General features: G+C 40.2%; 6 protein-coding genes across 7 annotated transcripts; 3 read left to right on the top strand and 3 right to left on the bottom strand.

Moving 5' to 3' along the window:
- Window positions 1–6,352: 6,352 nt before the first annotated feature.
- Window positions 6,353–8,730, bottom strand: lratd2b (LRAT domain containing 2b). Its single transcript, XM_018684760.2, has 2 exons — window positions 8,525–8,730; window positions 6,353–8,198 (listed from the first exon to the last, which is right to left on the bottom strand). The coding sequence occupies exon 2, from the start codon at window positions 8,011–8,013 to the stop codon at window positions 7,189–7,191; it is 825 nt and encodes a 274-aa protein (XP_018540276.1). The 5' UTR covers window positions 8,014–8,198; window positions 8,525–8,730; the 3' UTR covers window positions 6,353–7,188.
- Window positions 8,731–11,472: 2,742 nt separating this feature from the next.
- nsmce2 (NSE2 (MMS21) homolog, SMC5-SMC6 complex SUMO ligase) lies at window positions 11,473–15,339 on the bottom strand. Its single transcript, XM_018684775.2, has 6 exons — window positions 14,942–15,339; window positions 14,489–14,601; window positions 14,083–14,236; window positions 12,877–12,968; window positions 12,523–12,629; window positions 11,473–11,877 (listed from the first exon to the last, which is right to left on the bottom strand). Exons 1-6 carry the CDS (start codon window positions 15,054–15,056, stop codon window positions 11,766–11,768), a joined length of 693 nt encoding a protein of 230 aa, XP_018540291.1. The 5' UTR covers window positions 15,057–15,339; the 3' UTR covers window positions 11,473–11,765.
- An 82-nt stretch (window positions 15,340–15,421) lies between these two features.
- On the bottom strand, window positions 15,422–27,388 carry washc5 (WASH complex subunit 5). 2 transcript variants are annotated; one of them, XM_051076035.1, is made up of 29 exons: window positions 27,306–27,388; window positions 26,353–26,617; window positions 25,728–25,873; window positions 25,484–25,568; window positions 25,152–25,252; window positions 24,377–24,569; window positions 24,101–24,253; window positions 23,812–23,925; window positions 23,328–23,499; window positions 22,953–23,080; window positions 22,606–22,735; window positions 22,133–22,245; window positions 21,425–21,591; window positions 20,984–21,059; window positions 20,753–20,863; window positions 20,221–20,361; window positions 19,622–19,702; window positions 19,336–19,437; window positions 18,813–18,992; window positions 18,520–18,644; window positions 18,188–18,350; window positions 17,964–18,066; window positions 17,802–17,881; window positions 17,546–17,649; window positions 17,041–17,170; window positions 16,743–16,839; window positions 16,424–16,577; window positions 16,144–16,231; window positions 15,422–15,925 (listed from the first exon to the last, which is right to left on the bottom strand). In XM_051076035.1, exons 2-29 carry the CDS (start codon window positions 26,536–26,538, stop codon window positions 15,869–15,871), a joined length of 3,480 nt encoding a protein of 1,159 aa, XP_050931992.1. In that variant the 5' UTR covers window positions 26,539–26,617; window positions 27,306–27,388; the 3' UTR covers window positions 15,422–15,868. The 2 variants fall into 2 exon arrangements, with proteins under 2 accessions (XP_050931992.1, XP_018540257.1); XM_018684741.1 differs by having other exon boundaries at window positions 27,234–27,306.
- Window positions 27,389–34,865: 7,477 nt separating this feature from the next.
- Window positions 34,866–71,193, top strand: LOC108888686 (exostosin-1a). The gene is made up of 11 exons (XM_018684788.2): window positions 34,866–36,824; window positions 58,394–58,487; window positions 61,066–61,173; window positions 61,689–61,808; window positions 63,511–63,643; window positions 64,264–64,382; window positions 65,255–65,350; window positions 66,549–66,638; window positions 66,812–66,972; window positions 67,097–67,268; window positions 67,919–71,193. Exons 1-11 carry the CDS (start codon window positions 35,872–35,874, stop codon window positions 68,102–68,104), a joined length of 2,232 nt encoding a protein of 743 aa, XP_018540304.1. The 5' UTR covers window positions 34,866–35,871; the 3' UTR covers window positions 68,105–71,193.
- Window positions 71,194–74,193: 3,000 nt separating this feature from the next.
- LOC108888694 (double-strand-break repair protein rad21 homolog A) lies at window positions 74,194–81,682 on the top strand. The gene is made up of 14 exons (XM_018684799.2): window positions 74,194–74,360; window positions 75,744–75,934; window positions 76,347–76,476; window positions 76,633–76,732; window positions 76,906–77,012; window positions 77,170–77,367; window positions 77,493–77,618; window positions 77,822–77,947; window positions 78,447–78,670; window positions 79,160–79,307; window positions 79,481–79,626; window positions 80,049–80,231; window positions 80,491–80,574; window positions 80,710–81,682. The coding sequence occupies exons 2-14, from the start codon at window positions 75,791–75,793 to the stop codon at window positions 80,899–80,901; spliced, it is 1,908 nt and encodes a 635-aa protein (XP_018540315.1). The 5' UTR covers window positions 74,194–74,360; window positions 75,744–75,790; the 3' UTR covers window positions 80,902–81,682.
- Window positions 81,683–81,994: 312 nt separating this feature from the next.
- On the top strand, window positions 81,995–132,784 carry LOC108888703 (eukaryotic translation initiation factor 3 subunit H). Its single transcript, XM_018684812.2, has 8 exons — window positions 81,995–82,161; window positions 89,654–89,810; window positions 111,528–111,695; window positions 116,064–116,163; window positions 118,971–119,120; window positions 126,786–126,906; window positions 131,847–131,979; window positions 132,464–132,784. Exons 1-8 carry the CDS (start codon window positions 82,060–82,062, stop codon window positions 132,556–132,558), a joined length of 1,026 nt encoding a protein of 341 aa, XP_018540328.1. The 5' UTR covers window positions 81,995–82,059; the 3' UTR covers window positions 132,559–132,784.
- Window positions 132,785–140,193: the final 7,409 nt, after the last annotated feature.

Genomic DNA, 140,193 nt, shown 5'->3' with positions numbered 1-140,193 from the left:
ACACATATGCTCAGCACATATATGTGTGCACTGAGCAAGGGTTAAGTTTGCTTAAATTACACGTACACGCACTCACACACACAGCTACACACAGACATGTTGCTTGGAGTATAACCTTTTCTAAACAACGTGCAGACCTTTCTTCCATTCAGCATCAGTGGTCACAGGCTGAACATAGATGTCATGCTGGCAAGTCATACCCCTGCAAAATATTAGGTCAATGATACATGCCCAAATCTATGTGTTATATTTTTTGTTTAGTATTTTAAAAGCAAAAGAGATGATAGAGAAATGTACAAATAATGGGTAAGCACTGGTTAGGATGATATTTATAGGTCATTTGGATTCCCAGACACAATGTCATGGGCATGTTATGTTTCATTTTATGTTTAAGAGGGGAGACACTGTTGGGGAGACACTGATGACTCTTTTTTTCCTCTACAAGAAATCTTTCTCTCATAAAACCATCACCAGTGAATACTGAATACTGAAAAGAGTTTTGTTAAAGTTAGACAGTTTGTGAAGTAAGCCTCTTCGTTTTCTTGCCCAGAGTTAGATGAGGAGACTGACACCACTTTCAAATCAGTCCGTTAGTATATGAAGCTAGTGCCAGCAGCTGGTTAGCTTAGCTGAGCATAAAGACTGGAAAAAGAAGGGAGCAGTCAGTCTGGCTTTGTCCAAAGATAATAAAGTCAGTCTGCCCGCTCCTCTAAAGCTCACTGATTAACAAGTTATATCTCATTTGTTTTACCCATAGAAAAACAGTTCCCTCCTGCTTTAATTTTCTTATGCCATGCTACGCTAATCGCCTGCTGGCTCTGCTCTAGCTTCACATTTAGTGTACACACATGGGAGTGGTTGTATTGTCACTGTGAGGTTGTTAGACAACCTGCGGACATTCAAAGACAACACCGCTCTAGTATGGCAAGTAGTATGGCATGTGACCCCCTCTAAAACCACAAATTGTTTTTTGTTTTTTTACACTGTTTTTCAAAAACGAATAAGATAGAGCTTGTTAATTAGTTACCTTTCCAAAATGCTGGTAGGCAGATTTTGTTAGCCTGGGACAGAACCAGGCTAGCTGTTTCCCCCAGTTTCCAGTAGTTATACGCTAAGCTAACCAGCTGCTGGCTATGACTTCATATTTAATGCACAGACATGACAGTGGTATTGATCTCTTTATCTTACTCTTGGCAAGTATTTTTCAAAATGTCAACTATTTCTTTGGTAGAACTAGGAAGTAAGTGCAAGGACCTGCTTGTGGACTCCGCTAGATAATGATCATGACTCCAGTCAGTCAAGTGTTAGCACCTGTATTTACAATACTGCTTCTTTTCTGTGTGGTGTGCAGTAGGAAAAACACTTCTGTAAACCACCTCCAGTCATCTCAAATCTGCAATTCATAAGGTCCAATAAGGTATAATTAGCACAAAAAGCAGATGTGAAAAAGTGTGACTCACGGACATCATCATGTGTCAAATGAAACAACTCAAAATAAGACTAGCAGAAGATAAGCAAGGAGGAAGCAAACAATGAAGGAAGTAGGCTAGGACAAAAGGATGTAAAGCACAGTACAATGGGATACCTGTTTTTTTTTTTTGTTTGTTTTTTTTTTTTTTTGGTGAAGGGCATAAGGAAACACAGCGGACAATTACACTGACAGAGCACAGGAGCAGCAACATGGAATTAAAATTAAAGAAGAGCAAGAATGTTGATAAGTGCTAATTTGATTCCCTGGGATCTGGGAGGAAGACAGCCGCGAGGGTAGGCTCTATTAATTGCCAAAAAAGAGACTCTCAGGGGATTATGACTCTTGCTGCCAGGTGAAGTGCACTCAACACACAAAAACTGACATTTTTCCAACACTGTGTTGCTCCATGCTACCAGATTTTTTATTTAGCAATTAAATCTTTTAAGGCACAAGTTAAGGTATATAAAGGGCTTTCATTTAACCTGTAGATATTATGGCGTAAAAGGAGCTCAATTCTGTGTAAAGTAGTCTGATATTGGGAAGAAGAACAAGAAAACTGGAGAAAGAACAAAACTGAGTGAGAAAAAGAGAAATAAAGAGAAATATCTCTGCTTATGTAACACCTTCCAGAGAAAAAGGCCTACAGCTGTACAATTAGAATAATTGCACTTAAATCGTAATTTTGCCGTTTTTAATCTCTGGTAACCAGCACAATGTTAAAGCTGGAGAGCCAGGGTAGGGAATCTTGTGATTACTCAGGACAAGATGAATGTTGATAGCTACTGAATCAGCCTGCCATAAAAAATTGAAGTGACAAACAGGTCAGAGCACTTAAAGACAACAATTCTCAGTCACATCTCAGTTGAAGTATGTGGGTTTAATAACTACTCTGATTTCTGTTCCCCCTCTCTCTCTGGTCATAACTCATGCCTCCTATCCCTGTCTTTCTTCCTTTCTTTTATTCATTCATTCATCCATCACCATCCTAAGAAACAGGGTCAGTTTATTGAAGGCTTCCTCAGGCCCTTTCCTGTTGTCTGGCTCTGCTTATGTAAACCAGACAGCCCCGGCTGACTGGACACAGCAGCTTAAACTAGAGTAGGGCCTGATTCCATTCTGAAAAGCTCCTCATCAGCTCCTGTCATCTAAGAATTTGTGCTCCTCTTCTAAACGCAACGATCAAATCAAAGATATTCTTGTATCGTCTTACAAAGCTATCCTTACACATGCTGTCTTGTATCTTCTCCCAGCCTGACTTGTTACATTAGTATTCTTGTTTCCTTGTTATTTCCTTTGAACCATCATGATTTCTTTGAACTGATCATTTCTGAGCACAGCAACTCCCCTGCTCCAGCTTTTAACAGCGGCTTTACCTTCACAGCCTACTGCTCAGTCCTATGAAACCACATTTGCCAAGGAATGTGCTAGAAAACCACAAAGGAAGGAAGGGAACATTGGTTGGCTGCCTGTATGTGCAGTAGCATACAAACTAAATTCAATTTTTGTAGTTGAAAAGTAGCAGGCAAAGCATAAACAGTGTAAAACTTGGCTATGTGAATGTTGCTTTGAAAAAGGAAAGCAACCTTAGAAGTCCATGTTATTGGGAGGGAATGGACTTTGCCATTGTGCTGCTGTAAAAACAAACGGTCATCCCATGTCGGGACGAGAAAGAATCACAGTGCAGCGCCAGTCTGAAATGAACAGTAAACACAGTCTAGTCCAAGTCAAACTGGTGGGAGCCCCATAGAAATTATTAACCCGATACCAATGAGTGGGTACTAGAAGAAATAAAGTTTACAGTAAATTGTGGGGAAGAAAAAGTTGTGCGAGTTGCAGCACTGTGGGATCAATGATTGGTAATGAATGCAGTGTAGTTAATTTTAGAGTTACAAGGGCTTTTGGAGTTTCATTATACTCTCTCTAATTCACGGGAAATGGAGCTGTCTCTCCAAACACAAGCATAAACGCATAAACATGATTCAGGTGAGTGGGCAGTGAAAATGGCCTGACAAACAAAACCCCACAGCACTCTGTCCCTGTCTGTAGCAAATGAGTTTATAGGTGAGGAAACAAATTCATATTTTTACAGCTAACTCATAACATGGCTGGAAAGCAGCCTGGTTTTAAGAGTATCTGACTCCACTGTTCACATTAGTGTTGGCAAATTGTGGATTCAGAAAACATTCAACATGGCACTGCTAATCAAAGGCTGGCGTGTTCTTGGTAATCAGTTTCACTATCTTATCTTACAAGCACACTCTCTTTCCCAACAGCCATTCATAAATCCAATTCTTTAATGGTTAAAGAGGAATCCCATCTGTTGGCAAAACCCTTAGCAGCTCAGAGATGCTGTCTGAGCAGCAAAAGATCAAGTGGCAGAAAACTGGCAAGCTAATAAAACCCCTGAGGTGAGATTCAAATTCTAAATAGTCAAGCACATAACCTGGAATTGTCAAATGTCCTCAAAATATCCATCTTCAAGCTACACAGTGCTTGTCTCACGAGGATAACAATCTTGCAGTGGCTAGAGGCCATGTCTAAAATACACTCCCACTTCCTCCAGGCCTGTCAGATACAATCTCCTCATGAGTAAACTCCTCTTAAGTTCAGACATGTGTGTGTGGGAAGAAGTTTTTGTAGATAATGACATTTTGTAAACAAAAGGTGGGTCTGATTTGAGCTCTGGCTTGTCCCCAACTTCTGTAATGTTGCCAGTTGTTTTGCCTTAAGGGTGTGGGCTTTCCTCCAGTCCTCCAAAGACAACAAGACAGACTGACTGGCCAAAAGGCTGACGTCAATCAGCCAACATGTCAAACCAAAAGCTTCCTTCTGGTTTCACACTTTTTGTGTCATGGTAATATGGGGGCTTTGACACACATCACTCTCTCTAGTCACGTGTAATTTTGTTTAGTTACAGATGTCATTGGTGGCCTTTTTCTGCAGTAGTTTTTGCTCAGTTAGTGGCTTTGTTTTCACAAGATACTGGACTTGGTGCAAAACGGATTTAAATTCTGGGGAGACATGCTAAATTAAAGGCATGCTGTGGAGTTTTTGACCACTGGGAGTGCTATGTGGCAACGTTTTTATTGTGTTGTGTTGTATTGCCTTGTTTGCATCATGCACACAGCCAGTTTTGCACTATTCTGCTCATTAACAGTTGGAGGCAGTAATGTGCAGTGTAGCAATACATCAAAAAAGGCAGTTAAGAAGACTTCAAGCTGGTAAACGTAGATGTAAAAAAAAAATGCTGGATTTAAAGTATTTTAGAAATCTGCTGGGCAAATGTTTTCTGAGGAAGAAAAAACTTTTGTTTGTTTACAGAAAAACTCCTCAGGGCAACTTTAAAATTTCACTAACTTACGAGTTGGACTACAACACAGTACTCAAATTTATATTAATTTAGCTGACAGCTGGATGGCTTTCTCTTGACTAAGTGTTTTATATGATGTTATCAGTTTTTTTATAGCACACAGTATAGGTTACCACAGAAACCTCCACGTTTAAGGGGAGAAAATCTAGTTGAATGTAACGGCTTATATAATGTAAGTATAATTCCATTTCAGTTTTGTCACACATGATGAAAAATTTTAATATTCACAGTTACACAACTCTACTGGCAGCTGCTTTAATATTGTGTGCTTCACCCAGTGCTTCTTGGATTCTGTTGGTGCTAAAGAAATGTGACTGATTATCATAAATATGCATCCAATACACACACAGAGACACAATTCATATTTCATCACTGTGGTAGACCACAGAGGATTGAAGAAATGCTAATGTGTCCAGCAGCTTTCCTATTTGGTACCAGTGCTGATGATGATCCTACTTTGGGTCCAGTGGGACCTTACCTGCAGCAAAATGACTACAGCATTATCTCCATGCAAATATAGCTAGAGGAAGACAAACAAAGCAACTCATCTACTGACTGGCTATGAAAGAGTCATCAGCTTCCTCTGAAACAGAGAGAGGAAAAAAACAAGACATTTAGCAGTTCAAAACAACCACAGAGCCTGTTGTAATTTCCGTTGCAGCCTCTGTATGTGAACATACTGTAAAATGGTTTGCAGGCATCTATCATTTGATATTACTTAGACATTTAAAATATCATTAGTATCTAAATTTTTCCTGTTGTAATATTCTATCTCATTAAATTTAACAGCATCTCAATTAGGATCTTATCAAAATCTATCACAAATGTATCTACATATTCCTTTCTTCTACTATATTTTTACAGAAAATGAATGGCAATGTGTCTGAGAAACAAACTGAGCCTATTTGTGGTTGAACACAAAAAACTGCCCCTTTGCCCAAAATGTAATGAATGCTGTAATTCAAGAGGAAGGAAGGAAAGCCAAATATGGGTGAAGAACATTTTTAGCCTGGAGCTAAACTTTCAAAAATGACTTATCTTCTTTCGGCAGAGGTGTAAACAAAGCGAAATGTCCAGCATGGTTGGAACACAACTTGACACAAGCTAACAAAGCTGATGTTAAAGTAGTTTCAGGGAGCTGCCACTCTGAGGCAAATATTTAGATCAAAACTGGCAGCATTAGCAGCTTTAACTGTAGGGTAGCCAGCACTCTTCACCACACCACAACAAACAAAAAGCAGGAATCTGACTCGTTGAACAGGTACAGCCGTGGCCCCTCCAGGGTATGAACTGGGATTGTGATGGTAGGGGTGTAGCTGCTTTCAAGTCATGTGCACAGTGCAAAACAGTGCCAGCGATTAGGATGCAGGCTTTGGATAGAATATAGAGTAACCTCAACTACTTTTCCTGTGATTCATGGTTTGAAATTATTGATCGGCATTGTACAAACATTCCTATTAAACATTTAAAGGTCAGTCACAAACCTTCACTAAAAAGAAAAAAAAAAAACCTTTACTCTTCAAATATAGATTTATTACCATATTCTTTCATACAAACATCTTTTTTCCAAAAAATAAACTGTTGAAAGGAATGAATCAATAAAAGTGCACAGTAATAGCTATGAACCGTGTTCCACAAAAGAGTGAAAGAGTGGGTAAAGCTGTGTCATGATCAGATATAAAGCAAAGACGGAAACCTTCAAGCTTAACACACAATAACAAAAGCTGTAGTTGTGTCTCTTCCACTCTGTATTGGTCTCCAACACCTGAGTTGTACAGGAGCGAGCGCTTTCAGCACTCTCATCAGGTAGAAGTACATTGGAGAGATTTTGCTCCTCTGTGCAAAGACTCATTGGATTAGAAAGATAATTATGGGCAATTTAATTCCGACTTCATCCCCCAAATGATTAGACTGCAGGTGCAGCTCTGATGCAAATGTATCCATCCTTACAAGTCACTTAATCTTGGATTGAGTGTGTAAAAATTTCATTTTTTCTCAGAAAGAGAAGAGAAATCTGCTAAAGGGGCAAGTTTATTTTCACTTGTTTTCAATGCAAATCGACTTGTGGAAAATTTGTTTTGGCCCTTGTGATATGCTTCGCTAATGCACTTGAGAATGGATCAAGTGTCATCCCAGAACTTAGCCTCCCCATTTGGAGAAAAATGTGATATTTACGATGAAGTTTAAATCCCTCTGAAGATGGGCACTTGTTTGCACAATGGCACACAGGCTCATGGGCAAAGCTCTTAGTTGGCTAATCGGAGGCATGAGTGTTCCGTCACCAACATACATGCCCTGTTTGTGAGCACGAAGCTGTGGATTTTCGAGTGAAACTAAAATTCCAGTATCAGTTGACAAAATGCTCCTCTTTGATTTCATGTGTTGCGTTCAGGTGGTTGGCCAGCTCTTGCATCACAGCATCCTTGCCTATCTGATCGTTCCTTCTCTTTTCCATGATCACGTCCTCCAGACTCTGAAACTCCAGGACGTGATTCTTCTTCTCTGAAAAGAGTAATTTTAACCTGTATGGCTGCTTTCCAATCCTTATCTCCCCTCCGATTTTGAACTCTCTTTTGCCAAAGCGGCACCAGGCGGCAAAACACTCCGAGTTTCTCCAGTGCAGCTCTTGGTCTCTCGACCCCACACGGTCCAGAGCGTTGCGCACAATCACCTCCGGCGGCAGTGCACGGTACCTGTAGAGGCCGTTCACTATCCTTCCTTTTTTGCCCTGGCTCACATCGGTGAGAAAGCTGTTCTTTATCTCAGCCCGGTGTAAATGAACCACCTGGAAGTCGCCGACATACACAGCCCAGTGTGGATACTGTCCAGTGGCTACAAACTCCAGCAGGTCTCCCGGTCTGCACTTGTTCAGGAGACTTTCCGCAGAGTGTGTCTCGGCTCTGGTGTCTCTCTCATACACACACTCCTCTCGGTAGTAAATCGCGCACTCCAGCTCGTCCTGCGGGTCGAATGGCTTTTCATGGTTTACAGTGCGGCTGCCAGGTGAAAAGTGGTCCAAATTATCGTCCTGGTCGTCGTCGTCGTCGTCGTTAGAGAAAATGTAAGAGACCCCGATCCGCGGTCCGTCGTCGTCCGGGTCGAACCCATTTGGGTCCGACGTTGGCACTTCTGCGTAATTCAAATGCGTAAGTTTCTCCACCTGGTTCCCCATAAAGGTGACAGGTGGATAAAGGGGGATAAAGCTGAACACAGAAACAGGATCCACCTGCTCTTGGCTTGGTTCTCACGGAAGGAGGCGCAGGGCTGTGCTGTGTCTTAACTAAATCCAAAGCGGTGAAGACGGGCACCAATAATCCATGTCCAGCTGTATATGTTCCAGATGAACACCAACTGCGCCTACATGCACAAAAACAAGCAAGACAGTAGCTTAAACAGGGACTTCAGAACACGACTGAAGCCTTGCGGCGACTCAAAGTATTATGCCTAGTTTACATTCCCAACAGGTGTGACCTGACACACCTGTTGGCTCACACTTCGCCCAAAAACTGTGAGCCATCATAACTACTGCTATTTACTTTTTATACACCCTAAGTAATGCACGATATCATCCACTCTTCTCCTGTCACGTCAGTCTATCTCCAGTGTACACTATATTTATTCCGGTTCATTTTCAGTAGGTTAATCCTCAGTAAACTCAGCGGACAGCAGCAGGAGACACTCACCTGCAGTTCAGCTCTTCACAGCAGCTTTTCACTCTCCTGTGCTCACATCGGTAAAAAAAAAAATAAAATAAATAAATCAACAGGATTTTAGACTGTGCTGGCAGCTGCACTCCTTCCTGTGTGGTGGGCTGCTATGTGATTTGCCCCGCTGTTGCTACAGACTGTCTGTCTGTAGTATGAACCACAGTGTTTGTTGCAACGAAACTCGTCCAGGATCTAGTGACTGCTGGGAGGTGTTGCCATTTAAAGTGACAGTGCGCCTTTCTGCCTCATTTACATATTTACTCACCAATTTTGTTTAACAAGCAGAGAGAGAATCCACCGATAGGGTGAGATGTGTCTGTTGCAGTTCCCCCCCCCACAGTCAGTATCATTTAATACACTTTACACGTTCACAATACTATGGGCTTATAAAATAAATATATATTAAGCATTTCTTTCCATTGTAGCCTATAATACCAAGATGTGTAATGTTATAGGAGTACATTATTTAATTTTAAAGGAAATAAAACTTTGATTTAACATACATACACTCTTAAGTCAATTTGTGAGCAATACAGTGATTTTTCAAAGGGAGAGAAGAATCCCAAAGTCAAAAATAATTCAAACATACTGTACACCTTGATTATATATACGTATATTTTCATTAACAAAAGCAGTTTTAATGCAATTCTATAAAAGATGTGAGAGCCCATAAAAAAGTTGATAAGGAAATAATGAAAACATAAACATTTTCATGAACAGAGAACAGTGGACACATCTTGCATAAAGGTTTTAAAGTGAAATCGGATTAATTAAAGTGAAATCTCTTCAGTTTACATTGTTGTTTAACAGCAACTCACAGCATTATGTAATTTAAGGATTAGAATCATAAAGACGCACAAATATGCAAATCCTGTCAACTATGGTTGACATTCCATAATATATTTGAAAATTGAAGGCATACATTTTTTTCAGAAGTCCTCAATTTGAGATTGTAAATAATAAGACAGAACTTTATACACCCCAATACAAACTGATTTTTCAGAATTACTGTGTTTTCCCATTGAGAAAAATATCAACTTTGCTCTGGATTTTGACATTTTTACTCTAGGCCACTTTGGCTATAGAGATGTCAGTAATGTCAGCTGGGATATCAAAACAGTGATAGTATTTCCGAAATGCACTCCAGCTAAATGAAACTTTTAGTAGACCTTTTTCACAGCAAACATCTTCAGTCGTCATAGTAGGAAAAGCACAGGAGTAAGTAATAACAGGGATAAGTGTTAGCCAGCCAGGACAGTGTGACAGTGAGCAAGCATGTACAACATCAGGGTCCTGGAACTGAAGCAGCTACGTGGAACTCAGTCATCACTCAGTTTAGTATTTACACCTGTACTTTTCCTACTGTGACAAGTCAAAATGTCTCCTGTGAAAAAGGCTTAATCCTTAATTCTCAGTATGAGAACAGAATCCCAAATCAGGATGATTGCACAGGTGGATGTACAGAACATAGATGGTGAGAAGTTGGCCTCTATTCACAGTACTTTCCTCCTTAAAGGAAATGGTTATATTCGCATCAGAGGGGAACGTGATGTTGGCAACCACAGAGAAAACATAGTTTCCTTGACAACTCTGTAGAAGTGTGTCAACTTCAGAGGCAGTGCAAGGGGGCTAGACTCCTTTTTTGACGGGAGTGTCAAACTGTTTGGTTTGGGTTTAGCCACAAAAAGCAGTGAGGAAAAAGCATTACACCTGGATCTCCTTCCTCTCCATCCAGCTCTGGCACTGCCCTGGCCAGGACTCCAGTGCCAGAGAGTGAGACTATGTTCACTTCCAGCAAGAGCTGAAATCCTCCTTGGACAAGCCAGATATGGAGGCTTACAGTGTCTCAGGCAGCCATTACACCTACTTCTTGGAGCTTTTGAACAGATGAATGTGAATTCCAGATCAAACAAAACCAGAAGACAGAAAACTATGGGGAATTGATTGGCTCTCAGCATTGCATGGTCCATGCGATACTGTGATTGAATTTCTAAGGATATTTACAGCTCTGCATCCGTCCAAAGAAACAGCTTAATGGCTTTGCCTGTGATATGGTGAATGAAATGCTGATGATTGTTTGTGTGCACTTTCCACAAATTGAACTGTTGTTGTAAAAATTACCTGTGACTTCACGTGTGGTAAACAAGATTAGAATCACAGAATGGTAATTCAAAATGAGGCAGAGTGGAGAAATGAATGAATCAACATTAGCTCGATCGTTTGTTGCCAGCTACTATCGTCATTGGTGAAATGCTCTTAGTGCTGCGTGACGCATTCTTTGGAGGGAAAGAGCAATTAGAGGTTTTTTAAAATGCCTGATGCAAGGTTATTAAAAGATTAGCTTCACCTAGTTTCATCTAAACACAGCCTTTGTTTGTTTCTCTTTGGAACAAAGACCCTTCACAGGGAGTGAGAGCAGGCAAGAATGAATGTTAAAAAATGTTAAAGAATGGTTTGTTTATGGCTAATTCACAAACCTACATTTTTGAGGAACCAGTTATTATCACCTGAATCCTACTTCAGTTATCTGCCATTAGAAGAAACAGTCTTGTAAAGGTTATAAAGACTGAAACATTTCAAATATTCCCTTATCTTGGTTCATGGATTGCATGCTTACTGTATATACATATATGCTTACTAAACGGAAGACTAAAATGAGCACATCCTGGATTTCTAATTACCAGTGGTGGTCATAACCCTTGTAATAATCCTCTAGCATACCTGGAGATGAGAATTTATAATCCAGAGATGAAAAGTTCATTCCCTCTGCTCTGGCTCTGCTGACTTTATTAATCCTGTGTCCTTGTGCAGAGACTGCTCTCTTGTGGTTCTGTCAAATTACTGCATCGAGAGTAGTCACAGAGAATATCTCAAATGTTATCATTACCTCATCTGAAATTACAGGCTCAAGTATTAATATAAGCAAAGTTTGAAGCTTTTATTTACATTCAAGACTGGAATACAAAATGCTCCAGCTAAAATACAAAAGTCATCCCCCCCTAACATTTACATTTTATTGAATAGCTGGATATGGTATTCCTGAGGACAAAAATTAGACAAAATACCATGGCTGGTATTTTTCACAAATACCAGCCATGGTATTTTGTCCAGCCAACATAGGCAAAAGAATCACTTATAAACTCTTTTTTTAATATACAAATAATTAGCACGGGATGGGTTTTATGGTAAAAGATCCTACCAATAAAAATGTACAGCACTACGTTCGGTTGCTGTTTCTCTTTTGGCTCTGGATCTTTCTCCTCAGCATCTGGTCAGGAACAAGGTCTGACTCTTTCACATCAATGTTCCCACAGCCCACCACAGGACAGCTAGAAGACAGAGAAAGACAGGTGTAACACTCACATAAGAAGCTTTATATATTAACATTGTATTAGCTTTTGTTGCATTAGTATTTATTGTTGCACAATACATATTTGTGTGGTCAAATGCCTGGTTACCTTTGCCTTATTAGTTCTTATACTGACACTTAGGTTTCTTTTTTTCTGTGTCCTTATTCTAATATGTGAATAACATATTGTAGAAACCTCTTCAAACAATACTTTGACGAGAGCTGTATGATACCCATGACAACCTGAATGATGATGGGAACGTCAGGGCTGCTACAATATGGAGACGACTGATGAAATGCTGCTGTACCTGCCGTCAACACTTTATCAAGAAAAGCCCTCCTGGGTGTTGCTGTTATAATTTTGCATGTAAAGTATGCACAGTGACCACAGTCAGGACTCAAGACAATAGGCAGGTTTCGTTGACAACAGCATAGACCAGCACTGGGATTTCATCAGCATTCCTCTAGGACTAGCCACATTTAATTTGACTCCAACATCAAAGCAGTATAATAAAGAAAACGTGAATTAAGGCAGGCTGCTGGTCCTGCACCAGCCTGCCGAGTTGTTTACTGCTGCAAAAACTGACTCAACTTTCTAACAGTCCTCCGAGGGAGAGTGTCTTACCGGCATTTCTTTTTCTGGCTGTGTCTTGTTTTGATCAGGCCCAGTATGGCTGCTTCATCATAGTAGTGGTTACATTTCTTATTCTTCACTGGGTTCACCATTTCCACCTTGAATACAGATACATACAGAGTTGCACTGTATTATGAAACAAAGATCAAAAAACACAAACTGAGATGGTTCTCTATATTTTCTCTTTTTGTCCATATATCAGATGGACAAAAGTGACTAGGTACAGATATAATGTAAGAAAAGTGTTATAAAAGAAGAAAAGGGTTAAACAGGAATCAGTGAGAGTGTGAATTTGGGAGAGAAAAAAAAAGTTAAATAACATATCAGCAGGCTGGAGTAGCGTACCTGTGTGAGTGGGCAGGTGAAGTTGACTTGGCTCTGTGTGACAGCGATGTCCTCATCGAGCTCCTCCATGTTCTCTGCTGTCTCTTGGTTGGCTGAAAACACGACATACATGCAATTTGTTTCCATTTGCACAATCTGAGTCATAAATGATGACCTGGATCTTTGACAAGATGGCAGGAGAAAATCCAGCAGGCAAGGACGTGAGCATGGATGAAAATGTTTCTATGTAATACACCAGCATCTGCCACTTAGGTAGTAACAGATTCAGAGTTATTCCTGGATACCACCATTCAAAAACTCTTAAATAATAAGACACACAGTCACATGAATTCATAGCAGCACACATAGCCTTAAGTCATTACACCAACAGATGCAGTTACCTGCATATACACACAAAAATCTCACCCACTCACAGACGCACATCTATCACATCCACCCCAACATAAAGCAATCTCCCCTTTTTTAAGCACATTTATAAAGTTCAGAAGATCTACTGTTGTTGTCCCAGTGCAGCTACACCTAACAAATAACTCAAAGGTCATCCTGGGCCCAGGATATTAAAGAAAACTCCACATGCAGCCTCCTGAAATTCATCCAGGCCACAATGCAATGACACAGCCACAACTAGGCTTTTCAGATTTTGATTTAAGCCTTTCAGAGCAATCTCTCAATCTCAATAAGAATGACATTCATTAAGTGTACAACACTGATCTGTAAAGTTAATCCTTCTCAGAATATATTCACTGAGCGTGAAATGATCTCACCGCCCAAGTTCTCTAAGTTCGCACCTTAAACTACATTTTCTCACATTTTCCACTGGGTGAATGAGTCAGTCTGGGAAAATTAGATGGGCAAAGCAGCAATTTCATTTAAAGTGTCTGCAGAGAACCTAAAAAGCATGGTACTGTTTGTGTGAGGCCACCTTTTTAATAAGGGGTGTAATGAGGACAACAGTTAAAAAGCAGAAAATAACAGCTACAGGGTGACAGGCAAACATAATTATTCAACAGTAAACAAAGGGAGTTGTGTGTTTAAAATTAAGCTAATTATCCTGGAAAAGGGACATATCCCAAGATTCCTTTCTATCCTTGGCTGAGTTCTCTTGCAAGCACAGCTATTATCAAAGTCTATTATAAATCCCCCAACCACAGTCTAGCAGTGCAAAATTTAGAGTATTTTTTCTATTCTTCTCTCTTCAGGCCTCACCTTGGTTGAGAGAGTTCTTGATGCTGTCCTTGAAGGCCACAACTTTCTGGTGATGGTGAAGATCGGCATCAGAGAGTCCGGCTATTCTCTCTGTGAACTGTTCCTTCACTTTGGCAGACAGGCTGAACATTGCCTCTGGCTGCTGTGTAGCAACCTACAGAAATTGGAGTATGTGATGCTGTTTCTGTGACCGTCAACTTCAGTGTTTTCCCTGGTCTTTAAAACATACACTTTGACACTGAGACTTGCAGAGTGCTAAATGACCAAAGAATCAATCATTTTAATGTACTTTTCATTAATGTAAGTCCTTCTCCCTATAATGCATCTTTGGCCTGAGCTGTTCATTTAGTATAGAGGTAAACATGATTTCCATTTATGTGATTAGACTATGCCAGATTGCTCTCACCTCAGCTGTGACTTGTTGCACAACATCAACAAAGTAGTTAATCTCCCTGTCCAGCTGAGCACACTCCAAAATCATGGCCTCCATCTCTTTGATGCCAGGGTTGACCTCTCCGTCTGTAACATAAGAGCGCACACAGGGTTTAGATTCATTACCCAAGTAATGATACAAATATCACACTGTAAAACCGTAAAAGTCTTGTATTCAAACTCTGTATAGAGTACAAGTAGAGACGTATTAGTAACAGGTGTGGTTGATGTAACAAAGGTACAAATACATATTATGCAGAATGACCCCTTAAAATTTTATGTCATTAAATTATTGGATCATTAATTTGTTACATTCTACCAACTGTAATACACTTATGAAATCAATAGTACCCTCGTTAACATTTAATTATGGAGATACAGAGACGCATGAGAGAGAAACAGACTGTGAAACTCAAAGTTTAGTTACCATGAGCTTCCGCCAGATCCATAGCCACATCAGTCACTATGTCCATTCCTGTCCCGATGTCTGTCTGACATGACTTCAGGCTTGACAGTGTTCCGTGAACGGCACTTAGAGACATTTCGATGACTAGCTTTAATCCTTCGAGACCACAGACACTACAAATATCACCTAAAGTTAAGCTAACGTTAAGTTAGCCTTGCATGCTAATATCACCGGCTTCTGCTCTGGTTAGCTCAAAAAGCAAACAGACAAGTTGCTGTATTAATGTCAAGTAGCAGTGTCTTAACCTGTGTCGATGTGTTTTAGTATTGCTGTTAGGAAGATAACAGGATAAAGGTACAATTCGTGAAGGAAAACACGCAAATCACCCGCGAAAAGGCTACTACAAAACAGTTGCTAATTTCTGACTTCCGGGTTGGTTTTTTCAAAGTAAATGCCTTGACCAAAAGATTCAATTATCAGCGGGAAAGAATGATAACGAACTATTTTGAACAATCGTATTTATTAATGAATTTCATTAGGAAATGGCACAAAGTGATAATACACAAAGTTGGCAAGTTAGTTTATAGGCAATTTTAATTTTCTATCTATATACAGTCTCTAATTAGTGCATTATAACATTTATGGTCTAAACAATGAAATGTAAGTAAACTATTCAATAGGCTTTTTTCCACAGAAGACACTTTGGCATGTTGCATGTATAAATAAAAACATGTAAAATGGCTGACTTTGATGTAGCTGCTCCAGTTTCACCATCCTGGAACTGTGTATGCTGGCTCACTGTCACACTATTGTGGCTCACTGGAACAAAGCCATTGTTCATGTCATTAGTAACACTGGTGCTTACCCTACTATAACAAGTCAAAATGTCTGATGTGAAACAAGCCTATGGCAGCATAATTTTATTCATGAGGTGCTTCATCCAGATCTTCACAGTACTGTTCTGAACTCATCAAAAATGAAACTGGGCACATGGGCTTCAGCCACCTAGGAACACAGAGAAAATAAAGTGAAATACATGTTACTATCCCTCAGTTCATAAAGTAAAAAAATAAATAAATAAAGATAAAACGTATTTCACCCAATACAGTTGTTAAACATATTAAGAAGGAATCATTATAAATCAAAGCTCAGGCTAACATTAACATTAATAAAACATATTTACAGCTTTACTAGCAGCATTACTAAGGTGAAAGTTGCCTTACCTTGCGTGACAGTTTTGTGTACTTCACGTAGTCTTCCAGAAACATCAGAGCTCCCACCACATCAGAGGGCATGTCAGGTATCTTCTGACTATAATAGAGTAAAATGGAAACTCAAATGTGAGTTCATAAAACTATGATGGGATAAAATTCATTATAGTATTCAGATCAAGCAAGGAATTACAAAAATTAACCTGTATTTTTACTTAACAATACAAAAGAGGAAGCGTTTAAATTTGTAATTTTAGCAATTATTCTAAAGTGATCAGGTCCATTTTGTTACCTTGTGCACTGCTCCATGATTGAGCGGATGAACTGACCAATGAGAGCCAAGAACTGTTGTGTGTATCTGGAGTGGAACTGCTTGAGGAGAGTGAGCAGACCGAGTACTAGGGGAGGCCAGTCGATTGGGTCTGCGGCTTTCCTGCAGGTCATTCCTGGGAAGACACAAGACATCAGTCATGTAGTAATGTACATGTGGATGCTGTCTTATACATACCTGTTATTCTTGCATATCGATGGAATAAAATCTACCACAGAGCATATTGCTATTATATTAACAATCTAGTGCACATGCAGTTATAGTCATAGTTAAAACTTACCTTGGTTTTTGCTGTACTGAAGTTTGGGCAGCTGGGCAATAATAAATAGGAAGTTGATGATAGGAAAGTAAGGTAGGCGCTTGGTGGTGATGTAGATCTGTGAGAGAAATAAACAGAAAAAATGGTTAGCACATCCTTTAAAGTAACCAAACAGAAAACAGACTGAGAGAATGCAGATGATAAACACAAGTAAAATGGTTACAGTTTGCAGTGTTTTCCTGAAGATTAAAATGAAAAAGACATTTAGAATTAGTCACTTATCACATTGTGTGGGAAACAACAGCCATAACCTGCACACCTTGTTGAGTGGGTTGTGAATGCCAGCAGCCTCCAGATAGGCAGTGATCTCATACAGAAGAGTGTTGTCCTCTTTAGGGTAGGGCAAGGATGGATCCTGGTAGTGCGCTTCAATGTCTGCCAGCAGAGATCTGGCATGGTCACAATCACAGTTGGCATTCAGCAGAGGTACAAAAAAAGAAATAGAGCAATAATCATTTATCAACTACCACTTGTGCACAAATTCTAATTAGGTAGTCACATATTTTCTTCTCACAGCAAACAGCAGGGGCATTAACATAAAGTCATTAATGAAGCACTAGAAGGAAACAGTAATTATTTAAACATTTATATACTGTTGAGTGAGTTTAAAGGTTAAAAAACATAACCAGCACTTTAGCGCACTTTTGAGTAGCTTTCCATGATACTGAAACAAGGCAACACTTTTCTCTCAACACTGAAAACAATAATTATATTGTAACACAGCTACAGAGATATTATTAAAGTGATAGCGAGACTAGACTGACTTGTTGAGGTTTTCCAGGGCAGCAGCCAGGTGTTTGGAGTCAAACTTGCAGGAGTAGTTCAGCTCATTAGCAATCTGCTGTCTGAGAATCTGCATCTGACCAACCTAAAAAAAACAAAAAAAACACCAACATTTAACATTATATTTATGGCAGCTTGTCCTTATTGAAAAAATGGAAACAATGACGAGTGTCACTAGAACTGTTATTTATAATTATTTTCTGCTCACTAACATGAGAGATTAACATGGACTGGTACCTTCATGATTGCCTCCAAGTATCCGCCCCAGATCTTCTGTGTTTTGGTCACTGCACTGGCGTACACTTTGCTGGCATTAGCTATTGCAGAAAAAAACAAGTCAGATTTCCTAATGAAGTAAAAGGATAGTCAGGCTGTAGGATTTCCTAACTGAATACCTACCCACAATTCCCTGAATTGGGTTGACAGCACCCAGCATTGCTTTAAAGACATCCACCACTGCCTTGTCCTTTAAGATGGTCTTCTGAAGCATTGTCAGGAAGTTCTAATGGGAGAAACAGGTTGCTACTGCAAATATTCCAGCAGACATGAGCCACAAAGATACAATACAGGCCCTAATACACTGAGTAACAGCAATTTGTTCATTCTTTTTGTGGGCTGATTACCTGCAACTCCTTGACAATCATGAAGCAGAGCAGACGGTCCAGTCCATTGAGGCCAAATGTACCCAGAGTGTTCTGGATTTCAGAGAATAGCCTGTTGTTGGTCACTTCCTGGTGGCTCTTCAGGTCGTACCAGGTGTTCAACTGGTCTATGTAACACGTTGTCCTGTAAAAAGGACCAATGTTTGTCTGTGTGTTTGTCAGCTTATAAATACAGCAAAACTCGACAGATATGTCCACAGCTTCATCAAATCTCCATCATCAAATTAAAGCTAGATGTTTCTGAGAGGAAAAACTGTATCAACAATTTCACAGTTATATTTGAGGGGACATACTTTGGATCAGTGATTCGGAGGATCTCTCTGCAGAGACGACCAATGAAAGTGGCAGACTCATCCACAGAGGGAAACTTGGGGATAGGGATGTGGGTGGACTGGTACACACTCTGCCAGTCCTGGATCTGATTGGAGCAAGGAAAGGACCAATCAATCAATTAACCAATCCCTATTTCTGAGTAAAAGATAAACAGCCACAGCAGTTACTTTAAAGAGAAATTAAGTGATGTCAGATCACTATTCAGGGATATGATCATAAACTCTAACAGCATGCTAATGTTTTAATGCCTGACCTTGGTCCTAAGGAAGCTGTTGCATTCCTGTTCCACATTGTAGTTGATTATGCGTGACACTTCCTCCTGCCAGATTTTAAGGCCATAAATGCTGACGTAGTCTTGGATGTACTCAAACGACCTGTAGAAACCATCCATGGTGGCCGCCATGTCCTTCAACTTTGGCATCAGCTCACTGGGCTGAGAGAGGGGAATATTGTATTTTTGTTTAGTTTTGTCCTTTAATCTTTCATTGTTGTTATCCTTGATCCTCACAGGGCAAAAGGACATGCACATCAGTTCATAACTTTTTAAATACATTATAATGAGCCAGGAAAAAGATGTTGCAAGTTTGCAATTCTGAGCAAAAAGTCTAACAGTAAATTGTTAATTGTTTTTGTTTTTGACCTACAGAGATGTCTCCAGTTCTATTAAGAATTAAGTGATTTGATTTCACACCTACCAAATATTTCACAAACTTGCACTCAAGATTGATAATGGACTGTAAAATATAAACATGTACGCAGTGGATCTGATGTCTGACCTTAGACTTGGGGTTGAAGATCAAACCTTTGTGCAAGGCATAAGCCACCCTCTTCACCAGCTCCTTCCTGATGCCATCCTCCAGGAGCTGCTTAGGATCCACCTAAAGCATCACAGTGTTAGTAAAGTAAAATTCACTACAGTAACTTATTTTTTAACTGCACTGTGGCTGATGTCAGCATCAGTGCCTGCCTGAATGTTGGAACAAAGGCAACTGTGTATCAATATTCTATCATCGTGCTGAGGGTAAAGGTAGAAAACTTGCAAACAAGTGCAAACTCGTCTACCTTAATGATCCCAACTAGAGTTGTCTTCATCATCAGGATGCCCTCAGTGAAAATAGAGATGTCATGAGTGAGTTTAGCCACCTGTAATCACATGAAGCAGAAGAAAGTTTCAGCACACAGATGACTGAACCTGCAAACCTTAAATTAAATCAGTCCAGTGTCAAAGTATTAGGATAAGCTGAGGAGAGAATATCTTCATCATCATCACGTCATTCTGTTTTGTTTTTCTGTTTAAATTTTAAATTTTGGATAAAAGTGAAACTACAGTGTAAGAATCACATTCAATTTCAAAGCATTTGACTCCATTTCAAAATATGCCTTTTCAATATCAGCCTGACAAATTCTAATTAATGCAATTCAAGTAGGTCTCTGCTGCTGTATCAGTCTTTCTTTTCTAATTTGTATTTCACATCAAAAGCTGTGTGTGGGATTGAAAAACGTTCAGAAATGCCAGCCAGCATGATTTCCTCAGAATCACATAAAGCAGATGAGTTGACATCAAAACAGAGAAACTGCAGGCCTCTAATCTAATCATTTTGGCATTTATTTTTCATCACTTCAGTGACACTCACAGAGTAGCGTGACTATTTCAAATTTACCTCATAGCGAGCTCCGAGCTGGGAGTAGTCCTTTAGCTTGTCCTTATCCAGCCGTGTGGGCACTTCCATGATGTCATGGATCTGAAGCTTGATGATCTTGGCCAGAGAGGTGAACATGCTCTCTGGAATGATCTGAAGCACCTGGAAACCAGATGAAAAATACTCCAGTGTGAATTTATGTCAAAATAGCATTCAAAAGCATCTGCAAATGCAGAACGCATCAACTAGGAGAAAGTAACTTAGCATGTGGTGAATGATACCAGAGGGTAATGGCATCTTAAAGTACACATTCATTAAGTAACTCTTTTTGGGTACATTTTCCAAGCAGATGGAAAATATTAATCATGACTGCAGTTGTTACTGCACAGTTACTGAGCAATAATTTGCAGAATTCAGAGGTCATTTTTTAAAGTTATGAAACTATGTTCATCTGTGAGTACCACAGAAAACATCCATGTTCCTCTCTGCTAAAAAACCCTTTAGAAACATGCTACTTTTTCTCAGGTGCAAACATGGCGTTAATATGATGTACCTTTCTGACATAAGCCACCAATTCCCCAGAGTAGAACTGTGAAACGCTCAGCAGGTCAGCACTGTTGGCCTGGTTGATGCGGAGCAATGGAAGATCCAGTGCAGATGCCAACTGGTCACATACACACACACACAAATAATTATTTTTGCATTACAGATAACAAGGCTGTTACAAGTTATGGGGAAAACATATTAACTATGTCTGTATCTGTTGGGCACAAACAGTCCTGACCTTCAGAAATGTAGCTCTCAGTTTTGTGACCATGGATGGATTGACTCTGATGCTCTCCTGCATAATGGATGTGAAGCTGCAGAATAAAACATAAACCAGAAAAAAACTGGTGAGGTCAACCACACAGACAAAACAAAAGCACAACAAAGTTAAAAGCCAAAGCAGCTACAGCACTGTGGTCTTCTTGATGGATTAGATGAAAGCTTAGCTTAGCAGACTGTCTCACTGTCTTTGGCTGACCATGTGAAAGACACATCTGCTATTGTCTACATGCTGATGAGGAGATATGGAGACAAAATATGCCAGAAAATCAGTTATCAATATGACTGGCCTATGTAGCAACTGTGTACCCAAAGATTCAGATTTGGGTTATTCATGGTTGCTTTAATCATTTTTACCAGTATATTTGCATTGCTTTAATATTTATCAACAATTAAGCACCTGTCAATTATCTGCCATGCGTAGGACAAGTCACCAACTATCTGCATGGTAATGAGGACTTCTTCTTTGATATTAATGGTGCGGATCATTTGGTGCAAGAACTTCCTGGTGTCAGCCAAGAACTGACAAACCTGCAGGTTAGACTCCAACTGGTGGAACTCCTGGACCTGAAGACACAAAGAAAAACATTTTGTAGTCCCTCATAACTGCATAGAAATAAACAACAAATACTTGGGTGCTTTCTTAGCAGTGTTGTATTCTTGATGTTAAAAAGAAGGGGGAAAAAAATCCTCTTTCAGTCTGTGGCTGATGAGGATAACCTGGCATTTGCCCAGGAGTCTGTTGCTATGGACAGGATGAAACAAACTCAGTGTCAGGTTTTATGAACATTATATTTCTTCTGTTTCTAATTTTACAGTACACTGTGGCAGGATAGACAGGAGAAAATGAGGACATTGCAATCCACTAAGCCAACAAGACATTTCTATTATGTATTCTGACATGCCTCTATTTATATGCATTTCAAAGCATATAATTTTGTCTCTTTGTTTTGCTACAGTTTGCATACACTGTATTTGGATTTACTTATTAGCTATGTGCTTAAAGTAACTCAAAACTAAAATATAAAATGACTCAAATAATGTTGTTAAAATGTTATCTAATTAAAAAAAGACCTTTAAATCTGTTAACTATCATTATCTTGCTCACCTCAACAAGAGCCTGTATGAGCTGAACTGTCTTCCTCCCAGCAGCTGTAGAGTCCTCATAGTTCAAAGACTCGATCTGCTTTGAGATTTCTCTGAACCAGGCTTGTAAGTTCTCTGTGAGGAGTATTATAGGTGTGTAGTACAAGCAGAGAAAGAATGTTATCAATGTGTTTCACAAGTGGTGGTTAAGAAAAATGGGGCTCTCTACTGAAGCTAGAGTCACAATGACAGAAGTAAGTATGACTGATGTAAATTTAATCCGCCTCTCCCTGCATGTGTTTCTTGCATGCAGTTGTTTCCCTGCCTCAACATTTTCCTCTGAAGAGCTTCAAGCTTAAACTCATTCAAGTATTTGTGTCCCAACACTGAAATAATCCATGACATCAAAGCGTGAAACGCTGCGTGATGGAGGCTCCTTTGTTCTATACCATTTTTTGCTGTGTGTGTCATCAGTCACCTTATCTATCGTCTCACCATTTTTCTCCACCCTGGTAAGCGGTTTGACGCCAGAGAAGACTTCAGCCAGCTCAGTCATTCTCTCTGATCCCTCCTTCTTGTAGCTCTCCCATTTGATCTGCTTCTCTGACAGCATCTGCTTGAACATCTGGAAGAGGGACAGCACAGATGCGGAGTCGATGAGGAAGGATTAGTCGGAAGAGACGTGTAATGAGAACATTAAATTTGTGTCCTCTCCTAATGATAGGCTGGCGAGCCATATGCTGTCTCACTGAATTCTAATAGACCACACAGTGGACACACTTAACAGGAAACAGAGTTGGCTGGATAACTAAGGAATCACTCTGACATTAACATGATCTCACCTCTTTGAGTGTGAACTCAAACTGAGCTGTGTCTAGCAGAAGCTGGAACAGGATCTTCGGGTTGTACTTGGAGTCATTGAGCACTTGGTCTTTGATCTGACGCAGTCGCTTGTTGTTTGGGTCATAGGCTATGGGACAGATAATTAAACTGTAAATCAACTATTTTCATTAATATCATCTTTCCAAAGGTAAAGTCATACATCTTAAACCTTAACTCTGAGGCAATGTACTGTGTGAACTTTTAATTCTGGCTCCTCAGAGAAAATAAAACATTCATTTCTTACTACTCCTTGACATTGCAACAGTGATATTACTTATTCTCAAATGAGCTACGTTGTGGTCTTACAGGAAAGAAAATAGCCCCAATATTCTCACCCGACTCTGCAGAGTGCAGCATCAGCCAGCGGATAGCAACGTTACAGTCCCTCAGACAGTTGAGCAGTTTAGGAATGTTGTCCAGGATGATCTCCTCCCTCAGGAAACCTTCCTTAAGCAGCTGCTGCACCTGAGGCCTCAGGCTCTCCATGCTAGTTGCATATCTAGTAGCCTAAACACACAGTGATGATGGTGGTGTTATTTGGGAGATATGGTGAATTAAGTCCCCGGACATTTTTTTTAACTAACTACCTATTCAAGAAAAGTATTTAAGAAATGTCTTTCTAAAGTTGCTGATTTGTTTAATATCCTTGAGTTTCAATTTAGATTCTGAACAGCCACACTGGACGACTTCCTAATCCTGCAGACACAGCTAAAGGTGCTTGCACACAACAGTGTGTGTGCAGGCAAATACACTCAAGGACTGTAAACTGAGAGAGCTGGAGACTGTGTGCCACTAAAGCTGTTACATTCGTTTTAGTACCTGTTCCTTGATGTTAGCAGAGTCCAGGGTGTAGTTGAGAGCAGTCTTGGCAGCTTTGTATGGTTCCCAGGCCTCCACCAGGTTCACTGTGATCCCCATGTAGATACTGATAACCTGCAGACAAGCAACACACTCAGTTCAGTTCAGTGTAACAGTTCAAAGCAAAAACTGAGAATACCACAGTGAATATCATATTATTTCATAAGTTGTTTATATTTTTTTCTAATCTACTGGCACGACCTATCAGTGCAGATTAAGCACGCTGACTGTTGTATAACAAATGTCTTACCCAGTTGTCAGGGAAGTACTTGTCCACTATCTCTCTCATCTTGGCCTGCTGGGTGTGCAGTATGGAAGGGCTGAAGTAAAGGCAGACATACAACATGGCTGCCTGGTTAGCCAGTGCCGTGCTACGATGCTCTGGTAGAGGGTACGCAGACACCTGATGGACAGGAGGAAAAATTGGACTTTTAGGTGCAGCCCAAGACATTTGATACAATCCATAATCTGTCTGAAATCTGTCATTTCAGTTTATTAACATGATGTTTGCCCAAATGTCTCTCACTTGGTTGTAGATGTCATCAGAGCGCAGCCTCCCAATGACCATGCTAATAAAAGTGGAACTAATGGGAACCCTGTGGAAGTAGCTCTCTGGGTAGTTTGCTGGTCGTTTGGCTCCAGGCTGGCTGGAGTAACCGGTGCTGCGGAGGAGCTTGCAGATGTCATCAAGGTTGGAGTCAGCTGATGAACGGGCGGCACTAAAGAAAGTGTGAAACAATATATTGTTTTGTTTCGTTTTTTTTAAAGGCACGCATTTTGGATGTAAATCAAATCAAAAAGTGATAATATGACACAAAATTATGGAAAATAACTGAATCAAGTGGTGGTGAATAATTTGTAAAATAAAAAAATAAAGATTATTGTCAGTGCCTCTGGTGTTCCTCTGTGTGCAGCAGATGTTGTGAATGTTAGTGTTTTTTAAATCTATAAATAAACGAATGTTTTGACGTAAACTAAAGACATTTCAAACACTTATATTAAATCACATTACTATGATATATATATATATACTGTATATATATTTATACTATAAAGATAGTACTGAAATGGATAAAGATAGCAGTAGAAAGTAAAAGATTAATAAGACATCTGGTAAACCAAGTATAATGTCACTCTGTCTAATGTTTTAAACAAATGTATATATGAGTCATGTAAAGTGACTCAACCTTGCTGTGAGCGAGCTCATTGGCTAACAAGAGAATTGAGCACATCGAGCTTGTGAGTCACCAAGAGGATGTCATACATTTGTGTGTGTGTGGGTGTGTGAGTCAGAGGTGCACCTGTATCTATAGTAGGAAACAAGCATCCTCTCTCTGACCTCCCCTTCAATTTTTTGGTCAATAACCAGCAACATGACTCCGTAAAGATAGAGAGCCTCGCACTGGGTGGAAAGACAAAAAATACAATGAACTTTAAAGCTTTGGAGTCTTTCTTCAGTTAGTGAGTTAATTTTAATGTGTAATTTTAAGGCCTAGGAATAGAAATCAGTCTGTAAATAAGAGAACTAGCTCATCAATTCTGATATTTACTCTTCAGAAACATATATATATATATATGGCTTATTCCTTTAATGTTAAAAAAATTAAAACTGATTTGCATCTGTGTTACTCACTAGAAGTTGTTTTCCATCCTCATTTAGAAGCACAGTCTCCAGAGTCTGCTGAATATAAACACCCTCATGTAGGTCATCTAAATATCTGGAGAGAAGAGGCAGATAATATCATATCATCTTGTAACATAGAGACTTTATCGTGTTTTATGATTTAAAAAGCAGGATGAAGTGTGCATCAAATACAGTTTTGATTGAACTGAAAGTGAACTGAACCAAACGCCTGAATAACCCAGTTCTGCCTTACCTGTTAAGATCCACTATATATTTGTGGACACTCTCAAAAGCCAGATAGAACCTTGATAGAATCTCAATGTTGTTCTCTCTAAACTCTTCATCCAGGTCTTGAAGCTCAGGTTTGGCTTCCAACTTCCCCTCATAATACTCTGGGCCCTGGAGAGGGAGCAATAATATGAAAGAATGCAGAAGAATACATACAGAAGAATGAAAGAATACAAGCACAGACAATACTCATGTCCTTATGACAATATGCACCAAGCTACCCATAATGGGAACATTATTGTAATATATCATACAAAGAACTATATATTTTTGCCATACTTTGCAATCTGGGAAAACCTAACGCAGCCCATTAAAGCCTTCTCTTTCCTCCAAAATATGCACTTACTTCAAATGAGATGAAATTACCTGAGCCTCCTACTGCCATCAATTAAATATATGTTGTCACATTGCCTAACTCAAAAAATAAGCATGCATCATGTGCCTAGTTTCCTCAAATCTAAAAATGAAACACAATTATTTTTTATTTTTTATTTTTTTGGTCCACTCAATCTACAGTAAGCTTTAGAGCGCAGTTAATGCCTTGCCTAACTGTTCCAAGCAACAAAAAAAAAGTTTAATTTAACTTATACCTTGAAGTAGCTGAAGTCACAGATAATGTCTCCATATTTCTGCTGGTCACTTTTGTCTTTGAGCCTGAAAACTGCAGGGATGAATTCAGAGAGACGCAGGAGCTCAGCGATGATGGCATTTCCTCTGGAAACTATCCTGAGGATGGCCTGGCCGCACAAGTTGTTCTCCGCCAGAAAGTCCACCATAGCGGCCGGAAGAAGATGAGGAGGAGGATGCTCCAAATAGCCACACCTTGACAGTGTGATTTTCCAGCAGATACTGCAGCTGACAAAAAGAAAAGCAGGATATTTGAATATAACAGGTGGTTTAATCCAGTACTTCTCGATGCTGTTTTTATTTTTATTTTCTTCCTCAGACAGTCTAGCTTCATCTGCGCTGCTGAAGAGTCTCTGAATAAGAAACTGAATGACTCCCTGAACCCTGGCTGTTCCTGAGTTCGGACTCTGAGAGAAGCAGAAGGAGAACTTTCTCATGGGGTTCAGGTGCTAGATTATTACAACACAATTACATTTACTACTTTACTTTTAGCAAATGTATTGTCTCGTCAGGGAGTGAATGTCTTCTCGCCGTTATTTCGATTATTTGAACGGTAATGCCTAATATTACTTTAGTTACGTTACGTTAGTTCTAACATTCTGTATCTTTTTTGTAACATTTAGCACCCCTTTCATAACATCCAGGTTTCCTGATTACACATCAAAACACACTCAATACATTCGTCAAGCTTTTCATAAAGTTATTATTTGAGTGTAGTTATGGTCATGCAGTAACTGTTAGCTCGTCCTATTACCACCAAGCTAACGTTAGCATACAGCCTGCTAGCTACTTTCATTAGTCTTGATGCAAATAAAGAGATGCAAACATAACGTGATAAACTAACATTTCTACGTTTTTATGTTTGGATATAAATAGTTGGAAATGGAAAAGTTGAAGACAGTAGAAAACGGCTTGCCTCCGGTGGAGCTCTCTTCTTCCCTGTTTACTTCCTCATGACCAAACACATGACTCTGCCGCTGGGTGTGTTTGATTCCATTCATACAACGCACCGGAGACAAGCGGGAACAACTTTGCCCAACGCTTTGACTTCCACTAAAAATATAATAATATAATAAAATGTTATATTTATGGTTTATTACATTGATTTCCCACAAAAGATGATATCATAAACTAACCGATTTGAAATTACACAATGAGGAAATCAATCATGAGCATTTATATAGGTCTTATCAGTCTAAAGACAATGAACAGTGAATTTAAGCATCTCCGACCAGGATAATCAGTTCCATGGACACATATCTCTAGATGGCGATAGAGATCCACTTCACCCTGAGTTTATCTATCTCACTGCCGTTCCACCATACTGAGATTCTGTGAGTGTGACTGCGGATTTCTGGCTCCACGGGGATGCTGTGATTTGCAGGGATCGAGTAGTGAGAAGAAGCCTGAACTGAAATTAAACCAGCCTACTGTGGAAAACCTCAGCGATAAATCCACAGGGAGGAAATGTAACAACTTCTGGCCTTCTGCTGATAAATATCCTCCAAAAATATCTCTTTTTGAAGGCCTCTGAGGGGACTTTCCTGTCATTTTAACAGCAAACCACAAATCAGCATCATCATCTATACAAAAATAATCAATTTGGCTGCAGAAATAATGAACTCATCTTGTAAATACTGGAGTCTAGTCCAGTCGCTGTGTCTTAAGATGGCTGAAAAAACTCAACAGCCCGCATGACCAACATGTGGTCAACATGGGTGAGTAAGCATAAGACCCCATGTTTCCTTCAAATTCTGATTGAATTGGACTTTTATTGCCAATAAGTCTAACGTGCTGGCAGGCACTTCATTTAAGCAGTGTGTGCCAGAGGTTAATAACAGTCATATGGAGAGCTGTTTGTTTGACCTGTCACCTCACTGCGTAGCAGAGCAAGCTTTCATCTCAGTCCTTTACTAGTTGATGTGTCTGTGTGACATAGAAGACTGTCTGTCCTCATCATTCAATATTCATGTAGTAAAACTGTAGTCAAACTATTGATACAACACTGCTGCATCATTTTAATTGCATTTTATCCTTGATATGCAAAGGAGTCTCTGCCTCAGGGTATTTTTCAGATTATCTTCATAACGCTTTTACTTGACTCATTAGTGCAGAGTGGTGCTTGACAGGTAAATGTGAGACAGAGGATGTGACATATGGAAGGATGAGCTGCATTTAACGTCCTGAACAACGTGCTTCTTATCTCTCTGAACCACTGGAGCAACATTATTTCAATGCATTTTATAGTGGGACGAAGGAGAAAGACAGACAGGTGCAATTTAGATTCATAGCTTGCCTCCTCGTTGACATGGCTGTCCGCAAACTACACACTCTGTCCCTGCGGCCGCTGGATTTATTACCCATTTACCATCACACCAAGGTCACATTCTCAGCAGCACCTGGGTCAGCTGTATGGGCTTCCTGGGAAGCATCATCAAAGGTTTTCACTAATGAGGGCTCTTACTACACACCTTCTTTATTAACCCTCTGGTGCCTTAAGGGTTTTCTCTTCTTGTTATGATTGGTCTTTGTAGAATGTCATCTGCGAATTGCTGTTATTGTAAACTTGTAACTAGATTGTTTGTGATAAATTAAATGCATGTAAAGGACACTGTATATACATAGCAACAGTGCAATCCTAATATTCCAAATACATGTCATATATTCACTGAGTCATCGACTGAAGAGTGACCAAATGACCCCCACATCTCTGCCCATTGAGAGTATTGACGGATTTCAGCTCTCATTCCCTCAGTGGCCTGGTGGCCATTACCGGCTGGGTCAGGTAATTAACATTTGTAAGCGAAACCCTTCAATTGGCTGACAAATGATGATTCCCTCTTACCTGTGAGCTGCTTTATGTGATAACAAACTCATCTAAGGACTTTGAATAACATTTTCAAGAAAGAGTGATGCAGAGATTTATAATCTGGATGTTGTTGTCAGTACTTAGCAGCTGTAAGTGGATAATTTTAAAGTCCCAAGTGTGCATGTATGCAAAGAATATACACATGCATGTGTGTGTGCCTGGGTGCATTAGCAAATGCACATGTGTGCATGAGTCCCCTAAGGCCCTGTGTGTCCTTTATTAGTAGCAAGTTGACTCTATTCAGCTTGGCTAGTGATTAAACCCTTTCGTGGCAGGAACTTTCACACCGCTGTGAACTGTGTGAGGTGATTAAAGGCTGCTCAATTTGTAGTCCAGTCCCTCTGCTATTCTTCCTCATTGATCTTTTTCAGGCCCTTGAAGTGAGAGCTGCACCCAGTAGGCTTCTCTCATTGGAATAAGACAGGATACATAATCTGCCCTGCACTTTTTGTCTCGCTGCTCTCAAGTCAGCAAATATTTTACAGACATGTATCAAATCTAATTACAGCTAAAATTAGCTGCCATGTATGGTTGGTATTTAATTATGTTTATGTGATTAGCTTTGTTGTGTAGCCTTTGATATCATTGTATGAATTTAATTAGGATCTTTTATGTTTAACAGTATGCATGAATACACATCAAATAAAATACTATCAATAACATGTACAGAGAAAGCTGATTTTCATATATGACATATTTAAGGGGAACAAATGTTAGAACCATAGACGATTTTTGGACCATGAAATCTTTAAAAAAGTTGATTAATTGTCTATCGGCTACTAAATGTGTTCAGCATAAGAAAAATTTGTAGGTTTTATTTGCCTTTTGTATTAAAAAGACTAAGCATCTACAGCCATGCTCGCAGCCCTAACTGTGGTTAGCCACAGCAGTCCTTTGAACTAAATGCTAATGTGTGCATGATAACACACGTTCACTGACAATGCTAAGATGTTTAGCAGGTAAAGTAAGTTTAGTGCGTTAGCTGGGATGGGAAAAGGTGTGTGTGGTAGGTATGAAGATTTTTTCGAGGGACTTTTGTGTTTTTGGTTCATATAGTTAGGACTGACTTGACTTGACTCCATAGAAAAATGTGTCTACCTTCAATTTCCCCAAGAGGACCCAGCTAAAACACAAACACAACACTATTACTCACTGCAGGGAGACAAGAAAACAGCCAGGAGAAAGGTTATTACATCACCAATACTAGATGCCAAAACACTTCCCACAAGGAGCTTTGAGGCTAACAAGTGGTTTCAGGACAAATAGCAAAGGCTGATTGTGGTAATGCTCTAATATCAGATTTGATCAAGCAGCAGATGTCCTTTTATTGCAAGTCATTACTGCTGTCATACTTATTAGCATATAAATGGTTTCTAGGCCTACTGAGACCCTAAAAGTTATTGCATGTGTAATTGAACCTGATCTCTGCTCTGTGATTGAGATGTTGCAACACACACTCATTGCTGTGCACACAAGGTTTTGAGCTCACACACAAATTCACCTACACACACAACTGCACAACTGGTTTTTCTCTGTTCCTCTCATTTGGTAACAATCTTTTCTGTCTGAGAGTTAAACACAAAAAGATGAGGATAAAGAAGAGGAAGAAAAACAAGGAATGTAATGATAATCTTAACATCTGTGATTATGACGATCATGATCATGTTAATGCCTTCACAATAATATAACTTTTTGTACCTTATTCTTCTTATTGCAGATGAAAATTTAACAGCTTTACTGATAGGTTGACATCACTTGATCTACTCAAATCCACTATTACACAGATTGAACAGGAGAAATGCAAATGGATAACAATTTAACTAAACTACTGGGTGCAAATGCAAAATATATGTCACTTTCTGCCAAAGGATATCTGCATTTCATTGCCAGGAACAGAATATTACTCTTTGATAGGGCATGGTAACACAAGGAATTTAAGCCTGGTCACAACAGGGTGAAAGGTTTTTGTGTCTGCCATTCAATTTATGTGACAGGTTCTTATGCCTGAAACATATCACAGATATTGTGCCCTAATCATTACTGGCATTTTTGCCTATACTGAACAACATGGTGGCAATCACTGTGAGACTTAAAATGATCTGTGGAGGGACAAGATGATTCCTGACATCTTTTTGTAGCTTTAAAGCGTACTGAATATTAAGCAAGTAAATTGAAGATTTCAACCATGGATTTTTGATAATTTGTAAAAATCTATGATCTCAGTGACAGTCTACTAAATATCTTGCAAGGTGTGACCTTTACATTTGGTATACATTCATTTGGAGCCATCCTGCACTGACCTCAGAGTCTCATCTAAATTTCTACATTCTACTGTGAGAACTTTCTGCATCAATTAGAATTCTAATCAACAGAGATTTCACCATATAGTATGAGAATGTATTAACAGAGACGTCAATGCAACAATCAGCTCCTACTCTCTCTTGGATTCTCCTTAAGCACTAAACTAGTACAAGACATATTTTAAAGGAATACAGTAACTTCACATTTTACATAATGCTTGCTTTCCTGCTGTGTGCTAGGTGAGAATATTGATACCAGTCTCATATATGTCCTTTAAACATGAAGCTACAGCCAGGAGCTGGTTAGCTTAACTTAGCACAATAGCTGTCAAAGGGGGAAACAGCTGGTTTGGCAATGTCAAAATCTGCTTACCCACATCTCTAAAGCTCACACAGTTTATCTGGGTTGAAACAGCAAGTTGTTATTTCACACTGTGTGTGAGATTACTTTTTGGTTTCTTTTATTTATGCTAAGCTAACCTAACTGGCACTAAACTGCTAGGCAGATTGTGTTACCTTTGGATAGGGGTAACTCAGGCTACCCAGGTTTCCTCTTGTTTACAGTCTTATGCTTTATGCTTTATGCCTGTGGCTCATTATCTAACACGCAGTCTTCAGAGTGGCATCAATCTTCCCATGTAATTCTAGCAAGATAAAAAATTACAGGAGTGTGGTTTTAGAAAATATCTACATGGCTTGTTTCCACTGGAGGAAAGGTGTCAAATGTACAGTATATCAAGTAGCATCAGGTTAAATCCTTGAAGGTGATCCTAGTGGCCCTTTCTGCATTGGGGACACTGACACCTCCATTTGTCACATGAACCCTTCATTTCACTGTTCTTCTTGATACACTCAGATGTGATTTGTGCATTTCAGCATCAACACAGATGGATGAGGCTCCTCACCAAGGCTGTCATTCTCAGTCAAGAGGGGGATCTTAAATTATCACATTCAAGGCTGAGCTCTACATGAAAGAGATGCACACACACACACACACACACACACACACACACACACACACACACACACACACACATATCTAGCATGCATACATCCACAAATGCCTGTGTGCCTGCACATGTATTGTCATACATGTGTCTGCATGGCTCTTGCATATACCTCACATTCATGTTTCTCATGTGAATTTACGAGTGGAATCTTTCATAACAAATCTGCATTGCATTACCATTATTAACAAACACCAAATTAGTGACCTCAAAATGTACTCAGAAGGAAATAATAAATCTCCATTTGGCTGTTTAGTTGCTTGGCTGGCTGACTTGCTGGCTGGCTGGGGAAACTATGCTGACCTGGGTGCATCCAAATTAGATACTGGCATGGTTGCGTGTATTACACAGTGGGAGTGCTGCTCTGGCTCAGTCACCCTGCTGCTCTAAATCTGGCCAGTGCACAGCTCAGCAAACACAATGCAACAGCAGGGAGACAGCATCTCCACATTCTCATTAAGCTGCAGATAATAACTAGACAAAAACAGAGCTCCACAGATGTTTTTTGTATAGTTTTTCCCTGGAATCCAATTGTCTGCATTTTTTGTTGATTTGTCCTCACTCTGTCATCATGTTGGTTGTGAAGTGAGGCATTCAAATAAGCCTACTAGAAGTGCAAAAATAAATTTCAAAGCGAGGGACTGTCACAATTCCACATGGATAGACCACTTTAAAGAGCTTGAATTAAAATTCAGTGACATATAAACAAAGCACATGTGATCAGTGTAGTGGCAAAAGCTGAGGAGCATCCATCTATCCACATCAGTCACCAGCGGCACCGCCCTCGTAAGTCAGTTAAAGGGATGAAAGAAAGAAGAGATGGAAAGAATGCCAGAGAGCAGTGGTGGATGATGGAGAGAGTAAGAGAGGGAAAAGGCAGGAGTGGAGTGAGACAGAAAGAGGGGAGACAAAGAGAAAGGGAGGAGGTAGAGAATGAGGAGGTGGCCGTCATATCCCTCCCTGTCTTTGATCAGTGGTCCATGGGGAACTGAGGCAGTGCAGATAACTGGTCCACAGCTCCTGAGGAACGCAGCTTCACATTCCTCCTTGCTCTTTCCCCGCTTCTGCAAAATCACTTCTAGTCTTTCAGACCAGAGCAGCTGTGAAAACACATCATGGCTTACTACATGCCAGAAAAGACCTGGCTAATACACTGCAGTGCCATTGTCCTGCTGGTCCACATTCACTGGTGCGGTTCCTCTGAGGGCAAGCTCCTTTCTATTCTTACCTAATGTTTTCTATTATATTCTATTTCTATTCAGACTGAAAATTATGACTTTCTCTCCCAAAGGAGAGGTCAGAGGTCATGCTTGACAACAGGGATCCAGTGCTTTGCTTGAAGCCACTTCAGCAGGACAAATGTATGCAGAATGAAGAACCATGACTGTTCAGTAGAAAGCATCAGAAAGTCTTGGAATCCAGCATCCAAATCTTGCAGACGTCTGTCTTTGAATCTAAACAAACAAAACAACAAAGAGCAGAATATAGACTGATGAGCTTAACACATCCAGAATCATTGTGCACACCACTTTTGTCAGCCTAACTCCAATGAAGTACAATTTGATAAGGCTATATTAATTTATTAATGTGTCAGTGGGGAATTTCCTTTACTTATTACTTACTTACCTTTACTTTTATTTTAACCTGAGTAACAGCATCAAAATAATGCGTATAACCGCACATAAGGGATTTTTTTTTTTACACTGAAATGATCTTGCATGACATATATATTATTCATTTCAGATTTCAGAGTTGTCCCTGACTAATATTGTTACATAGTTCAGAGTTCATTCTTGACCTTGGATATACCCATTAAAGTCAACCCTCAAGCCAACATACAAAATAAGTCCTTAAAGTGTTCATAAAACAAACAAAGAAACAATAGTAATTTGACAGCTACAGTTTATTTAATAACTGGGAAAACTCTATCTGCTAATGAAGATCATGTAATACGATCAAAAGCTCCGGAGCAAGTTGTTAGGCTAAATGTATCCTTGGGGTGACATTATATTGTGTTTTACTAGACGGTTGTTTTATAAGCTGCTTTTGATGTTTCCCCACTTAACTACCATGGACTGGCAAAGACATTTGCATCGGGGATAACTTCTCAACATCTCCCGTGGTCTGATATGGTTCAACAGGCAAACCACAAATCTCAGCACACAGTCCTCTGTGGTATAATCAGCGCACAAACTTCGTTCTGCCCCTGCTCAGTTCTCCCCGCTAGATGTGAATGGGTGCGCTAGAAGCCCCGCCCGCCTCGGATGTAATGGGAGCCAATGATAACGCACCGTGCGCCGTGGAGGAACGTCACATCATCATCAGCAGTCGTCCTGGTGGGACTGCTGTGCCGCTCTGCTTTGCTTGCAGTCTTCTATAGCACCTCTTGTTTTCGTGTGTGAGCGTGTGAGAGAGAGAACCACCGCTTGAACACTTTACACGACTGGAGAAATTCACGGAGAAATTGGCCTGTGGGTTTCGTGGGGACAGCGACAGATAAGTTGTGGACGAATGAATAGACATGATTGTGGGCGGAGAGGAGAGGCTGCCCGGCTGTCTTTACTTCCAACCAGCGTTAAAGCTACTTTGATGCAACCGCTTAGCTAACAAGCTAACTGGGAATGTTTTCAGAAACTAGCCAGGTGGTTAGCTTGCTAGCTAGCTAAGTCGGCTGTAGAAATTCGCTGTATACATTTAGCAAACAGTCATAATGTTACTTTTATTTCTCTATGCCTTTAATGAGAGAATTGCGACAGCGTTAAGGACTGTATGTTGAATGTTTAGGGCTCTAGTGCCCACTTGGTAGCTAATTTAAAGCAGGGACAATAGTTCACTGTCCAGGCAACAAGTCTGGTACAGACAGCTGCTAAACAGCGTCAAGTTATACTTATTTTATGCAGTGTTGTTATTAGTTACTGGTTACCTAGAGAGTAATACTCTTTGTTAAAATGAACGATTAGGGCAAAGTAAATGTAGCTTTATACAAAGGAAAGTCGGGTGCTTCTTTAGATGCCCAGATTGTCCAGTGGATCGGGTCACTCTGTTGTATAGGAGAACCTGTTGTCAGTTAATCGATACAACTATTGACGAGGAGACGAGGTGGATGAACATTAAAAATCGCCCACATGCGTTGGATCAGTTCCCGGACTTGTGAAAGGCATCTGAAGCAGAAGGTGGGAGACGTGAGCGCACAACCCTTGCAGCCCGGGGGAAGATGGCGGAGCGTTCCCGCAGGAGGTGGTGAAACCAAAACTTGGGGACTTCTTGGATTTATCGCCCGACATCTTATCTCAGATCGCAGGACACATGCAGGCCAAAAAACGGTACTTAATTCTGTTCTCCGCCGGTGCGTGTTTCATCTTGCTGTTTTGTTTTGGGGGTATACAAGTCCCGCTATCCAGACGGGGACCCAGCCGGCGTGATGACCGCAGCCTCAACGGATATCACCCCGCGGCTCGGTGGCGTCGCTTCCCGGGGTACCTGCAGCCTTTCAGCTCCTGGGAGAAAGACCGGAGCGATGATCACAATGAACACATATCTCCTAGACAGAAGAGGGACGCTAACTCGGGCGTTTACATTGGAAAACGCTGCAGAATGGAGTCCTGTTTTGATTTCTCCTTGTGTGAGAAAAATGGATTTAAAGTTTATGTCTACCCCCAACAGAAAGGGGAAAAGATGTCAGAGAGTTATCAGAACATCTTGTCCTCTATTGAGGGGTCCAGGTTCTATACACCTGACCCAGGACAGGCATGCCTGTTCGTCCTGAGTCTGGACACACTGGACCGGGACCAGCTTTCACCCCAGTATGTGCACAACCTGAAAACAAAAATCCAGAGCCTTCCTCTGTGGAATGGGGGCAAAAACCACATCATCTTCAACTTATACTCCGGTACCTGGCCAGACTACACAGAAGACCTCGGCTTTGACATTGGCCTTGCCATGTTGGCTAAAGCCAGCATCAGCACCGAGAACTTTCGGCCTAACTTTGACGTCTCCATTCCTCTTTTCTCTAAAGATCATCCAAGGACAGGAGGGGAAAGAGGCTACCTGAAACATAACACCATTCCCCCTTATAGGAAGTACATGCTTGTTTTTAAGGGGAAGAGGTACCTAACTGGAATAGGTTCAGACACTAGGAATGCTTTATATCATGTTCATAACGCAGAAGATGTGGTTCTCCTCACCACTTGTAAGCATGGGAAGGACTGGCAAAAGCACAAGGATGCACGCTGTGATAAAGACAATGCAGAATATGACAAGTGAGTACTTCCTATCTATTCAGTGATTAACAAATATGCAGACCCTTATTATTAATACCATACAGTAGCTGTATGGGTTATAGGTTTATTACTGTCTATGTAGGCAATGCACTCTGTGTTGTCTTTTTTTCTTGTCCTTATATTTGCCAGCAAAATCCACTCCTGTCCAACTCTACAGTGACAAAGTAGGTTTGAAGTGTCAAAGGTTTTGGCAGGTCACCTGTTTCATCGTACCTTAGATTTTCAGGTTTGTCCCTGTAACAGTGGACCATTATGATAAACTCATTTACTAGTATATTAAATTGGCAGGGGTCTGAATGTGTTCATGACTTAACAACACACATATTTCACAATTAATATTTTCCAGTTCCCTCAGATCATAGCTTTTATCAGTATAGTTCCCCATGGTGTGTTTTTTTTCTTGTGTTTTTTTTAGGGTTGTATAAATCAAAGCATCTTCAATTCTGGGATCTAGAGCCTTAAGTCTGGCATGTCATGTACATAATGTGTCATTATACTCTCCAGATATGAGGAAGTGTGATGTGATTATTTCTAAGCACAACATGGCCTCAGGGCTGTCAAGATCCCATTTTCCTCCAGATTTGATTCCATTTCAGTTTGCACTACTGTTTTACCCAACAGCAAAAGGAAATACTTATATGAACATCAGTGATTCATTACTTTGAAATAGTCCTCATATCATATGACTTTATTTACCAAGTTAAACATCACGAGGCACAGATAAGTAGATTTGCCTTAATGGCTTCCACAAGAGCTACTGTATCAATGTAATTAAATTGATATGCCCATCTGTCCATAAAGCCTACTATTCAGTTGTGAATAAGCATGCTTCTCTTGCTCCCGACATCTCCACCTTTCTGCCTGTCAGTGCATTATGAGTTCTGATGCTCTCTGGCAGAAATTGTCAGGGTCTCTCAATGTAAAAATGCACACACTTGCTACCAGTTTATCAAGGTGCACATGATGATCAAATAGACAAATGTGTTTGAGTCCTATCCAGCCAAAAAGTAAAATAACGCCTCCTAATGCTGTCTCTGTAACCTATCCCCATGCCCACTGAAGGCAATACTGCACAGCCCCATTGCATCAGAAAGTTGCTCTGTGATCATCACCCAGTCCTACAGTTAAGCCATACTGTTTTCTGTGCCCAAATCTGATGAGCAAACTGGCGTCTGTCTCCCTGCTTTGGCCAGTGGGATTCATTTCATGTCCCCCCAGACTGTGCAGTGTTGTTACTGGTGACTGTATGGCGCTGGGTGTTTGACTGTGGCTCTTTGGAGTGGATTAGCGGGGACAAAGCGCTGGTGCCAGTAAGGGGAAGCCACTCTGGCCCCTGTTTGCTCAGTCATTTCCCAGACAAACCCAACTGCATCAGCCAGGAATGCCCTGGCCCCAACCCGTGTCCTGCGTGACCCCTCTGTTGTTTGGGGGCCTGCAGTGGTTGACCCTCATGCCAACGCTTTACCATGATGTTGTCAGTTGGTCAGTTTGGGTGACAGACCATTTCATAGTATGTGAAGGGGTCAGTTGTGACACCTGGCTGCAACATGTATTACGGTGAGAATGAGTGAAAGTTGTTTACCTCCGTTCTTTGAACTGTCTTCTGTCTTTAAACCATGACACCATATCACAATGTCTAATGTGTTTGCTTAGCATCGATCCTTTCATATTTGTATGTGTCTGTGCAGGTAAGTATCAGCTTACGAGGTTCATTCGTTGGCTCAGCAGAATAACATTCTCTACGTCGCTCTTAAGACACCAGCTATCTGCTCTCCTTCTGCCAGCTGACTCCTCGCTGCCAAGTGCTGCCAGGGAGTGATTTCATACAGTTAGATGGGTGGCATCAGAGCCATAACCCAAAGGAAAAATTAATCCTCCTGTCATTAAGTAGCATTGGTAGAGAAACAGGCTGTGGGTATCTCACTAGCCCTCGCCAGCTTAGTGTCATTGCATGGCTACAGAATGTTCAGTGGTTCAGTCAGTACATCCTCAGTAAGCCACACCACTATCAGTCAACAGGATTTGGCTTGATCCTCAGGCCACTGCAGAATTCCTGTTAAATTGTATAAAATATATTTACTCATCTCAGCCTTACCTCGTCCTTGTGCTGGTAGAGCCCCAACATTCGATACAGTCTCTGTGCCAGTAAAACTAATGTGGTTACAAAATGTCCTTGCATTAAAGTAGTGAGGAGCTTATCTAAGCCCATCTGTGACTTTTATCTTGCTTGAATGTATAAACTTGCAGGTCTTACTCACATTATGACCTGGTTTGCCAGAACACATACTGAGGTAGTTTAGTTCTCAGAGTTTCCCATGGTTTTTGGATGTAGAGGGAAAAAGTGAAAAGTGCATTTCTCAGCCAGATATTATACATTTTTCATAAGATGTTTGTTTGGAACGGATATGGTAAAAATATCTTAAAGTGCACAGCAATTTTCCAGAGCACAGTTTTAGGCTGTTTGGACTCTTCTTTTGCAGTTCACTACCTTTTTACTTTCAGTGGACTTTGTTTTCATACATTTTCTGTTTAAAGGCTGTGACCAGAGTGAAATTAATGCTGTCTATCAAACATGATCATATGCATTGAATTCAGTATTTTCACAGCTTACCTGGTGTGAATTTGTGTGTGCAGTGTTGACACGGGTTGATAACCATATTTTATCCCTTCACATTGTTTTATCTGTTGTGTGGATCATTTAAAGATGCTCTGGGTGGGTTTTTGGTGTCACAAAATATCAAGTGTAATCACTCTGAACGATCCTCCACTGAGGTGTAGGTGCATGCAGCCTCAATCTTACATTAAGCTTTTTATTGAGTCTATTTGGAGTGCAAGTTGGGTGGAGGTTTGTCTGTTTGGGGGGGAAATCCAAATCGTTAACATTAATTCTGACTAAACTGATTCAGTAGTCTCCAAAAGCTGAATTATTTTCAGCTGGTAATCATACCCAGACCTGCTCTTATATCCCTGGCCTGGCACCCAGCCGTGCATGGCTTTCCAAGGGAGTGAGACATGGAGGGGCCAAAGATGTGGGTGGGACAGTAGTCAAGGAAAGCAGTTGCCAAGGAGATCAATATTTGTTTTTGGGTCATGATCCAACTTTCCAAATGAAAAGTGTCTCTGACTTGTACTGCGCTGTAAACAACACACTAGCTGAAGTAAGCTGCTTGAAGCATGTTGCAAATTGGGAAAATATTAACTGAGCTGAGCTCTTAAAAATATATCATAGATTAGGCAGCTGTTTGTCTGACAGACAGATTTAGACTTGGGTCAAGGCATTGGCCAATTTGTAAATGTGTCATATTTTAACAGCTGTAGATGAGATGTTTGATTGTGACTGAGTTGTACTGTCCTGTTACACAGTCCTATGGGTCAGACAGTGCAGTCTGTGGTCTAACTGGGTGGAAGTAATAGTTTCTGTGCCTGGCTGTGGCCCTTTGTGCAACAAATCCCTCTTATCCTCTCCCACTGACAACAAGGAAGTTGTGATAGACTGAATGCAGCCTCTCACTATAATTACCATGTAATGGACATGTCATTTTTCTGTAAAAATTGAGACTCGATGATCCAGATGTTGGCCTGGTATGTGTATGGGGATTTTGATATATTGTGTATGGACACGTGTTGCCTGTTTGGAGGGGAAATTGCATTACATCTGGATAAAGCATTGCATTGTCTGACTGAATTGTGTTTTTGTGTATTATTTTTTGTCAATTTTTGGGATCCTGTTGTTGTTTACTAACTAACTCTAACAGCTTAGACAGTGTCTTGAAACTTAAGTAAACAAAAATAATCTACCTTTAACTAGCCCAAGTCTGTCATTACTCATATCACAATGTGGCTCATTTGATTTCTGGTAATAGTGATAGGAAGTTCAGTCAGGTAGCTAAGAGCTCTCTAGCAAAAGAAGTGTTTTTTGAGTGGGGAGTGGGTTCTTGAACTCCTGCTCTGATTAATATTGTTTGGACTGCACTCTTGATGAGACTGGCTTGCACATCAACACTACATGACAATCTTGGCAGTGCTTGCAATAAATGGAGAAGATTTTGTTAGGAGAGATGTTGCATGGTTTGCATTGTAAAAAGATCTGGCACTCGATAAAGGAATGTGTAAGGCATAAGGTGTGATTAATCAGTCTCTCCTGGCTACCTGATTATGCATAGTTTATTTGAGCAGGGTTTGTTGGTCAAGCGCTGAAAAGTGCCAAATTATATGTTTTGCATTTGGCTTGTTTACCTGTCATGTCCCTGCTGTTTCCAGCCAGTTGGAAGAGTCAACTTTCTGCTTCCCCCTTCACCACACTCTGTCCTTCATACATCTGCTCTCAGTCTCTGTGTACAAGCCTGAAATACAGCCAAAGGAGAGAAGAAAAGATACAGCAGGAGGCAGGTCAGATGCAATTTTAACCTCAAACTGAAAGCCTTCTCACAGCTTGTTTCCAATTAAGAGGCCCTGCCAAGCGAGAGAGTATGAGAGGGACAGAGTGAGAGACACAGAGGAGTGGGAGACAAACTCAGAGAGGGAGTTGGAGGGAAAAACAGGAACACAAAGAGAGAGAGAGAGAGCAGTGCAAGTTTGAGAAACTGAAAGACAGTGGGAGAAAGTAAAAGCAAGTGAGAAGCAGAAAAGAGAAAAAAACACATGCCAGCCATCCAGCAGTGAGAGGTGAGTGCAATAGCTGGCAGCGTACTGACGTTGGTCTGCTAGGTGTATTTATAGACTTGCAGGGTTTTAATCCTCAGTATTGGCCAAAGCCCCTGGCAGAGGGCTGCTAGCCAACTTGATGCAGGCTTTGCAGAGCTTGGGGAAAATGATAATCGTTGGGGGAGGATGGTCGATCTCAGAGTTCCTGCACATTAACTATAAATTCCTTTTTTCAAAGTCTTGTCTACAATTTCAATACAGTGGCTCAGTGGTTAGGTTTTCCCTTTAGAGAGGCTCTTAGTATACTTGTTCAGAGCCTAATGTATTTCTTTGGAATAACTGAATATTCCTTACTTAACCATTCTTTTTTTTGTTCAGAGTGCCTCTAGCCAAGTATATCCTTAAGCAATGATGTACAATAAAGATTTGTTTTTTGTTTTTTTTTATTTGTAGATTTGTTGTATTGTAAAAGAGCCTCTTCTGCTTCTTGCTTCAGACTCCAATTATAGCTATCTCAGCACCAGAAACGCATTTCTCAGTAATCACAAATGTGGTATCTCATAGTCCTCAAAGCCCTGATGAGTAGGTAGATACATACTGAAGGAAGTAAACATCAGCTCCAGTGGTACCTCAGACACGACCACAGACCGAAGCATGTAAGTCTCCACAACACCGTAACACACAAACATGAATCACTCTTTGGACCCCGACTCTAACCTGACCTTGAAGGTCTATTGTTGTCAAAGGTGATCTGATCAAACACTGTATCATCTCATATCTTCTATTACGAGATGCACTTGAACACATCGTTTGTACTGTTTGGATTACTCTGCATCAGTAATGATTTCCATCCAGTATACATATAAACAGGCTAGTAGATCACTGACTGAGGAGATACTGTATTGATAGATGATTGTGTGTGTGCTCTGGATGGAGGTTGCTCTTTCATTTGGAGAAACTGGTAAGTCATTAGTCTAATGATGTTGCTGTTTGTGTTGTAAGATGATCGCATTTTTTCTGTTATTCTGTGGTTTTGGCAGACTTTATTACAAAGATGCTATGCAGTATTTAGTGCTGTGACCTCAGTATATTAAAAGATCACTTTCTCTGGAAGGCTCCTTTAGTTGCCATCCTTCATAACTCAGCTCTGCCAGTAAACTACTACAGTTGTCCTTGCCGGAAAGAGCTAAATGATACAGCAGGCAATGGAGGAGGCTGGTAAACCACAAAACCACTCCACACGGATTATATGTTTGCTCTTCATTGACACAGGCCTAGAAATGACACTTACGTGACCACACGATAGTTTTGGAATGGTCAGTATTTTCAAACACAGTTTCTGATGTATTGTGCTAGGCCAGCTTCTCCATAACACACTAATACAGGTCGTGGAGCAAATGAGAGGCATTCGGATATGGAGACAGTGAAGGTGTACAAAGGCTCTTCAGTAGGTGTTTTTCTCCATTCCCTGAAGTTGCATTAGTTTCTCAACTTGGTCTGTCTACTGGTGCTTACTGTCATTCAGTTCTGCTTACAACTTGTTATTTTTAAGTTCTGTTCTCGTCTATTGCTGATGAGCTGTTTTTTAAAGAGTATTGTGTATTGTAGCCCATCACACCAAAAATACTGAAGTGGCTGTTGGACTATGTTTTGCAATATTTTTGTATCTTTGATACATTGTGTTGTCAGTTTAACTTATGTTGCTAATTTCACACCTGAATGCAGAATGAATTCAGCATGATCTGACATTTTTTCCCGCTGGCTGTTCGGTTTCCTGCATCTTGTCTCTGAGGCTGAAAAAAAGGTTCAATCCCACAGAGGAAAATGCCTGCACAATCAGCCACTGGCAACAATGAGTGGGGATGAGCTCTTCTGAATGCTGTGATTGGGAACAAGTTTCTTATCTGTGTCTGCTGATGTTGATCTTTCATAAAGATGATAGACAATAGAAGAAGAAATGTATGTCGGTATGATGCACTGAGTTTTCCACGCATTTCCAGTCTATTTTTATCTTTACCTCTGCAACTCTTCTACCACATTTTATATTCCTGTTTGGTGAATAGCTTGTTGGCATGTGAATTTTAAATAGTTTTATGACTGGTTTGAAAGATTGTTTTTATTATAGCAAGAAAAAGGCTTTTTTAATGAATAGTATATGAATTATGTCAACCATGTGCATTGTGTATCTTCTGGATTATTACTGCTGTGTGAAGGGGGGGATTTATTTAGATTGTAGGCCCTAATAGCCCATGGTCTAGGGTAAAGGGGTGGAAAGCTCAGCTAGAAAGATGATGCTCAGTTCCCTGTATAGCCTGGGGATTACAAACTGCTCATATTTAAAAATCCCCTGGAAAGTGATAGCTAAAGAAACAAATGCAGGAATGTAGATAACTGAACAGCCAGGCTTTCACATGGTGGAAATGACTAAAGTAACTGACTTACCAGTACATTCAGAGGTACATGGGGCTGATCTATCAAGTTAAAGTTCACCATGTTTACTCACAACATCATGAGTTTGTGTCAAACTGATGGCCTGTGCAGAATGTCCTTCTATATTGTCACTTTCCTTTACTAAAAAGCCATACTAAAAATAGATTATGGATATTTGCCATATAAAGTAAACTGTGTGTGTTCATGTGTTGTGCATGAATGTATGTCTGCATGCACACTTCTGCTTTATCCTTTAAACTGCAGAAAGTGAGTTGTTTCCCTGAAGGGTTCAGTCTACTCACCTCTCAATTGATTGCCATCTCATTTTTCACTGCCAGGATTTATAGAGAGGCAGGTCGAGGGTGACCGGAGGCTATTGCCATCAACGTTCATGTCTCATCACTCATTAATTGCTACCAGTGTACCAGTGCCTGTGAATAAGTTAGCTCTACTTCGCCTTGACTTCAGCTCTTGGCCAGTGTCTTGGTGTGACGCTGTGCAGCCAAATAGTCAAAAATCGGGCTGCTCGAGTCATCAGTGGTCATCTTAGTATTGTGTACTGTGCTTGAATGGTTGCAGTTGTTTTCAGCTCCCTCTCTCTTTCACACTCCCTCTCTGATTCAAATTCAAATATGCTTTATTTGCTTGAATGGGTTTTAGCCACACTCCCACTCTCATTGGAGGCTGGTTGGTCAGGACAGAGGGCAGTGCCATTTGTTTGCCGTGCTCCTGTGCTATCTCGGCTGTTGTCCTGACAGGATGATGTATGTCTCGTCCTTGGCAGCCATGTGCAGGTGATGTATTCCACTTGGAATGCTGGGAGAGAGGAATAAGGAACGGGATGTCCGCGTGCCAGGCACAGAGTGTGGTCCATTCCAGGAAGGGCTCATCTCTCATCATGTGGAGGCACACATCACCATTTCCTTGATGCTTGACAGATGTGATAAAGTTTGGCTGGGTGAAACAGTAAGGCAGAAAGTAGGTGGGTGCTTGGATCAGAGGGGATTAGGGTGTGGAAACCATGAAACAGATAGTAATGAAATACAAGCAGCACTTTATGGTGATTGAGATGAACAGGGTGACCTTTGCAAAGAATTGATCCATAATCAATTTTTATGGTGTTTTGACATTTTGGCCTGATTGGAGAGGGTTTTCCAGATCTCCGGCAGCTTTTTAGGTACACTTGTTAAAACATCAAAGCTGCTCTTGTACTACAGTGTGCAAAAATTCCCTTTGTTCCACCTTAAACCATTGATCTGTGGTCTGTTCTCTGTGAGTTCTGGTGCTGTTCACTATTAGGAATAATGTGACTGTTTGATTGTATCAGTGCAAAGTAGATTTGATATCAATATTTGATAGGTTTCTCTAGTAAAGTCATCTCACATGCCACTGGTGAATCATCTAGGGACAAAGATGTGACTTTGTGGAACTGACTCATCATTCAGCAAGCTAGTGTTTTTGCGTGACCCATGAGGCACGTTTACCGTCCTTTCAGACACTCAGATAAGTTGCTTGCTTGGCATGACAGCGGCTTTCTCAGTTATCCCCCATGTACAATGAAATATGTTGTGAGAGCTACATGCAGAATTAAGCAGCACTCTAAAACCAAGGCCAGCCAAATCCTATGGGTTTTTAATCCTTCAGTTAGTGTGGAGTGTAGACCTGCCAAGCCTTTTTCAACATCTATGACTCTTGACTCTGTGCCACAAAATATTTTTTAATATTTAATGTATTATTCTAGGAATGGAGAATGGACATTTTAAATAGTTTTAAAGTCTATTTCTGTTTTTGAGATCTGTAGAGAGGAACTGACTGACATATCCTAAAGAATTGGGACACATGAGTATAATTGTCCTTGAATTTTCTGAAAGGTACTTTAGCAATGTATCATCAGTGCCATGTGGGACCATGTTGTGCTGTCTTAATGTAACTGCACTTGGCAGAATTGAAAAATTTCAAGCCATCATGTTGCAGGGCTTGGGTAGTGACTTGGATCATCAGATAAAACTGGCACACACACACACACAGAGAGAGAGAGAGAGAGATATGCTATCTCTTGCTGTCCTCTTTGGACTCCACTTTGCCAGATAAAGGTTTCACTCGGCTCTGTGAGAGGAAGGGAAGCTCCAGCACACACCATGATAACCCTGAGTATGTGATAGCCTTAACTCTTCCGTGAAATGATGGTCTTACTCTGCCTGTTCTTTGTCCTAGTCCTTAACAGATCAAGTTAGACTCACAATAATGTTAAAGTCACCAAATTATGTCAAGAAGAAAAGCAACAGCACAGTCGACTGAGAAAAGATATGGAATTGATGGCAAACAAGTAAACATTGACAAAGACTCTAAGCGACTGTTTTGTTTATAAACAGCTTTCTGTTTTACCGAACGGGTAAGTTACTGAGATTCAAACTAAAACAACTTTTCTCTGGCACTGTGATTTTGTGGCTGTTGGCTAAGCTTCATAGAGTTTCTTTCCTTCTCTCACCCGGTGAAATCTGTGACTTCCTCTTGTGAGGTTACAACCAGAGGGCAAGACAGGAAGTGTTGTCTTTGATCTTTCCCGCTGTTCAAACTAATTACCTGCCCGCAGCAGCAAGCACTTCTGGCCGTGGAATTCATTAACAGATGATGAAGCTTTGTTCTGGGCCAGTGTGTCTGTGAGGATACAGAGGAATTCAGCTCCCTCAGAGGGTACTGTTGTGCGGTCTGCATTCCACTCTGAGATCAGGTTAACGTGTCCTTGTGTGAAACGCTGAGACACCAGTGATGATGTGCAAAGGAGTTTAGTATTTGGTGGGCTACCCAACCTAAAATAAGCAATTGTATTGGCCAGAATGGAAGTTTTTGGTATCTGATTGAAAGAATTGAAATAATGGAAAACATTAGGTTTAGAAGCAGCCTGGGTAGATTTTTTTTTTTTGATATAGGAAGAGGATGCATTTGTTGTTGTAAACATAGTAGGAGCTTCAGCCTTAAGGCCAATTCAGAGTTTCTGCTTGCCCTTGGGCAGCGCATCTATTCTTTCTACAACTGGAGGTATGTGTGTGCAGTTACATTCCACACATTCACACTAGAAATCATGATGGCAACCAGATTTTTGGGTTGCACACTGACTCCAGCAGATGATGAAATTCATCTCATACAGATCCTTGCAAACACCCGAAACGCGTGAATTGACCTTTATATAGTATAGAGTCTGATCAGCTGACTAGATTTTCATCTCGTTGCATTGACCTCATACCCACAGGTATTCACACAGCTCTACGTAACATTGTACAGTCACCTTGAAATCTACAAATCAGGCTGTTAATACAAGTCATGGAGAAGAGATGTAGATGAAGAGTAGAAAATAAATAATTAAAGCAGTAGACTGTGACAGATGTTTACAGACTTTCAACAGCTGAAACATGACTGTACAAAAGCAGTTGGACGCAGTTTGTATGGGGCCAATATGTTAGATGTGGTGTGCATGTCCTGCTTAATGAAAGGTGAAGATGGTGACAGGGCATGACAATGTTTTAAGTCACTCACAGTAATTACAACCCTCATCAGCTCATCTAGTCCTCCCTCTACCCTTCTGACCTCAAATGTTTTTTTAAGGCCGACAGCGTCACCCATTTTACATCCTGTGCCATGCAGCAGTTTCATTATATTATTATTATTCATTATATTCTTCTTTTAGCTGGATTGTATAATCACCACATTTCATTTTTGGATATTTTGTGATTATCTGTAAAATAATTGGTCTGCAAAACTCTGCATAGTGTAATTTGTTAATAGCTTTGCAGTATCCCCTTACTTTTGTACTGTATATTTTACCTCTCTGTAATCAGTGCAATAATATGAAAAGATTTGAAGACTTATAGCATCATTGATAGCAAATACATGTCGAGGTGTGTGTGTGTGCTGTATCATGGTATCAGTGTAGGATTAGGTTTCCTTCCCCCATGGTCATCACATTAGTGAGTGAGGATTTATTAGATGGCTTGAAATTAGAGGGGTGGTAGGTAGTGGTGTAATGCAAAGCCAGCCTTCCTTTCAGTTTAAGCCATTGTGAGAATGACCAAGGTACAGAGATGTCAGTGTACGTCATAAATATCTCGTTGCACACATTTAGTATAAGTCAAAAGTGTTTGTATTTAGTCAGTTATATCAGTTATAATGTTTTTTTTATGATAATTTGACAGGACTAGTATTATCTCCTGTCTGTAAAAAGTTGACGCATGTTTCTGACATTAACTGGTCTCTGTGCAAAATGGTGCTGCTCTACTGCAATGGGAACCTGTTGAATGCCTCTGTGGAAGCTGATGTCTCTATGCTCTGAGAGATGGTGATTATTTAACTCAGCAGCAGACGTGCAACAAGTAAAGCGTTCCCTCTTCATCTTTCATTTTGAAGAGCATTGCCAATGTGTTAGCCAAGTGCCACAAATTTCTGTTAGTTGCTGCAATTTTGTGTATCCGCTGGGATAAACGGCAGTATTTTTGCTTTTCCCCATCATCATTAGTACAGCCGCCACCCTGTAATCTCTCTTTCTGTCACTGAGGCAATGGGGCTTCTCTCTCTCCTCTGTGGTCTCGTAATTGTGAGGTAATCATCTTTTCCCTCTTGAGAGCTAAAAGACTGTGTTTACACTTCGTTTTTTGGCGGCTCGACTTGGCGAGACACTAATTTACTCTCTCAGCAGCAGAATGAAGCTGCTCCTCTCATTACTTCACACTGGCTTTGCACTCATAGCCCTTCTTTTCCTAGTGCATTTGAGGCTGGTTGTCATCTGCAGGTTGCATAAACTCAATTTTCTCTCTTTTTCACGGAATGCTTTTTTGAATTGGTGGAGTTGGTAAACCCAAGTGACAAAATAAAATATTTTCTCATTTAACTGTAGCTAAGTTTTCAGATATTTGCCCCTAATATAATGAAGATAGATGTTTAGTTTAGAAAAAAATTTATGCCTTGTGTGTTTATTTTGATTATCTTCTATTGAAAGCTTCTCACTGGGACTGCTTACACTTTCTTAAGAAATTGTTTCTGTGAAAACTATTGAAAGTATGCTGTATGGTTTTTTTTTTTTTGTTTTGGTTTTTTTTGTTTTGGTTTTTTTTTTCCTCAATCCTGTAAGCACCTGAAATGACATTCCATGAAGGCAGAAACCCCTATTGGAAGATATTTTGAAAAAGGCAACTCAGAAAATATCCCTTTTATCAACATCGGTCTTGCTTACTTTGTTTGCCAAGGCTGCCCATTTAGTGCTCTTTAAAATTGCTTCAGTGAGGTGTCAAGGTCAGCGACTCTCCTTTTCAAAATCTTGAAACTTAACTTTGGAAGAAAAATTGCATTTTGACTTGTTGCTCCGGGGCTGTGTGACATTTTGTGGAGACAGTTAAAATAATCCATGCTGGCTTTGCAGTGGTATCACCTCTGCTGCACTGTACAAACCCCCTCAGCCTGACCTCAGCTCAGCCCCCATGGATATTCGGCTTTTTCAGTATCCCTCATGGTGTCTAGCTGTCACACGGACTCACACTTGTGGTCGCAGTCACACCTACTGTCCAAAAGTGCAAAGGTCCATAAAGATGTAACTGTCTAACACAAGTATTACATATCATAATACATAAACTTTCTTGCACTTGCATAAACACTTGCATAAGGCCATCCCCTTGTATGTCTTAAAAAACACTCATGCCCATACACATTCACACATGTGCATACTCATGTACATGACCTTGCAGTTTGGCTATTGCATTACCCCTCAGATATTGTCCTAAATCACACCGGCACACAAGCAAACACAGAATGCTTCAAAACAGACTTTTCAGTCAGCAGATACTATCCTCAGCACTCAAGCTTTACCCAAATCCCTCTCTCTGGGTATTGGATCATATCAGACACAGCCCACAGGTCCATTTGATGGTGCATTGATAGAAAACTCAGTTGATAACAAACCACATTTTGAACCACATTTTGAACCACCAAGAAAGACAAAGTCCCCTTCTCCTTAATCTGTCCTATGTTTGCATATTTTTTTTGCCTCTGTTATTCTCTTGTTTCCTTACATGTCCATCCCACCCTTCACCACCCTCTTCCTCTGCTTCCTTCCCTCCCTGCCCCTCTTCAATTCTCATCCATTCATCGCGCTTTCCTGTCTCCCTCTGCCTCACCCTCTATCTCTGTGTCATTTAATCCCTTTCTTCTCCCTATCACTACTTCCCTTGTTGCATCCCTCTATCTCTTCCTCCGTTCGTCCTTGCTTGGCCCAGGCACAGAGGCATTCCTGACCGGGACTTATCTCTCTTCCAAAGCAGCCACAGCAGCACCAGCTTGGCTCTGTCTCCAGCAGAAGTCAGTTACTGGCTGTTTGACAGCATTCCTTCAAGCTCCGGGACCTCTCAGATTAATCTGCTCAACTTCCACCTTTTGTTCCGGGCCATTGTGTAATGTGTACATTCATTCATGCATTCATACATTCAGTTAGTCATAAACCAGAACTGTGTTGTTGGTCGATAGCTTGACCAAGAGATCTTATAGTCTGTCAGCCTAAGGCCCAAAAACTTAGAGACCTACTTGTAATTAAATTAAATAAATTGAAGGATTAGGCTGATAATGTTCAGGCCATGTCATATTAAGAAATGTATAAGTACATTTATATTCCTCGAAATTGCAGTGGAAGTCTCTCCATGGTCAATCCAGTCAAAAAATTTGACCCACACTGTCTGTTCTGAGATCTTTATGTTGCCCGACTTTACAAGTCAGGCCTGATATTCCAGTGATAATGTCTTTTCCATTAACAACAGTCATTTCATTATCTCCAAGACTCCCTTGTTCTGGTTTATGGTACCCGGAGAGCACTTCAAAGCAACCTCCTCATCAGCCTCATCAAGCTGATGGATGGCTGATTAGAGAAGTGGGCAAAGCTTCCTCCAAACTCCTAAGAGAGTCAGTGAAAATCAGCAGCTCTTTTATGACACAAACATTTTTGGAATGAATGTTGATAAGTCTGTGTGTTTTGGTCAGTGTGTGTTGGGCTCACTGGAACTAACTCTGAGGCGTGTATGACTCCATTTTGAGGAGGGATTTTTGTAGAGATGAAAGGTTTTTGCTTTTTGATTCTCCTGTTGAGAGGGGGCTGAAGATGGATGGAGACTCAAAGGGGGAACAAGAAACAGAAGAGTGATGGGTGATTCAAAGCATAGTAATTAGGTGAATTAACCTGGGGTCATGTAGAACTGTGTTAGGGCTTGAGACCCCCCTCTGTGTGTCTTTAAATGTTTTATAAAGCTGTCTCAAAACTCATTAACCAGTGGAAGATGAGTGAGCCAAAGATGCCTTGATGAAACAAGTAAAGGCTTTGTTTTTCAAATGTCATGTTGGTACTCACATCGTTTTTGCTCTATTGACTCAGGGTGGAGAACACTGCTGTCCTTAAACCCTATTAAGAATCAATGTTGGTTCTTACTCTGTTGTAAAAGTGTCCTCTCATAATGTGTAACAACAATTAACTTTAATCTTTTCAGGGTGTACTGAAAGGAAACAATTGCAGTGATTCTAGTATAATTACACCTTGTATTGTCACTTGGTGACAAAAAGGGCTCAACAAAATTAAACAATTATCTCATAGCCATAGCCTTTGATTTTTCTTTTGCCTTGTGTATCCATAATCATGATGTAGTTTACTGTGGTTCAAGCTTCACTATGAAGGGAGGCATGTTAAGACTTTTTGGGGTTTTTTTTTCCTCCAGATGACCTCTGGAAGAAAGCCTGTTTTATGGCAACTGGATATTCCTCAGCAGGAAATATGTTCACCAGTGAATGACTTTGTGGTGAAAAGTAGAATCCTTATGCACCATTATCCTTCACACAGTCATGACACAGCCCAAGCTTGTGTAGGAAAGTCTTTTTCAGTTAAATTTCTATTTCCCCTGTAGCTCTGCTTCCATCCACTTTTCTTTAGTCCAGTATGTCCCCTTCCCTGCACAAGGTAACATTAGCCAGCTCCACTGCTTCAGAAAAGCTGCTCATCTATCATGGCCGCAGGTAAAACAGTCAAGATTAACTATGCCATTAAGTACAAGATAGTGCAGTGAATGTCATTCATAATAGTGTTAGCCATTAATATCTAATGCTTCCATCCTTAGGCCATTGGAGTATTTTAAGCCTTAAAACTTGAGGCAAGTTAGTGTCACACTCTTCAGTTATGCTGGCTGTTAAATTATGTGTCCTCATCTCTTAAAGTTCTTAGGTATTGCATGCATTGGTGGAATAGTTATCATAGCGTAATTTGAATCCACACATACAAACACACATATCAAGCATTCAGATGAGGGGTCTTGCATTGGATTGGTGTTACCAGATCCCTACAAGCTCAATAAAACCACTGCTGATGTCTAATGTTTCCACAATCCTCAGGGATGTGAAGTCTAATTCACTCTCCCTATACCAGAGGCAAGTCCGCTCTCTAAAATCTATCTGTCATGGTTAATTAACCCCATGTAACATGAGTATGAGGAGTGCTCATTAACCCCATGTTACAAACAGCCATTTGATCACCTTATGGAGATAATGGTCAAGTTATAATTGCTTTCATGCCTTAAAACATAGTGTATGTGTGTTTATTTTCTTACAGGTTATTTGCAGGTCTGATGTCTCACACAAAGAGAATGTATTTGTTTTTATCCCTACTGTGCCTGCCACTGTGTGTTGTACATATCTGCCTCTTGGTGTGCAGTCCTTTTAGGGGAAACAAAGCAGCTGGGTCTGGCAGTGTCTCAAACTACTGAATTTGCTCTGATGTGTATTAAGATCAAAATGAGGCTTCTTAGCATGGGTGGCGCTGCCTGTCTGAGGCTTGGATACAGCATGCAGTTGTCAACTGCTGTTTTATTTTCTTCCATCCCTTTCTCATCCGATGACACTCACTTTTACTCGCTGCCTTTCAGGCTGAAATTCCTCTGGCTTGAACTTATAGTCCTGGCAACAGCCAACTGCCCATCAACTTGGTTCAACTGTGACAGAAAAGAGGAAGCAGAAAATGAGATATAAAGTCAGTACAGGATGAGAGTTGGGTGAGAGAGCGGGATAGTACCAGAGCTGCCTTCATTTTCCCTCTGAAGTTCACCGCAGGGAGTTCTCTCTTGTTATGGTTTCTCCCTTTGACCAAAATGAGTGTTGGCTACACAATGAAATGGAGGCAGTGCATTTCAAAGGGTAATTCCATTGCATTTTCACTTTATATCCATTATGGCATAGCTGAAGGTGCATTTACAAATTAGGCCATAGCTTAGCTTCTCTAGAGTGAAATTATTATTTCATTCAATTTTTTGGATCAACTATAAAACGTCTTTGAATATCCTTATCCTGATACAAGCATGTTACAATAGCATTAAGCTTTTTTTTGATTAATGTTAGTCTATAAATTGGCAACAAATTGAGAATAATGTCTATCATGGCCTCCCAAAGCTCACTATGAGGTCCCCAATTTTTGTTTCATTTGATGAACAGTACAAAATCCACTTCTATTCATTTTACAGTAAAATGATGTTGAACAGAAAAAAAGCAGAAATCTGAGAGAGTGGAGAAAGTTGAACTAAATCGTTTTAAGGCTTTAGACTGGAAAAAGATCAATTATCAAAGTGTTAGCGAATTAATTTTCTGATGATTACCTAATCAATTCATGAACTTATTGTTTCAGCTCTAGTTTGAGCCATGATTTTGTAAAGTTACAATTTTGATCTTGTCACTGTAACAGAATTAGTGTGCGTGTGTGTGTATGTGTATATATATATATATATGTGTGTGTGTGTGTGTGTGTGTGTGTGTGTGTGTGTGTGTGTATTTAATAATTTGTTTGGTATGTTAGGGGTCAGGACAAAATGTTCTTAGTTTTGCAAAATAAAGCAAAGGGCAGATGAAAGGATGAGGATTGGAAGTTATGGATATAGAAATCATGAAGCCATTGGTCTGTGGGCCAGCAGCAAATATACCATCACCTTTTATCTAACTGGGCCTTTATCATTTGCTACAAGATGCATTATGTCTTTAAGATTTATACAAATCAAATGATCTTGTTCTGTGACTTAGGGTGTAGTGGATGAACAAATAATTGCTTGAATAAAGGAAAAGGATCCATAGTCCATGGTCAAGACACTGTCCTAGGACAGAAGTCCATTTGGGGGAACCCACATGAGCACTTTGAGTTGTCATAGATCATTTGAAGCAATGCCTCCTTTGGTTGCAGTCCTTTCTGTGAGTTGTTATGTTAGAAATGTGTGTGGTCTCTTGCACAGATTATGGGAGACCAATACTTTGGCTGTTCTTCTGAGCCTCCTCAGGCACTTGACAGAATGAACCATGCATTTCTTTTTCACTCTATCCATTCTCGTTGCTAGGAGACTGGTTGTTTTTTCTTAACCCAGCTCACTTCCTGTTATTCTTTACTCTTTCTGTGAATCCAACTGCATTTATTTTCTGCAATATTAATGAATGATATTTGAATATATATCCCAGTATGAATAGGTTTATATAAAGATGGCATAACCATTGATCTTGCACAGCATCAAAATTAAAAGTGATCATTTTCCATTTTGCAGTCTGGTCCATGTTCTCTTTCCCCAATAAGAGACCTACTAAAATTGAGGCATGTTCCAGGAATAGACTGTTTCATTATTGATCTGAGTTATGGTGTTGAAGTGATGATGCAGCATTAGTACACTTACGATAATATTCACTCATCTCTTCTCCTGTAGACAGAGGGAACCGTTTGCATCGAAATGAGAGCTTGGTCACAGGACCATCCTCTGTGTTTTCATCTTGGTCATCTCTCAAAGCATAGAAGTTCATAAAACCATTATTTCACAATGCCAAAAAATAGAAGTAAAGATATAACTCTGCTTCTATGAGTCCCCTAGCCCTGTATTGGACTTCACTAACCAACTTCAGAATTCTCTAGTTTTTGCTGCATGTGCTGCATTCAGACCTCTTTTTTTGATACAACTGACAGTGCTCTGGCCATGTCCATTTATTCTTTGCATTCTTGACTTACAGACGGCACATAGAAAAAGCTTATTCTTAGAGTTTTTCTTGCTTTCCATGGAGATGTTCAGAATTAGTCTGTACATCATCATCAACACAAGATTCTTTTTTTAAATTGTGTCTCAGTGTCTTATTCTTACACAGTCACAATTGTGGTTATATGAGAGAACTGTCATTTCTAAAAGGTGGGAGTTTCTTGTCAAGAGCAACAGCGTGGTCAAGAAATGTCCCCAGTGTGGTCATTGTGATTCAACAGTTGGTCAAGGTTAAATCCTCGCTGGATGTGTCCCTGTGTCCCACATGCTTTTTCTCAGGCTGATGCTTTGTACACAGCTCTACAGAGGGATGCATTAATTTGCATTTTGGTTTGACTATTTTCATTAACCAACTTGATTATTTCACCCTTTGGATAACCAAGATGATACATATTACAACAGATTTTGAAAAACCCAGAGAACGTCTGTGCTATTAATTTCAAATTAGTGTAATACCAACATTGTCTAGCATTATATAGTGACATTATAGTTATGGTAATGTGCATATAATGCCCTATTTTTTAAATGTTAAATGTAGCTAAAATGTAATTCTAAGTTTTACTGCAGCATTTATTCTAGTGTTTTGCATTATATCATAATAGGCACATGACAAAAAGACTAACTAAAGCTTATTACTTCAACTATGTGATTTTTTCAGTGATGCCCAATCTGTTACTGTGACAGTGCTTTGCTCACCAGCAGCCATCTGCATGTTGGAACACTGAAAATATGGGACAAGGCAGGATTTACCTCGTATCATGTAGAGTTAATAGCTGACATTTGTGCGAGATACAGGGTATGACAAATAAAACAGAAAATGCACACCAAGACAGGAGCTGGTTTATGAAAAACTTGTTTTTTGAACACTCATCCTTAACGTCTCCACTGACATGCGGTAGCATACTGTGAGACCGCTCCTCCCCACAGGCAGCCATCTGGAAGAGTAGGGAAGAATGGAGGTATGCAGGGAGAGGAACATCTGGTCTTTTCTGAGTTTGCACTGACAGGAAATGTAATGGATGGGAGATTTACACCCAACCAAGCCCAGATATGGACCTATACTTTTGTGTTTATAAGCCTGCAAAATGGTCAGTTATTACATGCTTCTGGCTGCATTATTTGTTTGTCATGCTTAATGATAGTCTATTAAATATGTGATGAAGTCAGAGTAATGAATCAAGTCATGGTTTCATAATGCACAGATGAGAGCAGCCTGTTGTATTATTCTGTACTATGTTCTGCGTTGATAGATTTCTGTTTACATTACAGTGTATTACTATAGACTGCATCAAGCTTAACTGTAGCTTTTATGCTTTTTGTGGCTGTTAATCTTCTCGAAGGTCACTGTTGTGGCTGTTAATTGTAAGTGGTACATGTACACTAAAGCAGGATTATCCAGATAGGCATTATATAATCACCAAAGTGAATCCGACATTGCAGTTGATATTTTGCATTGCACTCATTTGTGACTCCAATATGATAGTATTGCAAGTGCTTTGTACACCAGTAGATACTTAATATGCTACAGAACCATAACCTCCTCCAGCAAAATGTTTGGCAGGCTTCTCAGAAGTCAGGACAAATCTTATGAACTCAAAAAAGTAATCCTCAAAATAATTAGGCAGGCAAGTGTAAACTAGACCAATCTACAAACTGTTAGGAATATTTTTTATTGTATACTTATTTACTTCCTCTTTCCTTACTACATGTTGAGTAATTTAATAAAGCAATTTCCCTGCAGGGACCAGTAACGTCCTTCTGATTTTGTAATTTAGATGGTTACAGTAAACAAGGAGTTCTGAAAGGCTAAAACTAAGGTAGGTAGTTGGTTGTACATACATTGCTGACACCTCCAACCCTGTAAATACCAGTGAATCTTGCAAAACCACGAGTGAAGTGGAAACTCTCAATCCTTGCATTAAATATTTTGCTTGTTAAGTCTCATAATTCCAACAGTCTTACACCACCATAACACTTTGATGTTAACATGTGGTGTTTTAAAGTGTCATAGATATTTCCCTCAGTCTAATGATGCATTCCTGCTACGATGTAGAAGCTTTTGAGAGCTTGATATCCAGCTGGCTTGGCATTCTGTGCCTTTTCTGAATGAAAGGAGGTATAGATGGCACCACTTGTTTGCTGATGAATTCAGAAATCATTTGCTTGACATTTGGCAAGCTTTCATTAGCAAAAACCAAAAACCTAGCAGATTTCAGTATGGAAATATGTGGTAGAGATGGCAGCTCTGCAGCTCATGCATGCTTTTCAGCAATCATTGAATGTATTAAATTTGTAAGAAGGCTCAGAAATGATGGGAATCAACGGCATCTACTGCGTACAATTTGTCGTAGTTGTTGATGCCCACAAGGTACACGAAGGAAAAGTGTCATATTTGGGGTGGGTGTGGGTGGGGAAAAATGCATCCCTGTTCTGGTGCACTGCTGTGACTTCATATACATGACATAAAAATGACATGTGTCTTGGCTGTGCAGTGACCTGCAGAATGAGGTGGATCTGGTGAGGCATCAGGTCTGCAGTGGTAGAGGAATTTACTGTAACACTGACACTCAGCAGTACACTTAGAGACAGGAGTGCAGTCTCAGGCATAATAAATCTGTATACACACACACACTAAAGGAGAGGGTAGGAAAATAGCCCCAGGCACACACATTATGCGTACACAAATTATCACTCACCTTTACATCCATATTGCATATTGCATTCTCATGCAAATGTGATCACAAATAGTTTTAAATACAAGCAGAAATTTGCATGAATGCTTGTTTACGAATAATATATCGAGAAATAAAATATACATGCTTCCAGTCTAATGCACGACCAGGCAACACACATGCACACTTTCTGACAAACTCTCTCCTGCATGCATATAATATTGACACTTAAGGAATTCCAAGCAGCTCCTTAATCCAAGGAAGTGCTGACTGAGGCTTAGATTGGATGGAGGGAGCAAGGAAGAAATGAGATGTTTAGATGTGCAGGTAAGAGGGCAAGGGATTTAACGAGTGGGAAAGGGAAAGAGAGAGGAGTCGAGATCAAAGTACGGGATTTTTTCCTGGAAATACTTGAGCTTTCCAGGTATTCCATTGTTTAAAAAGATGTGGCTTTTCTGTCCTGAAATCTCCTCCTGCGCTTAGACCATTTTAGGAAGCTTGTGCCTGATATTGGCTGCATTCCTAGAGTCAAGATTTTATGACATGTCGTTTAAGGGTAGACCTTGAAAAGGTAAAACCATGTAAACTGATGCACTGATGGAATGTCACTTTCATTCTGATGTGTGACTGCTCATATTCTCTGTGATTTTGTGTTAGTATCCTGCATCTGTGAGTACAGATTATGTTGTTGAATAATAATAGAATGAAATAACTCCTTATGTTCTCTCTCTTCCTGCAGGTATGACTACAGAGAGATGCTGTACAACTCCACATTTTGTCTGGTACCTCGAGGACGAAGGCTGGGTTCTTTTCGCTTCTTGGAGGCTTTGCAGGTCAGGGACACAAATACAGGTGTTGCTCGTTACTAGACAGAGCTGTTATTAAATCTCAATCAGTTATAGTAGGTGTACTATGGTATTTCAAAAGATAAATACAGTGTATCAGCCACATTATGGGTTTGAGTCCTCAAGAAGAAACCAAACAGTACAGCTATTAATCAGTGGTTTAGAATGGAAAAAGTGATGTACTGAGTTACTCCCACTAGCTCTCTCACCCACTCCCACCCCCACTTATTGTGCAGCTAGTGTTACTTCAGCTGCCTCTGACTCAGTGTCCTCACTGCTGTCCTTGCCATTTTTTCTTTCTTGTTGTTTTCTTATTTTCAATTCTGGTTCAGCTTTTTTCATTTCTATCAGTTTCTTCACAGACTTCCTCAAGTTCTCCTTTCTGTGCTCTTCTGGCCTCAACACTCCTTTGATTGCAGTTTCACTTGTGTTTCCAAACCTGATCATATTGATTAAATTGTAGCTTCATTTTTTTCTTTGTAAAAAAAAATGTACGCATTTGGCTACACATATCCCCTGTCCTTTAAGAAACATTATACTCACTCATCCTTCATTTTACCACAGTCTTCAAGTGTCCCTAATTCCCATTGATACTGAGCTCATCTTAATTATGGGCTCATTCACACAATCTGCCTACTCATTTTAGGTGTACAGAGAGGCCCAGACCATAGATATAGTTAAATATTTTACAGGGTTTTCTGCCTTCACACACTTTAGATAGCTGTATGTAAAATATGCATTTATTTTAGTGAGATAGGAGAATGATTTGGAGTTTGTTGTGCCAGTCTTGCATGCTATTGGGAAATCTAGTTTGTATATTTTAGATGTGTTTTTTTCCTCTTCCCCTGACTTGCAGTACATTGTGTGCAACAGTGTAACAGTGGAAAACAATTTCCTGACTGTCAGTATTTATGTCCTCAAATCAAAAGAAACCCAAAACATAGTGTTAGTTTCGTCTGTGATTTATGTTTGTGTCAAGTACAGTAAGCACCAGTACTGGGAATAACAGCAGAAAATTAGGAAGAGAGATATTTTTGAGCAAGAAGAATAAGAGTGATGACTTTTGAGTTTACAATAGAAGATGGGCAGTGACTCCATATTGATTGGAATGGGAAGATAATGACACCACAGGAGAGCAAGAAGTGAGCCAAGGAGAGGCAGTGGATTGATGACCAGGTCGACACAGGAGCCAAAAGCGATGCAGCAGCAGTAGAGGTAGTGGGCAGCGGTTGGCTGGAGCGTAGGGTTGGACCACAGCCTGGAGGTATTCGTGTCTCTATCCAAACTCAGTGTTGTGTGGGTTAAAGTTGAGGAGGGAAGGCAGAAACTGGGGAGAAGTTGAAAACTAAGCAGGCTAGCTAACACTGGCTCAGTGTAGTATTCCAACAGGCCAGGTAGGGTGCGGTAGTCCAGAGTGGAGATGTTCACACGATTTAACCAAGAGCTGGGTCATTAAGGATGGGTTGACTAATTTAGCAAATGCTTTAGAGTTCAAACCTGCAGGTGTCATGTGACAAGTGCAAGTCATGCTGAGATACTCTGCTACATGTGTTTGCAAAGTGTGGAATGCTCATAACAGTGAGTTTTATCAATGACCGTTTGTTCTATGTGTGTGTGTGTTATGTGATGAGATGGGTTAGGATTGAGCTCCAAGAGTCTCTAGATGATTGGTCTGTGAGAGCAGATAGATAGGGATAGGTTCAGCAGATTGCTGCCTTTGCTAATGACACCAAGGAGATTAGACGAGCACTGCAGCACTCTGATGCAGAAACGTCTGTGCCTGGACGTGCGTGTGCATGTGTAGAAACCAAGGCCAATCAGTCAATGGTACCTCGCTTAACAGATTATAGGGCCAGTGACTGCAGGCAGGAAGCTGCATGTACTATCCAGCTCTCTTAAATTAGAACACCAACATGCATTTACACACACACAAATGGGTGAATGGATTCACAAGGACATGCACACACACACACACAAATATGGACACGCACTTCAATACAATTTTATTAATCTCTCAGGCAGAGGGTTTTCATTTTCAAGTATGTTTTGAAGTGTATCTTCTTTTCCACTGAACATAATGATAATTTTTATGAAACCGTACTGCGTAGTTGCTTTGAGAGTAGTCATCAAAGTACTGCAGTACTTGTGTAGTTAATGAACATGTGTTGGAAGATGTGTTGCCCCTGTTGGTTAAATTGCCTGATTTGATTGCTTGGGAAATGGACCTTGTGCAGTGAGGGCATGGGTTTGTAATGCATGAGCCATTTTTCTCCTGTGCTCAATTTATTTAGTTCTATTGCCTGTAGAAATAGAAATTATACTACAAGGGCAATATCTGGTTGTCCCCTTTGAATATACTGTAAATATTTTAAGATTAATATCACAGGGGATGTGGCATTTACAAACACATGGTTCTTATTCAGCTTCTCCACACCACTCACTTAATACATTTATCAGTTTATACATTAATTACTGTGGCAGTGTCCACAGAGCAACTTTTCCTAGGCAGTTCATCTCATTAACCAACAGTGTATCCTCTGTGTGGTGTTGTGTGTTACTCTTACAGGCGGCTTGTGTGCCTGTGATGCTAAGCAATGGCTGGGAGCTTCCCTTCTCTGAGATCATTGACTGGAATACGGCAGCTGTGATTGGGGATGAAAGGCTGCTATTACAGGTAGGCACAGCATCCACTACTGCAGAAACTGTACTGTACTGTAGATTTACTCTAGAGTTTTGTCAACACTGCTACAAGGGAACACAATTTTTTTTTATCTGCACACCACTGTCCCATTGCCAGTTCCTCTTTTCTTAGTATGACAGCTTTTTTTTTTAAACCACAGAATGCTTTCATCAGGTATTATATTAAAGGTTTGGTAACACAGTAGCAGTGTGTAGGTGTTCTTCACTTCTTATTCTGGTCCACATTTTTGTCACCTAGCTTGTTCAAAGTGTGTGAGACTTTTTGTTGATTGCAGTTCCCTGTACTTTAAATTACATTGCTACATGCCATTGTATTGAAGGACATGTTTTATGTGTGCTTTCCCTACATAGATAAGTCCTGATTTGTGAATTTAGACCACTGTTTTTAAAGCTGCTGTCTACTTCGATTGTGGACTAAGTGACCATCTCCAGTTCAACCAGTTTCTGATTTTGTTCTAGTATGTTAACATGTGTTCACCTCTGTCCCAGATCCCCTCAACAGTGCGCTCCATCCACCAGGATAAGATCCTGTCCCTGAGACAGCAGACCCAGTTCCTATGGGAGGCTTACTTCAACTCTGTGGAGAAGATAGTACTCACCACACTGGAGGTACACACACGGTTCTTATATACAGTGCAATAGCACACACACATCCTGTACATCCTTTTTCATTCAAAACCAGTAAATCATTGGGGCTCAAAATCAGATGTCAGTGTTCACAATTTTCCTGCTTATCTTATATGAAAACAACCATAGAAAGGTACACACAAAGGCAAAACAACCCTAAAAATGCATGTTATAATTTCCATTCATTCATCGTTTTATTTCATGTCATTTTTGATGTCACTCAGTTCTGTTCATCCCAGATATTGACTTTGTACTGACATCTTACAAGTGCAGCCTGTGTAGTTGCAGACATAATACCCACAGTGAAAGTGTTCCAGACTAGATAGAAAACCAAGAGGGATGATATGTATTGTTAAACACTGCTGTCATGTTTCTGAGGCTGTTTCTTGCTGTGGCTTGGCTATCAATCATGTCAGTAGTTTGTTCCTGTCAGAGTCCATTTATCTGTATTCTTCCCACTGAGTACCAGGCTATCATACTGCTAGAATTACAAACAAGGAGAAGATGAGAGCGGGGAGGAATGAAAAAGGATGAGGGAGAAAGACAGAGAGACTGACAGGGGTGTATTAGAGTAGCCGTGAGTAGGGCAGAATTTTTTGCTGAATTCTAAGTCATGCTCACAACATGAATTAGCATTTGTGCAACCAAATTCACCAGCCTCACTATTTCATCTTAATTAGTTTGACACTAGTGGATTTCTAATGACATGTAGAGAAAATTAAAGTATCAGCATTTTGCTTGTAGCAATTGATGTTTTCGTTTTTTTTGGTTGACAGATGTAACACAACAGACAGGAAAATTACTGCTGATTTTCAGTTGTGTTACATGTACTGTAAGGCCTATCGCTGACAGCAGTTTACAGTTAGTTAGTTGCTGTCCTCAGATAGTGTTACACAGGCCTTGTCCCAAGAGGTAGGAAGTCAGGGCACTAGAAGGCAGAGCTGGGATTGCTCTGTCAGTAGGGTAAAGTTACAGCCCCAAGAAGCTGATGTTCGATCTGTTTACACTCTTAGTATCTTAATCCTGTTTGTTCCAAGACATACCATAGTACAAGACTGACAAGAGGTCAGTGTTTTTGGCTTCAAATGTACTCTATTAGTGAGCTACCATTAGCAAGGGATTCTAGATATTCTATTGTAAACAAGGTGAAGTTGCAGCTCAAGCATCTGTTTATTACCACAATATCCTACACAAAGCAAAGAGGGTTTACTTTACCCTGAAGCTACCAATAGCTCCTGAGAATGCTTAATATTTTATTAAGGTTTCATCTCACTGTGTAACGGTCTTAGAGCTTTGCTGGAGTGGGAAACAGCTGATGCTGTTGGCCTGTAAAGCCTGCCGACACAGTGTATGTGATATTGGGCTGAACAAACTTGACTTGTAAATTTGGTTTAGAATAATGGAACAGGCAGTGTCAACACGTTTTATTTAACCAAGCTAAATGATTAGATGTTACTGTTTAATTATATTTTGACCACTTTTTGATGGCCCATTATAAAAACTAAACTGCTAATGAGTATAGTGGGTTCCCCAATTCTCAACCAGATTTGAGTTTATGACACCATGCATGCCTCCCAGGCAAGAGTATTTAAATTTTAGTCATTAATTGTCAATATAGGTGACATTTGTTTTTCCTTTGCATCTGGATCACATTTGGATCTCCTTTGCTTCCCTATTTGTGCAGATCATCCAGGACCGGGTTCTGCAGCACACCTCAAGAAGCAACCTCATGTGGAACAGTCTCCCTGGAGGACTTTTCACCCTGCCTCAGTACTCTACATACCTGGGGGACTTCCCCTTCTATTACGCTAAGCTGGGTCAGTTAATTATTCATGCACATGGTATACAGTATGCAAAGAACCACCTTAATGGCAGACCTTCAGGTTTGATAGACTCATTTTCATTAAGAGACAACACAGGAACAGCTGGTGTGTCGCAGCTGTTGAATACTTGTAAACCAACATGTGAATCAGTGACATCGCCACAAGTTATGCAATATATCTTTATTAATTCATGATTTGTCTCAGAGAAGCTCGCCAATTAGACCTGCCATGTTGCCATGTTGTATCTGTGCTTGCTTAATTGGATAGATATGGAGCTTGTTGTTGACTCTGGGATTTGGCTAACTGGCACCTTTTCCTTTACAGGCCTAATTAAACCTGTTCAGCTTCACTGTATGTCAAATAAACACAGCTTGAAGTAAACAAGTACCAAGATGCTCAAAGCTGTCAAAGAAATGCTACTTGATGAAAATGTTTACTTCTAATTCTTACTTATATAACTGCAGTTGACTTGGTATGATCATTATTATTTTAAGAGCCATGTACAAGTGGTATATAAGACTGTGTGAATAAACTTGATTTAAATTCTTTAAATCTTACTTGACAGATTTGAATTTCTTTTTTTCTTACCTTTGACTTGTCTCAACATTTTCCAGGTATCAAGCCATACTCCAAGTTTACAGCGATCATTCATGTGGTGACGCCACTTGTCTCCCAGTCTCAGCCAGTCATGAAGCTACTTGTGGCTGTGGCCAAATCCCAGTACTGTGCCCAGGTAATTAAAAATCCACCACACAACACTATATTACTCACCTCACGCAGTTCAGACTGACCTGATCAACAGCAGTGATGTGAGTGTATGTTCCACAGAACTGCATTATTATGTAGATCATTTATCCAGTCAGTAAAATGTTTCAACACATATGTTTGAAGATGTTGATGTTTGATAGATAAAATGTCTGTTTGTCTCTGTGTCTTGTTAAATACAATCCTGTACTAATGCACACTGTAGGGGATATAGGAAACCATTACCTGCAGAATCATTTAATGTGCTAGTGTTAAACATCAACATTGTACATGATAACTGTAGTTTCTGAGTTAATTCATACATCTAAAGCTCTTAAAGATATTAATGGTAGGTGTATGGTAGTTAGTCTTTTAACCCTTAGGTCTCCATGGTATATTGTGGAGCATTTTTTTCTGTCTTCAGTATTCCATCTTTTTCCTCTAGGTTTTTATTTTATCCTGTTATGCAAATTCACAAACATTTGCATTGTGGTTTCCTGGATTTAGAACTGTACAGCTGTCATGAAGATGTCAGCACGTTTTGACGTAGCATTTACAGTAATATAACATGTCTGTCATGTAACTGTAGGCGGTGTGGCAGTTACGAAAATAGATCTGCAGTATCATGAGGAAGCTGTTGTCTTCCTCATAAATAAAGAATAAACAAAAATGGGCTCTGAATTGAAACAGGTCCTTATTGTGGGTTTTTGATCTGCACATATGTTGCTGAGCCAGGCACGATTGTTAAACATTAAATTTATATCTGAGTTTGTTAGGTGCACATACAGGCAGTATGCAGATGAGTTGACTGTTTTGTATTCAGCATGATGACTAAGCTTTACCTGTTTTCCTTTTGTGCAGGTGATAGTTCTGTGGAATTGTGACAAGCCTCTTCCTGCCAAGCACCGCTGGCCTGCCACCTCAGTCCCTGTCATTGTCATAGAAGGGGAAAGCAAGGTAAACACCTTAGCTGGATGCTTCTTTCAGCAGACAGTGTTACTGCAGCCATTTCACATTTAGTGCTGGAAGCCTGTGGTTGAAATCAGTTTGAGACATAAAATGTAAAACAGCAGGCAACCCACTGTTTTTAAGTGTATCCAGCTGCCTCTGGCCTGTCTCTAAGTGGCTTGAACAACCAGTGTATTTCTTTTCTTTCCAAATTGGCAGTAACTGATACTGAGTTTTGGACTCTTCAAATAACAGGATCAGTGCAAAAGCCACAGGCATCAAATTCTGCCATGTCCCAGCTTCAGGTCTTTTTTTAACTTAAAGGAGTTCAGACATTACAGCTTTTTCATTTACTATTCATGGCATTTGATTTTTTTTTTGGATTGATATGGAAAATATTTATTTGACAAATTTCATTGTTTATTCATTTAAACCCTCAATCTTTCTGTCTTAATATGGGTGACTTTGCATGATAATGGATGAGAATATGTGTCTCACATTATCCAAAATGTGTCCTTAAACTAAACCTACAGTATATTTACTGACTGTTGAATGTAGTAACATGGATGTGACTGACATGTCGCATATAGGGACTTGGCAGGGATTGCAATGCTGACTTGGTTACATCAAAGTTTACATCCTTTTTTATCAAGTGTTAATGTCACAGTTGTTAGTGTTTGTTATTTAGCCCGGTTGAATGCCAATGTGTCTACCAAGGTTGCTGCTGTCAGGGACGGAAACCCACGCACTATATTTCAGTTGAAACTGGCATTTATATTAGTGTGCACATATTTCTAAAATTGGAAACCACCTTCCATGCACTTGTTATACAGAGTTATTTGCATAGATACATGCCAAAAAGCAGAGGCTGCAGGGCTCATCAGGGAGGAAAACACACTCTACTGCTTGTAGATTTCTATCTGTTTTAGCTCCTCAGTGAAATGCTGCGTTTTTGCTGTCATTGGTGTAATGTCAGCTTGTATATTTGGCTGACTCTGCTCTTAACGCAGCAAGATGAATCAACTCCGTAGCATAAATAGACGTGAAGAAACTGGTAGCTTGTCAAGCAGATATACCTTGCTTGTGCTCATATGGGCCTTGTTTATACACTGATTGCTGTTGATGGGCTGCATGATAAAAGCGCTTACTCCTTTTTAGTATCCAGTCACATTTTGCTAATGTGTCTATGTTTTGCAAATCAATCCAGGTGATAAGCAGTCGTTTTCTGCCCTACGATACCATCCCCACTGATGCTGTGTTCAGTCTGGATGAGGACACCGTGCTCTCCACCACAGAGGTTAGACTGCCAGAAAACTACAGCAGACATTTTGAACAATTTATATCTAGAGCACATGCACAAGCTCTTTTTAATAGCTGTTTGACACAGTTTCCTGGAATTATCTGTTACTTGGCCTCAAGTCTTCTCTCCCATTCTCTTTCTCTCTTTGTTTCTCTCTGATCCTGGTCCAGGTGGACTTTGCCTTCACAGTGTGGCAGAGTTTCCCAGACCGCATCGTTGGTTACCCAGCCCGCAGCCACTTCTGGGACAGCAACAAGGAGCGTTGGGGCTACACTTCCAAGTGGACCAACGATTACTCAATGGTGCTGACTGGGGCTGCCATCTATCACAAGTACTAAGACTCTTCTCTCCTATACTCCTTTCTTCTTCTGTGGTATATTTTGTTCCTCTCCATTGTTATTCTTTTTTTTCCATTTAGTTCAATACTAACACAATTCCCTCTCTTTCTCCCTCAGATTCTACCACTACTTGTACACCACTTACCTTCCAGTCAGTCTGAAGACTATGGTTGACCAGATGTCAAACTGCGAGGATATTCTGATGAATTTTCTGGTGTCATCAGTCTCTAAACTACCACCCATCAAGGTCACCCAGAAGAAACAATATAAGGAGACCATGATGGGACAGGTGAGGCAGAATAATTATGCTGTAAAACTGATTCATTTTATTTCATGCCAGGCATTTATTCAGATTTGTGTATGATTAGGATCTGTGACATTGTTATTCCCTAAAGAAGCAATCACTTGTTACTCATTTTAGAAGTAATATTCTGGTAGCGTCTTTTTTAACATGCTAACACCTTCCTTTGAACTGTAAAAATACACACAATTTAATTATTTATTTTTTCACAACAATGCTTAGTATTTAACAGAGACCTGCATTTTTCCTCACTATTGGCCTTTAGACACATCATACCACTTAAGCCCTAACAGTGTTAGCTGCTGGGGGAAAAACAGACCATCAGTCATTCAGAACTTTGAATTGAATTTTTGTTTATTGCAATATGGCCTTTCAATAAAAAAATCTCATGAATAATTACAATAGGCTCTGAAAGGTCAGAATAATTGGTGATGCATTATTCATTTTGTTGGTATCTCTTTCCCTCTTCCAATATACCTCTCTGTACCCGTGACTCTCTCTCCCCCTCTGCTTTCACTCATTTTCCTTCCTCTCCTGTCATCTTAAATCCCCATCCTTCTTTACCAACTCTTCTCTCCTCTCTCTCACTCTTCATCCCTCTTTCTCTCTCTCTCTACCACCCTACCTCCCACCCTCAGAGCTCCCGGGCATCTCGTTGGGCTGATCCGGACCATTTTGCCCAGCGTCAGACCTGCATGAACAAGTTTGCCAGCTGGTTTGGCACCATGCCCCTGATCCATTCTCAGATGAGGCTGGACCCAGTCCTGTTCAAAGACCAGGTGTCCATACTGCGGAAGAAGTACAGGGATATCGAGAGACTATAACCCTCCAGAGCCCCCCCGCTCTCTGGACACAATAAAGAAAGAGCGAGGGGGCGGACACATAGAGAAACGCAGAGCCTCTCCATGATTGCATGGATGGATCAATGGAGAAGCAAATGGAATTGGGTACAGGGGGAGGGGAGGAAAAGAAACTAAACAGATGTGGAGAACAGCACATCCATCGGTCTCCTCTGTTATGTCCTTTGTACTTCCTCCATTTCTCCTTTCTACCCTTTCTCTTATGTGTATTGGGGGATAGCTGAGCATACAGGTCCCACTACCAACAACTGAAGGACACCTGCGGACTTCAAAGTGCTCGACTTTGAACTAAAGTGGTGATATTCATGGAGTTGGAAATCACAGCTTGCTGCTTCAGTGTCCCAACAGTGGCAAACCACCCCCAACTCCATCCCTCTGAGAGAGACTGTCTGTTCTGCTCTGTACACTATGCACAGGTTCCTGAAAGTTTTTGCTGACAGAATATTATTGATAATTATGACTATGAAGAGGATAACACTATTTTAGATTGTGTTTAGCTATTTTTTTTATACAGTGAATGAATGGCCAGCACTACTCCCTCTGTATTGTCTTAATTAAAACCAATCACAGGGTGGGTGAAAAGAGGAATGACAACCCCTCAACCATCATTGATCCAATGTTCACAGTGCCTCAAGTTTTAAGGGTGTTGGGATGTGGGAGTCTGAGACAAAGGCAGAATAAGCATCTGGATCTAGCTGCTTTCTGTTTTGTTTTGTTTCATGGTTTGTGATTTTCTTTATAATTGATGAAATTATGGATCTTGTAGTAAATTCTTCAGGTCAGCATTCACATTTTTTCTTTGCTGAAATATAATGAAAATGTATTTTTATTCAATTGATCAAACTAAATTGTCATTATGTGCCATTCTGAACTTCTTGTTCCTGGTAAAACTACAACAGTCTTACACAACTAGTTCGATTTTACAAAATCTACTATGTAGAAATAGATATCCACAAATGCAGAAAAATTTAAGTGGCATTCTCTAGTTTTATTTTAGCCAGAAATCTTCACGTCTCTTTTTTTTCATCTGTAAAAGCTCATTTGCCAAGTTAGAATCTGTACTTGAATACCTGCTGGCCTGAAGAACAATATAGGATCATACAAGTTGCCTTGGTTAAGGGAGACTGATCTTGTCATTTGAGCCAGCCAATGGTCTGTACAAAACACAAACCACTGTGAAAGCCAGGGAGTGGATCTTTTTGGGCTTGTTTAGCAAGGGATATTTATATACAGTTGTTATCTCATAGACCCAATTTCATTTTGTCCGGTGACAAGTTTGGCAGTAGCCCAGGCTGACAAGTACTTGTCTCAGAGCATCAAACAGTGTTTGTTGCTGTCAGAGTAAGAGCTGGCATCATACTTAGTAGACTACTGTATTTTTTCCCACTTGTTAAAAACAAACATGACCAGATTCTCACCAAGCATCCTGATCCTGTCAAAAGGCATAGGGAAGAAATTTGCCCCCTTGGGGAGATATGCTCTCTTAAGTAATTATTCTTATTTGTTGTATTTCTTTAACATGAATACATGTAATTAGAAGCCTTTCAATTTCCAGTATATTTGCAGAATGCCCATTTGTATCTCCGATGATCACAGATTTTAACAGCCATTCATTTCTGAGAGATTCAGATTGGCAGTGTGCTATTGTGCTTGGGCCACATTGAAGAAGCAAAATGCAAAGCAGGATGTTTAGAAATATGTTCCATATTCAATATGTCTCATAAATTACATCTTTATCATTTTCTTTAATCAAAATCTGTTCATTGACTGCCAAGTGTCAGGAGGAACATGAAATTGGGTTTTTGCAGATGGAGCAATCTTTATCTGGAAATGTTAATGTAATTTGATGAACCTCAAATATGTACGTGTGTTTTTAAATCACTGTGCATCAATGAGTTAAAGTTAATCTGTCCTTGAAGTGTCCCTGTAAAGCCAGCATTTCTGTAAGAAATCTAGAAATCTAACCACACCTGCCCTGAGTACTCCTTCAGTAGCTTCAGCTTCATTTTTGTGCAAGATAAAAACAATCATTCTGGTGAGCTTCACAGTCCTTCAAAGACCCCAGTATGTGCCAATAGATCATTTGTGGTTTTGTTTTGTTTTTTGTTTTTTTTGTTGTTGTTTTTTTTTTTTCATCTGATATGAGGAATGCCATGCATTCACATATTTATTTGGTTCATTAAAGTATTTTCTGTTTATCTAAGAAAGTAAGAAAGTGTGTGAGGAAGAGAGGGGAGAAGGAAGGGAACAGTATATGTGTGAGAGACTGAGAAATCAGCAGAGAAGGGCACTGCATGGTGTTTTTCACTTCTGAGAATGTGCTATCCGATTGACAGCAAATAAACAATCCTAGTATTACTAAACACAGTGCTATCAAGAAAACGGAATATGGTCGTAAACGGAAATGAACTCGGTGCAATATCTAAGATGACATTTTCTTTATCTTTTTCTTTTTTCTTCCCTTGTGTTGTTGTTTCAGAGGGCAGGGAGTTACATATTGATGTGCCTTCCGAAAAAAGACACAATTCTTTCCCATCTGCCTTGTGCATCAAACAGGTCCCTGTTTTCATTTCATCATTGTTTTTTTTTTTTTTTTTTTTTTTGGTCAATATCCAGTAACATGTAATGGCTCCTTAAATGATGTTGTGTAACACTGGAATACCACTAAGACGTATCACCACCTCTGATACTGACATTCCTGCCTTCTCTGTTATTGGAACATTTTTTCAAGGTCTTGTTAGACTCTTACTGACACATGCACTGCCTTGTATTGTTATACTTACATGGGCCCCAGCAGCCCCCTCTTCCTGGGTGTCACAAGTATAATAATACATGTAATGCACATATTATTCTCACACACACATGCACAGTATTTATCAGACTGGATTGTGTCTCAAATAAATATCTGCCTGCTTCCTTCATCCTCTTCTGTAACTTCAGACCTAATTTTATAGATATTGAAAATGGAAAGATAGGAAAAAAAATCACAGTTTTGTAAAAGAATTTTATAAAAACAAAACAAAAAAATCAACAAATAAAATGTTTGATATAAATTGACTGTGTCTGTGTGCTTTTTGTCTTATTTTTTATTAACTTTCAAAATGTTTTGGCACTAAATACCATCTGGTCTTCTAAATAAAAATTGAACTTCTTAGATATTGACGTTACATACTCATGATCCTATGCTGTGAAAGACATTCTCACATGGAAACATATACAGTACAGTTCCTTTTTCCCAGTTTCACCTTGCCATCCCTCCTCCTCTCTGACCTGCTAATAGCCCATTTTCAGGCTTCCCAAGCATATTTTGCATGTTAGTTTTCTGCAGTTCGCCCACATAGGGAGAGCCAAGGTAAATAATATCTCCAGCTTCCTCCTTTTGCGTGTGTGAACCTCATCCTATGCCAAGAAACTGCTGTGTTTACATAAATCTGTGTCAGGATGATTGGTTTAGACACGCTGCATAAATAACAGTATCTATCCAGGATGATCCCATGGTGCATGAGAGCTGCCAATTCAGCTGGAGCAACATCTACAGGAGAGATTGCTACCCCCAAAACACACACAGAGACACCACACTGGGCAACACTCTTAAAGCAGAAAGATGTGCTGTGTGTAAAAGCTGGACCAGTGCCTATACACAGGATAAATTAACTAGTGTCACACCAAAAGGAAACCCATTTGGACAGTTAACGCCAAGACCACATCCACTCTGTATGGTATGTGAACCAAAACAGGAAATCCAGATGTGTAGTTAATGGAAATTAGTGATTTGCAAAAAAAAATGAAGAGTGAAATTAACAAACACTTAAGTTGCACTCGGGGGAACCTCTCCTACTTCTGTGCCTTAAGATGCTAATCAGTTCAACATATCTCAATTCTACTGATGAGATGTATATCTGCATTGGAGAGGGATCTCTGCATGAATGCACTCAGGGCTCCTCCTTACTGTTAGATTAAATGATTTGAGCCCAAATTTAATAAATGTCATTTTCTTTCTTTCTTATCGTCTGTATTTCAGATGTCATTGCAGCTTGCTAAATGAAACGTTTGATGATAAACTCAGCTATACCGTAACAAATGTGGAGGGATTTTGTTTTTCTCCTGCATCTGGTTCATTAACTCATTCTGATTTTTACAGATTTGTATTCCAGGTTGAGGTCTTGGTATGTGGGAAATTATGTTATCATGGTGGCATCTGCCTGTTTGAGTTAACTTTATTTTGAATATTGCAACCAAAAACACACCACATAATAAATCATTTTCAGCATTTTCAAATTGAGTTTGGTGCATTGCACAAGCAGTTACATTACAGAAGAGTAGAGGGGGCTCCCTGTGGCGACATAATTGAATACATTTAGATTAGGCACATTATGGCACCATTAGCCAGATATAATTAATTTCACAGGATTAAAGGAATCTAATTCTTCAATCACTATTTGCATAGATAAAAATCTGTCTCTACTTTCAGCCCACATCTTCTCTCTGTGTTGGAGCACGCATATAAAAATGCTTCAATGAATCCAAAGAACAAGATGTTTTATTTCATACAGCTGTGGAGATAATAATATACTTCTGTTTTGGTATGTAGAGATAATCAGATGTTCAGGCTTTGTGACTCACACCTTGTACGTCAACAAAGAAGCTTGTCTAAAGTGGGAAAGTAACAGTAACAGAAGCGGCTGGTGTCTCTGAGGCTGTTTGGATGTATCTGTCACATGATAACAGTAGACAGCAATCGGTTCTCTGGATAAAATTATCTTGTTTGACAGAGGGGAGCCTAAATCTGTGGCACCATTCAAGCACGGCTTTGCAGCATTGTGCTATATGTTATACACTAATTTCTATGCATGCTGCGCAAAGAATTAGATATCTGTACAAAAATATTTAAATTTAATATTCCCATAAATCAGTAATGCAATACACTGAAAATTAATTTTTAATTTAACACCATTTAAAAGTCATTAGCGTCTCTCTTACTTCTGTTAGCTTTCAGTTGCAGAGTCATATTTAGCCATTTGGCCTAGATCAATAATTTGTTAATCTCACAATGAGGCTGTTCTTGCAATGAATGAAAGTGTGCATGAGAGGAATGATCTGACTGATTTTGGAGAATATCTGCACACATTTATATTCCTGGAGAATTACTCCTCTGCTGGTGCCATGTCATCATGATGCATTATCAGAGAGCTCAGTTAACTATTAATAAAATCATTTGACAAATTGCTTTTCAAATCTTACCATTGATAAAAACTAAATGTGACATTACTTTAATAATGGCTGAGTACTGCCTCAGTTATCAGCCATCCATCCCTATACAGTGACATGGAGTCCTGCTGCTGGTAAATCATAAACATGCTCAACTGGCAGCAGTTCTGCTGCAACAGATGCTGTTGCCTATGAGACAAATCCGCTTTACTGCACACCAGTTTTGCAATTTGATTGTAGACGAGTCAGTCTCTCTGTCAGGCATGTTCCTCTTCATCTCTATATCTAATACACTGTTTGGAAATTGGTTTTGTGGTCTGCATGGATGTCCAGTTCCCTGCACCCTGTTCCATTTAGTGTCCCAGTAAGCCATGGGCCCTGCAACTGAGATCCCTGGATGGAACGCAATTAATTGCGCCTGTGCTTTTCCTTTTAAAACATGTCAAAATTTGTGAAAAGGACATATCAGGAGACAACTGTTTGTTTTAGGCTACAAGAGGGCTGGGTCAAAATTTGTGTTACAACTAGTGTTCTTTATACACTGTCTATGGTTACAACATGGGATTTGTTGTTTTCAAAAGATCAGCTGGGAGAGTTGGGGATGGGAGAAGAACAGGCAAACAAACATATGCACAAAAATACAATATTTACTACTACTACTGCTTTATACATATTGGAATTTGCAGACGAGCTTTGTAAAACATAAGGAACTGCATTTTCATATTTTTTTTATTTATTAGCCACGCGCCTTACACGTCTCTGGGAAGCATTGTGCCACAGCGCCCCCCATCTCCACTTGGCGCTATAACGGTCTGTCTGTCAGTGTCAGCCCAAGCAGACTCCTCCTCCGCCATTTTTGACTGTAAACATCCTGCCGATTTTAAAAGGACAGCGGTGAGCGGGAGGAAGGCGACTGGCGCCATCTTGGCTGTTTTAATGAGTACAACAGGGGAGAATTCGCTGGGAGAAATAACATAATCATTGGATTTTCACTCTGAAAGGGGTACTGCCGGTAAGTGTGTTTGCAGCGGAAATATTCACGCATCGCTTTGTTTAATGTACGGGACGAAATAAGCATGCACGTTTGTGTTTATTTGCTGCGGCCTTCACGTTACAAGGAGCCGTTAGCAACCAGCTAGCGATACAGTTATGCTGGCAGAGGGAAAAAAGTATGAGCAGGTTTTGACGAGCGCCTTGCTACAGTGTGCTTTACTTTCTTTACGTGGACGAACTGCAGTAATGTCTGTCGTTTTAGAAACGTTACAATTTTACAGTACGGAAGTAAATTAGGCATAAATACCTCTGCTTTACACGCTCAGCATACGATTTCATTGCACCTTTGTAGTTAGCTGGCGGCTAATTTAGTTGACCCACTTGATGGCGCCGACTATTTAATGGCGTTGACCAACCCTTTGGCGGTCTTAATACATTTTAGTAAGTGCATCTATAACCACGCACATTTCATTCATAGATTCGTATGTGTCTGTGCTAGTTACGAATTCCTGATTCATTTAAACAGAGTACGGGAAAAGTCTCGGTTACAGTGGGCAGACATGTGCATTTCCAGTGTTTGCCTCTCAGGCTGGGAAATAGGCGGAACTCGAATGAAGTCAGCGCTTGTTTTGATAACGTGAAAAATCTCCATTTCCAAATATAGTGCTCTGTATTGGTATTTGACTTACAACTACTAATGGGTAAAGTTATTTATTTAAGCATAACAAGAGACAAAAGAAATACTGCGAAGGAGCGTTATCGATTTCAGGGTTGACGATTGCGATATGTTAGCCAATAAGCCACCGATATGAGATTAGTAATTATTAGGTTATGTTACTGTCTAAAAAGTTTCTTGGAGAGAAAACTTGCCTCATCTTTGTTGCATTATTATTGGGCTAATAGTTGCTTAAAACCGAAGGTGTCTAAAATGAAACCAGTCTGCATTCTGAGGGGAAACTGGCGCACCGCGTCTCTTCTTCGGAGTGATGTAGCCTGACTTGCTAAGAAATAAAGGGGAAAGAAAAGATCCGACCTTACATAGAAATAGTGTAATCTGTAAACCTGTGAGATTTATTCTGGCTTGTGTGGCCATTAAGACTAATGTCAAGTCTGTTTCACAACGTACAATAAAAAAGGTCGTGATTGATAACGAAGTATTACTTCTGTGCGGCAGTCATGCTTCACTGTATAAATATCATGTAGCAAATTATCAGAGATATTGAGGCTAGTTCTGCTGAAGGTGATTTAAAACAGGATTGTTTCTCAGACATTTTTAGTGGATGAACCTGTGCTTCTGGTTCATGCCTTGCATTTTGTTTTTTTGTTTTTCTGTCCCAGCCTCTCTACATTAGTCTAATCTGGGTTTCTCCCTACACATAAACTAATCAATTATGTTTTCCAGGTAAACCTTACTGCAGTGTGAGTGTGTGAGCCAGGGGAACCAGGGCAATGTTCTACGCCCACTTTGTCCTCAGCAAACGTGGGCCGCTGGCCAAGATTTGGCTAGCGGCCCATTGGGACAAGAAGCTGACCAAGGCCCATGTGTTTGAATGCAACTTAGAAAGCAGTGTGGAGAGCATCATCTCGCCTAAGGTAACAAGACAAACATGCATTTTCTCCATTCTGGTGGTCCTGCTTAAGGTGTTGTGTTCACTTTGTATGCCTGAGTCTTGCTCAGATCCCGAGTTATTGCTTGGCTCTGTCCTGTCCTTTGCTGTAATCTTCCCAGAAATTAAGAACAGGAATATTTAAAGTGTTTGCCACGAAAGAAGAAATATTAGGGCAGAATTTGCCCTAGCAGTTATCACAGAAACAAAAACCATTTGCAGTGTCATCATAGACTGGTTTATTTCCTCTGTGTCTTTGCTTTTACGACATACTCCTTGTACTGATAACACAGTTCAGTCTTGTTTTTACAAGAAATGAATATAATGTACCATGCAAACATGACCTTCCTTTTACATGTGGCATTTGTTCCCTTTTTTCTGGCCCTTGTTTTTTCTAGGTAAAGATGGCATTGCGTACATCAGGTCACCTGCTCCTTGGGGTGGTGAGAATCTACCACAGGAAGGCCAAGTACCTTCTTGCTGATTGTAATGAAGCCTTCATCAAGATCAAAATGGCGTTTAGGCCAGGTAAGGGGATATGTTAAGATGTTATCTGGTTCCCAAACAAAAATGTCAGTTTTCTATTGTTGTATTGGACTGAGTTATTGTTGTTGTTTGTGAAGCATACAATCACATAGTACAGTTGTGTATTATAACAATAGTATGATGTGTGTCTGGGCTTAGGTGTGGTGGATCTGCCTGAGGAAAACAGAGAGGCAGCCTACAATGCAATCACCTTACCTGAGGAGTTCCATGACTTTGACCAGCCACTTCCTGATCTGGAGTAAGTTAACATTTATTTCTCACATTTCATCTGCTAATTTTTTTTACTAACACTTATTACCAGTTGAAAGATGGATTGGTCTGTATGGTGAGATATCTGCTCCTTTCACTAGTACTTGTAAGGTTCGGTTTCTGATCCCTGATGTCTTTTTTTTTCTCTGTTGTTTCAAACAGTGACATAGATGTGGCCCAGCAGTTCACCTTGAACCAGAGCAGAGTAGAAGAGATCACCATGAGAGAAGATGTTGGCAACCTCAGCCTCCTGCAGGACAATGACTTTGGTAGGACGTGAAATATATTGATATACTATGCACATTCTTACCTTCCACTGCATATGTGTGAATAGTTAATTTCTATCAGAATGATAGAATTGTTATGTAAAGCAAAACAGAACCACCCCGTTCATATTTTATGATAACAACCTGCTGTACTCTTCAGCTGACTTTGGTATGGATGACCGAGAAATGATGCGCGATGCCAGCACATTTGAGGAGGATATCATGCACGGTGCCACGGCTTCTAACCTTTTGCTAGAGGCTGAGCCTGGTCCGGCTAATCTCCCTGACAAGTCTAACCACATGGAATATGATGACTTTGGGGATGGCTCCATGGGCAACAGTGATGGTGGAATGCTGGGTGAGCAGTTTAATTATTTTTTCTAATCTCATCTACTATAGTGGACCGCTGATAATGTTAGTCTGTGAGATATTAACGATTAACAAAAAATGTTTTTCAAATTAATTCCCTTTGTTATTTCCCAGTTGATAAGCTGCTGAGTTCTGAAGACGGTGGTGGTATCTTCGATGATCCTCCAGCTATCACAGAAAGTGTCATGATGCCTCCAGATCATGGAGACGATGAGGACGACTTTGACAACCTTCAGTCACGTGAGTAAAGCCAAGTTTTTCCTTATCGTGAAGAATATTAAACATCAGATTCTGTTTTGTTTGTTTTTTTTTCCTCCTCCTCGAGGGAAACATTGCAGAAATCACCCTGGAAAACCTGCCTAGTCATGTACCGTCATAAGCAGATTGCACATTGTGTCATTACTCGCCTGTTGAAGAGAAAATGCAATTTTGTGTGTGTCTAGCGGGTCCAGACAGCCCAGACTCTGGCCCTGCAGAACAGCTGCCAGCAGTGGCTGATCAGACAGAACAGACCACTCTGGTTCACAATGAGGAGGAGGCCTTTGCTCTGGAGCCCATTGACATCACTGGTAAGGCTCTCCCTCACTATTCTGTATTCTGTGTATTTTTCATAACATATTGTATTAATTCTTCTTCGAACATTCGATACGTTCTCTAAATACTTCTCAATTCGTTTTAAATTGTATTCAAGAAAGCTACTACAGGAATTTATAGGAAATGATGCCCACAAACATTTCACTGCATATTAAATGCTCACGGTAGTGATTACCTACGATGACAGTATTACTGCCTTACATTGTGAGACAGTAGAGATTTTGCCATACCTTTTACAAGGTAGCTATCTCATAAATATCTGGTTGTACTCAGCAGATACATGCAATGCTGCAAATAAGCAGGCTGCAAAAAAAAAAAACCTCTGCACCACAGTACTGACATATAACTGACAAATGAAGCTCTTACACTTAGCACTGTTTGACAGCCATAGCGCAGGTGCTAAAACATTAGTTTTAATGACAAGAAATATGGTGAAGCAATCAGCAAGTACATTTTTTTTCTTCATGTTTGCAGTGAAAGAGACCAAGGCGAAACGTAAGAGGAAGCTGATTGTGGACAGCGTGAAGGAGTTGGACAGTAAGACCATCAGGGCCCAGCTGTCTGACTACTCGGACATTGTCACCACCCTGGACCTCGCCCCTCCCACTAAGAAACTTATGATGTGGAAGGAGACTGGAGGAGTGGAGAAGCTCTTCTCTCTGCCTGCTCAACCCCTGTGGAACGCCAGGCTGCTCAAGGTAACAAATGTTTGTTACAATAGTGCATTTACGTAAATATGTGCACACGTCCACCCCTAACAATTTGATAACATACTAAAATTCTCAGCTATATGTCTGAAAGCATTCATAGGCATGATTAGCACTTGGAGAACAGTAATGAGCAAGCCATGCTGGTGGTCTTATTCTCAAAGTAGGTCAGACTCAGAAACTATAATGGAAATAGAAAGTATATTTATAATACCGTATCTTTCATTGACATTTTGTAAAGGTAGTAGGATTGAAAATTAGAACATTGAAGAAACAGTAGGTGGAGGAAGTGATTGGTTTTGTCTCTCTTTTCTGTATTCTTTTACACACACATTACCCCTCCAGAATACTGAATGGAAAAACGTATTGATGTGTAATTTGGCAGACTATCCTTTTGTCTTGCATCAGCCTTCCCTAACAGTGCCTACATTTTTACAAAAAAACTGCCTCCAAGCTTAACTGTTAAATCTCTGATGTCAGATGTTCACACGCTGCCTGACGCCTCTGGTGCCAGACGAGCTGAGGAAGAGGAGAAAGGGCGGAGAAGCAGACAGTCTGGATGAGTTCCTTAAAGAGCTGGAGAACCCAGAGGTGCCTCGAGAGGAGGTCATGCACAGAGATGTTATTGGTAAGTTATGCTGGAGCAGATGAGAGGAAATCATCGCAATGCAGACATGCCATCATTTGCATTACAGGAGAAGAGACTGATGGCAGAGATCTGAACTGAGACACTGTCAGTCAATGATTAAAGCTCTGTTCACTTTCAAATTTCTTTATAAAATCCTTCAACATCTCTCTCAGACCAGACTATCATGGAGGAGCCTAGCATGCTGGCAGCCTCTGCAATGGAGGGCAGCAGGACGACCCTTGATGAGACAGTCATGCCTCCTCCCTCCAACCCACGTTCTGTCAAACGCAAGACCCTCGACAAAGAGGGCCCCCTTCCTGTGAGTAATTGTCAACTAACTTGTATTTCTCTCTGTCAAAACAGTGGAATTGAGGTTGCCCATTGTCTCCTCAGCATTTCATGTGGGGATGACAAAAAAGAAAATTCTGTTTAAAGGCCTCTAATGGCAGTTAATTTAGGTGCTTAAGCAGCAGAGTCTTAATACGTGCTAAGTTGGTTCGCAGTTTTTAAACTGCTTGTTACAGAGCAGGTTTAAGGATTTATTATAATCGGGTCACATTGGTCTTATCTGATATCTGATGGAAAAAATGAACCAGATGAGGATTTTTGTTCTCTGTATTCTCTGAATGATTAACTTTGGAAGTGCTTATTGATCACAAAACATAACAATAAACATCAGTTCAGTTGAGTGCACTGTGTACCAGCTTGGTTCTGACTTGGACCTTGCCTTCCCTCTTTCAGATGGCTTCATTGGAGCAGCAGCAACAGGTGGCTGACCGCTCAGTCGTTTCTCAGAGGTTAGACATGCCTCAGGTGGATCTGCCTCCAGAGGAGAGCAGCGTCAACCTCACCCAGCTCGTCCCAGAGCTTGACCTGCTTGGTGAGAAGAGCAAAGACAAGAAGGATGATAGCGATGAAGAAGAGGTGAGGGGAAAATAACTGCTTTCTCTAATACACTGGAGAAATTGTCGTTGGAAGTGATCATGTAATAGTGATACAGTGCTACAACAGAAATCACAAAAACAAGTAAGCTACAGAACAAAAATAAATGGCAAAGCTGGGAAGCTATGTAGCAGTTTAGAAGAAATGCCTCTGTTCAACAAGCTTTTATTTAATTGTATGTGTGTTGTGCTGCATGAGTCTGGGCTGGCTGATGCTGATTACTGTTGTCTCTGGTCCTCAGGAAGAAGAAGGTCAGGCTGGAGACCAAGATCAGGAGGAGAAGAGATGGAACAAGAGAACCCAGCAGATGCTGCACGGTCTCCAGGTACAGAAAAGCTATTATTGTGTTCAAATCATTTTGAAAACAGATTGTAAGTAGACAAAAAGTATTTGTCAGTATAGATTACATCAGGTCAAAAGAAAGGACTTGGACTGACAATTTGTACCTCTGTCTCCATAGCGTGTCATGGCTAAGACTGGTGCAGACTCAGTCAGCCTGCTTGACTTGTGCCGGAACAACAACAGGAAGCAGGCAGCTGCCAAGTTTTACAGTTTCCTGGTCCTTAAGAAGCAGCAGGCCATCGAGGTCACCCAGTCTGAGCCCTACAGCGACATCATTGCCACCGCTGGACCAAGATTTCACCTTATCTAGATATAGGAAGAACAGACAAACACTCTGCTTACAACAGACATACTTTTTTAATTACTCAAGTTTTTTGCCTTTTTATTTTGTGTTTTCCTGTCAGCCCATTTTGTTTCTGGGGAAGGGGTGGGAGTAATTTGGAATGGGTTGGAATCTTTTAAAAAAAAAAAGGATTTTACTGTACTACAGATGGAATCATGCAGTATTCATTTGGTTCAAACGGAGTTAGGAAGAATGTTTAACAATTATATTTATAAAGCAACCTTTTTTAGTCACCAATTTGTAAGCTTTGCTTCATTATGTTTTGTAAGTTAAATTTCCATTGCTCATTCCATAAGTTTTGTACCATTGCCCCTATCACACCAGAAATATTGCAGATTTTAGCGAAAGAGCCCTGTATTTTCACATGGAATCCCATATTGACTCTTTACATGTTCTGGAAAGGTACTGTTTTATTGCTCAGAAGTGTAACCTCTCCTACCGTCTCCTTGTTGCACTTGTTCTTTCATGATAAATAGAAAGGTTAATCTGTCAAAAATTGGTAAATCTTACCTGGCATTAAATATCATGTTTCAGATGTATAATTCAGGCAGTTTATCAATTAAGTTTTATGTAATTTTTTTAATTTGTACCTTTTTACGTTTATGCTTATTCACCCTTTTGCATTATGTAACTAGGTAATGTACTTGTTACAGTTAAGTTCTGTATCCCACCTTTTTAGTCTTCTGGTAACTTCTAGTTGTGATACATCTGTAAAGATTTGAAATAAAGTGTTTTAAGTACTTGGTAACTGGATATTAAATTATTTATGGTGTCATTTTTAAACAATGATCTTTATAAGTCAATATATGAATGTAATGATTTATTGAAAAAAAAAGGAGTTCTGTTCTTCCAGTGGTTCATCATTAATTCTACAGAGCCGCAGAGTGGGAATAGATGAGTGTTTAATTACAGATTTTTGTTTCCATTTGCAGCTTAGTGTTTCAAACGAATTGAAGTATTGATCACTCGTGTTACGGTGCTATCGGCCCAATTAATAAAATTTAACTCCAAACTAGAGACTCCCTTAGCCCTCGTTTCTACACGGACAGGAAAACGGACGCGTCGTTACCGGAAACGTCCGTCAGTGAAAACTCTCCTTCCTTTACCCGCGTGTGGTGGTGTTAGATGGCTTCACGTAAAGAGTCTGTTTCAGTATCGACCTCCGGGATGGCTTCTACGGGCGGCACTTTGGACTCTCCTGTCAAACAGATCCAAATTGAGGGACTGGTAAGTGTTACTGTGGTGCTGTGATGTTACGTATTACATTTCTGCGGCGGTTGTGAAAGAAACCGGTTCCCAAGTGTTAACAGATGTGAGTGCTAGCTAAATGTGAGCATCATCATGGCGGACAGATAAAGCGATCTCTTGCACTTAAACCATGGCCACTAACCTTACCCATGACGTTACTAAGAGAATAAGTAAAAATTGTTGTTTACAACCTCCCAAATGGTTGACCGGCTAATAACTGGCTTGTAAGCTAAGTTAGCTGGTGTTAGCATTTAGTAAGCTACAGGAGCATTTCATTTAAAATGCAGGACCTCCCTGATGGTTAGGTTAAGGGAGCAAACATGAGATGATTACGATGATGCCTCTTACCTCAATTTCACACAACTGTTGCTACATACAACACAAATAAGAGTGTTTTACTGGAGGCAGTAATCAGCCGTGTGCATTATCACAAGCATTCTTTTTCAAAACCATAGGTTACAGTAATTTCGCCATTTAGGAATTCATAAAAATGAGGCCAACATATCCTCAAGTATAGGCTTCACAGAGTATCCGTGTACCCTCTTGAAAACAAATTTTGTCAAGTCTTAAGTGAAGCCTTTCGACTCATTCTTGGTTTTTAAAAAATCAAAGGTGTTACTTTATTAGTACCTGTATGGATGCAATAATTTGACTAACATGTAAATGGAATTATACAATTTTTTTGAAAGCTCAGTATTAAGAAAAATACAACAGTAAATTGCTGATGTTCATCTCCCTCACTTGCCTTGCAGCACAAAGTGGTTCACCAGTGACATCTTGATCTCTGGACTGTCTTTCATTCTAAATGAATTTTACTGTTCTGGAAAATATCTATTACAGTCAAATTCTTCTCTTTGAAAGAAGGGTGCTTGTTTTCAATTTGGCCCTTTTCAACTTACTTTAAACATTCAACAAAGTGTCTAAATTTCCTTTCCATGTTACTGTTGATGTTCTAAAGCCAATTAAATATGTTTGGATTTGGTGGCACTATTGCTAGGCAGTGTAACCTAAAGCGTTTTGTGGCACATGTTGAAATTGAACTTAAAACAACCTAACCACTGTACATTCTGTAGTACCCTTGTATTAACAGCAGAGGACAAACTTGCTTCACTGCTATGCACGCCATCCTGCTGCCCTAAACTGCACTGGACATAAAACAGCTCATTTGCCTGGTGCGCCTGAATGTGGTAGCAGGACTTTTAACTTGCCAGCTGCTGCCTTCCTTTTATCTTGCTCATTAAAGCTGCCCTAGAGTCTCAGGCCCTAATTTCAAATCTAAATATTTCACCTCATTGTGTATTATTTAGACCTCTAATGAGATTTCCTTAATTCATTTTCTCAGTCTTATCAGCCAAACATTTTAATTGCAGTAGTTAAATAAAAAACAGTTGAGAGCTGTTGAGTGTGTGCTCTTATTTGGATTCAGGCTGTTGAAGGAAAGGTGTCTGTTTGAGGAAGAGTTACAAAACATGTTTCACCTGAATGCATTGATACGCAGCAGTTGCTGCTGTGTTGCGTCATGACCCGTCTGTCGGAGGTTTAGCTGGAGGGTTGCCCATAGACAGCATCACCACTGCTGTGTAGTAAAATTGGATTGTTTCCTTGCTTTTGAAGAGGTTTTAGTGGTTGATGTTGCCACAGGAGTGGAGTGCTGCACAGCAATGGGTTCCATTAAACACCTACTGAGATCACACAACAATGGCCTGTATGTTTTGAAAAAGACTTTTTATTCATTGTGACGTGTGATGCATGTTAGACACAGGTCTTATTTAGGTACTGTGAATTAGGGAAAAGTCAGAGTATATGGTGCAGCACATTTTGGCATTTTTGAAATGAAAGCTCAGGGGCATAAAAAGGCAGAAAATTAGTTTAATTTTAATGTTTATTGCAGCAGTGGCAGACATTTTCTTTGTTTTTTCAGTGAATATATGAATGAGTGAGACACTGTTGTAGAACAGTCCCTTTTCCCCCTTGAGGCTTTTCCACTTGCCTCAGGTCCTTAAGCTTGGGTGCTTCAGGAAGGTGTTCACACAATGTAATGTGACACAAATCATCTGTAACACACACAGACACAAGAAATGACTTACTACCCAGTGTTGAAACATATGTTCCCATCTGTCCAGTATAGTTACTCATTACTGTGGTTGTTCTACCACATTTGCAAGACTGGATTACTTGAAGTATCAGCAAGTGTGGCTTAATACTACATGACATACTACTTGAGCAGATACTAGGCCAAAATGCAACAAAAGACCAAGTGGTGTAGGCATTTACAACACAGCCAAACAAGCTTGTGTTGTTTTAATAGAACAAGTCAGTCAAAAACAATCGCACCTGCAATCTGATTTCATGCTGCACATGGTTCCAAACAACAGCAGGTCACAGTAAAGTTACCTTGCTTCTTGTTGCTCTGCTACTGCCCTGAAAATATATTTTAAAAAATCTACTGAGGGGAAAAAACAGAAAATGTCTGTTTTCTTGTTTTGTTTATGCTGTGACCACTTTATAGTAAAAGGCACCTTATGTTTCACTAGTGAATGTTAATGTGAAGTAGTAGCATTACGAAATGTAGTTTGCATCAGTAGCAATTTCATACAACCCCCCTCTATTTAAAGACAATTTTAATGATATGCGGGACTGGCGGACTCCGCCACTAACAATGATAAGTAACCATATCCATGGTTTTGTTCATACCATGGTTCTGTATTGAGTTGTGATACAGTATTGTGGATTGTTTTGCGGTAAACAGGTAAAATGTAAATACACTGAATGTCTACATAGTCCATAAATAATTAACAAGATTACCAAATAGGTTTGTAATGCCATCCTTACAAAAAGAACACTAATGGTGAATTTTGTGTGAAGCATTCTTACGTGGATTAATCCAAACAAATCATCTTATAATGTGTAATGTGAGAGTTATGACTGCAAATGAAATTTAGTGGTATCTAATAAAGAGTAGAGTAAGCAGAGTTGTGAATCTTTACTGTGAGCAGGTGGTGTTGTTAAAAGTCACTTTACTTCTTGACTATTTCTTCCCCTACTTTGCAATAACACCTCCCGTTGATTTTTGTCAAAGCCACTGACTGTCATATATCAGTCTTGGATAACTTCACACTCCAAGTCCAACTTGGACCAACAAAATCAAACATGTTTGAGAAAGATCTCATCAGGCCAATAAGCAAACGCTGGCAGATGAAGTGTGAATCGAGGGGGGGTCTTCATCCATGGTGTAACCCAACTGATGACTCATGCCACTCAAAAACGTTGTCTTTGTCAAGTATATTACAGCCAATGTTGTGTGTAGAGTTCGTCTACACATCAGCAGTGCAAAAAGAAAACTCATTATGAGATTGTCTCTCTTGTGGTACTTTCTCATAACTTGAGCCCTGTTGTGAGGGCAATATGAGCCCTTTTTGTATGAGCAAGAAAGAAGATTTATGATAAGAATTAAAGGCAGGCAACGGGGGATTTTGACCGCAATTTATTCTGCACAATTCAATTTTAAGCTTGTTGATTTATAATGCACTGTCCACATATCAATCTTGGGCCTCTCCACATGAGGTGAGCTCACTGGGCTAGCTGCTGGTGAGCTAGATCAATAAAATTGTATGCGAGCGTGTGTATGCGTGTGAGAGAGAGGGTACGAGAGTAGCGGGGAAGGGCAGTGCTGGAGAGAGTGAGCCTGTGTGCGTGTGTGTGTGTCCATGTGGGTTTGTACAAACTTGGAGCTTTCCAGGCTTTGCTTACAATACCTGATGGCATTTACCCAACACCAGGAAGCCAGCACAACAAATCCACTGATACCTCCATCCTTCCTTCCTTTCCCATCTTTAGTGGGATCTACAAAAATGCTCTCTTTGAAGCATTTCTGTAGATTCAGGAGTTTTCTTAAAGCCCTGCTTGAATTTAATTTTATTTATTTGACCTTCCTGAAGTTGTTTTTGGCCAATTGTCCATCTCTCACCTCCTCCTTTTCCAGACTGATGCCATTTAAGTGTGTGATGAACAGATTGCCAAGAATTAGATAGCTGAAAGCAATGTGTATCTGTGCTATTTGCTCTCACTGATGGAGGGAGACTAGAAAAGGTATTTGCTGGCAGAAAAAGGAGCCAGAGCTCAAAGGGGGGCAGGGTGGGCTTTGTAAGGCAGGTAGCGCTGCTGACCCTGAGGAACCCCACCCCACCCCACCCCACCCCCATCTCCTTCGTCATCATTTGTTCACCTGTCTGCACACCCTGCTCTCACCTGGTCCCCTCACGCTCTTTTTTGTTATCATTACCGTTATCCTTTTGGTTTCTCTCGCTCATATTTTCACTATTTCATTTCCTCCTTTCCTCTTTCCTCTCTCATCACCTTCCCCATCATGTTCTCACTCACACATTTTCTCCCTCTCTCTCCACCACCCCCCACCCCCACCCCTCCACTCCCCCGACCTATTGTTCAGACCTTCGCCCCTCTCCGTCAGAGAAGCCAAAGCAGGCAGGCAGGCAGAGAATGAGATTTGTTTTTCTCTCCACTCCACCCCATATCGTCTCCCTTCTCCCGCCCCTAGCTCTTTTACTTGTTGCATGACAGGTCCAGCACTCTATTGAAATAAATCATCTCTCAGGACAGATGTGTGTGTGTGTGTATGCATGTGTGCGCATGGGCCTGTGAGACCAGTAAGGGCTCCCTCATGGTAGTGATGGGTGTTTTGTTGTGAGCATGGCTCCGGGACTGCCACCCTGCTCCCATGTGTATGTGTGTGTATGTGTGTATATGTGTGTATTATTAATGCCTCTGGCTGTGACCTGCCCACACTGTTATCAGCGTGATTTATACTCTCCCCCTCCACACTATACTTTCAGCTTCTTGTTCTGTTCTTGTTCATTTAGACGCTTTGCTGTATTCTCCACTCTTTGCCTCAGCTGCCTTTTTTTTTGCTGGTCAGTGCATCTCATGATGGGTAGGTGTTTGTGTGTGTGTGAATTTGTCCATGTCTACACAGTTTTGTGTGTGCAGAAATAAGCCATAGCGCTTTCGTGCTGTCCTTGTTGCTGGTGACGCAGCATTAGAGTTTTAAGCAGCTCCTCAATCATGTGGAGGCTTGTCCTTTTGGCCCATTTTTATCTGGTATTAAAAATTAAACGCATACCATGATGCATGGACACCCTGTCTAGATGAGGCACGACGATGTGGGATATCAGACTACAAGTCCAAATATACCTTCCCACTATCCGAGGGTAGTATTTTTCTGAAAGTTTCACTGGATTTAGGTTTTATTCTTTATCTGTACCGCCTCTTCTTTCTCCAGTGTAAATTGCTAAGCTGTGCTGAATACTAACTGGCCTTTTGTACGCACTCAAGATCAGTGATGCACCAGTGTTGGAGCCTGCAGGTGGTGCTTACCTCTCAATTTACCACTCAACCACAGCCAGTGATTGCCTGAGTAACCTGTCCGAGAATTTTCTCTTAACATAACATCACTTTTTGGCAGTATTGTGGTTTTACATAAGAGCTTGGTGACTAGTGAAGAGTATAGAATGTTGGCTGAGGATTTATTATGCAATTTAGTGTCGATGTAATGGGTGTTTTAGTGATGTGGTATATTTCTTGGCCATCTAACGTGCTGTACGGCACCAGTCGAACTGAAATTTCAATCCTCCTCACTTTCTGTGCAGGGATGTACTCTGTGTCCACTTTATTAGGTACACCTGTACAATCTCATGCAATCCATTATTACATAACTGTCCTGCCTTAAAGTCTGCTTCTGTGATGCCTGTAATGTTCATCAGTGTCAAAAATACTCTGTTAATTAAATCATATAGGAATAAACATAATTGAATTTGTGGTTTCTGACAATTTCAACAAAAAAAAGCATTATAGTCTTCCACTCAGAAAAGGAATGCTTGCAAGCTATCCCTAGTAATTAGAGAGCTGCATTGATAAATCAGCTGGCCGATGTATCAGTCATTAGTTAATTGTAGATCATTAGTTTCTGTTAAAACGTGGGCCAAAATGTAAGGTTTTTCAATCATAATATCTCCATCTTATTTTTGTCACAAAAAACAAACACAAATCTAAGGAATCCATATCAAGATTGTTGTTTCTGTTTAAAAATTGGCTGATATATTTTTTATGAATTTATGTCACTCCCAAATTTCAGTATCAATTTGAAAAATCAGTATCAGTGGGGCTACAGTAGTCTAGCTCCGCACTAGATGTTAAAAAATAAATACAACTTAAATAAAGTCAGAACAAACACCAAGGATATATACAGAGTTAAAAAATAACTCGAATTTCAGTCTCAAGTTAATGTGTTTAATAGTGTCCCTTACAGACATCTGCGGTGCAATTGGTCACGATTCAAACATTGTTACAAAACAGTGACTGAAAGTGTTGGATTTTTAATGTTGCTTTATTAAAAAAATTGAGTAGGAATTATTTTATAATAGGTTTGCAGAGTGGAGGTGGTGAACTAGCTAAGGGTGAGCTGAACCTTGTAAGCATTAGCAGCTATAAAGGCTGCACACAGGCAAGTGGCGAGCATTCATTTTTAGGAAATCTGATTGTTTGCAGCAGTATTTTTGCAATCTCTGCACACCCTGTTTGTGTTTATGACCCACTACATCAAAGCACAGTCACCACATCACTATTATGTGAGCTGTAGGGAGGACAGACCGGATGTCAGTGGATAGTGAAACCAAACTCCTAACATGTTTGAGATATATATTTCATAATTCAACTGGTCATTATAAAGTGATGTGTGCAGGGTGTCACTGTAAGAGAGATGAAGCCTCCCACTTCACAAAATAAAGGTTAAAGGTAATGAAAACGCTACTCATGATTTGAACTCCTGCTTCATTGTATTAAATCTGGTGGTAGTAGAGGTCATGATGAAAATAGTCTTGATTATTATGCATTATTATCCATTCTTATTGTATATGTTCACATATAAGAGCATATAATATTTTTTTAATCAAGTTCTAAATCAACATCATTAGTATACGGTTTAATGTACTGTGGATGAAAAACTATTTATTTTGTCACTGTTTTCCCAATGGCATTAATTAAACAGTTGAATGTATTTGTAGAACATAATGTGGAAAAGAACAGAGAAAGGAAAACCACAAATCTGTTGCAGGAGGGATGAAAAACACAGCAGCTTGTAAAAAAGAAACATCAACCAAACTAACCCCAACACAAACTAATGAGCACAAATCAACATGACGAGCAGAGACGCTACTGAATTGAATAACATAAATCAAAGGATGATAAAATACAATAACTAGAAATGCTCTGACAGCCACAAAATGCAACAATTGCAAACAATTGGCACAATAAATAAATTGGCTCCGGTCCAGAAAATGAAATCATTTTTCAGAAACTGTTATTGAAAGGCGGGTGAAGCTTCCTTTCCTCCCCCTCTGCCTCTGTTCTGTTCCGGCAGTTCGATACTCCAGTGATATTGCTCTTTCTGTTTTCACAGGTGGTGCTGAAGATTATCAAGCACTACCAGGAAGAGGGCCAGGGCAGCGAGGTGGTTCAGGGCGTCCTGCTGGGCCTGGTAGTTGACGACCGGCTGGAGATCACCAACTGCTTCCCCTTCCCCCAGCACACCGAGGATGATGCAGACTTTGATGAAGGTAGCTGAGAGCAGTTGTTCCCTTTCTATTTATGCTATTGATCCTTTCTTGCAGCTGGAAAAATGCACACTCCCACACAATATAACACAATATATACATCACAACAGAGTCTGAAATGAATACCTGTTGAGTACAAAATGCCAGTAAAATATGTCTTTACATGGATGGAGTGATGGGGTTTACTTCTACGATGGCTGGTAGATTTAAGAGATAATATGTGACTGATTTGGTAACACGAAGGTTTTACTATTTGCTTATTTTCACATTTTAAATATCCACTACAGATTGCTTTTTTTAAATTTTAACTCTTCTGCATGTCATGATGAATTGCAAATTGGGAAACTGGCATACCAAATGGCACTGAAAATATGTCAAGTTAAATAAGTTGAAACATTTCTGTGATAAATGTGTAGGGGTATTTTAGTAGTTAGCTGATATTATTTAGTGTAAAGTCCTTGACAGTTAAACTGAAAACTCTGTTTCAGTCAATATGTAATTCTGATTTATTAAATAAGATAGCACAAGTATGAATAGACTGTCGTTGATTTCTACTACAACTTTTATATGTAGTCTCAAACAAAAAATTTGACAGAAATTAAAAAAAGATAACTAAAATAAAACAGGGACTTGTCTGTTGGTATATATGTGTTTTTGAGAAATAGTCTGGGGGTCACCATTCTGAGCCCAGTAAAATTTCTGCAAAATAGACAGTTGAGGCCAGGAGCCAAGGTACAGTCACATGAACAATTCACTGAATGCTGCTGTGTTTTCCGAGAGGAGTGTGTGAAAGATGCCCACAGGCACAGTGTTAAGGACAATGCCGACTTTTAACTAACTAGGTGCTGGGCGTCCTACACTGTCATTGCCAGGGTTGATGTGTGAGAGCAGTGGCGAAGGGATGGAATTTCTCCAGTGTTCATGTTTCAGGTGGGCGGTGCGAACGTGCGTGGGGTTCGATTTAGTTTTTATTTGCACACAGACACGTTCTCTTTCCCCTCCTGCCTTCTCCCGTCAGCGTTCATATCAAAGGATGCCATGTCCTCTGACCTCAGCCTTTCTCCTATCAAGGCTTGTTGTTTCCTGTGCCTTGTTAGCACAACAAAATCTGCTACAAGCCAGGCTGAAGGATGGGAAGGTGAGCAGATGCGGGGAATGGAGGGAAGGGAGAAAATCCTGCTCTAACAGGCCTCGGCTGCTAACGAGCAACTGTCAAAAATTCAGCAAGAGACACAAGCGCCAATGGTGGCTGAAGGTCATTAGTGTCAGGAACAGTTCACGCTCTGTGTGTGTGTCTGTGTTGGCGAGTGTCATGGCTTGTTGTGCTGTTGACTTTTGATGCGCTGGATTTTCCGTCTGTCACTCGCTTTTAGTTAACAAGGACTTCATTGAGGATCGCCTTGCCATGTAGCCTTGGAAAAATTTACAGAGCTACAACAGAATTCCTCTCAACAGGGCTTTTGATCCAGCTGCTAGAGGTGACAGACTTCAGGCTATCTGTCACCATAGAGTCAGATTCCAAATGGAAATGTGTTAGTAGTCATTCATGTTGTGTGTGCTATTTGGTGTCGAGATGATTTTGAATGGAGAATAGTGCTGCAGAATGCTTTTGTCTCTGCTTACAAAGTGTGTTTATGCTACACTCGAGATTTCATCATCTGCTTTCATCACAGCTATGGAAAGAGACTTACATGTAAAATTATCACACAGGCAAAATGTGAAAAATTTATTTTATGTCTGTACATTGGGTCATTTTGTTCTCATACTTCAGCCTGAATTGTCCACCCACGCACCCAGCTGACCAGCCAGACTGCTCTTTTCTCTCTCGTTTCCCCTGTAGCAACTAATTGTTAGTGTTTCTTCAGTGCTGATGTTAGGGCAGGTTGACTTGACCCGCTGCAGATGCAACAGTGCACAGAACAACAGAAGTTTTTTTGATGGGTGAATTGGGCAATGAAACAATCACGTCTCTATGGAGGATCTGTGAATTTAATGTTGACATTGAAATCCTACTTAAGACCCCATAGTTTAACTGTGAAATCTTGGGAGTTCATATCTATCCCTGTCAGATGGTGTAATTCATATTTAGTTCAATTGGTTGATCAATTCAGATTTCATTTATTGGTTAAAAACCACATGCTTCTAAAACAATGTCTACCGTCGCATCAGTAATGACAAACAATGGGCAGTGATACTCCCGATAATGTTTTGGATAGTGCCCAAAGAGGAATGCAGACTGCAGACTGGCAGTACTAGTGTCATCTGGTCAAATCCAGTATTTTCAACAATGCTAGACGGGTGTATGTTCTTGCCAATAACAGCTTATTGTTATAGTAGTAGTTACAGTAGGAGTGGGTGTACTTTGGAAGTAATTGTTTTCACTTTGTTGTAACTTGTGCTGGGTTGAGTGCCTCTGGAAGTAATGTTTCAGTGCTCCATTATTCTGTACCATGCTAGGGGTTTTTGTGGAAGTAGATTGCCTCAAGTAGGTTTTTGATTGGGCAACTTGACAGCAGAAGAGGGGGTCACACACACATAGTTATACCACACACTTATGTATGCACTAGAGGCACAGGAGGAAATTTCAGCCAAAATCTGTTTTTGACAGTTGATGAATTTTTCCACTGAATATGGTTGGTTCTGTGTTTTTTATATCACTGTAGCCCTATCTCTGACTATTGACTTTCTGATACATATCAGTTGATTGTTACACCCCGAGATGAAGCTTTAGATGTACGTCTTGAAAGACTCAGCAGAGCAGCACATACTCTGTTCACCTCCAATCAGACACCCTGAGCACGTTTAGTTTCCAAGGTCTGCATGTGTGGGTATATCTGTCTTTCTGCTGTGTGTTTGCCTGAACCGGTGTTGTCTGTGTGTATATACCTGAGTCTTACACTGACTCATTGCCTGCTAGAGGCCCCTCAGATCAGAATTACTCCTCCAATCTATTCCTAAGGGAAAGATGGACAGGATTGGCAGCTACGTGACTGTGTGTGGTTTTTTTTTTTTTTTTTGGTTGTGTGTGTGTGTGTTTGTGTGTGTTTGAGACGAAGCAAGTCTGTGTGTGTATGTGCTATGCTGCATTTTCATCAACAGGTGCCAGTGTGGAGCTGTACTTGCAGGACATTCCATGGCAGAAATGTGACCAATATGACTGAGAAAAAGATAGAGAAAGAGAGTAATCGAGTGCACAGCAGAATCAGGCTCTGATAAAAAAAAAAAAAAAAAAAATTAAAAAGGAGAAGAAGAAGAAACCTTGGCTGAACCCCAACCCTCCTATTGCCTGTGTCCTTGCATACTTTGTCCTTGTATCATTGACAAAATGTATGGAGAGAGATGTGTGGAACCACAGATAGTTATTCTCTAGACATTTTCTGCAATAGAGGGACCCAGTTCGCATGTTAATAATGTTCTTTGTCCCTCATCTTTTGTTGTGATATTGGCAATAATACAAAGACCTATCCTGATAAAGAGATTATTATTATTATTTATTAAGGATGGCGACATACAAGAAATCAGACCTTGCAAGGTATTCACTGTGACCCTCCCCTGCTCTAACCGAGACAAATACAGACACACACACACACACTATATATATTAATATATATACACACACGCGCGCACACACACATACATATACACACCCTCCTCTACTGCTATTTTGCCAATTCAGGATTAGGATTCAATTGTGAAAAGGATTTGTTACATAAAAGAAGTAACTTTTCAGTGTTTTGTTATGATGCCTAACATACATTGAGCAATTGTTCAATATCGTCATTTAACTTTTTGTGAAGGTGTTGCTGTTATTGCTATTTCCACTGAGAATCAACACCTTACTGCAGCTTTCAGGTCATTGTTTGACTCGCTGGTCCGTATGGTGGACTGCCTATGGCTCTTGCCAACCTCTGCACCCTGTCAGCACTTAATGTACATATATTGAAAATGCCACTGCACCTCAGGTTTTGACAGTGCGTGGGTGTTTACTTTTTCTTGTTTCATCCTTGCATGTTTGGCCATGCACCTGTCTATTCTTATACAGCTTTACAAAGATTGGTTTTCAATTTTTTATACTCTCACTAACCGCTATCCAAAAAAAAAACAAAAACAAAAAAAAAAAACTGGGGGCAGCTGCTCCCATCTTATAAGTTCATGCAAATGGATTGCACGCTGCACAGAGTTCACTGCCCAGACCAAAATAGCAAAGAAATGATGTAAGTGTAGTGTAGTGAAGTAAGTGGCTGGAAAGAAGAGCTCAACAGCTAGTTAGCCACAGAGATCCAGATATTATTCATGCGAGGTGGTGCACTAGGACTAAAATGTTAAGAAAAGTAGTACAAAAACAAGTCAAAAGGTAAATCATCATCATGTTTCTGTACTGTAGTAGGTGATTTGACCATGCAGTGAGTTACAAAGCTATTTATGCTCTACATGTCATTTATTTTGGTTAGATCTGACTCAAAAGTAGGGTAAAAGTAACAAAAAAGAGCCTCACCAAATTGTTAATATCAGTTGGTTAAACAACTGATGAAATGTGGCTCAGTGCAATTCACAGACTTGTAAAGCGTGATTGGGTTGCCTATTTGATTTGTAAGTAGGGATTGTATCAAACTAACTGTTGCTCAGTGCCAATTTTAGGAAGTGCATTTGATATTCAACCCATGTCACTAGTATTCAGCAGCAGGAGGAGGTATCCTGAAGGTAGAACAAAATTAGCCTGTTCTTTTCTTTTCTTTTTTTGCTTCCCTTCACCTTCTAATACCTCTCCCTCTTTTCCCCTCCCTTTCTTCTCTAGCTCACTGGTAAAAAGAGCTGCCTCCGCCCTTTTTTCCAGTCATTTCCCTCCTTCCTTCCCAGCAATCACTGACACTGCTTCCTTCCTTTTGTACTTTTCACCATCCCTTCTTTTCTTTTCTCATCCTTTGTTCTCTCCCCCATCGTCTTGATCTACAACCACTATTCCTGAATCCTCCTTCCAATTCTGCCTCAACCATAGCAGGATTAATTAAACAGTATACTGTTGGAAAGAGACATGATGTAAGCACCCAACCAGTGTCCTGTTAGGGTAATTTTCTAGGAAATGAAGTGTTCAATTTATGAAAATGATGCATTTAAATAGCCAGGAAAGGGTGTCTCAACAATTTCATTGTACTTAACTGTACAATGACAATAAAGCCTATTCTATTCTATTCTATATTTCTTTTGGGAGAGCAGTGTATCCATGTCTGAGAGACCTTAAAAAAAATTCTCTCTGCTTTGCAGGAATCCCCTGCTACAGTAAAGATAACCACATTTACAACACTTTTTAAAAATGACAGCATGCTCTTGATATTTAAGCAAAAATTCTTATGGTATTTGGATCAAATAAATTTAAAATCATCTTGCATGCATGTATGTTTTGCACTTAGATATTGACTTCTTAGATGTACATATTAAGTATATGAATGTGTATATGTACATATGTGTGTGGGTTTATTCCCCCTGAAAGTATTTTTACACACTTCTGCACAGCACTTCCTTCTGGCTATCCTGCAGCCCCATGCCAAGCACTAGCTCTCTGCCCAGCACAGGTGGTAAGGGCTGCCAGGCCCCCTGTCTGGGCTCGTGTTATGTCTTAGATTGGCCCACAGGATGGGAACAGTTGTCACACTGGTGAAACAAACAAGTTTTAAGGGTGCTTGTTTTGCAATGTGTCCTGATTCAGTAATTAGAGATGGGGCTTTTTTGTTTGTTTTTGTGGGCCTTAGACAATGCATGATGGTCTTTTCTGGGCCAAGGAGCATTTCATTTGGACATCTGACATGACAACATATAACAAGGTTGTTGCTACCCCAGTCCTAACAAGACACTTAATTAAATAGAGGATAGAAAGTTACTCTTGATGTATAAACAACTTGTAGTCATTAATGAGGATCATTTTACTGATTGGCACCCTCTTTTCAGTTTGTTATTTGTTGTTTATGTCATTCCTGCTGCCACTGTCTGAATTACTCTGCAAACTAATTAGCCACAAGACTTCAGATTGAAGTGAATATGGTTGGGTTGCAAGATAAATACGATGCTTCCCCGCAAGTGAAATCTGGCTGCTGAGACTAAAGCACTAAAAGGAACTCAACGACTAGAGCAAGCCCTTCAAAAATTTTCAGTAATTTGAAAATTTAGTGATATTTAATGTTGAAAAAGTAGCAGGTTCACAAATGTGTTGAACTGTGAAGCCCGTGTTCTTGAAACTGTCTGAGTACCTCAAAACTGCTCCATTTAAAGGCCCTACATATCTATTTTACATACCCCACAGGTGTTTTCACATATTTCACACACATTTAATTAGACCTCAGGTTATATCTGTCCAGTTTAGGGCTGGGTATCGTTCAAAAACTTTCGATACCGGTACAGATACCGATACCTTGACTTCGATACCGGTTCCTGAACAATGCTTTTTTCGATACCCATTTTTTTCAAATCAATTGTAACAAAGACAAAGACAACAAATTACATTACATATTATAGTACAAATCTTTGTCAAAGCTTTGGCATTTTTCCACTCAAAGCAGTTTTCTAACATAAAAATATACAACAAATAATTTTCAGTGCAAAAGAACTGTGAGTGCAAAAGAACAAGTGACTAATACTCAGTGTCAAATGCTCACTGCTGCATACTAAGGACCTTTAAATCTAGTAGTAGTTGAACACGGAGCAACTTTCTGCTCATAACTGATTCTGTGCACGTTCAAATGCTTCATCAAATTGGTCGTGTTGCCTTAGCAACAATGTCCTTTTTGCAAATATTACATCTCGCACTATTGGCATCAATCTTGCTAAATGGAGGCACACTTTTGACCTTGGTCGCATTTTTTAACCACTTCGACACACACGCACGCACACACACACACACACACGCACACACACACACACACACTATAGTTCACAACACAGATACATGTGAACCGAGTCTGTGGGTGTAACCACATGTATTTCCTGCATGCCTCTACTGCATGTAATATTACAGCCAATCACCAGCAGCATTAACAGATCTTGATCACGTGATTAACTCCTTGGTATCGAAACTTGGCACTAAAAAACAAAGGATCTTTTGATACCAGGTAGTATTGAAGCATTTCAGTCTGTGCCATAAAAGAACTGAAGTTTGGTACCCAGCCCTAGTCCAGCTGGTGGTAAAACCTTTACATTCCTCTGCATTACAGATACTATGTGTTTTCGTACAAACAATAAAACACAACTTCTGCAGGAAAACATGAACATGATACAGTTGTTCTTAATTAGCTTATTTATCAACTTGGAGGAAAAACCCCAGCTTTCACTTCTTGTAACCTATAAAGTCTTTCTGTTCTTGCTTTAGGGTGATTTTTTTTTAATACCCACTCTTGCTTGTAGAATAACTCTAGTTCAAAGATATTTGTAGGTTGTCAGGTCACATGCACTGTGTGTTTGAGCTCTAACGGATTATTTTTTACTTTAATTCAAGACTGGAAGCAGTGTATTGTTTATTTGGTATGTTTGTAATCCCCAAAATCCAACCTTATTTCAACCTCTGTCTCTTTGACATGAACTACTGGGATTTGTTGGTACGTTTTAAAAATTTGAGTGCATTCTTTCCTCTCTCTGAACAGTACACCCTTCTCAAAGCAGCAGACATTTTGACTTGTCAAACACAGGTGTAACAACATTAATCAGGGCAGCATTCCATTTCTAGGTGTTCCAGGTCCAGTGCCGTGCAATTGTGTGTGCTGGCTCACTGGTATGGTGTCCTGGAACCTAAATGGAACTGAGCAATCATTAATGTTATTAGTTACACCTGTGCTTGTCCTACTGTGACAAGTCAGAATATCTGCTGTGGGAAAGGTCTGTACCTCCTGTGCCTCTGGCTGCCAAATGACTCCAAAGCACAATAAATCCACTGTAATGCTTAACAATTTGTGAGGTGTTTTTCCCCCCCAAATACCTCTCTTTTTTTGTCCGCCATACACTTTGTGATTGTGAGTTTTATTTCATCCGTCTGCAGCAGTTGGCTCCAAGAAGCCTCTGCTCAGTCCAGGTGTTGGGTTGCATACTGAAGGCAAGGTAGCCTTCTAATGGTGCTACAGTGTGGATCATTTTAGTGCACATGCACTTTGACACAGTTGATGCAACACTAAACATTTGTAAAATGAAAAAAGTTGTTGCTTTCTAATATCAGCATCTGATTTGTGACCTCTGTTGACCTTGTGTGGATGCTACTGTGATGCAGAGGCTTAAGGTAGCGACATAAATGTAAAAAAAAATAGCCTAAGTATTATCTTTTAAACAAGCTGTGCCTTGGAAAGAATGTAGTGTGCCGTTCATTTATCTCCGTAGAGCAAAAGGTCCACTGTACTAAACCAAAATGTGTGAGAGTAGTGAGTGTTAAGAAGGTGAAGCAACCTTCTCATACTATTGACAGACAATATAACACCTCCAGTGAGGCATGAATTAATTCCTAATAGTAACCCTTTTCATACAGGCTGTTTAAGGCGGGAACACCTTTAATCTGGCAGTGGAGGTTGTCTCGTCGGTATAGACACCAATTAATGCCAGCGCTGGTGTGTTATACCCAACATCAATCTAAAATCGCACTCTGGGGTGACATTACACTGGTTCAGTGTAAACAAAGGTGGAAAAAGGTGGTGAAATCAGGGGTCTTCTTAATTGAAGTTTAGCACAGTCTCTGTAAAAGGAGCTAGTGATTGTCATACTGGTATGCGTCTTGGCTGATCTATTCAGTAAAGCACTTGGCATTGGCTCTGTGAAAGTGGTGCTTGTGCACCACAAGCAAATGATTAAATTATGTGATTTACCACAAAGTATAATGAAAATAGGCATGCCTAAATTACAGTTACATCTCTGCTTGTTATTTAAGGTCTGCTCTTAAAGACAATATTAAGCATGACTTTTCTATGTAAGAAAACATACATAACCATACTACATACCAACCAACTACATAACCATTTAATATATTCAAAAATGTATAGTCTAGCTTTATTGGCATTTGTAAGCTAGTTATGTTACTGATATTTAAGCTACTGTTAATGTCCTACTCTTCTCCCAAACACCTGTTTTCCAGACATCATTTTAAAATATGTCTGCTGATTGTTATTCCTGTGAGAACTCAGGATGAGAACATTCATTTACAGAAACTAGCTTGCAAACATTAGCTGGCCCAGTCAGTTGATCTCAGCTGTTGTGTAACACAATACTTTGGCCAAGCAAGCATAGTCTTCAGTAAATAACTGCCAAATAAACTTAATTTAATACAGCTTTCCCTCAGTCTTTCAGTGAGTATTATGTTGTAGTAGTGATTGTGGCCTGATAGAGGAATCCACACCAGTTGGTGCAAGGAACTACCATTATTTAGTGTTGTGGAAATCTATTCTGCTTTGACTGTGGCTGGCAGGAAGGCTACGGCACCTGCTTCAAATTCTTTTGGCTCTTCTCCATCCGTCATTGTCCATCCAATGGTCCTTGACACCTCCACTGAATATTCTAAGTCTCTTGAGTTTTCAGTGGATTGCAGTCCCCTTGCCTTGCCTTTATCCTCCTTCCCTTCATTTCCTTATGGCCCCTTTGGTCTGCAGATGTTTTTATTATTTATAAGCCAGCTACCTTGCTCTTTGTGATGTCCAAGAAACCAAATTTGAAATGGACTTAAAGCCAGACTGAACTATATTTGGCAAAGAGTTAAACTGTTTCCATGCTCCAGTAGATTTTTGCTGCATGGATAGTTCAAAGGTGCTTATCAGTTTAATGCTGAAAGAAATGTGTTTGGTTTTAATAATTTGGTACTACTCAATAAAAAAAAGATAAATTTGTTTTAGAAAATAGTTTTTCTGAAGTGTGGCACCTACAGTGATTGCAAAAACACAGAAATGAATCATGTTCTTAAAGTACACCTGGAGTTCAGGAGTTCAGATTGTACACAAGAAAAACAGGACCAGAGAGACATGAAAGTCCTTGTATTTAGTTGTATCTTTCCAACTGTTTCTCTAGAATGTTTTGCTGAAAAATAATCATGAAAGTTGTCGGCTCAAAAAGAAGTGTACACTGGAGGGGATGTTTGTGAAAACAAATTTTAAAAAATCTTAATCTTCTTAAACCAAGGCAAAGAAATGGACGTGAAAACACAAACAGAACTAATTAAGGCCAATTACATCAGCATTTTCCTCCAGTAGGGTCTGTGAGGTTAGTCCTTGGTTTTGGGAGCTTTAATTGTCGTCTGTGGCAGACATTTTCACGGTGGGTTAATTGAAGTCAGGGGGATTAAAAATGCCTCTGCCATGATCTCTCAGCTCTTCGCTGTAAATACACTGTTCAGTATGCAGCGAGGCGTGCGTGTGTGTGTGTATTTTGTAAAAAGTTGGCTCTCTCCCGTTCTGATAAGGTCTTCCTTGGGGTTAGCCCTTCAATAGATCACTCTACCTGCCCCAAATGGGAAATTGATTTCCTCCGTTTTTCCTTGCTCTCCCTCAGTGAGGCTAATTAGAAATCACTTGGCAACCCACATTCAAGGGAAATATATAAACATTAAAGATATTATGTGCACTGTTATGTGTTAGGATTTGTGGGGCACCTTTCCCAAGCTCTAAAAGATTCTTGTTCATTGTCTTTTGCTCCTTGTTCCCAGTCTCTCACCTTTCCTCCGTCCCCATATCTATCTCTCTATCTGCACTCCCTGTCTGTCTCTCACTGTAGTGTAGATCTGAGACTGGCTGTTAGCAGCGAGCTAGAGCTGTATCTGCTTTTGAATGCTCACCCGGCGTTATAAATCAAGAGAGTGGGTCCCCCGGGTGCCGTCACCATCGCCATCAGTTCCACTGTTTTATTCATCCACTCCTTTGTCTCATCACGATTCTGCCCCGCATTAAATTTTGTGTGTGTGTGCAGGTGGGGTCAGAATGCATTACAGCAGACTGTTGCTAATCCAGGTGGGCTGTAGGGAGTAGGAGGAGGGTAAGAGGTAAGATGGATAGAAGAATGTGACAGGGGTGAGAGAAATGGAGAAAAAGGCTGAGGGTGGCAAGAGAGGAAGAGGGAAGGAAGGTTTGAAGTGGAAGGATGAGGAGATGATGGACAAAGTTATGAGGGAAAATAAGAGAAACCCATCAAAAAAAAAAGATTGAGAGACCAGGAGAGGCAGCAGTAAAAGGTAGACAGAACCAGTAAACAGCTGCAGCACCAGCTTCTCACCATCTTGTTCCACCTTTTGCTCATTAAATAGGTAAACGGTGGAGCAAGATAGTGACGAGGAAGAAAAAGAATTGCAATGTTGAGTAACTGGGAGAGGAACAGTGAAGGAAGGAGGGTTGGAAACCATTTTTATGACTGGTAGTGATCAAAATAGATTAATGAACAAATAATAGCTCCACCACTGTGGCAGACCATTAAACACCAGGAGACCACTAAGGAAGGAAGGAAAGAAGAAAGAAAGAAAGAGATAGATAGACTTTATTGATGTATAAATTCTATATGTCAGAAACAGCATTACAGCAAATACAGTGTACAGGACTTCTACCTGTAGAAACCTGAATGCCTGAAATATTTCCTCCCACTCTGCTATTCTGCTGGGCTGTGTTAATCACTGATGGTCCTATGTTTACTCATGCAAGTCTTACGACTGTAGAGTTTTTTACACAGGTTAGGCTATGTGGGATATGGATGAGACAGATGATGTGGGTAGCGCTGCAGTTAATTACCCCTGTGTGGAAAGAGGCTAAGGCACCTACACATACGAATACATGCAATGAGTTTAGCTGCTGCACCTGTTGTAGCCAGCAGGGAGGGATAATTAATAGTGTTTTAGGAGAAGACATGTAGGTTTTAACAAGGATGATTTAAAAAAGAGGTCATTGCTTAAAAACATGTTCAAGTTTGTGATTTGTTTTCACTTGTGAGTTGTTTTGCGAAGGTATTTGGTGCAGCACACTTATACATTCCCCTCACAGCCCTTCATACATTTTCCATTATTAAATGTAACCTTGCCTTATATAGTTGTACAGGACTGGTATCCTCCATACCTGTTGCATACACATACTGTCAATGAACATTGACAAAGAGATCCAGTAAGAATTCCTTTTCCTTTTTCTTCCATTCAAAAGACAAACAAGGATATGCACATGTGTAAGCAAGCAAACAGGCACACACCATTTCCCCGTAAACATCATCTCCCCATTCCCACTATGAAAACAAAGCCCTGTGACAAGCGGCGCTGTCAAATGTGCATATGGTGAACTCGTCAGTGTTGTGTGTGTACTGCCTCACTATGCTCTCACTCTCTCCCATGCATCCGTGCATCACTGAGGGTGTTTGTGTGCCTGTTTGTGGCCTAGCGTAAGCGTTTGTATGTGCATGCACGTGTAAGGGAGGCAGCTCTCTGCGGGGCTTGCTTAACTAAGATTAATTGCACCTAATCCACTGTGCCAGGTGGAACATGGGCCACGGTGGGTGCACTCACACATACACACAGACATCCTCACAAATAGGCACACACATCCCATTATAGCCTTGCTGCTGAAAATTAGCCCCGTGCCTCTCCTGACACCCTGGACTAGACCACAACTCGATACCACCATTTACTTCACGACAACTCACACATTTATCACTGCTCCCTCCTTCCGACAGATGAAAGTCTGGACGGACAAAATGGCTTGACATGAGGATGAGCTTTCTGCTCTTTCACATCAGTACCAGCTGACCTTGACAATAAGTGTTTGTCCTCTTTTCTCTTTAGAGAAGGAGAAGGAAAGAATTTGTCTGAACTTAATGTCTTTGACTGTAGTATCCAAGGTGCAGCGTGTCTGTGGGAACATGTGCACTGTGAGGCACGTGAGTTGGGAAAGGACAGTGAGCAATATGCTTACTTAGCAAGGTGATGTGAGTAATTAGCTACAAAAATTAACAGTAATGATTTTCAATTAATTACTTGTTGTTATGTTCATCTGCATAGTACCCATAAATGGAAACCCACACATTACCATGCTGTTGAGAAATGCTGATTGACAGTTAGTCAAGTTAACTTAAAATAGACTCTGTGTGCCAAAAACAATTATTTGAAAATAAATTATGGTTTTAAAACAGCCCAGGTGTCATAGTTTGACAGTTAACTTTAATTAAACATTTGCTTTCACATTATAAGGATGTACCACATAGACAACAGCTGATTCAGTGGGTTTTGTTTTGTTTTTATGATAATTTTTATTTTTTTAAACTGTTGAGCTACTTAAAATATTTCCATGTGCCCCCCCTCCTGAGGTGCAACTGCCTTTGGTTGTGTCTAACTGGTCTGCACCTTAATTGAAACTGTCTCTTAACATGGTTGGTTCTATTTTCTGGTGTCAATTTTATTTTATTCCTCTGGGGTAAGGGGGTTAAGTATAAGAGTCTATGTACATGATTATTTTTCATCTTTTTAAATCTTGGCTTCTCTTTATTATCAGCTGCATTAAGTGCTGCCTGGAAGCCACCACCAGACTCTATGCCTGCTTGAGAACAGCTGCCTAGCCAGCCCTTTCCAACTGTACCTGGATTTATATGTGTACATGCTTTCATAGCAAAAATAGAGAAAATGGAGAAGAAGAGATTGAGAACAAATAAAAGAAATCAATCCAAAGCTTACGTAGGAAGCACTTATGAGCTCGCTCAAGGGCAATGTCAGTTAGCTCAAGGCCTTATTGGTATATTGTACTATATGAGTGGGGAAAAAAAAGCACAGCCTAACGAATGACACTTGAGCAACTTGTTGAAACTTTGTCTGCAGAGGCTTTTTATAGAGGAAACAGTATTTTAAGACCTTTTGATCACTGCCTTTTTCATGTTAAATGGATATAGAGAACAATATACATTTTGAGAATGTCAAGTTTTGCCTCAGTTGCACACCTTTTAAACGTCTCACCTCAAGGGCGCAGAATTTGCTGTGCATTTGATGATGTCAGAACTGAAGTGTCCTTGAGAATAACTTTGCGTCTGTTTTTTTCCCCCTATTCATTGTGGAAATGTCATTTTCACTTTCTAGCCTGATTATATTTCAGTCCATGAGGACTGAGCTTTCCCCTCAAAAAACGAATTATATTTACCCAAAATGCTCACCGTGTCAATGGAACACTTGGTCTTCAGGGGCTGATGACTCTACAGAGTATACTGGTGATTTGTAATGTGATGAACAGACTCAGAGGAGTAGAAAAGTGCCTTATTATCATCAGGTATTCTGTTTTAGGGAATCCAGAGTAGCAAGGTTAAAGGAGGAAAGGTAAACAGGAAAGCAGCAGTAGAACAACAAGCCAGAACAGGCAGGTAGTTTCAAGGCCTTCAAATATTGAGATTCACTTTGTTCTCCATAGTAGACAATAGCAGACTTTATGTTGAGAGGTATATGAATGTCCGTATAGAGTGCAGAGTAAAAGTATGTTGTCAGCTGTGTTGAAAGAATGGGTCAGGAGTGTGGACTCATTAAATTAGACTTGGTGTGCTGAGTCCTAAGGGTAAGATGAAAAAAAATGGAGCTGTGGAACTTCACTGAGCAACATATTGGTAGAATAAAGTGTCTCTAAATTGTAATGCACCTAAACATTGTTTTTTCGTAGCTCTAAGGCATTTATGAAATGCCAAGATGAGCATGCTTTGTTGTCACCACAGAGCACCCCAGGCTGAATATGTGGAATTAGAGGAATATTTAGAATTTTCAGCAAAATTAGCAGCCCTGTCAGTTACTTCAGAATTACTGCTTTTTGTTTTTCTCAGAGTCAGCTGAGAATATTGATGGGTCATCCAAAAGTAAAAAATGTATTTTTTTTTATGCTCAGGGTATGTAAGGTAAGACTTACTTGACTTTTACCATGCTGAACATCGCTGCTGCTTTATGGAGTGTGGTTCAGTTGCAGCTGAATATTTTTGTTCTAAAACTGAGCTTTGAAGAGTTTTTTCCTCACCATTTCTTATAAACCATCTTTGATCTGTGGTCCATCTAAAGCTCAGCATTCTACCTTTATTGTGACTAAGAGAGAGGAAGTCTTTCACATAATGTCATCAGGTTATTATTGATTGAGGACTGATTGGCTCAGCGTTTTAAACTATTCAGATTTTCTATTCACCAAACTCAGGAAGTAGAGGAGGGAAATGGAGGATAAAGGCAATGTAACTCACCAAGCTTCAAACATTTGACACAGTTTTATTCTATTATTCACCTGCTTAACTTGGCATTAGTGGATATAAACTAAAGCTAGTGCAACCACAACAGACTTTCCAGGCAAGGCCCCGTCAGCCTGTCAAGGTGGTGATTAGAATGTGTTGTGACACACAGATATGTGCATCCTCACATTCAGAGGGGCACACACACTCGTACACATCTTGCTGCCTGTGCTGAGATGTTGTGGCCTGCAGCAGCATGCAAGGTCTGATGCAGTTCACCTCTTGTGTCATTGAGTATTAGAGTATGGACTATCTGTCCGGTTCATTGCGAAGACACACACATGCACACACACACACACACATGCACACACACACACACACACACACACACACACACACACACACACACTGGTAGTCCCTTGTTGATTATGACTCTTAACATGTACTGCCCAAGGTGTAGTTTAGCTGCCAGCTGATAAATACCTCCACTCCACCATACACACACGCACTTGCTTTAGATGTACAGCATAGCATCCTTAGGCTTCACACATCTCACACTTTCTCTTTCCAGTGAGTTTTCCACACATTTAAGCACACCCACCTGCTCACATACAAAAACACATTCTTGCTCTCCCCCATGTTGTGCTCTCACCCAGCATCACGTCCTGTTTCCTCCTCATTTTCTGCTTCCCCCTACCAAACTCATGGTTTCACACATACTCTTTTAAACACGCATTCATTTTGTCTCTGTCTTACGCATGCACACCATCCCCTCTCCCTGTCTCACACACACACACACACACACACACACACAGACACAATCATGCAGTGCTAAGGGAATGGGCAGACTCATTCCCTGTCTGGCCTCGGGACCCAGATTGATTGATAGGAGAGGCGGCAGGGCAGTAGAAATGAGTGAGGAATAGCAAGCGGTGGCGCATGCTCCCTCGTTGTGCCTTGATGATATTGTTAAATTGGCTATTCTCTGGCTAATGCTGCCGTTATGTCCACAGAATATTACCAGCTGTCTAGCTAATGCACCAATAGGGAGCAAGAAGTTTTTGTTCTTTTTGAACAGAATATGGAGGGCTTCTAAACTAGCTTGTCGCACAGGGACCTGCATTTTTTGGGATGGCAGGATCTAGATATCAAAGGTACTGTTGTAACTTTATCATGTCAGGACTCTCCCAAAACAGATCAGTGACCCATGATGCACTTTTAGAAAGGGAGAGTGAAGAAGAAGAATACAGAAGAAAAATACAGATATCAACACTGGTACCTCATTTTTATTTTTTCCTAGATAATGATCAATCTCAGAAATATTTGTCAGCATGTACACTCTGGTCATCACCAGTGAAACATCTCTGAGCTGCCCTGCCAATGACTGGATTCTTCTACAGTCTGTCAGAGTGGCTCCATTGATTTGCAGGGTTTACTTAGGGTCGCCTCAACCTCTGTGATCGTTGAAAGAAGGGAAAACATTATTCATTCATGTTCCGCTATCCAGATTACCCTAACCAGTTCCCATCACATGCCTCTCTTTTCTCCCTTTTCAAGTACAGAAAGCAGGAAAGCTTTTCTTCTTTCTCCTTGTCGTATTTGAATCTTTGATTCTGGAGGTCATTGTTACTTTGCTGTCAGTCTTCATTATCTCTTATTGCTTCTTTTTAACACTAAAATGATAAGTCATATACTATATACATATACTATACTGTGGAATACACACATAAATGCGCACACGTACACTAACATCAGACAGTTGCACAGTTTGTTTTGCCATTTTGTCTTGTTTTATGAATAAACAAGGTGGTGATCCTATGACATGTACAATGCTCTGTTGTCTATATTAGATCTGTAGTGGCTGAGCTTGACTAGCCTGTTGTATCACTCAGCCATCTGAATCTCTATTAGCTATCAGACTGCATGTCGATTGGTTGTCTGCATGTGTCTTCTGTCTATTTCATTCTAACCTGGGTACAGGGTGCAGCAGTTTGTTTGTAAGTCTGCCTGTCTGCTTGAATCTCTAGTGGAAGCTGAAGCTCCAGATGGGGAGGCTACAAGTCAATTTCCTTACTGCCTTCAGAAAACATTCAGTCCCCTTCTGTTACATTTTGTGTTGTTGTAGACTTTAATGTAAATTAGTTAAAGGACCATACAATGTTTTTACATGTTTTAATCAATTCTGTTTGGCCTGTATACTTTGAAGACCGCTCCCTACCTTGTAGCGTTCATCTGCTTCAGGGAATGTCAATACAGTATGATATTCTATATGCTAAGACTTCTCGACACTTGCCTTAAAGAGGCAATTCACTACAAAACCTCAGCATCACTTTGCAACAATGTGATGTTTTCAAATAAAAATATTAACATATATTAGAATTAATACAAACAGTACAAAGAAATTCAAGTGTAACAGTTATTTGGAACGTATCAATGTTTATGAAGCCAATGCATTGCCTTCTTTAGCTGCATGACTAGTGACATTGTCTTAAGTAGAGGATAAATCTTCCCCAGAATCACAGTTTGAAATTTGTATTATTATATTTGTAATTGAGTGGAACATCACCATTTGGCTCCAATATCTGTTTCCCTAACAAACAATGAAATATGTTGTGAAGAGGCTGAGCTACATGTTGCTGTCCCTGAAGAATGAACTATAATTTCTGCCAAGAATCTCTATCTCTGTGTGCATGCTCCTCAGAGTCTTGGTCACTTGGTTGCTCTTGGCTGCTCAGTTAACCTACCAGTTTTGCAAAAAACACTGTGGAATCCCGTGTTCTTTTAATTTCTTTGGAGCCAACTCTGCGCTTTTGAAATTCTCAGCACTTCAGAAATTATTGCATAACCTTCCCCAGATCCATGCCTTTTCACAATTAAGTCTTTGAATTCCACACTAAGATTCAGAACAATACCCATTGTAAAGAGGTCTCAAGGACATTGAGTAGAATTTGAAGACAGCTTTAATAACGCCAGCATCCACCGTGACTCTAAACCTTAACATCAGATGAAGGAAAAGTCATTGGCTTTTGAATGCACTGTGGATTAGGAGGTTAATAGAAAAGCAAGGCTAGTGGTTGTGTTGTGCATATTGACACCTAATAATGCATCGCAGCGTTAAATAATACACAGGTTAAAATACAGTTTATAAAGGGGTTGGGTGGGCTGATTTAATGGCTAACACATACTCATTCTCCTGACTGCAATTATTAGCTAAATTTTCCTCGATAGACATACAAGACATGCAAGTTGCAAATTTATAATGGACTATTGCAGTAGCGGCAATAATTTTCCCATTTTGGGCCGTCACTATAAAATGTATATAGTGAAGACACTGCAGACATAAAGCTGGCATCTTGCTCACAGCTCAGTTATCTCTCTGACACAGTCAGCCGCTCTTAACTTCTCATAACACAGGTAGTTTCCGCTTTAGCTGTGTCCATTCTCGTGACTAGCATACAACTCTCACCTGACACCTGAGCGAAGAGAATCGGAGCCACGCACACTGCTTGCCTCACGCCGTCGTTCTGCCCTCTGCTTTCATCAAGTATCTAACCCCACAGTTAGTTTGTTGTTTGGTCATTTTAAGACGAGATGTGGTTGTAAAGTTTACAGCCTGTTGCTCCTGCAGTGCAGTGTATGAACTGTGAGATGGCTAAAAAAAGTGTAACAACTCATCCACTGACATTTTGTGAGTTGAATCAGGGTCTTCCTGACTGTTGCATCAAATAGTCGACATTTAAGGGGGCAGTCCGTAAAATTTACCTTATGGTATCTTCACATCTCACTCGGGAGTAAAAAGGAACCTCTATATTGTACAGAAATAGTGATTTGATTTATATCGTAATATATATTGATATTGACCGATATGAAAAATCTATTGTGATATGATTTTTTTCCCATATTGCCCAGCCCTAGCGGACAATTATACTTACAATCATAACAAAACAAAATGCCTGTATGTAACATGTAATATATATGTATGTAAAAGGAATTGTGATATGAATGATAGTTAAATGATAATTGATAAAATTACTATACTGTGAAACAGGAGTTAGTGACTGACACCGAATGAAGAGGAGATGCAGAGTTTCGATGTAGGCAAAAAGCCCACACAAATCTAATCTGTTTTGTTAGTCATAAGTGATTAGTCTAAAAGGAAAGTCATAATTTTATAAAAACAAACTGATGTGACACTGCATATTAAGATACTGTCCACACATTAAGGTTACAAAGAACTGGGAAGAGAGTTGGGGATTGGATAAGGCAGGAGGGATGGCTGATTAGTTTTCCTGCCTCTGTTGTCAATCCTCCAGCCTTCAGCTTTCGTTTAGAGACAGATCACTTTGTGCACAATTTGCCCGCTAATGATAGGGTGTTGGGTCAGGTATACGCATCAGTGCTGCCAGAGAGGTAAGTACCCATACTGATAGAATAGAAGGCATAGAAGTGCAGAGACAGATACAGTAGTTAGGTGGCAGGCTGCCGCTCCTCTCCACTCAGCTCTGTGTGTCTTGTAGTCTGCTGCTAGCCAGCCCCTGGGCAGAGCCTCTGTCCAACAGACTAACTCTCAGTCTGTCACAAACACCCTCTTCTTTCCCCATACACATTCTTCTGTTAGTTGTCTCTCCCACTCCATGTTTTAATTCTCACCTACTTCTCATTCGTCACTACAGACTTACAAAGAAGACACTTGAATCTTTTCCCACCTGCTACCCCTACCAGCTAATTTTTCTCTGTGAAATATACTATACACACATTTCTCCTGTGGGTGTGCTACTACACTTAAGAACCACAGCTAAGAAATACAGAAACACACACACACACACACACACACTGTGCCAGACACCACCTGACACGTACTCCTCCTGTGGTTTGTCACAGAATTGATACACGGTCTGCAATCTCTCTTCCCCCTCATGAACTCCATCTTCCTCAATTCCTGTCCTTCCTCCCCATCCTCCTTACCCCATGTATTCTCTTGTCCATTTCCTCTGCTTGCTTTTGTCTCACTGACCATGTCAATCACTAAAGAAAAGGCTAGATTAAAAGGGTAGATTGGTACATGCAGGCCATCCCTGCAGGACAGGCTGTGAATAGGGCCACTCTGCCTGTCTGTCCCTACCCAGTGCTCCAATCCAAATGTTGTTAAAATTCAGAGAGATTTTAAGATTTTATTATCGGGGAAGAAGCACCGCGGTGCTGCCCTCCTTCCCATGTAGCACTCCTGCAGGAGTTGAATGTTTGATTGTGGTCGGACAGTTGCCCTTTGTGTGTGTGTGTGTGTGTGTGTGTGTGTGTGTGTGTGTGTGTGTGTGTGTGTGTGTGTGTGTGTGTGTGTGTGTGTGCGTGTGTGTGCGCATGCATGCATGCATAATGTACTACAGAGACAGTTGAAAAGGGAAAAGTATGTGTCTGTTTGTGGGAGTCTGGTCAAAGACTGGATAAGTTGATTCATTTAAACCAGAAAGCATTATGTGCATTATTTCAGACTCTGCTGATCCCAAAACTGTAGTTCTGAGTCTTTTGTGAGTGCTACATGAACTCAGTTAGGTCAGATGCCTAGAAGTGACCAACTGAAATGTTAATATATTTTGACTGAAGTCACTCCCTGCTTTACATAACATCACCACCAGGAGTCGAATTCAGGCTGTTAGAAAGAAACCAAGAGAGAAATGTCGCCCTTGTAATAAGGTGACATTTCATTTTTTTTCCATTCACTCCCTTTTCTTTGTTTTCCTGTTCTCCTTTCCACCATTGCTCTCTTACTAACTTCCCCTCTTATTCCCTTTCCTCTCCCTTTAACACCCTCTTCCTCTCTTTCATCTGTCCTCCACTTTTCTATCTTCGCTCTTCTTTTCCCCCCTGCATTCCACCCTCCCTCTTTTCCACCTCTTCAGTTTGTTCTTGTTAACAGCCCCAGCAGGAGAGGGATGTGCTCTACAGACTGGGGTCTAGGGGGCCACAGCTGCCCAATAACACCCTGATTTATCAACCTCCCCCAGCTAGCCTGCATGGAGATGCTGTTTTGCTCGCTTGCTTTGGTTGTTACTTACAACCAGCGAGGCAGGTTGTTTGTATTTCTGGCTGCCCGTCCTTAGGATGTGTCTGGCGTAATGAAATGGCTCTGCTCGTAATGTATCTAGCCTTCTCTCCAGTAGCTGAAGCCTGTCTGTGTATCTATCCAGCCGTTGTCTCCCCACCAGGATATATTTACTGACCTAAGGAATGAAAGGGTGGCTTTTGATCCCAGTTGATGTTTATTTTAGAAATCTCCACCATAACCACTTGATAACAGAAAATGGAGCCTTTGTTTTTCTCTATTTCAATGAATTTCTCCTTCACATCCTTGTTGCTCTTTTTTTCACTGTTTCTCATATTTCTCACATCTTCTCCCTCCCTCCTGTCTGTACACCATGTCCGGTTCCAGATGGATATAAGATATTCATAGATCCAAAAAAAAACCTAATCTAATTTCAATGAAGTTAATTGTGAATTAAATTTCTTCCCTTTCTCTCTTTCACCGACTTCCTTCCTTTCTCTCCATCCCTACCCCTCTGTCTCTGCCTCTAGTCCAGTACCAGATGGAGATGATGCGTTCTCTGCGTCACGTCAACATTGACCATCTGCATGTGGGCTGGTACCAATCCACCTACTATGGCTCCTTTGTCAGCCGAGCGCTGCTCGACTCCCAGTTCAGCTACCAGCATGCCATCGAAGAGTCAGTCGTACTCATTTATGGTGAGTAGACCCTAAAGAGACTGTGTATACTTACCATATTACACCCAAATCAACTAAAGGGGGCATTTACTGCTCAAGATGGCTACTCCAGCTATTCCTAAAAGAAGAGGGTGGCTCTGTGTCCAGACAGGCTAGCACCACTAGGTTAAAATACAGTCTGCTATTATTATTAATATCATTATTATTGTTATTATTATAATATATAATCCTCCTATGATTTGTAGTCAAATCAGATACATAACAAATAATTGAAATTTAAGTAAAAAAAGAATTAATTACTAATTACTAATTTTGCGATGTGACACTAAACTATGTTTGAAGATTAAAAACCAAGGCCAAATTTCTATTCTGTGTGACATAAAATATAAACCCATGCTCATTATGTGTGTTTGAATAAGCAAGACAGGTTCAACAGTCAGTCACTGCTGAAAAAGGCAACATGGCGGTTTCATTCATGGCCAATCTATCGTCATAACAACCAAGAAATGTTTTATTGACAAAGTTGTAAGGGAACAAAAATGCGGAGAGCAGATCCACTACCACATTGAGTTGATTACAACCATTTATGGTTCATACACATTAGGGTTTCAGACATGATTAAACAGTCAAGTCGAATTCAGTCTCTTTAATCAATAGGTATCCAAGAATAGGACTGCCACCCAGAAGTCTTAAGTTATTCTACTGTTATTCACATTCAGAGTCTCAGCAATAAATCAGTCTGACAGATGCAGGAAAAGATTAGATGGGGTTGGCAGAAATGTTAAAAAACAACCATCTTGATGGTTAGATTTAGATTTACGCTTCAAGATAAATTTCACAAGTATGCCCGTTGACATCAAGAATGTTTTCAAATAGATTGAAGAGCTTGAAAATATATTTTTAAAAACCTTTCTTTGGTACAGATCTGCAATAATGTCATCTCACATTGTACAAAGTTGGATTTAGACCACCCTCTGTCAAAGAACAGGGTAGCAGGATGCATGGGTAGTATAGAGGTAGGTAACACCGCTAATGTTTGAAGTTATTCTTTCCCAGTAAACCATCAACAGCAATTGAAAAAATGTTTCGATCTGTTGCGGAACCTATGTCTGTCTACAGCCCTCCCGAGGCCAGCAGCAGAAGAGGCAGTGGAAAAATAGACAGGGCTAACAAGGTAACTGGTAGCAACTAACATGACACTTACGGACGTCATGTGCCTGCACCTGCTTCACAGTAAAAACCTTTAAGAGCTTCCCATAACTGCTGCACCACAACTGCCATCCCAGATGGTGTAAGCTTTCTTACAAATGACAGCAATATTAAAACCTACATGACAGTGAATTAAAACCTGTCAGTATGTAAGTGTGTATTTAACTCCTCAGTGTCTAAATAAATGATAATTCATTACCACACCAACTGGTCATTGAGATCAGAGGTGGTATCACTAATGGATACGTGCACATTAAGTAATTACAAAAGTAATATTTAATTTGTTGCTGGCTTCTGTGAGAGTCCTGCTAGCTTTTATGTGTGTATATATATATATATAAACACACACACACACACACGGTGCTAAAATGTGACTCCCAGAAACTGAAGACATACAGTCAAATATAGATGCTGTCAAAATGCCAGATAGTATCAAGACAGTATTTTCTGCCCATATTGCACACCTTATAATGTGCTGAGTTTACCTCCTCCAGGTTTATGAACCAAAAAATAAGAGTAAAGTAAAGCCAGGGTGGCACAAAAAGTCTTACAAGCTCACTGACCTGAAATAAAAATCTTTCATTAAAACAGCTCAGTGTTGATCCACTCACTTGAAGTCGAGAGAGGTGGCAACCACAACTGTCATTTTAAAAAATGATGAAAACAGCTTTGAATTTCATCAATGTTTCAGTGCTGGAGCTCCTCCCTGCCTTGTTCTGGCCCCCCAAAATCACTTCAGAGTCGATATGTTGTCAGATGGTACAAATCCATGATAGACAAAGATTAATTTTAACCATCTGACACATGAACCCCTCTGATCTAGTCCTGCCAGCCAGCAGGCCACTCAGGCAGTCACTCACTCAGCCCTTCCTCATTCTAAACGAGGTCTCCTGTTAATGTCAATCAATAATGCAGCGCTTAATGGATCAAAGCACCTCAGAGGAATTGACATTATCTCTGTTTAAAGTCAAAGGGAAAGAAAATTGATTTCTTTTTTGTTCTCTTCGTCATTAGCTCGCAGGTCATTTTATGCCAATGGATGAATCAATCAGATGGCCAACTGGCGAGTTAATAGCATCCATCCAGTGACAGCTCAGAATTAGAGCAGGTTGTTAAACCACTTAGTTAAATATGTTCACCATGACAACAGTTTTCTTACAAGAGGTGAACAGTTGAAGAGGTAAAGATGGACAGGCACAGAGCTAACCTGCAAACAGCTCTTCAGGTCCAGCTTTCAAGTCAGGGATATTATGTTCCTGATAGTACATCATCAATTCTGCATACAGAATTGAATATTCTGTTTGAGTATCTGAGGAAATGTCCATATTTTCTTTTTAAGGTTTGATCATAATTTTTTAGTATATCAATCACAATAGATAAAACTGAATTAAAAGATCAATAACCCTTTTTGCAGGAGAAAAATATCAGAGAATTTTATTTCTTATTTCATTTTTAAGAGAATTTCAAGAGGCCCCTATGACCTCAAACTAGCTCATGCATGAGTTTTAATTTCATCACCAAGCATCCTGTAGATGGAGGAGAGTTATCTCAGTCAAGTGTGGCTGTCACCAACCAGTCTCAGTGGAGATTGGCCAGCATGAATTGAGATGGGCCATCAACTGTCAGCCTTGTTTGGGATTGGCCGTGCTGTAGGCAAATGGCTTGTCACAGTGGGCTGTTGGGAAGGGAACAACCGCACTAAAATTTCTGGTAGACTGTAGTTTGGAGGCTGTCCTGTCTGAGCCAATATTCCCACTTTCTCTCTGTAACAAGAAGCAGAAACAGAAAGTGAAAGAGAACTGGACGACAGAGCAATTTCTTAGAGTTGGTCTAGTTACTTTTACCCTTTTTTCCCCCCTTTTAACTGTTCCTTTAACTTGACTCTCAAGTTTGTTGAATAGATTTTATGAAATAGAGAACCTGCTGTGCAAATGTCATTTTGCAATGGACAGACCAGTAGCTCCTCCACTCTCTTCCTTCCTTCTCAGATTTGTAAGCCTGTACAGAAATGAATGTTTTCTATCTGTAAAATAATTTCAATTAAGTGAAAAATCAATCAAGTAATATATCTCATTGGAGGTACTGTACCATCCCTGACTGATTTTTATGGTAGCTCATCTCCAGCCAGCACCTCTTTAACAGCGATTTTTGTTTTTACACTTATGATTGTTAGATCAGTTAGACTTCTCTCTATGTTTGCAAATACTTGCCTGACACTTTTGAATCAGAGACAATATTTTGATATTGGCTGATGATGGTGGGTTGTGCACAATGCAGGCACACACCACTATATTATGTAAATGAGAAAACAAGCCATGTATCAAGCCGTGTAGTCAGGTGATGCCAAATTCCATTTGCAAATTTAGTAGTTAAATTCAGCTTTGCTTATTGGCAAGAGAAGAACATGGGAGCTTGTGAGATCTCTGTAACTTCATAACCAGGCTCTTGATGAGACATCATCTTCAGAAAATGATCAAATCTTAAGTAAGTTAAATGTTCACCCCTCTCTGAAGCGGATACAGTGTATTACTTTGTTGAAACATTGTATAAGGATGTTGAGAATATGAAAAATTACCTTTGACTGTTGGATTATATTCATTCTGCCTACTTTTTCTTTTCACATACATATACTGTGTTACTGTGAGGGAACAACTTTGATAACCAGCTGCAAAATTAACATACAAGAAGCTTTGGACTTGAAGTATTCACTTGGAAACAGTTGCCCACAGGGTAGAAAAGGAGGATTCTAATGAGAAGCTTGCTGACTGGGTAAATGTGGGCGGAAAAAAATGAACGACAAGTGTATTGAACTCATTCAGTCATCAGTAAGGTGCCCCTGAGCAAGGCACTGAACCCTCTACTGCTCTAACACCTGCTCAGAGGCCAGCAATTTAGAACCATGCCGTTCAAGGATGATTGTAAATTACTGGAGCAACTGTGCTCACGGAAGACCTCTGATGTTTGGCTGTAAAATTTTACATGATACTGATTGCCTAGGATCAACTAGGCAAAACTTAGGAAATCTCTGTTTTCTTTCATTTGTTTAGAAAGCTTCAAGGAATTAGATTTTTCATTTTGTGGACAGCTAAGTGAACAAAAGCCTTGTCGTTTGTTTCAAAGAAAATCATCTAAAGTACAGTTTTGAATCTTTTTTGTTAACTCTCATCTCTCTCATTTCAGACCCTATAAAGACGGCCCAAGGCTCCCTGTCCCTCAAGGCTTACAGGCTTACTCCAAAACTCATGGAGATCTGCAAAGAAAAAGATTTCACACCTGAGGGGTGAGTAGCTTGTAGAGTAACACACAAAAAGAAAGACACTGTGGTTGAGTTTCATGATCACATGCATGCTGAAGTGCGGATGTTCACAAATAAGTCGATTTGTGCATATGTATAAATACACTAGCTCACATTGCTCACAGGAGTACTGGAATTAAATTTTTTGCTTTTTCGCTCTTTTGATTCTGCTTATTTAATGGATGCAAATATAGGCTTGTGCATCCACAGGGGAGGCATTTAGTAGCAGTTGGAGATGGATGCTGATGATGATGATTTATCAGCTCGTCCTGGCCCGTCAAACAAATGTACCATGTTTACGCTTTTTCTGACCTCAAGGCTTATTGTAATTGCTTTTAAATTGCAGCTAAAAATGAATGTAATGAGGGGACCATTTTCCAGGCAGTTCAGGGTAGTCTAAGTGCACAGACTCACACTTGCATAAACACACACATGAAGACACGCACGCATGCACAGACAAATGCAAGCTTAACAGCTCAATGAAGAAATCCCGGAGGCTTCAAATTGCTGTCCCATTCAGAAACTTCAGATGTACATTTTTAAATCCACTAAAAGCAAGTGTATTTGCAGGGAGAAGGGACAATTTAACTGCATCATTTCATTTCACTTCCCTGTTTCCTCTGTATTTCTCCACCTGTGTGTCTCTATTACCAGCCACGCTGTTATTGACCCAGTGTGTTTGGCCCAGAGTCAGGATCCTTCTCATTTCTGCAGCTTTTCATTAGTTCCTATGATTTATTACGGCCACAATCTGTAGCTATCAGTGTTCCCAATAAGGCTGTGATTGAAAGAGGGCAGCTCAGGGTAGGAAAGGACAGTATCACCACATTACAACAATCTTGTCTCTGTCCTCTTATTCCTAGGATAGACTAGAAATCTGAATATCAATAATGTTTCTTCTTCCAAAGATGCAAAACTTCAAAAGTGTTTCATTTTTCCCCCACTCAAATGTGCGGAAAAAGCAGTCCCTTTCATGTTGGTGTATTTGATGTTACATAAGCTTGCATATATTGTGCACCTTTTTTGAAATGAAAGGCAGGGATAGATGAGCGCTGAATAGACCCATCCCTTTGAACTGCCCTCCAAGTCCGCTGGACTATGGAGACATTTGTCAATAGCCTCCACTTGAGCACACAATCTAAAGCATCAAATTAGTCAGCCTGTGGAGTCAACCTTTGACTTTGTCCAGTGGGGCCCAACTTGGAAAGAGCATGGCATTAAGTGTGCCAAAGTCTAGTAGGGTTGAGCAGTTTGTCCTGCCTAGAATATGCGGTCCTTCTATTTCCTCACAGGCACCTTTTTCTATCACTCTGCAGGCATTTGAAAAGGTCACAGTATGCAGGAAATATTGTCAAGCACTCCAGATGGATAATTGTGCCAATATGTACAACAAACAGCATTCATATCATTATGGATTTTCCTTATAGGCTACTGATTTGTCCTCCACATTCAGAGCCTGAGGCAGGATTGTCCACTTCTAATGCCTCAGAGTCTCCTCTTACAGTTTGCCTGAGGTGATGCTCTGCTTGGTATACAAAACAATGTTTATCAAAATTACCTTATCAGAATCAAATGATGCTACACACGCCTATTTATCACACAGACAAGCATTGTATAAAAATCTCTGTTTCTGGTACAGTGCACATGGTGGATTAATGCAGCGAGGGTATTGATCCCATAACAAGCACAACACATCTAACAAGCCAACATTAGACATATACAGACATTAGTCTGTAGCTCATGCACTGTGCACAAGTGACAGGCTAAACCAAGGCAGTCAGTCAATGCTATTGGATTTATGTGAGACATTAGGCAAAGTTTGAAGTTCTATTTTGTGTTAACAAGCCCATGTCAAAGAGAGAGAGGGGGGAGGAGAGAGAGAGAGAGAGGGAGAGGGATGCAGCTTTTAGATCCTGAGGGGCAGGAAGAGGTGGTTAAAAATCGGTCGGTGCTTTGCACACTTAACAGCAGAGCCCATAAAAAAGTCATTTAGGCTACTGTGTCTAGCATTGCTCAGGTTGGAAATATGGACATCCTGTTGTATCTCACCATTCTCAGATATCAAAATGCAACATGCATTACGTTATTATTCATTCTGCTTTCATATGGCTGCTGTTCAATTTACTGAGGAGTACAAGGCAAATGGCGACAGTACAATACTCCATTTCTAACTTGTGTTGTAATGAGAAGCATACGCCTACAAGAAGTAAAATGTGGAAGTAAGTCAGAAGCAGACCTGAGAAGATCTCTGCCTTCAGAAAAACACACATAGAGGTAGAACAACTGTTAACCCCACCCACTCTCTGTTCACTCAAAAAAATATGTTCAAATAGCCACAGATCAGCTAAGACCTGGGTTTTTCTTAGAATGAGTTTTGTTTGTTGCAGGCTAAATTCCACCACTGATTCACACTTGTTTTTATGTGTTGTTTCATGCATGCAGTCTTTGTGCATAAACAGGCAAGCTGTTCTCTTAAAACCTCCTAATTTTTAAAACAGAAAATAATAGATACTGCTCCCTCTGGTTTCAGTAAAGTGTAGCTATTTCTCCACACAATAGAAAGAACAGTGCTGTCACTTAGGGCAATATGATTGTAATTCATACAAGGATATTAAGGAGATTTTTACAGTATCTCGGAATGTGTGTCATATAAATCCTTTCCAGTCTTATGGGAGATGGCACAAACATTGCAGTCTACAGTAACATCTTAACATCCCCACTACAAAGGAAAATTTTGTCCTAACCTCTCTCCTCCTGCCCATGTCTTTCCTGTCCCGTCCCTCACACTCCAGTTTGAAGAAGGCCAACATCGGCTTTGAGCATATGTTCGAGGAGGTGCCTATCGTCATCAAGAATTCCCACCTTATCAACGTGCTGCTGTGGGAGCTGGAGGACAAGTCCACGGTCGCCGACAAGCATGAACTGCTCAACCTCTCAAGCAGGTCAGACATGAACTCATGCAGCCATTTACCAAGAGGGCCTGAGGCTAAACACCTTGGTAGTAAAAACGTAGTGAGTTAATGCAGGTACATCTGCTATCTGGATTAACTATTTCACACAGGTTCTCCTCAAGGGATCAGCATTTACAAGATGCCTCTGCATGGTCTTGTGGGGAATTGTGTGGCTTTATCAACATCTGTCCTCTATAAACCCCCCCCCGACCTTCACTCCTGCTGTAAATTTTCTAATCTAATACTGACATTGCGGGGAACACATGGGTGATCTAACAGATTTCACTGCTGTAGATATTCAGGGGGGGATTTGGTACACCTAGAGACTTTTTTCCCTGATTAGAATATTTTTTGTTTATTTTTAAGTTTTAAGGCTCCTATGAAAGACATGCAAATTAATAATGTTACATTGCACTCAAAAAGACCTTTGTAAGATCATAATTGCAGGAAACTTTTCTTTCTTTCCCTTGGACTACATTATGGCATTGTCTATTGTTTTAATACTGCCTGCTTCGTGGTGTTTTGTAAGCACAAAAAAATAACAGCACAATAAAGACAGACTTCAGTCAGCCACTTTTCCACTGCAAAACTAGGTGCTAGATCTAGGCTGGTGCCACTGCCAGCTCAGAGTTGGCTCAATTTGCGAATTTTCCAAGAACTGGTTTGCTTGAGAGAGCCACCTTAGAGCCATTACATCTGTGTATACATCTCTGCTTTCCTAGCAACACCAGGGCCTAGCACAGCAACAACAACTGCAGATTACATTGTTTTTTTTTACAAGTGTTGCTCCTGGCTTTGCAAGCTTACGTTTGCATCCAAACATTTTGATGTTGAAGTTTCAGTTGGTCTTGTTGGTCACATTAGTCCCACCCCCAGCCCCTGATGTAAGTGGTTCCTGGTTGTAGACCAGCAAAGTGTTGGTGCCACTCTCAGATCAGTTTTCCAGGTCGAGAGCCAGTTCTTGGGTCATCGAAATGAGAATAATTGGTTTGAGATTAAGCACAGGCTCTGAACTGGCCCTCAAACTGCTTTGGTGGAAAAGGGGGGTCTCATCAGCCTCTGTGTAAAATCATTCTACAATCAAATCCAGGAAATAGAGGTTATTGATGGAAATTGCATCACACCCCGACCATCCGACACTGAGCAAAGGGTCACATTAATTTGATTCCTTCCCACTGGATTACCATAGTACTGTGATTACACATCTACTGAGGAATGCTGTCAGTTCTACAAAGTGTCTCAGAAACTTTCTTTAAAAGAATGTCATGATATCTCCTTAAAGCTGCAGGCTGCTTTCACAGACATGAGTTAAAGCTACTTCTAAATTAAAATTGATTTGACATTAGGGAACTACTGGCATTAATCTGTGTCTTCTGCTCTGTTCTAAACTGTACCAGATCGAAGGAAAGAATACAAGGTCTATTGATGTACTCTATCTTCTGTTTATCCACCATACATGATTTTGGTACTGTTTTCAAATACGTCTTAGGAAGACTGGTTTAATTTTATCTTCTTATTGTTATCAGAAAAATCCCATGAAAAGACCAAATCCAGAAGTGAATTTATCTTATTAACAAGAATTGTTTTTGTAGCTAGAGCTCAAGCTTGTGAGGCATTGTCCTCCAAAATCCATTAAAAACAAATAAAGGAGCTGTATTATTACATTGAATTACACATTCACAGTCCAATGTAGTTTATTCTGAAACAACATCATAAACTGCTTTTTGATCTTTGGAAAGTAAATGTTCACAGACACTGTTCTGCGTTTCCTTACTTTGTTAGTTTGTTAGTATCGGGGCATCTCAAAATGTGTCGCTGGCCAGTCATTGAAATATTTTCCTTTGACTATTCTGGTTGTATTGTGTATCTCTCGGGTACTAAAATGCACAAAACAAACCCTAACACATATTTGTTGTTTGGATCATATCTGTAGCTCACACAGAGCTCACAGTCCACATACATATTCTAGTTCTTTTCCATTTTTGACTACATATCTGATTTCAGGAGCTTACTGGTGTGCCTCTGGGTTAGAATTGGATGTTTGATTGGGATATACAGTCTAAAACGAGGTACAGTAAATGCCACATCTAAATGTCAAAGTATATTTATTCAGAAATGTCTCCAAAAGTAGGATTTGCCGACAAACTTTGTCTTCCATCACTAATGAGCACAATATGAACAAATATCACCCCACCATATCAACTCACAGCCTGGCTCTTAAAGTCTTGCATTTAGATCTCAGAGGCTCTCAGCATCAGTCTCAGGAGAATTTATCAGCAATCATTTATGGAGATAAACCACTGCAAGTGGAGCAACAGCTGTGAAGCTGCTAATCAAAAAGCTTCCCAGGGGCAGGTGTGAGAAATTAGCACAATAACGACTCAGAGTGCTGATTTACACACCGTTAGCACGCAAAATACACTGTGCTTAGTTATACACTGCAGTGTAACACTTCAGGAGTCGTTGTGATTCTTATCATCTGTGTCCTGTGGCACAAGTAAATTAAGTCAATTCTTCTATATACACATGCATGTGCGTGGCCAACCAAGCTTTGCATTAGCACAGTCATTTATTACAAATTGTCAAATAGACTGAGGGAGAATACTTCACTTTTCTTGCATATTGTTCCATTTTCCAAATGACTACTCAAAGGTTGAATTATAGCTTTTGATATGACCCGAAATGGGAGGAGAAGCAGCCCTTCCCTCCCCTTAGGTTTCCCAGCATTACTGCCGATGTGATGTCTGGTGAGATGAAATTGTTTCCTGAAGTTGTCAGATTGCTGCGCAGCTCTGTCCTTGTATTGGATTGTTGCGTCCGTCTCTCTACATCTTCTGCTGACAGCCCCACCCTTTTCTCCTCATTTCCACCCCTTCAAAAAAGTAAACGATAATGGGTTTTATTTAATGTTTTTCCTTTTGTCTCATTTTCCAATCTGCAGCCCCATTTGTCAATGTCATCTACGTCTAAGGCTGAGTGAATGCAGTTTCACTCCGGCAAACAGGGTTGTTCTTACCACAGATGATGATGTTGATCGTAGTGATGGATTGCATGAATGTAAATTTATGTAGCTTTTTCACGCAAACGGTCTTGAAATGCCTATATGTTTGCAATGTTACAAGGTAGCCTATATTCATATCAGGCCACAAAGCTTTTTACGTGTGGGCAATCTTACATGGTCCTTACCCATCTTAAATTTTTTCCACTCTGGCGTAGCTCACGTAGTTCATTGTAAATAATCCTTTTGACCTCATATTTACTTTTTGTTCTGCAGTGTGAATGGGCTGCTTGGTCTGTCCATTACCTACTGTCTATCAGTGTAATTGGCTTTCTGTACTGAAATGTAGGACAATGAAAGGATATGTAAACATAATTTTCTGCCCTATAGGAATACCCTGATGATATATATTCAGCAGGAGAGAAGCAGATTGAGTGGAGGGAGAGAGGACAAGAACTACAAGACTTTATTTGAACTGCAGCTATAGAAGGAATGAGACAAGTGATGAAAGTGAGGAGAAATTAATGGAAATAGGGTCACAAAGGAGGTGGTGACAGAGATGTTGCCATGAATAAAATACACTGTGGAAAATGACCCTTGACAGACATTCTTGATCCCATGAGATGGACTTTGAGGAGAGGTGTTTTTCACCACCCAATAATACTTCTTTCTATGGTTTCTTTTTTTTTTTTTTTTCCTTTTCTTTGATGGAATAATGATGACTGTGCTGTAGGCTATTCAGTTGCATCAAGATTAGCTATCTGTATGAAAATATAGAATAAAAATATGATATGTTTTATGCATACTTTTTTATTTTAAATTTTCACAGGGTTAATGCTATACACGTATGTTGAGACAGTATTTGATTTGGGCTGTTTCGTGTCCTCTTGAAAATATATTACTTTGCTATAGAAGCAAGCCAGCAATCCATATTATGCCCCAGTCCATCAGTGAAAAAGGCTCCATCAGAGTAAAACACTCATTGTTAGAATGGGAGTCACTTCCTTGGCAGCTTTGTTAAACAACTCCCCTCTGAACTTTCAATTTACTGAATGTCAGCCCATTTTTGCTTGCACATCAATACAGTTTGAGAGTTTGTCCTCTATTGTCCTGTGTGAATATGAGCATATAGGTAGACAAGTACACATACTTTACCTCCCGAGCCACAGCTGCCCCATAAATGGGCTGCCATTGAACCTGACTTTAAAACAGAATCTGTGATGATAGGAAATCCCTTGATAGACTTTGATTTCTAATTCAGCATTGATCGAAAGGCTCTCTGACCCATTTGAATTATTTAACCCTTTGGAGTTTATGGCGAGACGCAGTGTAGTGCAGAATATATATTATTCAGAGTGCAATTTGCTCTAACCATGTGTAACTGGTAACATTACATTTTTGAGAGTTTAGAAACACTTTGGGTGTGTTTTCCTTGTATATTAGGCTTTTCTACACATACATAAGCATGTCAGCTTGCTAAGAAAACATGAACAAACACACTAAACAACAGAGCAAACACATCCACTTATTAACACTGTGAGATGCAGTTGAAAGCTCAGGAAAAAGCAAGTAGGTATTTTACTTTTAGTTTAGTTTTGTTTTGTTGTCAATTCAATTTTGGTTTATGAAAGTATTAAATAGTGGCTAGGTGAAGTATTTATAACAAAATAAAATAATGTCCAGTGCGCTGAAACACAGACAAACCCATACCCAGACTCATACACACACACACACACACACACACACGCACACACTTATGTTTAGTCACTAGCTCAAACACTTGAGGCATACATAAACGACAGATGTTTTCAAGGATCCTGCTCTGACTAAATGATTTCCTTTGCATATATTATAAATGCACACCACACAAATTAGCCAGCATATTGCTTGATGAAATGGTTTTAAATGGGCTTTCGTCAGCGAGAATCAATTTTGACACAGTCAGAGGGACACAGTGGGGAAGTGTTATGGCGAGGTTTGGTCCTGGGCCATCAGTTTTCATGTTTACAGCTCTGACACTGCAGTGCAGGGTTGACAAACTGATCACACAACTGCCTTCATAGGCAAACATGATGCCACTGGAAGTGATTCAGACAGTATAACGTATGGAAATGACTGTTGGGGCTATTGGAAATCATACACTATTCATTAGATTTTTTTGTTTTGCTTTGTTTTGTTTTTTAATTGCCTGTGTGTTCCCAGCAATTAAAAAAAGCAGGGAATGTGACCGAAAACCCATTTGCAATATTTGTACACTGGCATTACGGTAGATAATTTCATCACTTACATTTACACACACATAAAGCAGGTGCCAGACAGTAATATGGATAGCAGTGTTTATCAGATTGTAAAGCATGTGAGATTAGTGTTATGACTCAAGAACTGTTCACAAGGAATGTTCATACAGTTATCGGCATGCATGTGGTTACATTAGTTTTCTCTCTGTTTGAGCTTGTTTGCATATAAATGTAATTAAGGTGTTAGCAGTTGATTGAAGCCAGACACTAAGCTGAGATGATGATGATGCGTGGGTTTAGGATGTGCATACATTTTACACGTGTGGATACTTCATTTTATGCACACAAATCTAGTCCTGTAGGTTCCCTTCTGGTGTGTGCTGTGGCCACCAACTTTCATCTTCTTGGCATTTTGTTAATACTCAGATATTAAAAATGGGAATGTAGCAGTATACTGAACTTAAATGCTGACCCTCCAAATCCCTCCAAAATAACTAATAGCAGTGCTATTGCAAGAATCAGAACCACAGTACTTTTTACCTACCTCTAAGATTGTAAATTGATTTCATATGTCACTTATGTTGCAGTTTGTGAGTAATATAATTTCTTTTTAATTTAACTGATCAGCTTCATAGTACCAAAAATACTAAATTTATAGCTGCATTTTGTGGGATTTTAGTATTGTGCCTGAGGCCCGTGCAAAATTGCACACACATTGCTTTAAGTGACTCTGGAGGATATTTCAAATTAGACAGAAATCGGCACAAACTGACAAGGTAAATGTGTTTGGCTGAAGTCAATTCTTTTTTCACTGGAGCTTGTTTCTCAGTGGTACCAAATCTTAGTTATCCTCTGCATCAATATACTGTAAGGAAGGTATTCCTAATCAATAGTTGCTAGGGGAAGAGGTAGCAGCTGTGGGGATGGATGGTAGGGTTTTTTTTTTTCCATCTAAGACTTTGTAGTGTCTAAGATATTGAGGTTGGGTAAATTATTTCTTGACAAGAAGATTTTAGATGGCAACAGAAAATGGAGCGTGTCAGAGGCCAGTGCGGAGAGAGAGAGAGAAAGAAATATTGATTTTATAAATCCCTAATTGAAAAATCTCACAGCAGCGAGGAAAGTAACTAAAATCACCCAAAAATCTCTCCACTCTGTCTCTACACTATCACACAAACAATAAAACACACACACACAAGAGAACAGCTACATCAGCGCAAGTGCACACACAGCCAAAACATACACAAGGCTGGCAGTCCTTGCGGGTACAATTGTCATTTAAATAAACAGTCAGAATCTGTTTTCCCACAGTACATGCTGCATTATGTAGCACCCAAACATTCATAAATGAAACAATATAATTCCACAGAGGAAAGTGCAAGAGGGAGGGGACTTGAAGTAGACCACTGCAGCCTTACCAAGGTTGAACTTAAGGCAGTAGTGAGACATCCTGTTAAAAAACAGGGCTCATGGGAGAAGAGAGAAGAGGAATGCTGGTAGAGTTGTGTGTTGAGTGTTGTCAGCATTGTCAGCACGGCAGTGTTCGGGAATAGATGAGGGACGTGAGCAGAGCATAGATGTAGCACAGGGACGGGAGAGATGGTCCTCGGGTCTGAGTACTGACAAAACCCAGAAGAGAGGTTTCATGTCAGATGTCTTTCAGGATACACAAGAGAAACATATCTGCTGGGAGCTGAACTCAAAGATTAGGTCAGAATTGATGGCAAACATTGAGTGTTGAAAAATGTGGATGTAGCATTTTTAGACTGCAACCACAGGTCTCTGAAGGGACATCTTAAAGCTTAGAATGTCTTCTGTTCACGGTGGTTGCTACTTGATGGGAAGGAGCATCCTGTGGTTTAGTGGCAGAGAAAGGAGGATCTATGGAAGATCGACAGTATCTGGGAATCAGTGTTGGTTTCTTGAGAAGAGAAACAACTCCATCTGACCGCACACTTTTGTATTTACACCCGCCATTACTAAGCTCTCCTGTTATCTCAGTTCTTCTCACATTTAGTATGTAAATTAGCTCGGCAGATCTGGCAGCAAATTTGGCATGTTCCAGGTGAAGGCAAGTGATGCTGCTCTCTGTTATTTGCAGGTGCTCACACTTGTGTGCTGGGCCTGCTGTGAGAAGCATGCAACGGGTCTTAAGAGAAACAGAAGAGGGATGGCTTTTTCAGGACAGACAGACAAACATAAGGCAGTTGACTAGTGACTGTAGGGTTGGCACTTGGGTGCCTGTCATGAACTCCATATTGATCCCAGTGGTCAGCCTTGGATTTGTTAAAATTAAGATTAGCGTGCAGTATTTAGAAGATTAGACATAGGAGAAAATGAAATAGTGCTTGTCATTGCTTCTCACTATTGCTGATGGCAGTACAAAAATGTGCAACTGACATGCTGACATTTTTCTTCCAGCAATCACTTGGAGAAGAGCCTTCAGCTTCTGATGGACAGAGTGGATGACATGAGCCAAGACATTGTCAAATACAACACCTACAGCCGCAACCTGAGTAAGCAACAGCAGCAGAAGCACCAGGTAAAGCTCACTTGCGCACACACACGCAAGCTTTCATGACCCACAGCGCACACACCACCTACGGACACAATGGGCAAGCATCAGCAGCAGAAACATCAGCTTACCAGCATGCATATAAGGGAAATAGGTGCATACATACACACACACACATTCACATACACATACAGGGGCATTCACACACAGATGCACCCACAGCCTTACACTCAGCAGGAAAACAGCAGGTATATTTCTCTCAGACATGGACACGACCAATTGTGGCTATAATCACAGCAGGCAGTCGGGAGAAGCACCAGGTAGCACAGCATATGCACACACATACACACACCAGGCTCAAATATTAATGTACAGAGAACCCACACCTGTAACTACAATAAACAATGAAAGTAAATTATATATAATGTATAGCATATATATCTGTAACTGTTGCACAGGTCTATAAGAAGCAGAAGAAGCAGCTGCAACAAACATTAGCCAAGGACAGGAAATGCTTCAGTGGTATGTCAGTACAGCACAAAACGGCAGATGATCAAATCACGTTCATCATGTCACTGACCACTTCACTTTCGTTTTTTAACAATTTGATAATGATTTTGATTGTAATTTGAATGGCAATTGAATCGGACACTGGGCCCAGATTGGGCAGGATCCAAATTATATGCAGTCTTATTGGTTCTGGCAGGGTTCAGCTGTATTGCTGCAGGTTTCAAGTGTGTGCGTCAGATCTCTCTGGGGACCTCTAATCTGGACACCAGGCTGGCTTTTTACTTGCTCAATTAATATACTATCCCAAAAAAAAAAGCCTAGACTAGACCATTAATTAGACTACAAACTAAACTGTAAAGTGACTGCCAGAAAACACACAGTAGCACAAACTCAGCTATGCCTGATGATTTTACAATAAAAGCTGCACACACTACAACATAAATTGGACAGCAAGCAAATCATCACCAGTTGCATGAGTACTACCAACTTCAAGCAAAGGCACAGACACAGGTTTAAAAGTCATTTTTGTCATTTTGAGCAGGCACTAATGAGATAAGAATGACTAATGTCAACCTTCAAATATCTGTAATAGTGTTATCATCACTCATCCCGCTGCAGCTGCTGACATGCGCCCACTAGTAGCACTTGAATTTCAAATGCACTGCTTCTCACATCTGCTGCATTATTTTCATCACTTCAAGGATACTTCTGCGATACAGTCATTAATTTGTCCCTGTGTAAAGAAAATTTGGTTCAGAAGGCTAAATACCATGAGTCATGGTTGGACAATCTTCAAATACTGTTGGAACCGAGCACAAAGCTGGTATTAATAATGAAGTCTTTCTTTTATTTTAATATAAGTGAAAAAACTCTGTTTTTATTCTTCTCTGTCCCAGTGAGGCATATCACAAACTAAAACTTCATTTAAAAGCAGCAGCAGTAGCACTTTGTAAAACACACACATTCTGTTTGCAAAGACTCAAGACACACACACCTCCTACAAGCACAAATGGAGCCAGAAGCACCAAAAAGACCAGAACCAAATACACACACACACACACACAGATGAAGAGTCAACCACGTACCATCTGCAGCTACATCCTCGGCCAGATGCATCATAAACATCCGACAACACATGCAAACACAAATGGCCTCACACACACACACATGCACACATTAGTCAGGGAAATGGAAATAAAGAGGCACAAGGTGACTCACTGATCTGCACCGTGTGCGCGCGCACAAACTCACACCTACGTTCAAACAACTGCATTATTCAGTCATTATTCCCTGCAAGTGGAAATGAGGAAACGTCTGAAGTATTAATGTTGATCCGGGCTGAGTCATCATCATCTCGGCCGACAGCGGATAAAGCCGAGGCAAAGTTCACACACATTAAGCGGACGTACAACAAACACGCATCTGTGACCACGGGTAGTCCTCCGTATGCACACAAGGCATTCACAGCCCGGGCCATGAGGCGACACACACCTATGTAGTCATACAACCCCAGGCCGATCACCCACACTGCAGCCATTACGATCCATCATCCTCCACTACCGACCTTCTCATCATCACAGCCCCCAAGCCTTACCCTGATACACATACACACACTCATGTCATAGACAATATCACACTGGCAGCAACTTTAATGGTGCCTACTGTTTTCATGTTTCATGTGATTTTCTATAATGAGCAAACAGTGCACATAGAGAAAAAGAAAGCGAGCCTCTATTACGTCTTTTAGAAATCTACAGTACTTGCTCCATGTAATCTTGTGCTATTGACCCTGCTGCTTCCCGGACAAATGGAACCTTATTAATCATCATAGAAAGTTTCAAAAAGGCAGTGTGCTGAGAGGGCTCCATTTTTCATTTATAGCTCCCTGAATTTGGTAAATAGCAGGTTCTCAGGCACAATCTGTGGCCAAGTTAGTCTTTGTATCAGGAAATGTATGTCTCACTACCCCTGATTTATTCATTTTCTATTTTCTTTTTCTTTTTTTAACCCAGTCTCAGAAGCAGGCGACACTTTGAAGATTAGGTATGGAGCAGTGTCTTAATCTTATGAACTGAGGAGTCATGATTAATGGTTAATGATACAATTCAGCTTCATTTACATGATTGAGCAATAACTGATTATTTCTGAAGCATATAATTATTTTTGATAACACATTCAACAGGAAATAAACACATAAAAGGTAAGCTGAATCATGGCTGATTGTAGTAAGTGCTAAATACATAGCCACTAAAGAATTTTGTGGTTGATCTCCACGAGCTCACACAACATCATGGGCTAGTGTGCCAAAAGGCATGGGGGGCGGAAACTGAAACAAAGAGTATCAAGGTTTAATGGTCTGACGTAGAGGTTATCATTTTGGGCCAGATCCAAAATGGGTCAGTGTAAAAGCTGCCCAAACTTGACATGCATAAATAAATGCTCAACCTAAGGCAAAAGGGGACCCAAGGATAATTAGACCAGATCGGTCACTTCAAAAAGACCACAGTAGAGAGGGAACACCAACACAATCTGCAATATGATGCATTATCAATCAACAAGCAGCTGCAGTCAAAAAAAAGGACAGTATAATAATAATGGCCTGAGAACCAATGTAAAGTTGTAAGAACAAATTTCCAAAATGAAGTCCCATTTCCACACGAAAACATTCAATAACCAACTGGACAACAGTTTTCTCACCGATTTAATATCTGTGAATTGAATTCCAAAATGTAATTGTCATTGAATTGCACAGATTTTTTACACTGGGTACTGACCTCCTTAAATATTTTCTTTGATCACAACTGGTACTGAGCATGCTCTCATCCATTCAGATCCATTCAGATAACAGACATATTGACACACAAGCCCAACACTTACATCAGTAAAACAAGATCCTATCTGACTCAATTAGACTGAGCACAGTTTGGACCCGGTCTGACTCTGGTCCCAGCTTTTGTCTCAGTCCCTCAAAACAGTTGTCCCGCAAAAACCTCTGGTTTAGATACAGAAAAGAGAGTTTTTAGTTATCATAACAAAGTCAAATACAGCACAGTGCCAGAAACACACCATCCCCAGCATGAAGCTTGGTGGTTCCAGCAGCATGCTTTGGGGATGCTTCTCTGCAGCAGGTCCTGGAAAGCCTGTGAAGGTAGAAAGTAAAAGAAATACAGCACAATACAGAGGGATTCTGCTGCAGTCTGTAAGAGAACTGCAACATGGGACAGGATTGTTTTCCACCAAGACAACAACCTTAAACATAAAGCCAAAGCGACGCAGGGGTCCAGACCTCACTCCTATTCAGACTTTGTGGCAGGACTTGAAAACTGCTGTTCCCTCACAGTCCCCATGCAGCTTGACAGAGCCTGAGCAGTTTGTAAAGAATAACTAGGAAAAATAGCAGCAAAAGGTGCCTCTACTAAATCCTGACTTGAAGGAGAATGTTTTTATTTGTAGTTAATTTAGATCTGTTTTATTTTTGACATTTACTTTGAAAAGGGGAGTGAATACTTTTTTGGCACTGTATGTCTATATTTATATAAAGACAGTGCAGAAGGGTAAAGCTGTTGTTGCTTGTTTCTACGATTTGCATACAGTTACAGCATTTTGATTATGCACAGTCACGCTGTGATGCATCGACAGGAAAAAAAACCACTCACTGGAGGAGTGACAATTCATATGAACAAATAGTTAAACTTTTCATTTATTGTTCATCTAAGCAGTTTTTGTCAGCTTCAGTCACCCATACAGGTGCATTGTGGAATGTTTGGTTGAAAGCGGTGAAGCTGCTCCCACACCGTTTTTCCTCCTCATCTGCTGCAACCTCCCCTTCCTCTGGTCTGTGTCAGTCTCTCCTCCATCTTGCCAAATTAACAAGGCTTTTAGGATCTCCAGAGACCCAGCACCTCACTGATTTACTGACTGCCAGCCCTCCACAAATCACTCCATCCCTGTCAGCACTTATAACTCTTCTCTTTCTCTCTGTCTCCCCTATCTCTTCTTTCATCACATTTCTTTACATCTCACTTCATTCTTGTTACTGTTTCCACTGTCTGTCTTTCTCCTTCCTCTTTCCTTTTTTTCTCTTTGCACTATCTGCTGCCACTCAGCTCTATGCATCTCTCCCTCCTGTTACTTTACCTTTTCCCATTTCTGACTTTCTTACTTTATACCTTTTTCCTCACTTTCTACACTCCCACTCCTCACCTTCCTGTCTTCATTGTTTCACCCTTTTCTCTCCAAATTCTCATCCTCTCTTTTCTCGCCTCCACCCCCCCCAACCCCACCCCCATGCCTTCGTCTTATCCTTTTTTGTCCATTTTCTCTTTTACCATCTATTCCCCTTCCACATTCCTTTCTCTCAGTGCTATTTTTATTTGTTTTTCTCTTGCCTCCCCCCTCCTGTGTGCTCCCCATCCACTAACACCACCCCTCTTTCTCTCTGCATCCCTCCCCTCCAGTACCTCCAGAGGCGGCAGCAGGAGAACGCCCAGCGACAGAGCAGAGGGGAGCCCCCGCTGCCTGAGGAGGACATCAACAAAATGTTCAAGCCCCCCCAGCCTCCACCACGCATGGACACACTGCTTATTGCAGGTACGCGCATGCACATACATGCACACACACACACACACGCGCTGAAGTAAACACACAACCTCCACACGCAGACAGAACTCTTCGTCTCCACCACAGAGACCCCCTCCAAACTCCATCAGCCGCCTCTGCTCCCCTCACAGGAGCTCAGGTTCTGTTTTGTAATTATCTACACCATTATCTTGAAATTACATTAATTTAAAGTTTATTGACTCAATCTCCAACTCGACCGCCCCTTTCCCTGCTGTTTCACGCTGTTCATCTCTCCTCCGCCTTCTGACAACATTCTGATCCTTCCGTTTACTCAATTCCCCACTAATTTGATGTTTTGCTGTGCTGCTGTTTTCTCCCCCACCCCTCTTCCCTGCCTCCACCTATTTGTGTGCGTGTCTGCATACACACGTATGCATGTATGTATGTTTCTGTGGGCGTGTGTTTTGTGTTTGTGTGTGGGGGTGCATGGTTTCATGTGGCTTCCCTCCAACAGGGCAAATTAACAACTACTGCCAGAACGTGAAGGAATTCACCTCGCAGAACCTCGGGAAGCTGTTCATGGCAGAGGCTCTCCAAGGCCACAACTAGAGGAGAAACAATCTGCGAGAGAGGGGAAAAAGTGTACAATGAAGGGGGAGGGAGAAAGAATGGTAACAAGAGATGCAAAAGCACCTCGGAAACAACTGGACGAACGCTGTCCGGTCTTTGTTTTCTTAGAATTTATTCATTGTTTTTATGCCTAACTCCACCTTGGATACAAAATTATCTTTGAAGATCACTTGATTTTGACTTAAATAAAAGACTTGCATCTCTACATCTTCTCCAGTTTCTTGTCTGTTTTCACAGTTGAACTGTGGCCTGTTATCAAGTACAATATGCTGGTAATTACAGCATATTGTACTTGAGGCTTGGGCATTGTTTGGTATTTTGCTGTACCAAAATGGTTACTTTTGTTCAGACTATTAATATGCTGAATGAATCTTGTGCATAATACAAAATAATTATACAGTATAATGGTACTTATACATATTGCTACATGCTTTTTGTCTTGCAGTTCAAGCAGCAAGCAGGTGGAACCAATTATTAATGGATTTGCTGAAGTGTTGGTTCACATGGTGGGAACAATGATTTCCATGTAAACAGAACTGCGACAGAAGTGTTGGTTAAAGTTGAGCGTTAAATGAAATGCTAGCTACATGACTCGGCCCCCACTGTGTCACTGCACTAAGTAGACTTTTGATTGTCTTTTTTGTTTTCCTGAAGTGAAATTAGACAACGCAGCAGAATCTGCCTTTCTTCCACACAGGTAGCAATTAGCACCTGTTTATTTTTGGGACACGAAAATAAAGTCCCAGTAGTGAAATTTTGCACGGCACAGAGAATTGTTGAGTTTTCGAGACAGCATTTGAAGAAAGAGCTGCAGGTGTGCAAAATAACAGACAAAGAGAAACTGTCTCCTGCATGGGGTGGCATTCCTTCTTTAGTGTTGTGTTTGTAATTGCTACAACCAGTAAATGATTTGATAACACAATTTTGGAGAAATTAACAACAGGGGAACCAATTAGGTGTTTTTGAAGTTTATTCATAAAAACACACAGGAAGATAGATTATGAGAAATAAATCAAAGCTGATGGTAATATATGTGAACCATTGATTCAGACAAATATCACAGAGGACATTATAGAACCTGGAACTGTCAACACGCACAGCACAAGAACGACGTGTCAGTCACCTGCTTCTAAAACCTAACTCAGTCAGTTGTCCTTATTTTTATTCATCTTTAATTGACAGTCACCTGACCTTTTATTTTGCCAGTTTATCAGAGAGAGACAGAAACGGCCTGATTAGTACTGTTAATATCTTTCAATAATTATTGAAGTCAGAGGTATCTGAGTTCTTTTTGTTACCAAAATATCATAACAGAATCAATGAGGCTATTGAACCTACCTGACCACATCATCAAATTCACACTGCTGCCATCAGGACATTGCTATGCTCTGCCCGCCTGTAAAAGCAATTACTCTTCATCCTATCCCCTGTCAACGTCTCAATTCTTCATAGTTCACATTTATACTTTTGTGCAGCTTCAGCTTCATTACTTTCATTTTAGTAGACTTTGTTTCACTAGGATAATCCACTCAGTATCAGTGCTGCTGTCTAGAGTGTCCTGGGAGCAGCCCTATGAGACTGTATTGACGCGTAGTAGTGCTTTGAGCTTAATGCTTCAGTCAATATGTTGATATGCTTATTGTTGCTAATGCATGTTGATGTTTAGCAGTGTATTGTTAACCATGTTCATTATCTTAATTTAACATGTTAGCATGCTAAACTTTGCCAATTAGTTCTAAACACAAAGTACATGTGTGAATGCTATTCCTGCCTTTATATATTTATATCAGTGCAGTCCAACAACATGTTCTGGAATTATTTGTCTTGATCTCCAAATTAATAGTAGTATGGTTTTAAAAATGCATAAATATTGCGGTATTGTTGATACAGTAAGGCTTAAAGGATTTTGTGGCAGTAGTTCACCTTTCAACACTACAGTGACCCAAAGCATTACAGCCAACACAACGCTGGAGTGGCTTCAGGACAAATCTCTGACTGTTCCTGAGTGGCCCAAGACCAGACTTAAACCCCACAGGACCTCTGTGAAGAGATGAAAAATGGCGGTTTGGACGCTTCCCATCCAGTCTGGATTGGATAAACTGCCCAAATCCGTCTTCGCTTTGTCATTATGGGATATTGAGTGCAGATTTATGGGTTAAAATGGCAATTTTATGAATTTATTACAACACAGATGGATACTTTGGGACACTTTCCGAAGCTACTGTAATATCATACATTTAATTATTTTTTACATTGGAAAAGCTTGCAGAGTTTTAAGTGTTTTTACTGCCCTGAGCAGTGTCTGCAGGTTTTCCTCTCAGGTTAAATAATAGGAAAGAAATAGGATTGAGCACCTCAATTATGCCCATGCAGAAATTAAATTTAAAAAATTAAAAAGTTAACATAGAAATGTCGTTAAAATAACATCATATTAATTCCAAAGCATTACTTTGTAGCAACCAGCATTTGTCCATCAGGAACCAGTCTTATGAAGTGTCTTTGAACAACACTGAAACTCTACTAGCTTACCTACTCTAAATCCTTCTGCATAACAGCGTCAGCTAAATACCTCACATGTAACTGTAAGCTGTTTTGGTGTTGATCCTCTGTATCAACGCTCTCTGAGCATCACATATCTTAGAATTACCTCCTCAAGTCACAGAAGCACAGCTCGTTTGTGGAGCTTGTTACCAGTGTCCACTCCACCCAAAAACAGGAAGGTGAATGATAGCTCTTCTTGCTCCATTTAATAAAGAAGCTGCCTGTGTGCGGTTCATTGTATAATAATTACACTGCGGCTCTATCCTGCCATGTGCTCCGTTGTTCTTCCTCGACCTGTGGTTAAACAGCATCATCTAATTCAGCAGATGATGTTATTTAACTTGTCATCAACATTCCCGAGTCGAGTAATAACTTGTAGTGCTCCTGCTTGTCATCAGCACAATGTCATTAACAATAATTACAAGTCAAGCAACATGATAAACGTTTATTGGAATGGCGACACTCGAGCCGGAAATGATTTCTTCCTCAAATCATAACATGTTTCCCTGACATGCTGGCAGGATGGGAAATATTAATTCACCACAGAAGGCTCAGTTGATATTTATTAATTAAGGTATCTGCTACCTTGACAGGCACACCTGTGCTTGTGATTGATGTGTCCTATGATGTGAGGTATTATCCCCCCCCCCCCAGCAGGTATTGATTGCCTTTTGAGTAGCAGCTTCTGCTTAAAGTGAATCTGTGTTGTTTGTAATTCTGAAGCAGCACTGTAGGGTGACGTTGCCCTTGAGGTCTGACTGGGGCACAGCCTCCCATGTCCCTAATCCTGAGATGTGTGAGGAATTACAAAACTTCAAATGCCCTCAACAGAACCACAAGCATTGTGTGAAGCCACTGAGGCACTGCTCGCCCCTGCAGAGTGCAAACACAGTGACAGAGGTTCAGCTTGTATTTAAAGTGACAATGTTTTGATTGGAAGGGAAAGCAGTTTGGACTGAATCATGCAGTCACTGCAGGGCTCAAGGGCAATAGAGTGGAGGTGCATGGGAGTCAAACCGGTGTTTTGCTTCCACATTACTCCACAGTCATATAAATCATGACATTATTGTTAACTGTCACTGTGAGCAAAGATAAAGATGATGAATTATTTACCTTTTACAAGTTTAATCGGGAATTATAGGGTCATATAAGAAGCCAAATATTATGGTCTCTGCAATTAATCTTCAAAATAAAAGTCAGTGTCATTGCTCAGTTATTGGTAACACACCATAATGCAGTTTTAAAAACATATAATGACATTCTATAACTGTAATTAAGCGTTTGTAATTACTGAATAAACAGTTACACACTGATAACAGTATAAACAGTATAATTCTAGCTGTAGTCATATTTAATAATACACAAACACACACATATAAAAATCTATACAGTGTGTTCCTCAACCATTTATTCTCATACAGATCATGCTTAAAACTTGTCATTAAGCATTATGTCATTAAAGAGTGTAAGCACTTGGTTAATGAATTAAGAACTAAATTTAGATATTGATTAGCCACAATTAGCTTCCAAACCAGCTGTGATGTCACCAAATCATACTTGTATGACTTTTCAGTGAGTGAGAAGAAACTTTCCCTCTTCATTAGATCAAAGTGACAATAGGTTTTCTCGTGTCAAACTACAGTGATGCACAGACGTCTTTGTGCACAGTGAAACTCAAACATCCAAGTTAAGTAGCAATGAACAAAACACACTTCTGAGTGAATGGCAGGTTTACAATGTCATTTTAATTGCTTTATTTGTGTATTTGTGTGTTTGTGTATAAGTGTTGCTTATTTAATTTGAAAGTAATTGTCATTTATGTCAGTTGCCAATCCAACACAAGAGAAGGTGTTTTTCTTCTGAGCACATTCATCATGTCATCTTGAGTTTGAGATGTAGGAATGCAACAAAGATTCTGCTGAAACACACTTACCTCTCTCTATACGTCCAGAAACTTCACCTTTTGTTCCCATTTGGAGTATTGATGTGGATTCAGGAGTGCGGAGTGTGTTTGCTTTTCATCATGCTGCTTGTTTTGAAATGTTAAACTGTTCGGAAGAAAGAGGCACACAGAAACCCACAGCAGCAGCTGCATTCGCGATTTTCTCTCCCACACTATCCCGCTCAATTGACCGTGAGACTACTGTGAGTCAGTGAAAATGAGAATGACATCCTCAAATAGGGGACAAATTTTTTCACCCACAAATAGTGCAGAAGCTGAGTCTGTGGCCTGCTGATGCAATACTTACTATTAAACTATCCACATCCTCCCCCAAAGTGATTTTTTTTCATAACTTTCTGTGATGTCACTTTCCTCTTCAGCATTTGCAAAGATTACCCTAAACTACGTGTTTGAACTCAGCATGGGAACCGAATGAGGGCTTTAGCTGTGTAAACAGCCAGGCGTCTTGTACGCTGCAATAGGAGGAAATACTTAATTAGGATTATGGGATTTGTCTCTGCACCTTCAGATTCCTGAGAAGGAGGCTGGGAGATGTCAGAGGGATATAAGTTTGGTCTCATTTAATCAGTGAGTGCGGCCTGCACAGCCCTGACCCCAGCAGTAATTTATTACCACTCAAACACAAACACAAGCTCTTTCACCGTGCCTGCCGTTGCCCTGTCACTGGTGATAGAGAGAATCAGCTGGCTGAATATAATGAAACCAGTTATTTCCCTGTCAACTCTGAATACTTTTTCCTTTTTTTTTCTTTTGGTCTCTCTCTTTCTCTCTCTTTTTTCTGCCACAGATATTGCCATGGCAACTGTGGATCCTGTATGGAGTAGCTGTTGAGGATGTAAAGTAGTTCCCGTGGAAAAATAATCTTGCAAATCCCCAAAACAAGAGCAGAAAGGAAGGCAGATACAGTTGTAGGAAGAGGTGTGGGTATGGTTCGGGAATTTAGCGTTTATGGGATTATACACACACAAGTCCAACGCAACCATCATCTGAATACATTTCTTCACATAACAACGCTCTACCTGTCATTGAAGCAGCTCTGTATTTGCCTTATCTCTCCTTTTTCTCATGGTCAATAGATCTGCACTGTGATTGGCAACTGTATAGATTGAGCGTTGTGTTCTAGTTGCAATTCGTCTCTGCCTGCCACCCAATTCGACAGCTGTCACCCGGCAGTGGCACAAATCCCACAGGCCATTATGAGGCTGGTTTAATCCCCACAACAGCAGCAACAGAAGCCTTTCAAGAAGGGTTTCGGAGCATGATACCCTGTCTGTCACATGCATCCGTGGGCTTCAGGCAAGGCTACAGTGCATTGTTGTGATCCCACTCCATCACTAATGTCTTGTCTTATCCCCAAGCCACCAAGACAAATGTACTGGATGTCCTCCTTCTGAAGATCAATCACATGTGGTGTGTAATCTTCTTCTGGGCTTTGTCTGCTCACTATTGATACTCAGATTTTGCCTTGGCTGTTGCAAATAATAAATGATGTTTTTTATTGATGTCTTGATTTTGCAGGTCAAGACGTATTAGCAAAAGAACTGTCTTTTGGACCATTTATTCAGTGTGTTAGTTATTTTTTTGTTCACTATTCAAGGCTGTTTGTCGGTAGCTGACCTGCTCCATATGTATAAACTCTGTAAACTCTCCTCGAAGTTTTCTGGCTTGTGCCGAAGTTGTTACATGGATTTCACTTGTTTTGGAAAATAGAGAGTTTGGTGAGAAGCTCAGTGCCACTTTCATGTCAAAACAGCTAGCCTTGCTTTCTCTGCAGTTCAAAAATACACCTACCAGTACCTTTTCAGACACCTACTTTTTTTTTTTTTTTTTTTTTTTTTTTTTTATCTCATATGGATTTTGTACCCCAGGGTTTAAAGATGACATTATTGACCCGATACTTGTGCAACAATAGTCAACAGGGGTTGTACATCAGGCCACAGCTGTATCACTAGGACAAAAACACTGACCATCTTCTTGTTAAAGACCACACTTTCAATAGTTTTGACCTTCAGTTTCTCCTAATGCTGATTTTTTGTGTTTGTTACTTTTTATTTAGTACTAGATCCATGGTTATCTGTCTGAATTTCAGACTCTACCCTTTTTCCTTCTTTTTGCAGGCTTATCATATTTTCCCTCTAATGAAGAAAATGAGAAAATGCCAAGCAGAGTAATTTATTATAATAGCTTCCCTCTGTTCTTTAAAGTCTGGAGATGCCAGGTTGCTCCGGGTACAATGATTGATGGGATGCTTGTGACCCACAGTAGACAGACCCACAATTAAAGCATGCCTTATCTCCCAGCTGTGAATCTCAAAGATAAATGCTGATAGCACCCTCCCCTTTGATGTTCAATCATGCACTCCACGCCTTGGTCTCAGCTTGTGTCCTTAGAATGACTGATGTGCATTTGAATATTTCTTTCTCACAGGTAAACATTAACATTCAGTTCACTTATTCATTCACTCCTCCTCATGTGAAACAGACATTCTCAGGGAAAACCAGCACCTAATTTAAGTGTGTTTATTTTCACTTTGCGTACCAGTAGGACTTAATGTACATGACATGTTTTTATCTTGGAATTATTCATCAGCTGATATGGAAAACAGACAATGTTTTCTTTATTTCCTTCTCTGCCTCCTCTTTATTTTTATTCTTTCTTCCTTATTGTTCACTTGGTTCTGTCCCAGATTTTATATTTTGGACTCTAAAGCCACCCACATACAGCCAACTGTTTTTATTTGATCTCCATCGGGGGTGGGGGGTGGGGGGGCACAAGCTTGGCACAAGCTTTTGACCACCGCTTACCATTTGTTCTGGTCTCGGGACACATGTTCAGCCTCGATATTTTCTCCACCAGCTGATTTGTTTTTGTTTTTGTTCACATCAGATTTTCTCTGGGCAGCTACTGTAGGTTTCCTCTCACCGGGTGGAGCTCATCTTTAATACAGCTTTCTGTATCGACACTGGTGTATTTTGAGATTGTGGCCAAATCAACACAGATGTCGATGCTCGACCTCGTGGAAGCTTTTTGTACTTGTCCTATTATAAAAAAAAAAATTGGAGAATTTGTTTTTACCAGAAGATATTATATTTTTCTGAGCCTTGTATCGA

The sequence above is a fragment of the Lates calcarifer genome, linkage group LG15 (genome assembly GCF_001640805.2).
Source record: "Lates calcarifer isolate ASB-BC8 linkage group LG15, TLL_Latcal_v3, whole genome shotgun sequence".
Classification (NCBI taxonomy): domain Eukaryota; kingdom Metazoa; phylum Chordata; class Actinopteri; family Centropomidae; genus Lates; species Lates calcarifer.
The sequence above is the reverse complement of the archived record's forward strand: the minus strand, read 5'-3'. Positions and strand labels throughout refer to the sequence as shown.

Excerpts from the sequence above, each read along its gene's own strand:
- lratd2b (XM_018684760.2), bottom strand. The coding sequence starts at position 8,013 with ATGGGGAACCAGGTGGAGAAACTTACGCATTTGAATTACGCAGAAGTG.
- nsmce2 (XM_018684775.2), bottom strand. The coding sequence starts at position 15,056 with ATGTCTCTAAGTGCCGTTCACGGAACACTGTCAAGCCTGAAGTCATGT. Across the intron at positions 12,969-14,082 it reads CAAGAACTCTCTCAACCAAG|CCAACCAAGAGACAGCAGAG; the intron begins GTGAGGCCTGAA and ends TCGTGTTTTCAG. Across the intron at positions 11,878-12,522 it reads AGCCAGAAAAAGAAATGCCG|CTGTCCTGTGGTGGGCTGTG; the intron begins GTAAGACACTCT and ends TCTGTCTTCTAG.
- washc5 (XM_051076035.1), bottom strand. The coding sequence starts at position 26,538 with ATGGTGGACTTTCTGGCGGAGAACAACTTGTGCGGCCAGGCCATCCTC. Across the intron at positions 21,592-22,132 it reads TCATACAGGCTCTTGTTGAG|GTCCAGGAGTTCCACCAGTT; the intron begins GTGAGCAAGATA and ends TTGTGTCTTCAG. Across the intron at positions 16,840-17,040 it reads TTCACAACCCACTCAACAAG|ATCTACATCACCACCAAGCG; the intron begins GTGTGCAGGTTA and ends TTTCTCTCACAG.
- LOC108888686 (XM_018684788.2), top strand. The coding sequence starts at position 35,872 with ATGCAGGCCAAAAAACGGTACTTAATTCTGTTCTCCGCCGGTGCGTGT. Across the intron at positions 61,809-63,510 it reads TAGTACTCACCACACTGGAG|ATCATCCAGGACCGGGTTCT; the intron begins GTACACACACGG and ends CTATTTGTGCAG. Across the intron at positions 66,973-67,096 it reads GGGGCTGCCATCTATCACAA|ATTCTACCACTACTTGTACA; the intron begins GTACTAAGACTC and ends TTTCTCCCTCAG.
- LOC108888694 (XM_018684799.2), top strand. The coding sequence starts at position 75,791 with ATGTTCTACGCCCACTTTGTCCTCAGCAAACGTGGGCCGCTGGCCAAG. Across the intron at positions 75,935-76,346 it reads AGAGCATCATCTCGCCTAAG|GTAAAGATGGCATTGCGTAC; the intron begins GTAACAAGACAA and ends TGTTTTTTCTAG. Across the intron at positions 79,627-80,048 it reads ACAAAGAGGGCCCCCTTCCT|ATGGCTTCATTGGAGCAGCA; the intron begins GTGAGTAATTGT and ends TCCCTCTTTCAG.
- LOC108888703 (XM_018684812.2), top strand. The coding sequence starts at position 82,060 with ATGGCTTCACGTAAAGAGTCTGTTTCAGTATCGACCTCCGGGATGGCT. Across the intron at positions 82,162-89,653 it reads AGATCCAAATTGAGGGACTG|GTGGTGCTGAAGATTATCAA; the intron begins GTAAGTGTTACT and ends CTGTTTTCACAG. Across the intron at positions 111,696-116,063 it reads GTCAGTCGTACTCATTTATG|ACCCTATAAAGACGGCCCAA; the intron begins GTGAGTAGACCC and ends CTCTCATTTCAG.